Raw genomic sequence first — 144,179 nt, 5'->3', positions numbered from 1 at the left:
GTCACATCTATTGGGTTCATTTGAGAGTCATTATCCATATCTACTTGATCTCTTGCATGTCATAGATAGGAAGTTGCAAGTTGCCTTCCAAGACTCCTAATTTGTGAGATATCTTGGAAATAATGGTTTATAAAATTGGTCACACCTTTTGACACACAATTTATTGCCATAAGATATTTTTAAAAAGTCTAATCCCACTCCATCAAGTATCATGAAAGGATAATAAAAGAAATATAATATATTATTGGAAAGTAGCAATGAAGTAATACTGATTACATAATATTATATCTAAATCTTATTACAATAAAGAACAAGTATGTCCACACACACACACACATTTATTACATATCACACGTATATGACTAAATTAAATAATTAAAAGATCAAACATACATATTCGAACAATCTATAATGGATACCTGAAGATCTAATATATTTGAATTATGTATATGTGTGTGTATAAGTAAGTTGCAAAGCAAAAAGATACAAGGTGCCATAGTTAGAGCCTAGATGAACTAGATCAAATTAGGAGATAGAGGATCTAAATTCTTTTTCAACACCTTGAAAGCAAAGGAAGCTAGAGATAGAAATAATTATCTATGTGAAGAGGGGTTCATAGTTAACTCCCAATAAGATATCCTTCATGTCTTTGCAACCTTCTATTCTAATATCTTCTTTTCAGAGGATTCTAGTCAGACAATGGAGTTTTCTAGGGAGATGATCAAAGGAATTATCCCAAAAAATATCTCCTTTGAAGATGCAAAATTGCTAGGCTAATAAATAACTATAAAGGGGATTAATGAGGCCATTCTTGAGAATGAGTAATGATAATGCTCTTGGGCTTGATGGATTTCCCATTGAATTTTACAAGGAAAATATTTCATAGATTAGGAGGAAACTTTTGAAAGTATTTGAGAAATCTATTAATTGCAAATCTCTTGGACCTCGGATTAACTTAGGCCTCATAAAATTGATTACTAAGGACAAAGACAAAAATTTTATTAATAATTGGAGGCCCATCACGTTACTAAAATTCTCTTACAAAATCCTGGCTAAAATATTGGCCATAGGGTTAGAGAATATCTTGCCTTTAATCGTCAACTCCTTTCAAACAAGCTATGTTAAAGGAAGATATGTTTTCAATAACCTTCTTTCTTAGTCAAAATCCATGGAATGGACTAGAGTCTCCAACCAATAGGAAAGTATTTAGTTGATAGATTAGAGAAGGTTTATGATAGAATAGGATGGAAATTCATCATAATGATTCTTGAGGCTCTGGGATTCCCCCCATTGTTCATATATGTAAGATGATTACCACATTTTTTAATGATACTACTAAAATAATTGAGGTCAGTGGATGCAGAGTTAAAAGATTTATCCTCTCTAGGTCAATTAGACAAGGTTACCCCTTACCCCTTCCCTATTTTTTATTACAACATGTTTACTCTACTATCTGTTAAGGGATGATAGAATTTCATCGAGTGTAAAATGAGTAGTGCTTTCTAACTAGGAAATAATATACAATATTTAGTTTCTTGATGATACTGCAATTATCATTCAAATATTTGAGGAAAATTTAAGAAATTTTATGAAAAAGTTAGAGTTATTTTTTTCAACCTCAAGCAGTAAAGTTTCTCTAGAAAAATATATCCTCCTTGGATGAGATGAAGTTCCTCTTACTTGGTGTGTAATTTTTTCTTTGATTTGGAGGATCCCTAAGCTTATAGTTAGATACTTAGGGATTCCCATTTCTAATTGTCCTAAGTTAAAAGATGTGTGGTGCTATGTAACGCCCCATCAAGGAACCCAAAGGAAATTAACCTAAAGTTTCACTAAGTTTGCTAAACATTTTTTTTAAAAGATAATAACTTAACAACAATAGATATAAAATAGCGGAAGCAATAACATAGACATAAACACATACCATAAAACAAATTACAATTCTTAAGGGTCCCATGACATTGAATCACATTTAAGTTTAATAATACTAAAACCAATATATATATAACACATCCACATTAAAGAATAACTATAAGTTCAAATCCATTTAAATAATATATAATTATCCTGAATGCCACATGGCAATAATCAAAATGCACAATCATCCACTGTACAGGTCACAGGGTATGAAGGCTGAAAGAATATGTTACACATCATAAAACAGATTGCATCATCTCTTTAATATCCATGAAATAAAATACAATACAATAGGTATACCCATCCATCATACTACACAAGAATAGAATGAAAGAAAATTCAGAACATAGAACTCCAGCCACAGCATCGAACTGACAGATCTCAATGGTAAAAGTAAAAAGCACTGCCACCCCACCTTGTGGTAACCCAAATGGTCCACTCCCACCACACTGAGGAGATAGTCTCAAGTCCCAAACATGATAACAACCCCAAAAGTCAAATCCAACATCTAAGTCAAGGAAAACCTAAAAGCAATCTAACTCAAAGGTACCAAGATACAAAGGACATCTAAACCCAGAGGCAACAATGACATGTAGGGAATCTACTATGCAAGTGGGAAATTGTCATCACATGAGCCTATTCTAAGGTTACCTAGCTAGTCTTTTAATACTCTGACCCCCTAGTACTATATGCAACACTAGTATCCTTTCATACTAACAAGGCATACTAACGAAGCAAGGTTGCAACCAAGCATCCTCTCTACTCCCATCCTAGCCTGTATTAGCACTCAAGGCATGGGCAAGGAAAGACAAAGACTCTTATTAGTTCATTTTACTCTCATTTAATGTAGTGTTATTACTTATTAAAATAACCTACAATGGGTTACCTGTCAGCCTCTTTAGGGCCTCAGCCTCCATTGCAAGCCACTTCCCAACATAACATATATATTACCTACCTTAGGCTCATAAAAGTACAAAATAAAGAATCACATTTTTCACCTTAGCCTAAAACAAGTGACTGGAAAGCATCAAAAGATCATTCACAATAACACCTCAACCTTTACAAGCAACTGGAAAGTATCCAAAAATAATTGATTGAAGACTCAAAGGTTATATTAGAAAAGACACACCGTTCACCTTAGTTCCTCATAAGAACACTAGAAAAAAATAACCATCAATAGATCAAACTCCTCATAGAAACACATGACACATTCCCAAGGTTGGGTATAAAAGATCAGATTCAAAAACATCATCATGACATCACAGAACAAACCCCCAAGCCTGTAGTAACATCTTGATTTGGTCAAAGTTAAGGCAACCCGAAACCCAACATAGAATTAAACATACAACAGACAATGTAGTTTCGTAGGTTTTTTTGGTTTAAAAAAAATAGCTTGAGTTTATAGTAAGGTTCAAGTTTTCATTTTTGTTGTAAGTTTTCAATTTGCTAAAGTTTACAATTTCTGAAATTACTTTACATATACAATGTCAAAATACAATAATTCCAATTTTAAACAAATATTATTGAATTTTAATCAATAATCATTAGACCATTTAAGATAATAATCACTAATTTATTAATAAAATAACTTATATTAAATTATTAATAAAGTAATTATTAATCTATTAATAACATAACAACTACTAAAAAATAATAATGTTATAGTTTTCCATTTAATAACTATAGACATTTATTTAATTAAATATGACATTTAATAATAAAAACATTTATTAATTATAACATTTAATAAAGAATTTTATTAAATAAAATTAATTTAATAAAATTAGTAATAAAAAAATAAAACAAATTTAAAAAAATACTAACTTAACATTCATATGTTTTAAAGCCTATAGGCTGAGCGTTCCCACGATAGCAAAGTACTACCTACGATAGTACCTGCTATCACGGCAGCAAAGTCTGTCGTGTGATAGCTGAAAAGTCAATGACAGACTTCTTGTCGCCGAGCGAGGGTAGGAAGGATGGGTGGGGGTTTGGTAGCCCCGCCCACCAAATTTTATATATTTTTTAATTTTTTTTTGTTTATAAAAAAAAAAACAAAACAAAACGCCTCTTCCCATTAAATTTTTTTTATAAAAATGTGATCAAATACTAGGGAAACCTCGAAAAGGCATTCAAATTTACATTCTAGAATTCAATTTTTAATCCACAACCCATATGTTTTAAACGAATGAGGGTTTCAAAAACTCCATTCCTCAAACACAAATAACTTTGATACGAAGATAAATTAAGATTCACAATAGAGTTTCATCAATGATATCAAACAAATCTACAAATATTCGAGAACGGATCTATCCAAACACGAAGTAGACAAAAGATTGGAAGATTGGAAATCTTATTGCGTAAATTAATCACAAGATTCTACTCAAATGTGATGCTAACATGCAATCACAACAAGGTTTCATCAATGATATCAAACAAATCTACAAATATTCAAGAACGGATCTATCCAAACATGAAGTAGATAGAAGATTGGAAGATTGGAAATCTTATTGCGTAAATTAATCACAAGATTCTACTCAAATCTAATGCTAACACGCAATCCCATAAAGAACACGAGAAAACCCTTTCTTCTAAAAACTTCCTTCTCTGAAAATCACTTCTCCAAAACTTGATCCCCTACAAAATGAGCTCTAGATCTCTGATAAAGAGTTCTCCCCTAATTTAGGGCTCTGATTGTGCAATCACACGAGGAAACTTGCTGATCAATTTCATTTAATATTTTATTATCTTTTACATTTCGTGCACACTTTTTTGCAATTTAAAATATCTTTATTAAATTAATTTTCTTCTCACTTTAATTTAATTTTTGAAGCATTTTTTTATAAAAAATATTTATTTAACTTTAATAATAATAATATTTAGCATTTTTTTTAAAAGATCTCTTAAATATATTATTATTAAATTAAATAAATAGGGTAAAAGCACAAACCTGTGTCACCTTTTATAAAGAAATGTGATATCAGAATGTGACAGTTCAACATTAATCACAAAAAAAATGGTATTTGCGTTTAAAATTTTAAGATGATGTAAACTGATGAAATGTGTAGAATTGTATGAATTTTATGCCTATGATTTTTATATATTTTTTGACTAAGAATTTATTCATTTTATTTTATTTTGAAGTTCCTTTTTTAACTGTAAAAAATATAGGATGTAGTTCCCGTCAAAAAAGCATGTGCAAATCATCTTTTTTTGTTCTGATTTGAAAATATTTTATAGATGACATGTATAGCTAGTGAACAAAAAAAGAAATAATTATTTTTGATGTATATTTTCTTTGTTATAAGTACTCAAGTTCGACCTTGTCAAAATCCAACAGTTTTTTCCTCCCGTCAAAACTTCCCTATCAAATCTATACCTTCTTGAAAAAAATTTACATATTTGTGAAGAAGATTCTCTCCTCTAGTGATAAATATAATTTTTTTATTTTCTTGATATGATTTACTATTTTTTTTCATTTTTTGAGAGAGCATCTTCTACAGTGTTGAAATATCGACTTATAATATTTTGAGATTATAACATATTATAACTAATCAAAATACTCAAAAATTTATATAATGATGATATTGAATCTGAGATCTATAAAAGGGTATTTTTAGTTTTTGAAAAAAATTGAGTTTTGATAGAGAAATGAGATTTGATCAAAACAGGTTTTTGTATCACAAACGGTGACATGGATCTATGCTTTTACCCAATATTATTACACTCCAAAATTAGAACTATAACTTTATCTTTAAATTTAATTCTTTTATTTAATTAATTTCTCAATTAATTAAATATTGAATTTTCTTAATAAAATTCTCATTAAATTAAATCATTTATAATTCTTTTAATTTGATTAAATTATAACATAAAATAATCACAGACCTACAAGACTAAAATGAAAACCCATGATAAAATACAGACAAGTAGACCACAATCAAGGGTTATAATCATGAATTTACATCACTTGACAAATTTGGAAGGGTAAACAACTTGGGTACTTGTCCTACTTTTTAGGACAAATGGCTTAGGGATAGGATTCAAACTCAAGAGTTATCTCCCCTCTCTTACCATTGAGATATTGCAATAGAGTACACTCATCATGGGATGTCAATACCTAGTACCTATAGTCTGCATAAAATCCATGCATGTACAAACACGCATATTCTAAACTAAACAACTAATGGCAGGAAGTGGTACATTGTGTAGATCCTAACTAGCAAGTGACTACAACTCTCTTCCTCAACCACATTAGAAATGTCAAACATAAAGAAAACATACACGTACACCATACACATGCAAGTACAGGGTAAGTATCCATAGAAAACACATATAAATCATTCATTTAACTATCATTAAATAACTAAAAGTCACTACATGAACATATATATCATCATCAAAAAATCATGAGATAACTAAAATAACTAACTCAATATATAGATAGATAGATAGATAGATAGATAGATAGATAGATATATAAAAACTTAATATGAAACAATATCCAACAATCTAGAAAATAATGTCAATGATCATCAAGCATAAACATAAAGCTGGCCTAAAAGAGTTTGGCTATAAAAATAGAAGAGTTAACTAGGGGTAGGCACTACATGCTAGGTCTAAAGCAAGGTTAAAAAAAAATTCATAAGTGGAATAATTGCTTTCTCTCAATGGTTGGGAGAATCTAGGTATGTCAAAAAATTCTTTCTTTCTACAACATCTATTAATCATGTGCCTAATTATTTAATATTGGTCAATTTAGCTACATCCATAAATTTGTTAGAGACTTTCTTTTATTTTTTTTAGCAAAGGCAATTGAAAACACCATGCAACCAATTGGGAATGGTGTACTAGAAGCAAAGATCTTGGGGAACAAGGACTAAAAGATTTGAGGAAATAAAGATAGCCCTTGTTCTCAAATGAATTACGAAGGCAACTAAGGGAGAAGCATCCTGAAAGGTGTTGATTATAAATAACATATCTAGAGCTACCCTCTCACATGTTAGGTATAAGAAGAACCTCCATCTGAATGATTTAAATAGTATAGATTTTGAGTTAAAGGTTGAGGATAATAATGTTTTCAAGTTCATATGGAAGAGTTGGAGTATGTTGAGACACTTTATTTCTGGTAATTTCCTTTTAGATAAAGAAAATAACATATTAGGTGAAAAATCAATCTTGAGGAACTTAAGTCACAGTGACAAACCTCTTGCTCTTCTTTAGGAGTTCTTAGTTGAAAAATGGGCTTCGAAAGGTATTAATTAGTTTCAAGAAATTTTTGAGGGAGATCATCTCATCAACTAGTAGGCTTTGGTCTAAAAATATGGCTTCCCTTAGTCTCAACGAAGAACATACTTTCTTCTACTCTTTGTAACCAAGGGTCTTGACCTCCCCAAAAACTACAACCCTCCCTCAAACAAATTTGCTTCCCTTAGATGGTCATATGGAACTCTCCTTCCCCAAGTGAAAGCCAAATATATTTAAAATCTTCTCACTCAGATATTGGACATTCTTGACTGTCTCAATGAGAAGTGGAATCCAAAAATTAATTGACCACAACACTTGGACCAAACATTTGCTTAATTTTTGGCATCATCCCCTTGAGCCTAGATAATTCCCTATTTCTTTTGTACTTCGTTCTACATAGGTTACACTTTAGGAAACTGGGAAGGGAACCCAATATCTGCATTATTTACAAAAACTATGAATCTATTTTCTAATTCTTTTTTTTTTGCTAAGTAAATTTGGAGTGTGTTTGGTATGACCCTCAATGGTAACTTCAACATTATGCATGTCATATTTGGTAATATCTTGAGTAGTAAAAAAGGAAGTAACTTCTTTTAGTCTATTCTCTCTTTTGCAATACTTTGGCATTTATGGAAGCTTAGGAATGATGACTTATTTAGTGAGAAGGTTAGATACCTTACCGAGCCTCTATAAGGACTCATATACTTCAATATTTCTTCACAAGTGATTGTTATCATAAGGATTAAAGAGGACAAGTTCTTACGATTGTTGAATGAAGGAACCATTGAAGTTCACTACGAGGAAATTACATACCATTATATGTCCATCAAATATAAAAAAGAGAGATCGATTTGACATTACCATCAGATAATTCTTGGAGTAGATTAAGTAGAATAAAAAGTGTGAGGAGAAACATGGAGCTTCTGGTACCTCTTATGATTCAATCCAGTTCCACCCCTTCCCAGAGCATTATGCTGACAACAATGATAGTTGTTGAGGACCCTGTGCCAAATACTACAAAACTTGTTGATAATACTCTATGTTTAATATCATATCTTTTTTCTTCTATTTTGAAATCGATGAACTCTTTAATTTTTTTGATGTTGACACTTGAAGGATGCTTTAGCACATTGTAATTAGTGATGCACAAACATGTTGTATATTGAAACTCCTTTTTTAAATCATTATAATCAATAAAAAAAATTTAATACTAATATCTTTAATATTACTTTAGTGATTAAAAAGAAAGTTTGAAGCAACTCAAGGAATGACGGTCTAGAACCAAAAAGGATAGTTCCCAAGATAGGATGGGGATCAAAAACCCTATAATCCTTGTGGTAAAAAGTCCCAAGGGAGGTTTTGGATTTGTAAAATTTGAGGGAATATATCAGGCGGTCTTTAAGCTCCTTTAGTTGCAAACCTCTTATTTCCTTATGACAAAGTAATAGATGATCAAGCTTATAAATGAGAAATATAGATACATCATATGAAATTAAATACAAATACATGTTTTTCCCTACTTATATAATATATTTGTAAGATTTGTTGAAAAAAAAACTTCTAATCCCAAGAAACCTGCATGCAAAAAACCTATCACAAAGAAGAAGATAGAAGAAAAGTACAAGGAATTTGCTCTCACAATGTCCAAGATTGAATTATCAGCCAAAAGAATGATTAAAAATATACAATGGATCAATACTTATAGAAGGAAATTGTAAAACCTAAAAGGGAAACCCTGAGAGTAAATAAAATTTGATAATTAATATTTAATTATTAAATGGGAATGCATGTGCATAAAGTGAAATCTTAAGTAGGGAGTAGAGGTAATTTAATAAATTAATCCTTTACTCTAACACCCCCTTAAGATGAGAAACAATGAAGCTACAAACAATGCATGAAAAATAAGGGAAACTATAATACTAAAAGAAAACTTGGGTCCCAACAACAAGGCTTGATGAGGTACCCAATCAAAACGAAATATATATGAAATAGAGAAATATAGAAAATGCACTAGGAAAAACACTACTCCAAAAAGAGATAGAAAGGAAAATACAAATGATATGTCTCAAGAGACTCTCTCGAAACCATAAGTACAATGAAACCCCTCATGAGAGAGGCTTGGGACTCCATATGTCCCCCAGAATGGTAGAACTCCGATGTTGATGATCATCCCAATGTGGCTCCTATACGGGATAAGTAAAGGCAGTGGACAAGGAAGATGAAACCCTTGAATGTAAGGTGAAACTAGAAGACCTAGTTGTTATTCAAAAGAGAACACATGATAATTCTGTAATTGAATCTCCAATAGAGGTGAGACAACAAGTGTGTTGAATTTTTCATCTGAGAGGAGATGAATGTCCTTTAATATATCCTCAACAACTACTCTAAGTAGCTCCATAAATGGAGCTAGAATATCAAGCAATGCTACAGAAGAATCTTGTGCAACAAATGAAATCTAAATAGGAGATGGAGGTGTAGAACTCACAACACTAGTACATAAGTTTAAGTGACCTAACTTCACCTCAACTAGCTCTCATGGAGAGGAAGAACAATTCTCCAATGGTGGAGATGGTAGACCGAAATGAGAAAAAGAGTACAGGTAGGATGAATGATCAATAATCCTTGTAGCAACAATATTATCTATCTTAGTTTCTCTGACATGCATTAAATCATGTGTAAACTCATTTGTCTTCCATGTTCCACTATGAGTAATCTAATAGATAGAGAGTGTATCACCTAATCTAGTAGTGTAAATTCAATACTAACTAATAATGAAAGCATTAACAATACTAAATAAGCCAACACTTGTGATAGGACTAAGGTTATCACCAAGCAAGAAGGAAAAATGAGAATGGTAGGCTCCTTATGTTATAACCCATGATGAAGTGGATATGTCCATGATGGATGGAGATGTGTGCTCACGGTGTGCTCAAGCTTCAAATGGATGGGTGATTATCAAGTGTGCATATGGATGAAGGTTTCAACAATGGAGGTATGGAGAGATTTCAGCATTATGATGGTATTTTGGTAGTTTTTAGGCTCTCAAAATAACATTATAAGTTTACATGAAGGTGGTTTATGAATTGTGAAGGGGAAGGGCTTTATTTATAGGCCAAGGGATAGTGAAATGGAGGGTCAGGATGCAAGGATGGAAGATTAGTGAGGGAGGGCTAAGATGCTTACAAAGGGAAGTACATGGATTGTGCTTGTTTAGAGCCAATAGGGGAGTGACACTTGTCACAAGGAGGATGAGTGTGAGGGGATGAGATAAGGGTTGGTCAAAGGGAGTAATGAGGGAGGTTGAGTATGTAAGAGGGATGTAAGAGCCATAAAGAGGGATGTAGGAGTCATTAATGCTCTTGGATGGGGATGGAAGAGGATAAGGGAGATCTTTTTACTTTGGTTTGGGTTAGCAAGTCTTAACCCTTGTTTAAATTTGTGCACATGTTTAGGAGGGGGATTAGGATTAGCTTAGGAAGGGGGTTAGGGGGCAAGTGGCTTAGCTTTGATGGGATAGGTTAGGAGGCTAAGTGAGGTTAGTATGGGTGAATGGGATGGAGTAGGGATAAAAGTAGTTTTAGGGATGTTTCAGGGGTTTAGATATTTTATTAAATGATTTATTTAATAAAATGGGGATATGAGATTAAATTAAATATATTTGAGAATTTATTCAATTTAATAGAGGAATAGGGATTTAATTGATAAGTTGATTTTGGGTTATCATTTGATTTTATCAATTGGACTATAATTAATTTAATTAATTAATTAACTAGGGGATGATAATTAATTAATTAATTAATTAATATTTAATCAGTAATGTCCTAGGAGATGACTAAATATGATTACCTAGTGATGTAATCAGATTTAGGTGTCTATAGAGAGAAGGTCAGAGTGCAAAGATGGAACACATAGTACATCATGGAATTCACTATCATCAATGTTAATACAACCTTTCCCACATACAGTCATAACAATTTTATTCCCCATCAAAATGTATGGAGCAAGAGAAGCCTCAAAAGAAGAGAACAAATCCTGAGAAGATGCCATATGGTGTAAAGCACCTGAATCCAACAATGATCTAGAAGAGTGTGGCATACTAGTTGCACATAATGCATATGTCTTTACCATCTAACTGACATGATGATTGAGAACAAGATCTGTGAGAAGTAGAAGGAATATCAATGTTGCTCTTTTCAAAAAGAGCTATCAAATTTGAAACATATTTGACATAGCCATCTAACTTCTTCTCATAACACTATGACTCATTGATTGGGATTATTACAATAAGCACACTTCGGTCTATCTTTCTTTGATTTAGCTCCCTAATGAGGAGGTGGTCCTAAAGAGAGAGGAGGACTAGAATCACTCCAAGACTTTTTAGGATGTGACTTCTATTCCCTATCCTTGTTTCCAGAAGATGTCTGAGCTACTAATGCATGAGTCTATGAACCTATGAGAGAATCCAACTGAGATAGCTTAGATTGGTGTCGAGTCAAATGATCACAAAAAACCTCAAAGGATGGCATGGTAAATCTAGTACCCAAAGCATCCATGGTGGAGTGGAAGATAGAAGAAAAAATTTGAAAGTTCCCATGAATCTTATAAAGAATCATGTAAATGCACTAAATGTCAACCTCGATCTTCCCACAACCCTGCAACAAAGTTATATGTTGTTTTAACTTCATCAAGAAGTCCTCAATGGAAGTAAAAGGATCTAGTACAAGAGAGGTAAGCTCCACCTCAATCTAAAGTGCCCTGAACTCATTCACTATACCAAACAAGCCACTAAGCTTGGTCCACATAGCTATAGGGGTGTTGCACCCATCAAGATGAAACTATAGACTGTCAGATACACGTAAAGAAATCAACCCCATTGCCTCATCCATCTTGTTCCTATGCTGCATGACCTCAAAAGACCTCTGTAAAATTGGTTGCACTACATCTAAACAAGACCACAACCCTTTTGATCGAAGAAGTCGTGTCATCAAGGATTTCTACTTGTGTTGGCTATAAGGGGTCATAAGTTCTAGAAAAGAAAGGGTGTCAACCATTTTTTAGAAGGTGTTTGTTTTGATATAATTCTGATTTATTGATGTAAATTATAGAAACAAGAATAAAAAATACTATTGACAATGCAAAAATCTTAATCCCAGATGCTAGAAGGAATGTTTATACAAGAAAGAACAAAAAATAACTTTAGTTGAGTATCATGTGTATAAAGAATCTGGAAATAGGTTGAAGAGACCTTTTTGACACTTCTTTCAGATCAAAAAATGGAGCAAAACTGAGCAAGTTATGCCCCCTAGAATACAAAAAACATCATCAAACTTTACCAATAAAAACATGTATCATTCTGGAAAAATTCACTAGTAAAACCTACACTAATGTGTCTATCTTAGAATCAACTTTCCAACAATATCTCGTTTGCCCAGTTTTGATACAGTATGCTCAAGATATTGCAAAACAACCACAAGGTACTCTAGAAGGCAAGAAAAATAATTAAATAACCCCTTGAGCAAAAACAATAAGTCCCCTAGTCAAACATGTGATCGCAGTCAAGATTTTAGGGGGTCGGAGGCATGTGGGTGGTGGTGGCGGTGCGTGGGTAGTGCAAAGGTGACATTGGAGCGATGACATGGCATAGGCGATGTCGTGGTAGAGGTGGCACACAGATAGTGCGTTGGTAAAGCATTTGCAAGACAATTTAAAAATGTGTTGCATTATTAAAATATGCAAAATAGACATGGTTTTAAGAAAAACATGTACGACCTTGGTAGGCAAAATTGTTTTTGCCTCAAAATTGCTCATACTCTAAAATAGGCATGTTTTAAATGGAAATAGAGGCTTTGACATCCCCTGAGTCTAACCGTGAGGTCCGTTTGGACTCAAAGTACTCCAAATTTTAGAGACCCTCCTATTTTCACAAAAGATGCCCAAAAAATACTAGATATGATCCAACAAACCCTTGAGCCTGCTTTCTTCAATAAACCCAAACAAGTTACAGCAGATCTGGCTTTGATATCAAGTAAGATTTGATGAAAAATAAATCTTCTAAGCCTAAGAAACCTACATGCAAATAAACTGTCACAGAGAAGAAGTGAGAAGAACAATATAAGGAATTTGCTCTGACAATGTCCAAGATTGAATTATCAACCAAAAGAATGAGTACAAATATACAATGGATCAATCCGTATTGAAAGAGATCATAAAACCTTAAAGGGAAATCTGAAGAGATAAATGACATTTAATAATTAATAATTAAATGAGAATGCATGTGCACACATTGAAATCTTATGTAGGGATTAAAGGTAATTTAATAAATTAAATTAAATTAATCCTTTACTCTAACAATATAAATAGAGATCAATGCATTTATTTGGTAATTCAACTTACAATATAATATTTGAGCTTAAATTACAAGGGGACATTACATTAAATGCGTGCAAATAATACTTAACTTGATGCACATAATAGATCTAAACATATAATTATAGGATCAATGTAGAAATAAAAGCTAACTCACAAATCACAAGGACAATTCATAAAAGTGTTAGGATAATGAAAATGTGATATAGGTGAACCTAAACACAATGATGTAAATGTAACATAAAGGATACCTAAATTGTTGCATATAATGTAATAAAGTAGATATAGATAGAAAATGAAATCTAACATAAAATTCAGTTTGGAATGGTTATGAGTGAGGTTCACGAAAATGTGATATGGAAAATAATTTTATCAAGGGTGGATCCCCACTTCCCATATACATTAGAATATAAAACCTACCGTTAGACCAAATATGATTAGCACAACCCAAAAAGATGAAAGAGTGCTAATGCAAATCTAGATAATTGGGAACTTTGAGGTAATCCTTGTACAAACAAAAATGTGTCTATATGATATGTAAAGTAAAAATACTTATGTAATGATAAAGAAATTGGTAACCAACAAGATATATCATATCCAACATATCAAAGTAGATGCTAATGGAGAATAAGAATGATGTACTTGCCTTAATAACTAGTAGATGACAAGTGAACTTTAGATTTGGGTTAGATGGTTGAAAACCTATCAAAATCATAAACAGTTTAGGATTTGGAACCCTAAGACTTAGAACTACTATTTGTGAAATTTATATACCCTCTAGATGATTTTGACTTGGGACTTAGTTGAACCTAGTCCTAGGAAGATAAAAATTGTTCAATTATGTGTAGGATCAATCCAAAAATATGAAAATTCAGATCTCTAACTTTGTCACCTATTCATGCACACAAGAAAGAAGAGGAATTTATTGTGGAAAGGGGCTTGCCTTGGTCAATCCCATATATAGGAATTATGCTTGAAGTAAAACAAGGAAAGCATGTCAAACAAAACAAATGTAAGTATTTACCTTTCTTGTAAAACCATGATGAGAAAATGTTAGTTTCTAATAAACCTATGAATACATGTGTATACTTTCTTGAGATGGGTTGTATAATCAAGGATATCTTCACAAATATAATGGATCTATACTTGCCAAATCCTTAATATTTAATAAATGTATGCTTTATCATTTCAATGGAGAAGAGAAGGAAATCAGGATAAATATATGTCTTCTTTTTTACTTGTGAATTGCTCTACGTGTCCACCATGAGAAGAGAGAAACTTGTTTAGAAGATTACCTTTGAATGAATATTCAAGGGAAGAAGACTTGGATATCTTGAATTGAAGGCTTTCCAAAAAATATTGAATCCAAAATATCTAGACTATACTTGAAATCACCAAAAGTCTGTTGCACAATAGATTGATGTAATTGCACTAGCGTGGATTGATTATGGATGTATGTAAAAATAAGGGTCCTTCATGTCCTTTTATACTTATTTTGGGGTTCAAATTTGACAAGTTTTTTTTTTTGTTGATTGGTAAACAACCAAAGCCTTGCGTTATATTGAATAAATTAAATTGAAATACATAATTCTCCATTCAAAGGGACACTGATAGGAAAGAACAGAGCAAGAAAACCTCCAGTCTTGTCCGGGACCGAAGTCCTATATTATACAATTTAAAAGGGGCATACCCCAGTTTTTAAATGAATAAGAAATATCATGAGACATGAAAATTAACACAATTTTTTCCATGAAGAATTAATCTCCTTTCAATATTTGGTTTATCTACTCATAGCTTCTTATATCTTTTGCAATAATCCTTCTATTAGCCCGCAATCACACATATCTTTCTTTCCACAAATATTAGTAGTGTTAGACCAACCTGATAACATGAAGTGTTCCTATAATATTTGTAATTGCCTTTTCTGATACATATTTGTCACATTTCTCTATTTGTCTATATATAATTTATTATGCATTGGTATACTTAGTTTTTGACTTATCAATTTTTATTATTCTATTCCTTTAAATGATTATACATGTTTTTAGTTTCTAAAATAGTGATGTCAATTTATCCAATCAAGTTTAGCTATATTCGAGGTGGAATATCATTATCGATAGATTTTTTTGCTTTTTTCTAACTATAATTGATAGAATTGATTCTTTATTTGTTTCTTTCACATTTTGGTCTTAATGTGTTGCCATGCATGTATTTACAGCTTTTACCACAGTTACTAAGATTAATATTGCAATTATGGTATCATGATGACGGGCCACACCACCCGTGCCAACTCACAACCAAGATCACAACAAGATGGAGACAAGAGAGATGACAAAATGCTTCATAAAGCATCATCCATTAATACTTGAAATTCATTATAATATCCTCCAAATGAAAGGACTCCAAATTCTTACAATATAAGAGATATTTTCTCTCTAAGAGCTTCTACAAGAAATTACATCCGAAGAGCTTCTACTTGAAGAGCTTCACTTGAAGAGCTTCTATTTCTCCAACTTGATTACAAATGATAATAAGAATTGCTTAAATAGGCACTTCTAACCCAAGACATTACAAACACAACCAATGTGGGATAAAAGGTAAATACAACTACCTTTAAATAAATATTAAATTCCCACCCAAATAAAACTAAGCACCCAACAAATATTAAATACATGATTTATCCAAAATCTTCTAGAATTTCCACCTACACACCTCGATTAATGGAATGACAACTATTTTTCTTATTTTTCTACTTACGCCACCTATGCATCTTGAAAATAGAAATTCCTCTTTTCTCCTTTTTTCCTCCATTGTTCAATTTTTATTATTTTTCCTTCTATTTTCGTTACTTTCTCTCTCCTCCACAATTTTTTTTTATTTAATTTTTTCTCTTTTTTTCTCTCTTTTTTTATTTTTTTATTTTTTTATAATAATAAAGTTTTGCAAGATGCTCCTACATCATATCATTTCTACATAACTTGTAATCAAAGCTTCAATCACCTTACATGTTTTGCAAAAACTCACCAACACAAATTAAAACTAGTTATAATTTTATTTCAAAGTTATATAAACTTGGGATACACTAATAATAATAGCTCAGGGCTAAAAACCTAACAGACTAAGATATTGCTAGAGCTGCGGATAAAGAGTAACCCATCACAAAATCAAAACCTCCAAGGCTAGATAGAGGATACAACAAACCCTAAATTGAAACTATCCAGACTACATAAATGTTGAATACAAGAAAGGAGAAACAAGAAAATCTCCATCTAACATCCAATATTAACATAAATTTGACATTCAAACAAAAACCAATAAAGAACAGACCCTATTTCCAGTAAATCATGATGAATTCAACAATGTTGTTCAAGTTCTCAGATTGATAGTTTGGCGAGAATTCAAAAGCATTTTTCTCCCTACTAGATTTTTCCATATTTGGAATATAGAAATCTTGATCTTCTAGATTCTAGAGCACCACTCTCGGATGGATATACGAGTTGAAGATGCAGAGATAATTCCTGAGCCAGACCATGTTATGGTCTTCTAAGATCCCTCTCCACCTAGGAAGAAAATGAATACTAGCTTCTATTTTTGGCCAACCTTAAAAAATAAAGCATTCTCTCAAACTAGATAGGGGTGCCTAGGAACAATGGCCAGCTCAAAGCTACTAGGAGGATGAGCCATGTACATTTCTGGAAGACAAATCCTACATTTCCCATCAATACTCATAATTGCTTCTTCAAGACCTACACACCAAATAGTGTTGAAAACATTGTAGCAAAACCTAATCATATCCCACTTATCTATGTTTGCTCTGGGAAGACAACCTATGAAAGAGCCTATAATGACATAGTTGGTTCTCCAAGAAAAACTATAATTAAACATTCCTTCCCTAAGACACAACTCATAGCAATCCGTGTCATGTCATCCACGGGGTTTAAAAGTTGATTCCATCTCTTTGGTTTTACATTTCCTCTAAATGCCATGGTCTGCACCTCTGAGGCATGAAATATACTGATATTGGTATCCATCCTACACTAATAACTAAACTAGGCTAAAACAGAGTGGGGAATAAAAAGCAACCAGTACCAATTAAACTATAAATAGATAACTAACGATCTCCAAAAAAGGCTCTAGAAGCACCTCGATATCTATATGTCATCTGTTGATGCCACCTACATGTAATCAAATTATATTGGAATATGATGATTCCTAGTGTCAAGAAATGATGTAAAATTAATGCAGTTATAGGGTTTCAAAATTGAATTATAAAACTCCCCCTAGAGAGCTATTAGATATAGGGATAAAGAATTAAAGTGTCCAAATTGCTTTCCCACATATACTGACTAACTACCTTTCACATTTGAAATTATAATTTTCTTAAATTTTATAACTTGAATTCAACTTTATTATTTTAATTTATATTTTTAAATCTATCAATGTTTTGAGGACACCTTTTTCAGTTTTCCATCCCCCCCTTTGATTACTACACAATGTTAATGTTTTCACTTTTATTTATGACATTATACAAATATATCTATAGTTTTTTATGTCTTTATATGCTCAGATATGTATGCATTTATATTAATAACTAGTTTGATATACTATATTATCTTATACGACTAAAGTTTACATTGTCCTATCTTTTAATATTGTTGTTAACTTTTCGATTAGTTTACTTATAATTAAATATTATGAAATTTTCCGCGTTAGCTCCCTTATTTGCTAACTAATATGCTACTCTACTACCTTCCCAAAAAAATGCATAATTTGAATATCTTTGATACGGTCTAGGAGATTTAGAACTTCTTCCACTTTAGAATTTAGAACCCAATTAGGAGTCTCCCTTTTTCTAATAGCATTTAAGATAATCTGCAAATCTCCTTCAATAATAAGTTTTGAAATGTTGAGCTCTAGGAAGATTTGGAGACCTTCTTGAAGTGCTTCTAATTCAACAAATTTGTTAGTGGTTGATCCTATATATTTGGCCCTTTTAGCGATCCACTTGCCAGATTCATCGTTAATGATGCATCTTATCCCAACAGTACCAAGATTGCCTCTCGAAGCTCCACCAAAATTTAATTTAGTCCAACCTATCGAGGGTGGATTCCAGCAACATTTGCTTCTAGTCTCTTTGTTCTTTTTTTGATACATCATCGAGGGATTGACTAGGTTTTTCCAACTTTTTCTCATAAGACCATCCCATTCTATAAATGACCCTTCCTCTATTGGAATCTTTCTAAGATGAGAGTTTAATGTTTCAACTATACATGCTTTGATTTTATTAGTTATTTTACATGTCATTATCTCTTGATTGCAAAATATTCTTCTATTCCTTTCTTTCCATATTTCCCAAACAAGGATTGAAGGGAAAATATTCCAAATGTTACCATAGATACCTTTACTATTGTTCATGGGCCAACCCTGAAGTAGCTCATTCAGATTTTTAGGCAATGGTGCAGTCCATCTCAACATATGTCGAAGTCATTCCTAACACTTTGTGTATATGAACATCTATATAAAAGATGGTTAGTGTCTTCGTTGTGATTCTTACATAACACACATCTAGACAACCCCTCAATGCCCAACTTTCCAATTATGTCAGTAGTTAGAATCCTATCCTGGGAGGCGGTCCATAGAAAGAATCCTACCTTTGGAAGACAAGATGAATTCCAACAAAGTTTAAGGGGAGTGTACTCTTCTTCCCATCTTCAAGACTAAATGATTGCTTTATAGCCATTTTTCATGCTATACGTTCCATCTTTTGATGTTGCCCATATGAGTTTGTCACTTCTCATTAATTATTTTATTTTCCTCTTATTAATGATGTCTTCATACACCTTTTTTACTTCTAGTTTTAAGTTAATATTAGCTAAATCTTTCCATTCCCAACTTATACTACCATTAATATCTTTTTTGATTTTATAACTAAAGACTTTACAACCCTAGACTTGACTAATTGTTCTTTAAGATTGGATGGGATATTCATATTATCTAATGGGGAATTCCTATCCTAAGAATCCTCCCAGAAGAGAGCTTCCTCTCCATTACCAACATCCCAGGTCAGATATTTACTAATTAGACATCTGCTTTTAACTATGAAATTCTAGCTCTTAGATCCTTTAGGAAGGTTCCTCATTCTAAACAAAGAGTAACGATCAGATGCATTTAAATATTTATTATACATTATTTTTTCACATTTATGATTTCTTTCTACGAATAATCTCCAAGTCAGTTTGGCCCTGTTGGTAAACAGATTTGTTCTTCTTTGATTATGACTCTTGAATACCCAAATTAGGAACAATATCTGATTACAAATAGTTGAAAAGCCACTTATGAGTAGACTTGCTTCTCTCTGAATTGATAGGTATAGCTCCCTATGGTAGATTTGTAACAAATTATGTTTTGTTTCTAAAACTAAAATGGGGGTATTTTCTTGACCCGAGAACAGAAAAGGTAAACCAAGCCATACCTAAACAGAATCCAACTTAGGTGAAAAGGATTTATGAAGAATTGATTAAGTTTATGAATCCACACATCTTATGAACTCACAAAGCTTAATAGTATGATTAATAATACTGAATTTAGTTAATTTGAATCTAAACTATAGTTAGCTTAAAAGGAAAAATGCTTGAAGGATCTCTCTTTGAATATGTAGTGACACAACTTATCACATTCGTTCACTGCTTTGAAATAGAGGAGCGAAACTTTGTTCTTTCCTTGCTTCAATCCAAACAAAAGAGAAAGCATAAAACTATAACCAATAGAAATGGAATAGAAAATAATTGATACCAAAATACCATTCAATTGTCTCTGCAACATCAATTATTTCACACCAAAAATTTGTCAACCCTTTTATTAATTTTTTAACTTCATCCATATAGGATTTTGAGATGACTGTTACAATAGAAGTTCAATCGGTTCATCTTCTCAAAAATGACAAATGACAAGACACCAATTTATCGTATTACAATAATTACATGAGAAAGCAAAAAGGGGGGCAAAATGTAAATCACTTTGACTTCTTCCCTTTTTCTACTTTCGCTCTATAGGCCTTAGCAACAACTATGATCAAGATTTGCTCTTCATGCTTAGGCATGTGTATGTTGGTGTATCTCAAGAGTCATTTGAAATGTTCTCTGGACAACTCCTTCACAACATTCAATTGATTTGGTAGCTCCTCTGTGGCCACATTTATGCATCCGCTGAGTGTTTGGAGTTTTGCAACTCTGTTTTGACTACTGGAAGAGACATCAGATAGACTATCCAAGACTTTGGAGAAGTTCTCCTTCATGACATTTATCCTGATGAGTGCTTTTCCTTGGCCACTAGTTTGTGAATTTGTATGTAGCCCCTTCATGAGTTCAAATCCTCTATCTTGGGTCTTCTTCACTTTATCCTTTGTTTCTTTTGTTGAGATAATGGGTGTTGCACACATTGCATAATATTGTTATTTTATTATTTTTATTTTATTATGTAATGTTGTACCTAGATGGACGTGCAACATGTAAAGATTCCCATGGAATATCTTGAGTTGTATTGTAACGTTGTGATAATATTTCAAGTAATTATTTAATATTGGGGAAAAGAATTAAATGCCCAATATTAAATGTGGGGTCAGTGGGTTAGGTAGCACATGGTTTATGTAATACCACTTAGTAGTTTTGTGGGACTTGTTACTATATAAGCAGCCACAAGGGTAGTTGTTGTAGAGAGAGTAAGAGTGAGAAAGACAAGAGTCGAGTGGGACAAGGCTTGATAGGTTAGCCAAGGGAGCATTTGTGAAGGTTGGAAGCATGGCATGGGATGTGTGGATTCATGCTTGTTCACATAGTTTGCTCGGTTGTGGCTATGGCCATGAAGGCTTCCATGGTTGTATTGCAATGGTATTTTTGCTGAATAATACATGGTGATGGATGCTTTTGGAGGCTGGGTTTTTCCCTCAATGAGGGTTTCCCAGGGTATATCTTGTGTCACATTTTGTGGGTATGTTGTCTATTCTCTTGCATGTGGATTTTAATTCCATGTTTATTTCAGATCTATTATGGGTTATGTGGAAACGATTATATTCTTTGTTGCCAAGTTTTCTTACATCTTTAAGTCTCCTTTCTACTAACAAGATCATTTCTGTCTTGAACTACATGCTTTGAAGCCACTCGAACGAAGGTTCTTCCCCCTTTGGCAAGATTTTGGCTTCGACAACTTCCTTTGCCTTCATTTGAATGATCATCTTTAGAAGAGAGACATAATCATCACACTTCATCCTTTCCCTAGCCAGAGAATTGTGATTTGATAAGATGTTATCCTTCTCTATTTCCAATCTTAGGATAGCATTACCAATTTGTTCTATAATAGTGGCTTCTTCTAATTTGAGCTTCCCAATCCATTCCTTACCAATTTGGCCAAAGTGCCCATCTTCCTAAAGTTGAGAGATGAGGGCCTGAACCTCAACAACAATAGGATTTTTGGTTACTGATACTCTAGAGATAGTTGCCAATGGAGTAACCAATTGTATGATGAACCTGTTCAATTCTTCTATCTCAGCCTTCATTCTAGTCTTTGACAACTTCAAACTTTTGAATTGTCCCTCAATTACCTCGTTGGTTGACTTCCACAAGCCAACCTTGGTGTCATGCCTAGCCTCTACAAGGTCTACCGAGTGCAGAGTAAAATCATTAGCAGTCATATCTTCAATCCTTCCTCCTTTGTTGGGCTTGGCTATCTCCATTGTTAGGTGCCCTATTTTTGGATCTTACCCAAGTATAGACAAAGTTTTCTACTTCTTTACCTTGGTTAATGCGGATCCAGAACGAACTACAAGGGATACAATGTCTTTGGTGGGAGTGCTTTCATCTTTCCTTTTCCTCTTTCTTTCCAGAGTATCCTCCAACCAGGAATTAGTGCCTATCACTTTGGAGGCTATCCCAAGTGATTCTTTACTAAACATCTTCTTCTTAATTGGAGTGATTGTCACTACAATTGAAGAGAAGGGATTCTTCAGATTGTGAGAAATGAGCTTGGAAGAGCTCTGACCTTTATCTACCTTTGGAATTTTCTTTGTTGCCTCATCAGACTTAGTAGACTCACTACTACTACTCTTTCCATCTCCGAAATCTACTATCTGTATTGGGGAGCCACTTGGTTGCATAAGTGTAGCACTTACTGGTAGAATGAGGCTATGATAAGGAGAGGGAACTAGAGTAACATGAGGGGAAGGAACTAGAAAAACATGAGTAGATGGAATCGGCGTGACATGGGGGAATGGAATTGGAGTGGTAGCACTATCCTTTGGCTCCTTCGTCTTCTTCTCTTTAGCACCAACTTGGGTTCCGATGACTGGGAGGGAGCCACCATGACAATTCTTAGCTATGGGAATGCTCTTGCCTGGAGGTTGATCACCTCCACCTAAAGGTTGAGCTGGTCCTTGAGTGGTAGCTATTGTTACGCCCAGTGTAGCACTATGAGAGGAAGAAAGTGTTGCAGTTGCTGGAGAGGCTGGAGTAGCTGTACCTTTACTCCAGTTCCTTTTGGTTGTCCATTCAACCCACTTCCTATTCTCTTGATGATTTTGGCCATCATAACATCTAAATATTCCTCAGCATCCTCATAAGGCTCCAAACTGATAGGAGTGCTCCTTATCTTAGTTAAATATGTATTGCTATACATGTTTTGTCCATTATCCTCCAATCCTTCAACATCAAAATTGATACCATATGTCTTAATTTGCTCCACTGTGAGGTCGGCAAAAGCACGATGTCAGCTTTCAAATTCATCTTTACAATCTGCCCAATAGTCTTCAACAGTGGTAATGTGTTTGATCATACTTCCAATCTGCAACACATCCCTCACATATCCATTCAGATCAAACATAGGTCTCACGATCTCATACTCCTCCAATTTGTATTTTGTCTCGAACACTTTGAGCATATTCTTTGCATCGGAGTAGGACTTGCAACTGTAAGCTCCAACTTTCATAGGGAATTCATACCCTTTCTTCTTCAAGCTTTCGCTTAGCATATTCACCTGGACTGCCTACTTCACGATCTCTATCAGCACGATCATGTCGTTCGGATACCTGGGCAACTTCAAGGGGAATCCATTGAAAGCTGCAAGACACAAATATGAGAAAGATGAGAACTGGATAAAATAGTTCCTGAATTGACTAATAACCGCCATTGCCTCTAGGCTAAATCTCCTCTTTGGACATCCTTGGAGTTCCCTGCAAATTCTCATTGTAAACGCGTCATTAACTTTGACATATTCTGCATAACTATTTTGCAATTGCAAACATGGATAAAACTCATAACATTTCACATCATTAGGAAAGTTTTATATTCTTGGGAGGCCCAGCCACAACTGTAGAGATGCTAGTATATAAATTAGAAAGGAAGACATATAAAAGGTGTTGTGAAACTTCGCAGTGCTGAGAGCTCTAGATAGGTTCTCACTTACCTCATGGGCCCAATCAATATACTATGTATCTGAACAAATAACTTGCACCAGAAAGAAATATTGTTCGACAAAATTTAGAGCCTCTACCTTACCTTTCACTCTGTGTAGGAGAACCAGAATGTCTACAATCTCAAGCTTGAGATTAGTACCAAATAGAGTTTTGGGGACCTTACTCTTAGTGCCCTGCAGCTTTTGGAACCAGGATTGCATAATTTCTTTCCTCCACACCATCTTCTTCAAGGAGAACTCAGAGACTGCTCCTCCTACTTTAAATTCCAAAAACTCCTTTGGTTCTGGGACACAGAGGCAATTCACCACAATTTTCCTATCAATGGAGATTAGTACTGTATGATCAGGTAGCAGAATTTGTCCGGTATCTATATTGTAGTGATTTATGCATTCATAAATCAACTTTGGAGCTTGGACCGCCGTCGAGAAACTAACTGCCTCCACTAGTCCACTTCCTCAGAGCTTCTCAGTTATAGGATGAATCAGCTTCGACCTTAGCCTCCTTTGGGAATCTTGTATATCATAAAAGCAGAGTGAAGTATCTATAAAGTTCTACAATGTGGACTTGATCCCATTTAGCCCATCAAACCCCACAAATCTAGTTGCCATTCTATTTGAGAATGAAGTAAATTCAAACTTTGAATTTAGATGATGCACAGGGAATTAAATTTGCAAGCACAAAATATTTGAAAGCATTGTGCTATTTAATAGCGTAATAATTCAAGAAAAAACAATAGTTTGAAAAATTGTTATGTTTCCCTCTATATAAGAATCCTAATTCATCTGTTAATCTTTAGGATATGCGCCACACAAATGAATTAAAGGATAAATTCATTGAATCAGTAAATGCAGGAGCTTCTGATGGACATTTCAATGTCTTTTCACTATTTTTCATTAGCCCAATGGTAACTTTCCTTTCTTTCATACTTACCTTTCCGTTTTCCAATCAATTTCAGAGAATTAAGAACATAGTACTTCATAAGGAAATATCCGCCTAACTAGATTCTGCTCAATGTACCTTTCCAATAGTGGTTAGATCATTTCCATTATCATCTTAAGATGCCTAGTGTGTAATTCGTGAGCTGAATATGCTTACAAAGCTGATTTCTTTATGAATGCGAAAAATAATCCTCGGGGGTTGAAAACCCACTAAGGAGAAGACAATTTTCATTTTTTCGCCCAGGCTCTATTTACATTTTCTCTTTTGAGTTAACATTTCCTCTAGGTTCAAAAAATCTTGAAAGGACTACAAAAGTTGAGGGGGGCCCACTTCCTTGTTTCTTTCCTTCGCAATTGCCTTTGGCAGAAAACAAACTTCATGGGTCGAAAGCTCGCCGAGGAGAAATCATTTTTGGGTTTTCCACTTAAGATGATTGTGAGCATCATGATGAATCCCAAATGTTTCCCAAGGTAGAAAATTGTAATGAAAATAGGAGTTTTCCATAAAACAACTCATTATCTTCTTATCTCAATGTGTAAGCCTCATTTGTTAATCTTTGTGGGAAATCACCTTCATGGGTTGAAAACCCATCAAGGAGAAGGTGATGCTCAATTATCTGCAAACTTCATTCTTTTATAGGAAAAACATGATAAGACACAAACAAGTCCATCTTTGTGAATAACTTTGTGAATTTCAAGAATCCCCATCGAATTAGGTACTAAGCTACCCATAGACTCACGACATCAAGGAAAACCCACTCGACCATAAAATGTGGGAGAAGGGAAAGATGGAAAATCCAATGGAGACTCTTTTCACCTAAGGGAAATTAGAATTAGACCCAAACATACCTAGACCTAACTAAGACACAAAAAATTCCACTTTGCAAAATGGATACAGGGTGAAAAGTGAGGCAACAGGCCCCTAATGCTTCATTTTGTAACTTAAATTTTTGATACCAAGACCTCCTAATTCCTTTGGTTTACATAATTTTTCCCATTTAATAGGAGCCAATTTTCTGTGATCTTCATTGTCATTCCAAAAGAAGTTTCTGAGTTTTGCTTCCATATTCTTATTCAGATTTTTAGAAAGAGGTAAGCAAGAAAGCATGCATGTTGGGAGGGCCAATAAGACTGTTTTGATCTTTATAACTTTACCATTTTTGTTAGCCATTTATCTTTCCAACCTCCTATCTTCTTATCCATTCTGTCAAGTATATTATGCCATCCCTTATTAGTTTGACTACCTTTTTCTAGCTCTATTCCCAAGTATTTACATGGAAATGTTCTTCTTTTATACCCCAACATATTACAAATCTAGATTTCTCTTTCAAGCTTAGTATTAATGAAAACAATTTCTTATTTTTCAACATTTACTCTTTTGCCTTGATGCTTCCATATACTGTTGAATGATTAATTTGAAGTTTCGTGTCTCTGATATTGTACTCTCTCTTGGCAGAATGGTATCATCAACATATTGTTGATGAGTTATATTAGAAACATTCTCAGTAACTAAAATACCATTAATTTTACCATATAAGTGGGCTTTGGAAATTGCTCTACCAAATATTTCAGCCATGATGATGTATAGGAATAGAGATAAGGGATCTCCCTGTCTAATACCTCTTGATGTCTCAAAGAAACCTTTAGGTGTTAACTAAACCTTCAAGCATTCCATTGATAAGAAATGAAAATTTACTTGTTGCAATGCATTGGTATATAAGATTAATCCATTGGTGAGAGAATCCGAAGGCTTCAAGTGTTTTGCATAAAAACCTCTAATCAACCATGTCATATGCTTTTTGAATATCCAATTTCGTGAACATGCCTGCCATTTTATTCTTATTGGATGTGTGTAATGTTTATTGAATAATGAGTATCCCATCTAGAATTGATCTTACTGGAACAAAACCTGTTTGTTCTTCTGAAATTTTCTTATGCAATATTGGTTTCATTCTATTTGCTAAAATTTTAGATAAGATTTTATAAATGGTATTGCAGAGGGCTATAAGTCTGAAGTCCCCTAGGCTTTCATGATCATCTTTTTTGGGTATTAATGTGAGAAAGGTATTATTAATTTCTAAAAGTAAAGATCCACCATTTCTCCAAGCTTCAATGGCTTTCCAAAGACCGTTTTTGATAATGTCCCAATGTTTTTGATAAAAAAAGCCCTGGAATTCATTTGAACTTGGTGAACTATTTGGTTTCATGCTAAATAACACAGATCTAACTTCTTCCATAATTAACACTAGAAAATAAAACACCTCTTCACTAGACTCAAAGCCCATTAACCCTCGAAGATAAGGTCAACATTGGTCTAGTCTTTCTAGGACGAGACCAATATTGGCCTAGTCCTAAAGAGGAAAAATCTCAAAATTGGTCTTAGAGTTTCAGAAGAGTTTTGGGTAAAGAAAAGAGGATTGATAAATCAAGAATAAACACATTCAAACCTTGAAAATCACTAAAATGATGCCTAATAGGTCCTAGATCTTCCAAATAAATGGGTGTTAAATTTTTAGGACAATGAATTGTAATTTTACTAAAGAATGAATGGTTCTTTTTTTGCAAGCTTTCTATTACTGATTAGATAGTACCCCAATTAGTGTTATGATGCATATATCATGCTAGCCCATTTCAAGCTTATGACCTCAAGTTGATGGTTAAATGTATTACATGTACAAGATAGGTTTCTCGAGTATATACGTTATTATTGAGTTGATAGTCTTACAAGATATTCAATCACAAACAGATATTGGAACTATGCAGTGGAAATAGTTATATGCTTGATAAAAGAGAAAAAATATAGGGAAAATGAAAGTATTTGGCAAGTTGTAGCATAAAAATAAAGATTTAGGGGGACTCACTTATTTAGTGATAAAATTTGTTAATTTCTTTAATACTTTATGATGGAAAGTCTACTTCAAATCATTTAAATTAAAAAATAAAAAATAAATACAAAGGGAGTTGTAACTTAAAGTAAATATTTAGGGGGAATCACTTATTTTATTTACCCAACTAGAGTTTAATTATTTTGATCTCAATTTGGTTACCAACCTATTAACCAACAATAATATATTTATCTATGCAAATGACAAATATGAAGAGAACCTTTTCAATAATTCTTTATCTAGTGTTTAAGTGTGAAAAAAAGAAAAGAAAAGTGTTTGATTTGTGTAAGTTAGTCTTCCAAGTTATTTATGTTTGAGTCAAATTATGGAACACCCATTAGAGTCCAACATTCTATTTAGAACTACTCAAATATATCATTTCCTTATATTTTTTAGGGTCTTGTTCATCTTCTTTGAAGTTCCACTTTTAAGTCGACAATTTGTATTTGATACCTAATATCTATTTTTCAACAATTGTCCAACAATGACATACCAAATGACACAACTATATCCTCACACATTAAAATGTGGTCTTTATCTATCTTTCTATAGGGGTGAAAAGGTCATTTAGGTAAAAAAATTAAGTGTTGGTTTTAGTTTGAGTTTAGGAACACCTATTAGGACCTACCATTTCATCTAGAACCATCTTAATTTGAATTTTCATTTTTTTTCATAACATCTTTGATTTCTCTTGTAGTCAATCTTATTCATGGTTTGTTCAACTTAGTTATTTGGTCTCTTATCCAAGGTATACAATACTGACTAAACTCTAATAATTCATTTTGAACCAATATAACTACTATTTCCTTGACAATCTTTCAAAGTTTGTCATAAGTGAGAAAGCTCCATTTTGAAGGTTAATTTCCAACATGTAGTGTCACTTTTGAATTATGTAATTATTGAACATCAAAATGAACATTGGATCTCAACATCGGTTATTGAACAATTGTCAACACAACCCTCCAAATGACACCTGACTATACAAAAAGTTAATCTTTAATATTGTGTAAGTTGAGTTAAAAAAAAACAAATCAAAGTTGTTAAAACTTTATTCAATGCCTAATCATCTTTTAAAATGTCGCCACTACTTGTTCAAAGACCATTTCAAAAAAGTTTCATTAATCAATATTTAAATTATGTCACACATTTTTGTACTTCTCATATGCAATACAAATTTCAACACAGTTTTATAACTCTTTTGTAGAGTATTCAATTACCTTACATTTTACATCTTAAGAATTCATTGTTTACATTGTAAACTAATTTCATCTAGTTTAAAAAGATCCAAAATTAACATTTTTTCACTTATATACATGAAAAACTCATACAAATATTAAATGATAAAAGTACATTTGAAAGTATACATTATAGATATTCTCACTGACCAAAAAATTACAGTCATAAACACCATATCCACTTCAGTATAATTGCACACACGATTCCTTGGTCATGAAGCCAAAAAGTACACATAATGCCTTGCACCTCTAAGTGGTAATATATTGAATTACAAAAATAATGAAAAAATAGGTCTACCCTTAGACCAATATTCAAAAAATAAGAACCAATTAGAAAATACAAAATACAACATTCTTATCTATAATGTAACTATCAATTCCATCCCATTCCACTACCCCCACCAACTTCTATTCATTTCTACAACCTAAAACCTACCCCCTCTTCGTTTTATGATCATACGACTTTATTTTTGGGCAATTGTACACTATACTTCTCACAAGTCTATGAGCAAGAATCTCTCGCATACATAATTCATCTTAAATTATGTTGAGTCCACTTTGGACTGCAACTCTCTTAACCTTCTTATCTTCATTGGAGTTCCATAGGAAAAAGGGCCCTAATAGAGGATTGAATTCAACAACATGCAACTAAACCCCCTCCGAAAACAACAAATCCCTATCTTGGTCTCAAATTCACCATGAAAGACTCCAAATCTCCTCATTAGTTCTCCTTTACACGACATAAGGAACAAAAAAGTCATATCTACATTTCTCCATTATCTATACTCCCCTCGCAAGAATCCTTTCCTAAGGATTATTGACACTTTATTCAAGAAACCATTATTGCTAAACTTGAAAATATTTTTCAACCAATTCTTTGATACTCGTTCCAAAAGCAAAGCCATCGACTTCATCGTACAAAGGGTTAACTTTGCTTGCATATTTTTTGTATCCAAGAATACACAACCTACTTGACTCAGTGCTACCAAAGAGACAAATGTACTTAGATATACCAAACTATCTTAAAGCAAAGTAAATAACTAGAAATCATTGTTCATATCTATGTAACAATAACAAAATTTTCACATGAGTGCTAACTTATGGAATTAATGTACCATTTGCCTCTGCACTTACCTCACACAACTCCCACCTCCACATCAACCACCATCATTATCAACCAATCATTCCATTCTACTTCCCCCTATAAATGTTAAATAAATATACTATATATACCATTTATAACATTCATATTAAAATATATTAAAACTTTAAAATATGGGCACTTAACATTATTACCCCTCCCATAGAAAAACATAAAAGCTACTAGCTAATCGTTGTAGACAACATCTATCTAGCGGATCAGATTAACTTTTTTTCATGATTTTATAATTAATTTAAAAATTACATTACCATGCTTTTAATTAAAAAATTCCAATATAAATAATCCAATCGACTAGTTAGCTAGTGGCTTGCACACCCAAAAACATACCTGTTAAAAGTTCAATAGATTTATTTATCATTAAAAATTTGAAAAAGAAAATAAAAATGTCTCTAAAATGTTAGTATCCCAGAACGTTGGCCCTTTTCCTCTGCACAATCACCTATGGGACTCATGATGTAAATACCAATCAAAAGTGCGTTTATCGAATGGGAGATGAGCTCCCACAAACACAAAGTAAGGGTTTAAAAATAGTGAAAAAAATCCAAAAAAGCTGAGTGGCGTTTTATTTAAGAAACAGACAGCTAGGCTAGACAGAGAAAGAATTAGTCGAAGTTTTCAGAGCGGGCGATTTTTCCTGTTTCTGGAAAGAAATTTAGGGGTTTATGGCGGGATATCATCACCAGTGGGCGGGTCCAACTGCGGCGCCGGATTCGCATTATCCTTCTCACAACTCTTCTGACGAGGTATCCTTAATACTATATCCACTCCTTATACCAATTACAAAACTATCTTCTGCTTAATTTTATTTGTAGAAGATTTTGCTGTGTTTCTAAATTGTTCTTATACGTTCTGGCTTTTGTGATTATTGTGTTTTTTCTGACATTTTCATCTCCAACGCTGTTAACTCTCCTCCTGGATTAAAAGAAGGGTTTCAGCTAAATTCCTCTGGTAATCACATATTTCTGTATGAGGTAGATTCAACTACAGTCTCAAAGCGTCTCTCAAAGTCGCTGACTAATAGGGAAAAAAAGTTTGGGTTCAACGCGCTTCCTTTAAAATCAGGTAATAAGAAAAAAAACAAAACAAAATACTTTTCATGATGACCAGTCTTCAGTTTTAATTAGCTGCAAGTGAACAATAACATCAGTTGAACTAGGATCCCTTTGGGGCATGTTTTTGTTCGGATGGATGACAATCTCAGCCTTCAAAATGATGAGACTCACATCTGGCTTTAAAAAAACCAATTTTGCTCGTTGTCATTGAGCAAGCACCCGTATCCAAAATCTCAAAATCTTTAGCCATCCCTGAATCCCTATAAACAGTGCATTTCTGCATATTTGAAAAAGCCTTTATTTTTCAGTATTTGATATGATAAGTTTTTGGGCCACTTCTTTTGTATTAAGTATTCTTGACATTTTAATTTTTTTCCACTACATCTGGGTTTCTTGCCACTTTCCTGCTTATTTCAAAACCGTTTACTTTAATTTTCAGAGCTTGTAAATATGTTGAACCGTATCATTTGCAAAATATAGATTCGCGGCATCTATATAACCATATTAAGGTTTCTTATGCCCTTTTCCTGGAGCGGGCGGTTTAGGTGTGGGTTTGTGGTGAGGGTATGGCGGTTCGCTGACTTATCTAAGCCTGGCTTTGCTATGGCTAAGCATGGCTCAATTATATAAAACATACAAAACACACAAAATTAAATACATAACAGAGCTGATAATCTATTGCCAGCCTCATGCCAACTTAAAGGTTTGAAATCCGGTGAGTATGATCCTAATTACTCAAAATTTGTGTATAATATTCGTCTGTATGAATGCATGAAATTTGATTAAAAATCATAAAAAAGTTGCTGTTTCACTATCCAAAAATTTAAATTTTGTGGTGGGCAATTGGTACTTGTAGTCCTGTTACAGGCATTCATTGTGATATCTTTCTTTGAAATCAGAAAGCATCTTCTGTTTTGCTGCATATGAATGAATAGGAGCAGATGAAGGGCAGAAGTGCCATTTTGGTGGTGAAGATTTTCTAGACATTAAAAATATTTTACAATAATATGCAAATTCCCAATTACACGTCTGTTGGCATCTTTTGTTTGTAACTGCCATCATTATGGCTTGTGTAACCTTTGTCTTTTATTAGATGTTCTTCAATAATATAAAGCTACCATCACTCCCTGAGATGGACAACTTTCTTCTCTCATCTCAATTTTTGCTCATACTTACATTGGTAACAGCTATCACAGCTAACAAAGTCTGGTCAGGGAAAAGTTTGGAAGAGATCACATTTGCTGAAGACTGGCGTGGCTTATCATTGGGCGTTGGAAAATCAGTTTTAGTGGTCACGAGTGGAAAAACAAAGTTGAGAGTTGTGGTTTTGGAAGTCATCATAGGTAGTTGTCCACAAAAAATATCTAAAGTTGTGAAGGTGTTCAATTGCAAGTTTTTTTCCAGTCACAGGTCTTATTTTTTAGTTGCAACCACATACATATGAGTGAGGTGTTTTGAGGGTTAGAAAATCATTTGCAAAGTTTGCCTGTTAGAATATCCATTAGCCTTGAATTTGAATGATGGGCAGATTGTTGAAAATGGCGTAGAGATTGTGATTACCTTGAAAGAGATTAGAAGGATTGGGTCCCATTGGGATACACCTATAATGAAAATTGTGACAGGAATGAAGTCATGATGTCATGTCCCTTTCCTCTTAAGGTTGGTTCCCTAGTGTGATCCTGAATTAAGGTGCTTATTAACACTGCCTAAATATATTAAATAATGAAATATTATGTAAATCTAAATAATAAATCTAAATTAAAATAAATTAAATCAAGTGAATTTTAAACTTCGCGTTTTGGAGCCCAATTTAGGGCTTTGGATGCTATCCTACAATTGGCTATAAAATTTATCATAGATGCCATTTGATGGGGGTGCTTCTTGAGGATCTTTATATTTCTACTCACAACCAACTATGCTAAGACAAGGAGGAAAACTTGTTATGTCCTCATTTTTAGGCTTTCTTGCCCTAACCTTTTGGGTGTTTGTTAGCCTTACCAAAGTTGTTATTTGATGAAAACACTTTTTGAGGTTAATTTCAGCTTCTAGCGTGTTCGCCAAGTTTCTTGGAGAGAACATCTATTTATAATAAGTCGCCAGGACAGGTCCAATTATCATTCATTATTGGTATCGTTCTTGTAGAATTAGTTTTTGATCCTAGTGCCTTATGATCGTTTCTACAACTTGGGTGGAAAATTGAGTTCTATCTTAATCAATTCTATTGAGGTTGTGCTTTTAATAAAATAGTTTAATGGGTAACTTAGTATAATAGCTTGTTGGAATGAGAACCAAAGGTTTTAAATGTACGACCCCTACTTGTGTGACTAAAGTGCTCAAGTATTTAATTTTTAAAATAAAACTCTTTTAGGTATTGTAAGGTTTAATTAAATTATAAAGTGATTTGAATTCCACTTTTTAGACTGTTTCCAAGATGGTTATAAAACAAGGCTAAGGTCTTATTTGTTGTATACAAAAGATATAGAAGCTTGTTTATTTCATTGCAGGATTCAAAGATTTGTGCCTATGGCCAAATTTTTGTGTGATGTCTGTTAGGATTTAACCTAGAAACAGAGATCAACAACAATAAGGAAGACCTAAAAAAGATGCAAGAAACACACAAGATTATCCTTGGAAAACCCTTCTAGAATGAAGGGAAAGACTCAACCACACGAGAAAAGATCACTTTATTGATAATAAATTCAAGTTTACAATGTCCTTTTGCTTGAACCAATATATATAATACGTAGACAGACTCTTCACATTACAACCGAAGGTCTCTTGAGTTTCCCAAATATGGCTCTAAATTTTCAAATACAACTCTTCGTATTTCCATGCCTCAATGCATGTTGAATGACATGTCAATATTTAATATTATAGTTTAACACGAATGTCCTTTTCAATTGAAGTTGATCATAACGGTATCAACGCCCAGAGATAAAGATCTCTATTGCAGCTACAATCTCCAACATTCCCTCTTAGTGAGAGAGAGATCTTTTGTCATACAAGGCTTCAACCAAAATGTCAATTATAAAATCTAATCACAAAAATTTGTTGAATCACTCAACATGAAAGCTTGCAAAAATCACAATCAACTTTCATAACAAACTTGCTCAATGTGACGCTGTCATGGAATCTCTCAACATGACAAATCTTCAAAAATCACAATCACCTTTCATCATCTACTCACTCAACGCGATGTTGTCATGGAATCTCTCAACTTGACAAGTTAGTAAGATTTACCACCAACATTGTTTCACAGATTCCCTCAATATGATACAGTCATGGACTCTCTCAACATTACTTCCAATTCCTATCACAAAGTCTCTCAAATGTGATGACATCATGGACTCTCTCTACATGATGTTTACTATGAATCTCTCATTATTATTAGCTCATAAAATCACAACTATTATTATTAATTTCATGTAAATATTAGCTCATAAAATCACAACTGAAAACTTTTTCCTAACAAGCGTCTCAAATTTGACAAATACCACAAGCATTAAAAGTATATATGAGAATGATGGGTCCATAAGAACTCCCTCTTAATCAAGAACTACTTTGATCACAACAATAAGCAAGAGGATGCAACCTCTCTTTGAGTCTGAGCATCTCCCTATGAATGAATCATCCAAACAACATCTTTATCTTGTTGCATCCTGCAAACAAGAGAGATATTGATAACTCATAACATCAAATATAATAGAGATCAATAACCATATAGATTCATGATCAATTCTCAGAATAAAGTTCTTATCTCTTTTAAAAAAATATTCCACCAAAAATTCCTCTCAATTTGAAGGTTTCCAATATATTCTTCACTCATCTAGTTGAAGAGCTTATTTATGGATGGTGCAACTGAAAAATAAACAAGCACATAGATGCCACTTTGTAGCTAGATGCCAATCACGTATATGCTCGTCCAACGAACCTTTTGAAAAATTAACCTTAATATAAATTTGTTAAACTTACAATATAAGTTTGATACATAAATAATAAGCCACAGAGAATAAACTATCTGCTACACTACATAAATAATAAGCCACAGAGAATAAACTATCTGCTACACTAACATATATGCAGACCATATATAATAATGAAAAATATGAGTTGATCATACTCTATTCTACAAAAGAAGACGATCACCATTATACTTGTCTCATATTTCTTGCAAAATAGTAGTTGCTTCCATGCTTAAAACTTTTGAATGCCAGCCAATCCAAGACGATACTAGCTACTAAGTGAAGTCAGATTTGTCTGCCAGGATGATGTTGCTGTAGGCACTGGTGACCATCCACACACCTTTCTAGGTTATCTCCTTCCTACCATTCACTATCTCAATTTGTTTAACCTCTCCATCTCAGTTGTTCTTGTTCACACTAATATTCCCATACTCTTCCATGACTTTGCCCAATGTTTGATCTTGTTCAGGTACTTGATTGAAATGATAGGATAAGACATAAGAAGGGTTTGAAAGATTATGAAAGGAGATTTGCCGCCAAGATTGAACAGTTGTTTTTTCGATAGAAATTGTTACTAGTCGGGAGAAGAATTAAAGGGCTCCAAGCATGTTTCTAGACATCGTGTATAAGATGCCCGAGTGGTTGCATCAATAATGATGGATACCTTTGATGGATTTGATAGATTAAAAAAAGTCATTTGAAAATTTTGTAATTTGTTTTACCAAAATGCGATGCACTGTGATAAGATCCGAATCAGAACTCCCAACTTACGATGCTAGAAATGAACCAATGCATGCACAATGAGCTGCAAAAAAAATGGTTGCTGCACTTGATTCTACAAATGCTCGTGATGCTTCATGGAATAGAACCTATATTGACTAAGGAGAGCTTGCAAGATGATTGTAAAACTCCTACCCTCAATCGTTACAAATTAGCTCCCAACACGTCACAACTTAGACACTATTTACTAATTTTCAAAAAAAATGACCCCAACAAGAAATAAAGAGTGTCCGTTACAAAGATCCATCATGTGAGAATACATAACAAAGAATTGATGACAATGGAGGCACTTAATAATGTGAACCAAACATTGATTATGTCGAAGGATGCCAAACCAATGCAGATACGATGAATTGCCAGAGGAGCTATGAGTCGAATATGAAGAGCACTTTCCAAAATCAATCAAACAGAGTGATATTAAGCCGAGCTTAAGACCAAACATCAAACTTGAACAATGCAAGTCCTACAACATTGGTGCTCTGCCCTAGCCATAACATATCAAAAAATTGACTGATATTGGACTTGCTACAGTATTCTTCTCACAAGAAAATATTCTGTAAAAACTAGGGATTTGGTATATATGCTAAGAGAACAAACCATACAAGATTTTTACATGAACTGATGAAAATAGTTTCAGGACATGAACCGATGAAGTTATCCCAGATGAAGACAAGACGAGCATAAAAGAAATTGTATCAAAAGAGAAATGAATAAATTCTCTCACAGCTACCATAATGATCACATTTTTCCTTAAACAATTTCCTTATTGATATTATCAACTTGGCTCTGATACCATATTAGGATTTACCCTAGAAACAAAGATACAACAATAAGGAAAACCCAAAAGAAGATACAAGAAACACATAAGATTATCTTGGGAAAAACCCTTCTAGAATGAAGGGAAAAACCCAACTACACGACAAAAGACTACTTTATTGATAATAAAGTTCAAGTGTATAATGTCCCTTCACTTGAAGTGATAAATATAACACAGAGAGACTCTTCACATCACAACCAAAGGCCTTTTGAGTTTCCTAGAATTGGCTCTTTATTTTCGAATACAACTCTTCGTATTACCACGCCTCGACACATGTTGAATGACGCATGTCTTAATATTTAGTATCACAATTTAACACAAATGTCCTTTTCAGCTGAAGGTAACCACACTTGTATTAACTTCCAGAGATAAAGATCTCTATCGCAACTACAATCTCCAACAATGTCCCCTTTTTGAAATAAGATATAATAATAAGTAATAATAAAATATAAATAAATTGTTGATTAATATATAAAAGAATAAAATAAAATATAATTAAGGTTGAATAAATTTAATGTCCGAAGATAAAGATCTCTATCATAGCTACAATCTCCAACAGTGGCCCCTTTCTGAAATAAGATTTAATAATAATTAATAATAAAATGTAAATAAATTGTTAATTAAGATATAAAATAATTAAATTAAATATAATTAAGGTTGAACTAAGTTTAATGAATGGTCAAAAGGCTTGCAATGAAATCATATGACTACCTCAAACTTGGGGTATAAAATGGAGAAGAGAATTTCATTTTGAGGAGGGAAAAAAGAAGAAGAAAGGAGCATGGGAATTAACGAAGGAATAATGGAAGATTGAAATAATTGATGAAGGGTTCTGACTTTCAAAAGGTGGTAGTCATGAAAAGTTGTGACTTCGTCAAAGGTCATGGAGGATGAAGGGTTGCATCTCTCTTGAAAGGTTGTGACTCTCCCATTTTGAAGAGATAAATAGGAGGGAAAATCTTTTTATGAAGGCATGGAAGAAAAGAGAATCAAATCTATCATTTAACCCAATATGAATTGTAAACTCAGAACTTACATTTAGCAATCAACAGATTATATATTTTATCTGATAATTTGAAATTCAATCAACCAATCATTTCTTTGTGGATGGGTGATATGGAACATACAAGTAGAGCAAGTAGCCAAAGATTCATCTGGGTAAAGTTATAGTTCAAATGAGCGATGTGCTTTGTTGCCCCTGAATTGGGAAGAGTTAAGCAGGAGGTAGTATGGAGATTGTGCTTTTGTGCCCCCAAACTCCAAAGACAAAAGCATGAGGCTTTGTGCCAGTTGTGCTTTCATGCCCTTGAACTTTGAAGAGTTAAGCAAGAGGCAATATGGCGGTTGTACTTCTGAGCCCCTGAACTTGTTGGATAGGTTTAGAGGCACCTTGTATGATCTTCCATGGGTGCTCCATGATGACGATTAATGGTTTGAACTTTGGATTGAACTTCAAAGGCATCTGTTGAATATCTTGAAAATTGTTAACTCTATATGTACATGACTAAATTATATGTTTGTTTATTTAGTGATGCTAGCCTAGTTGTAGGTTCCAAATTAAGATACTAATTTCATAATACACATTCTTAAGCATCATCCAAACCCTAATTATGGAAATTTGGGACAAATTAAGGAGGGTTCCTGTAGGAGTCATAACAGCTTGCTAGCAAGACAAAAACCCAAAGGTTTCTTGAAGGTGAGGACAAAAACACTTTACCTTCATCAGAGTGATTCCACACATGGATAGACATGGTGTTGAATGTTTGAACAGGGACAAAAACCCTCCTTATTTACATAGATTTAGAGGTGAGTCCAAACAAGGTTTGTATTGGTGCATAAAAAGGTTTTTAGGTTTTCGTTTGGTGTACTCAGTTGAAACTATTGAAATTTGTGAGGTTTTCCTTGGAAGACAAATTTTTGTTCGATTTGAGGTTTGGACAAAGAGATTGGATTCTGTTCTTCCACACTACCCAGACATTTTAAAAGGGTCATGGAAACAATATTATAATTAAAAAAAGAGAACTCCAAATATTGAGAAATGCATAGAAGTTTTGGACTATTTGAGTTATAATGGGATTCATATTGCAAGCCAAGATTAAAGTTGATTATTTTTTAAAAAAGTTGAATGATTGTATATTTTTGATAAAATTAATATTAATTGTCTAAATTTGAGTTTATTGCAGGTGCGGTTGGACCTTGTCTGGGTGTGTTGATTGAAGATAATGTAAATCTGCTGGGCATAATTTCAGAAGATGTTGAGCATATTTTGCCAGTTTGTAGGAATAAATTGAAGAGCGTCGATCTTGTTAGCATGAATGTTGATATGTTCCTATGGGGGAGTATCCTAGCATTGCTGAAGCATTGGAGAGATTGATATCATGACTGTGTTTGTCATTGATGTCAACATATTGTGAAGATTGGCAGAGTAGTAGACAAAGATCGAGATCGTACGGATCAAGGATTGGAGATGAGGTCAAGTGCAATTGAGGACATGTTTAATTGAGTGTCTCAATTTAGTGGTTAAGTGCGCATGCAGAAAGACTAGTAGCAATTATTCGAGATTTATAGAAGACAGGTTGCAAAGTTGCTAAGAAGTGGTTTCTGGTGATCAGATTATATCTCCTAACATGGATAGAATTTGGTTGAGTGAAGTAAGACAAAGGAAGAAGACATCGTGATGGTGAAGTTAGAGTGTGTGCGAAGTTCGAGGTCGCACGTGTGAGAATTTGTAAAGATTGTGACTGACAGTGTTATGAAATTATGAAAAGATGTAATGTAGCGTGTTATCTTAATGAGGTCCTATTGTAATTAATTGGGAATGCCTCAAGGCCGACTCAATGAATTATTTTGAGGACTTGGTATAAAGGAAAGTCATATTCCTTGTGATGAAATGTGTTAGTTGATCAAGTGTTTTTGTGGATGCGATAAGTGAAGAAGATTGATAAATGCGAGTAAGCGATCAAAGGGATTATTGTGATGCGAGTTGGCAGAACTGGTATTGAGATCTGAAAAGTGTTTAGTGCGGAAGAGGCATGGTAAGAGGATAGAGCAAGAATTGAGTTGCTGAAATCAGTTATATTTCTATTATTTTGAAAGGAATAATATAGAGTTCAGTTGGACAGTGAGTTTGGTGGTCTTGCCCTTGAAGCTATTTGGACAGTGGGTCCTTCTGCCCAAAACAACTCCTAACATGGTTGGCACAACTCCTAATAGGGTTGAAATCTCCTCATAGGTATTGATATGTACTGAATGTATTTCATTGGCTCCCAACAGAGGCCATCCTCTTACAAGGAACTTATATATAAGTACATCATTTTGTGGGTACCATCCCCAACAGGGTTTTTCCTCTGATCAAGGGTTTCCCTAGTTAACATATGTGATGTTATTGTGTAGTTGTATCTTCTTATGGTTGCTGTTGATATTGATCACATGTTTAAGATTTAATAAGGTTAATAAAAGTTGTATTGATCTGATATCTAATTTACTGCCCAACCCCCTCCCCCCCCCCAAATTATCTTGGTGTACTTTACTTTATAACAATTGCTATCAGAGCCTTAGGTCCTTGAAGGCAAAGCTTAAGAACTTAAGGAGATCAATGGCGGGTCATTTCAGAAAAGAAAGTCCAAAGTTTGATGGAGTTAACTATGACAATTGGAAAGAGAAGATGAAGACACTTCTGCTATGCATGGGTCTAGGATATTGTTTGATCACAAAGAATGGAAAGAGCATAGTGGAAGAAAGAAAACTTGAAGAGTGTATTGAAGTTGAAAGAGATTTGTGGATGTGTAACATGCTTGTCAAAGAAGCACTTTTGTTGGCTCTTCTTGAAAATGAGTATAGTTAGGTAAAATCTTTTGGATTATCTAGTGAAATTTGGAAAGCTTTGGAATCTACTTTTGAAGGTGATCAACATGCCAAGAGGGTCATATTACAAAATTGAATATGGCTATTTCAAGAAGCTAAAATAATGGAAGATGAATCTGTAAGAAGTTATATTGGCAGAATATTAGAAATTGTTGTAGGAATCAAGGCTTGTGAAGGAACTAAAGAAGAAGATGAGATCATATGGAAAATCTTGAAAACTTTGACACTGCCATTCAAGCAGACAATGTAGATGATTGAGCAAGTGATACCTGTTGTGAGGTTTTCACACCATTGCCCCAAAATTTTTGGGGACCCTCTTTTTCGAGCAAGCCTTGACAATTTGCCTGGGTGTTGGGAATTTTTCGGTTGCCTTAGCAAAATTTGGAGTTGTCCAGAGGTTTTTTGAATTGGCAATTTTACACCTTGAACGCCTTCAGGCCAGGAAGGGATTTGGTTTGTTTTCACCTGGTGCGAAACTAGATTTTCTGGAACATGTAATTTTGTCCTTAGGCCTGATAGGTTTCAACAAAAACATTGTTTTTGATGGTTAAAACGATATCTGGTAGGATAAAATTGCAAATTTTGGACTTAGATGAATTTTGAAAATTTGATTTAATTGAACAAGCTTGAACATTTTCAAAATGAATTTTAGATTTAGTCGTTTTGGAAAATCTTGAAATTTTTCGATGAAAAGAATTTTTGATAGCGAAATTGAATTTAGATTGCCAAGAAAATGATTTATTTTGTTAAAAAATTGAAATTGTATTGCAAAATTGAAATTGGATTAAATTGCAAAATCTCATTAATTTGGTCTAAATTTTGCCTAGAGGTTTTTAGAAACATTAAAGGAAATTGGTAATTTGGAATTGAAAATTGATTTTTGGCTTGCTAGATTCGATTTTAATGATATTTTAATTGCCAAAATGTTGTTAAATGAAAATTTGGACATTTCCTAGACTTACCTTGTTTCTATTTTGCAATTTTCGGTCAAATAGGCAATTAAAAGGGTCAATTTCACTATGGGGCTTAGTTATTTTCATGTTTTATTTAAAACTGAGCCATTTTGGGGGGTTTAACTTAAGTTTTTGTTTCCCTCCAAGCAGGTCAGCGCACTTTGGAGGTCAATAGGAGGATATAAGAAGGGGCTTCCCCCCTCTTATTTCCCCATTCCATTTCCACTCCTCTAGCTTGGTGTTGAGCGATTTCTTCTAGCTGGGCGAATTTCTCCTTTGGCAGCGATTTTGGCTTGAGGATTTTCATTTTTGGGCAGTGAATTTCTTCCTAGAGATTGGGCGATTTCTGTCCCAAGGAAAATTTGTGGGTGAAGATCTGATTTTAGGCATAGGGCAATGAATTTTTTTCTTCAGCTGAGGTGATTTTGTTTGGTGGAGAGGCAAGGTACTTTGAGGTCTGATTTTTGCAAGAGGGCAGATTTAGATGGACAAAATTCTGATTTGGAGTAGATTTATCTGCCCTAGGGCAGTGATTTTCTTTCTAGTCTGGCGATTTTGGCAAGGAGGTCGAAATTTGGTGAAAGGAGCAGATTTTTGCAAGTAATCCATTTGCTAGGGCATCATATTTTGGAGGAGGACTGAAATTTCTGAGATCAGATCTGAATTCAAAGAGGTCCGATTGTTGATAGAAGGCAGATTTAAGGTAAGATTTTCGTTCATCTTTCGAGGTGAAGATTGGTTTTAAATACAGATTTTATTCCTTGTTCTTGCTTTGTTCATTTCCCTTACCTTCTTGCTTTATTCATCCACCACTTCATCATTTCCATTGATAGGCTGAAGTTGGGAGATATAAGTGTAGATTTCATGATAGGACACTTGGAGAGGCAGAAATATGCTAGACCACCATAAGATTGAAGTTGGGAGATATAAGTGTAGTCCATCCTAAGGTAACTAAGAGGTAGAAATAAGTGCTAGTCCCACTCCTAGGTTGGAGAGGCGATTATAAGTGTAGAGATAGGATTTGGAGAGGCAGAAATAAGGTAGATTCCATCAATAGAAAGAAGTTGGGAGATCTATAAGTGTAGTCCATATCATTTAGAACGAAGAGGCAGAAATAAGTGTTTAGGATGGTGGATGTTAGTGCAAGCAAGAACCCAAAGGGAACCAATACAAAAAAAGACAAGGAAGACATGATACCTAAGACCACCTTCTTCTCGAAAGTGAGGCGAATAAGTGACTCCAAGGTTGGCATGGTGAACATGGTATAGTTGAAGGATAGATTGAAGGAAGAACAATCCCCCATGGCGAAGAAGATTTACAAGAGCAGAATTGTGCACACAGCGGCTTTCCCTCCTACCTTGCCTTATTTGGAATTGGTAATGGAGTGTGCATCTTGGTTCGATATTGTGACCAGGTTCATCATTTTTGATGAAGGGAAGAGAGTGTTGGCTAACATCAACGGACAAGTGGTCGAAGAAGTATTCAATATTCCCTAGCATAAAGGCATGACAGTGGTAATGATGGATTAAACAACCAAGTTCTTTTAGGATAATTAGGATGCCTAGTTCATTCATCTAAAGCAGAATTGGTTACACGAAGGCAAGAAGGGAGTCACCAAGTCATCAAAGCTCACGAAGTTAGATTTCAAATCAGAGTATGGTGACCTTATTGTGCTTCTCTGTGGAATCATGGGCGTGGCTCAAGGTATGCAATTCGAGAACTAGATGTACTATTTTATTGATGGAATTGAAAATGGAAAGAGAAAATTTGATTGGGCTAGAATTATAAGTAAAAATTTAGAGTTGCAACTAATGACAATACAAATTCAAAAGCGATTCTACATGAGGTCCTACCTTTTCTATCTGATTACTAGACTATATGAACATCTTGGAGTTAAGGCCTTAGGAGTGATTGGCAATGGGTTGGGGCAATGTTTGGTGCACGAGTGCTATCCACAACTTCATTTGCACAACACGAAAGATTATAAGATGTTTTATGACGCCTTTGCTATGAAGACTGTAAGAATATTACAAGGGACACTTGCTAGGAGGCTCTCATTGGAAGCGGAAGAAAAGTTAAGAAGTATGGGAGTTGGTTCATCCAATTTCTGCAATTAACTATAATGTTCCCATTGGTTGCCAACATCAGAATTTCAGGTATTAGTCTAATATTGGACCCTCATAGGCTAATGAAGATGGTTAGAGGGTCTTCTGAGGATTGATTCATCACCAACATTCAACGATTTATGGATTTGACCTTTGTTTGATGTCATTTGGACTCCATTTGCCATACTTACTATGTATAGTAAGTTAAGGATAATAGAGATGGACCCCTTCTATTTTTAGAAAGTGTATTTGGTCACATGGGGAATTATGAGGAGAGATTCCTATTTCAGACGGCACGACAGTCAAACAAGTATTTCAAAAAATATTAAAGTTCAAGTGACTTAAGTGATTTATTTAAATATTTTAATGTTATAAAGTTATAAAGTTACTTAAGTGACTAAAAGACGAAATAGTCTTTTATCTCACATTATTAAGTTGTTCGAGCCTCTCCTCATTTCGAAGTTATAAAGGAAAGCATTTGCATTGGGATTATTACCACGAATATTTGTTATTATTCAAATCCTAATCAGTTGCTTGAATGTGATTGGATATTTCCTAAGGATGAAACCTCTTAAGGAAAATAGTGAGGCTGGATGCAAAACCTAGTACTCACATTTTACTTCAGTATTGTAGTGATTCGATATATTGATCTATAGGATGTGAAGCTTCAAAGGCAAAAGGGAGAACATGAGGTTTAAGACAGGGATGTACCGATTCCACTCTCACATGGGCATACGATATTCTGCAACTAAGAACTCAATAGTTTGAGGAATGTATGGCCGGTAGGAAACTGTAATAACTATACATCAACAGTAAGAATATTGGTCTGTGGAGTTTGATTATGGTATTGGAGGATGTTGGGATTCCTAGTTATAACCACATTAATCACAACTCCGTTTCGATAATATTCAACAAAGTGTGTTGAACTGGCAGCAATAGAGGTATTTTTAGAATTGAAGTTCGATTGAATATATTGGAGGTTGATAGGAAGTGGAGACTTTTAAACAACAGTGAAGTAAAATAGGTTAGTATATGAGGATTCACGCACAGGTCATCATTGAATAATATTGGCATAGGACGACAAGTAGTCAAGGAGGACAATCACCCTATAGCAAAGGAGATTGTTATATTATCAGTGCCTTGCGTGAATGCTACTCCAACATATCTATGTACGTTACCAACGTTTCTTCCTAGCATCAAACATACTGTAACTGAGCTTGTGATAAGGGAATTGTTGGATGTCAGTTCAAAATTGCATCACATTGAATACAACACTTGAATACCTTTCTCTAGTGGTAACAAGCAAGAAATTGATAACAGGAAAAGTACACAGAAGCCAGAGGAGTTGCAGAGTCACCTAAGTATCCTGTTAATAGCTCACGGGTTTCCTCATTTCCAATCGGTAGAAGTCTATAGTATCAGAAATCGGATCTATACTATCTCATACCTGCAACTATATGTTATGGTCTTCTTTTCTTGCATATAGGAATTTTGTCATTAATTACAGAGCATAACAGACTTGGGTTTAGTTGCAATCTTTAAAGTGGATAGTATAGTCTAAGGTGTCCGTACCACTATCCATGTATTTGCTGAAGCTCTTTTTCACATAATTGTTTCATGGCATTTATAATGATATACAGTAAAGTGGTAGTATAGAGGCATTTTTTCTTAAGGCTTTGGATTGCATAACAACTGTTTGATGTAATTCCCGCTAGTCAAGTTTCACTATTTGTAATCAAAATCAGCAGAGATTATTACATTCACATATATTAGAGTAGCAGGAAGTACGGTTTTGTCATTTGGAATAGGCAATGATACTTGCCCCAATCTTGTCACCTTGCAGCTGCAGAGGAATTAGAACCGTATCATCTAGGATGGTATAGAGCAACACAAGGATTTGATCCTAATGGTCTTATCAAGGCATCTCACGAGAGCACATTCAAACATATTCCTACTATAGAAGATTTTTGGGCCAATGCACATGATGACTTTCATGTGACGAAGCTAGCTTTCTCAAGTTGTTAGTGGGCATGATGAGAGCATTCAGATGGAGAGGCCTTGATATTCTTGATCAGCAGGAAGACAATGAAAATGTGCTAAGAGAAGATTATGATACAATGGATGGAATAAAATTGGGTCCAGTGGATTGGGATGATTATCTAGATCCTCAAAGGCAGTTACAAGGACAATTGATCTACAGATTGACTCATGGTATAATGAGAAGTTAAGGCAATTACAAAGTCAGAAGGTACGCCTTACTTATGAGAAGATGAAACTGGAGAAAGAAGGTCCAACGAAGTCAGTTGGACAGAAGGGTGGGGGCAGTGGCCAGCAATAAAGAGCAGTTAAAAGCAAGAAGAGAAATTTGGAGGTTGAGAAAAGTAAAGAACATCAGGAGCCTCCAACAAAGAGACAGAATGCAACACTGTTAAGGGAGAGCATAATTGAGGCTAGCAGCCAAGAGGTTAATACAAGTGGACAACGGGTCGCGGTAGAGGTGAGCTCTAATTCAGAATCAAGTGGTTATAGTAACAATACCGAATACTCTCCTCTCTCGGAGAACCAGCATGGAGATGATATGACAATCACTAGTGAAGAAGAGGATAGGCCAATTGATATTGAGGAAGTAAACCAGGCACTTGAGGCTATTGGTGATGTTTTGCTTGTCAAACTGAATCCAGCTTTGGGGAGATGCATTGCACCACTATGGTTAAGGCAAATGCTTATGCCAAGAGGCAAGGTGGTGTCTGTCTGAACAATTGAAGATATTCAAGGGTTAGTGGAAAAGGAAGATAGTGAGAAATAGAAACAAATTGCAAAAACGGTGGCAAAGGTAATCAGGAGCAATAATGAGGGTCACCGAAAAGTTCAGATTGCTATACCAAAGGTTAGCAAGGTAGTGGATGAGATTGTAGCCCAGGAGTATGAGATAATAGAGCATGACTTGGGAAGAATCACAGAGGACATGGAGCGTGAAGAGATCCAGGAAGGCATTGTTTCAATTAGAGAAAGGTTGAGGAAGGCAAACATGAGGATTGTAAAGTTGGAGGTCAAAAATAAGTATTGGAGAGATTGCCAACCTATCCAACAGTTGCATCAGGCAACCCTTCCGTAAGGCAGCGGGAGCAACATATCAACTCAGTTGCATGAAATCAAAGATTGGATCAGTGATATAATTCAAGATGGGCGAAATTTCTTGCCTTCCTTTATCTCAACATTCAGATCATTGGTGGCTATTAGGGACAAATTCAAAACATTTGAAAGGGATTGGAAGGATTTCCTTTCAGTCAAGGACTTAGCCATTCCCAGGCTACGGATAGTTATTGGGCTATCGGAGAGATATTTGGAGAGAACCAAGTTGGTGGACGAAGGAGGAATGTGTATGGTGGAGTCTTGGTATGTTGCCTTGACCATCAAATTGAGGATACTTAAAGAGATACAAAATGAGATGCCTCCATTTCAACCATGATGAGCGATGTTGGGGTTGTGCTTGATTTTGAAGATATCAAAAAGGAGAATGTCAATGAGACAAAGTTTGGATGAATTAAGGAAGGTTGCCATCAGGAAGAAGCATTTGGGCACCCTTGCCTCCCTTAATTCCTTTATCGATATGCGAAAGAATATGAGAAGGATCATGAGAAGACATTGCGAGCAGTGAGCAACATGAGGAATTCAGCTAAGCTCAAGATGAAGCACATGCCTTGCCCTCCCATGAAGGAAATCAACGACAGGCTAGCCAAGTTCATTTCCTTGGCTAAGATGAAAGAAAAGGGTAGAATTATATTAGAGGATCATTTGATGTAAGCCCAAGTGGCAAATTCTCCTTTCTTCTTCGGTAGGATAAGTGTCTGATTTTGATTGGCTACCATTTTGGCGCCTTCCCATTGGTTGCCACTTTTCCTTTTTCTCATTGATCCATTGATGAGGTGTCGTCTTCTCATTGGCTGATGGGGTGACAACCCTATTTAGGGTTTCTGGGATTTGATCGTTGATTTTGCCTCTTAATTACTATCATTGGTTGTATTTTTGGCCGCTATTAAGGACATTTGCCCTCATTTGTAAAGGGTTGAAGAAAATTGTTGCTTATATAATACCAAAATTGCTTCTCTTATCATTGTTGTGTCTTGCATGGTGATTAAGAACACTTGGTGTTATTGCATGGTTTCTTCTTCCAATAGTTAAAGTTAAATTCCATTGAAGTTGTTAAAGTAGATTTTATTTCAAGAAAGTTGTTAAGCAAGGGTAAGAATAGATGGATAGTTGTATGGTGATATCAGCGGATGTTTGATAGGGATGCATAAACTAGGCCACTAGCATCCTAGCGACTTGTTAGGAAGCCTTGCGTGATAATCTAGTCTTTTTCCCCTTGAATCATTGCATCTATGGAGGTAGTGCCGTTGGCAAGCTTTCATCAGATTTGATCCCTGCCCACCTGCTAATCTTTCCATTCATAGGAGTAGAAGTAAAGCAACAAGTAGTTCAGTAGTTGGAGTTTTTGAAGAGCAAAGTTGGAAGTGAGATAAATTAGAAAAGTAAATTGAGAAAGTCAATATACGTTGCAAAGCTAGATTTCATCACAATCACAGCAAAAGTTTGACATCCTTGAAAGAACAATGTAAGCCCGCCTACGTGATTAGCCCACAGATCACATTAATATAACTGAGCTAGTATCCACAAGTGTAAGGAACCTTGGAGTTTTCTCATGTTCGTCATGAGTATTTACTTTCAAGAGAGGGTTGAGTGTTTGGTATTCTATATCAAGTATTCAATTGCTATATGTTATGTAGTGGTATAAAACTGACATCAACAATACCTTGTACTGAGAAATTTTCTAGAGAGACTCTTTTTGGAAGATTGGAAATAGTAGAAATAAGTTTGAAACAGTTTGAAGATTTGCCTAGAGTGGAGATTGCCTTTAATGCATTGAGTGTTTCTCCTTCCCTATCAAGGAGTGCAAGCACCAGTGGAGATAATGCTAGCAGCAGTAGATCAAGATCTGAAGAAGACAAAAAGATTGAAGAAGGAATTGCCTTGCTTGTGAGAAGAGAACCGGATGATAAGAAAATTTTTAAATGTTGGACTTGTAATGAGTTTGGTCATTATGCTTCTAAATGTCCTAAAAGAGTAAAGAAGTACAAAAATAATTTCAAGTCTAGAAAGCCTAGAGAATGTATGTATGCAAATGATGATGATGAACTAGATGAAAGTTTAGAGTGAAAGTGATGATGAGTTAGGTTTTGTTGCGATAAAAGAAGAAAATCCTGAAAAAGAAGTTAGAGAGGAAAAACCCCTTGTCAGAAAGCTGATTGGATCATAGACAGTGGTTGTTCACATCATATGATAGGTGATATGAATAAATTTGTTGAGTTCAATAGTTGCGATGGAGGAATTGTTAGAGTTGGTAACAATGCTGCTTGTCATATCAAGGGAATAGGCTCTATTACTCTTGATGGTAAAACACACATAGATGATGTTTACTTTGTTGATAAATTGAAACATAATCTTCTAAGTGTTGTACAGTTGGTTGACAAGGGATATCATTACAGTTCACAGAGAAGACATGTATCATCAAGGATAAGAATGGTAAGATGATTGGTATTGGCAAAAGATCCAAAGGTAATGTTTTTCAGCTGAATCTTACAGAGATGACATGTTTGGTTGCTAAAGTTGATACCAGATAGTTATGGCATACAAGGTTTTGTCACATAAACTTTGACAATATTGTGAAAGCAAGTAGTACATTTGCTGTTAGGGATTTGCCTAAAATTGTGAAGCCTACTAATGTTGTGTGCAAGGAATGTGTTATGGCTACGCAAAAGAAAAACTCTTTCCCTAGCAAGAAGTTTACAACAACGAAGTTGGAGATTGTTCATACAGATCTGAGTGGTCCCACAAAGACAAGAGGATTCTACGGTGAAAAGTACTCCATGATTCTTGTTCATGACTTTAGTAGGATGATGTGGGTAGCGTTCCTTGGAAAAAAATCTGAAGCATTTGAGAAGTTTAAGTTGTTTAAGAATAGAGTTGAAAATGAGTCTGGATTAAAGATTAAGTGTTTAAGATCTGATAGAGGTGGAGAATTTACTTTTAAATGAGACTAATACTTTTTGTGAAGTAAATGGTATTAAAAGACAGCTATGAGCCCCTAAGACACCTGAGCAGAATGGTATAGCTGAGAGAAGAAACAGGTCTGTTATATGGTTGTTTTGATAGTCGCAGGTCTTGGGTACCAAATAATTCTATATGCAGTGTCCGAGGAATATTTTCACAGCGTGAGCACTCCTAGATGGTGGGTCATGGAGACTTGATTGATTAGAAAAAAGTTCCATTGCTTGGAGTTTGATCTTCATTCTTGTGATTTTCTGCTAAGTATAGTTGTCTTCTATTGCTGCACATGGGATCGAGGGAGGAAGGAATACCTTCAGATCTGCAACATTTTCATCTTGCTCTGTGCATTAAATGATTTTAGTAAGCTGGATGCGGACTAGTCTTGTGCAACATATTGTTAATTTATTTGTAAACCAGAGCTACACTGAATCAATAATAAGGTCAGAACCAAAGATATCCTTGTTTGTTTGAGTTTTTAAACAATATGTCGAGGACCTTACAAAACCCCTTTTGTAGTGATTGTTATTGAGGATGAAACCCCTACATTTACTGTTTACACTCGGATTGAAACTAATGTTCAAGGTTAAAACTAATTTCCAGATTGTCAATGTAGGTTTGACCATCTCTTGCAGACCCAATAACATCAGCAACTGAGCGTCCATTGGAAGTCAGAGCTAACACAGGCTTTGTCAGGGATTAATAACAACTCATCAAACTGTAGGCTTTATCAAGGACTCAACAACACTCTATTTCAGGACAACGTAATAGATCAGGTGCAACAGAGGTTGGGAGTGTCAGAGCCAAACAAGGGATTTCATTGAACAACAATCAAGAAAGTAGATGAAAGACTTGGAAGACCCAGTGCAACCATTCAGATCATAAGCTCCCAGATCCAAGGAGTATTATGCTTACACCCAGATCTCAGATATGCCAGAGTAGCATACATTATACATCAGCAAGGTGTATCAAAGAACCAGGTCAGTGTTGAGAGTTACAATTAGCCAACAGTTCATTCATCGACATCAGTTACTTGCAGTACACCTCAGAACATAATTCAAGACCCAATTGAACCAGGGATTGAGCAAAGTAGGGTTTCAATGCTTCAGTTTTTAGGTGGATGCTTATGGATGGCTTTCAGGTTCATTGAGGCCAATTCATAGACACCTAACCATAAAGCACCATCTGAATCACTGATCAGATCCATATGCTCTTCAAACAGGCCAGACTCGTAACATTACAAGTTGTATTTTTTGAAGACTTGGGAACTAGTTGGGTCAATCAACTAGAAATGATGTCTCAGCTGTATGTTACTGTTACTTCTGAGTTCAACCTTTCAAATTTATGTTGCTTGTAACTGAAGATTACAAAAAAAATGTCTTGCTAGCATACAGAGAATTTAAAACTGTCTTGCCATATCATTGGTGATTATAGTTTTGGACCTTTGGTAAACTTATACTTTTTCAATGTTCTTGGTTATTGAGTGGAGCTAGAAGGAAAATCCTAGGTTCATTAAAAGCAACTAGACACTAGTAATAAAACCTACTAAAAATTTGTGGATTGAGCCATCGATGTTTCTTTGGGGGTCTAAAAGTATCTTTTTGCCCTACAAACAAATTTTTGATTAAGGAATTTGTAAAATTGAAAAAGAATGTTTTGAAGCAAAATTTGTATTCTTCTTGATCAAAATTGATAATTTTAAAAATATTTTTGAGACCCTCCCTGGATCTGAAGAATGTCAATGACCAAGAGTAGCTAAAGAAACAATGAAGGTTGCCCCCCTACTATCTGCAAATGTTCAACACTCTCCTCGGTATTCGTGAAAAGGGACTAACCACACTTGTAATAAATGATATCAAAGCTTGGTCACAGTTCCGAATCCCCTCGTATAACGTTGTGGTTGAGGGGGGGTTAGCAAATGGTTAGTGGTCCCCTTGGTAATCATGACAAGGTACTAACTGTCTCCAAGTGGGAGATAGTTTTGCTATGGAGCTTGACCATTCTCAAAGTGGGAGATTGTTAGTATGTGGCGATTGATCATGCAAGTATTGTACACTCATTGGGTCAGTGCAAAGCACTTCTGTAATGGGTGTCCAAAGGTCTACACCACAAATTTTTGTACATATGAGAATATGTATGTATGTGAAATACATACAAGAATATGAGTACAAAGGAAAAATTACAAGAATATTTTAGTTAGGGTTAGGATTAATCTATGTTAGTCGACTTTTTAAACCTCCTTAGATGGCTTGATAAATAAGTGGCTGTATGATGTGAAATTATCATATTATAATTTGTTCTTCGCTGGATCTTTGGTGGATGTAGCCCATATTGGGTGAACCACGTGAAATCATTGTGTTATTTGTATTTCTGTCTAATCTATTTCTGCAATCTTCATATTGTTTATTGCTTATATCTCTTAAACCCTAACACCTATTTTTTAAAAAGTTTTCAGTGCACTTGGCATTTAAATAGTCATATTATATTTATTGTTCTTTTCTTTCTACTTATTTGAAAGCCTTTTCATTGGCATTCAGGGTTTGTTAGGAAGTTTTTTTAGACTTGCGTTCTGTCAACAAGTTATGTACATTGTATTTAAATTTTATTTCTTTGTAGCATTATCTTAACAGGGTCAAAATGTTGGAATAAAAAGCACACAGTGGTATTCGGATACATGATATTATGCCTGACTTTTACAATTTAGTCTTTAATTAACTAAGCATATTAGAATAAAAAGTACACAGTGGTATTCGGATAAATGATATTATGCCTGACTTTTACAATTTAGTCTTTAATTAACTAAGCATATACATTTACTTTCTTTGAAAGAATTGTTTTCAATGCATGCTTTTAGCTTCCTCCTTCAGTAGCTGTGAGAAAAGATTTGCTCAAGACTCTACATGATTTGAAATATATGCCAATAGACAGGAGGGTCAAGAAACCAACAACAAAGTAGCATATTGCCCTACAGGATTGGGAAACACTGTGAACCTGTAATTTAGGGATATTTTCATCATCTGTTGAATTCCTGTAGTGTTTTTGCAAGCTATGTAAATATGTAGAAGCTTCTGTACCAGCTTAGCTCACTATAAATTGAACTTGACTTTTGGAGTAAGATGTCATGAGTTGTGTCAAAGACAGATGGTTGGGAGCAGACTGGATTGTTTGGAAAGGAGAGAAATAGTTAATTGACTGAGAAACAACGATCTCTGTTATCATTGGCCTCAACTGCAAATTACTAAATTGAAGTTCTTTCCAAATGAAAACAATGCTAGAGGAGATAGAACTGCTGTGATTTTTGTCTGTCTGTGTAACTTGTGGAAAATTGCTTGATCCTCTCAACTGTATTACTTCCACGTTGATGCTACTTTGATCTGCATATTTGTTACTTCCTCGTGAATGATATTGTTTCCATAAATGCAAGCAGGTCAGGACTATATTTGTTTTTGGATTTCCTGGTGATGTGAAGGAACGAGAGCTTCAGAATTTGTTGCGATGGTGGCCGGGTTATGAGGCATCACAAATAAATTTCAAAGGGGACCAGGCTTTGGGTTTTGCTTTATTTTCTACACCTCATTTTGCAATGCAAGCTAGAGATGCCTTACAGGTGAATTAATAGATAGAAATACTCATATAACCATACAACTATTTTCATGATTTGTATTTTTGATTGAATTCATTTTTGTTGGTATGGTGTCATCGGTCTAACCATTGAATATTCTGTGTGCCAGAATTTGGTGTTTGATGCTGAAAGTAATTCTATATTGCGTGCAGAAATGGCTAAGAAAAATCTCTTTGTGAAAAGAGGCAAGTCTCAAGAAGCTTTTCCTGACATTCTTTTCAAATTTTATAAACCTTGACTCTTAAAATATTTTTTGCATAGGTTGATGAATTAAAAATCTCTATTATTACAAAAATACACGGGCATTCAGTTCAAAACTCCTCATAGTGTTTTAGGTCAGAAGATCACATCAACTGATTAAACTTATAAAAGCACATCTTTTATTTCATTGGAAAACATAGACATGATGGTATATGAGTGGATGAGCTAGGAAAGCTAGAAAGCTAAAATGGCTCGTGGTGGAAGATCAAGACAGTCATACTTGAAGCCTTGGTTATTGCAATTAGTGTGATATTTGATGGTTTAGAAAGTAGCAGTGTCAAAATTCACCTTTTGGATCCACTTGTTAACACTTTATTTTTGAGCTGGTTTATTCTGTCAAAATATGGGTAAAACATGGTTGACAAGATAATGTTTATTGGTCAATGATTATATAAATTTTCTGATGACTTTGGATCTCAATTTTCAAATGCATTATAGTTGGAGTTTCAGGCAGTGCTTTCCCTTTCCCTCCACATCTCCTTGCTTTCCTTGTGAGTGATTTATAGATAATGTGAAGTATGCAGAGGATCCAAAGTGATTAAAATAATGCTGGTTATTGTGTATAAGTAAATGTTTGCCAAGGCTTCATTTTTATCATATATAACTTTGTTGATTAAAATTAGAAGTCGAGTTAGAAAATTTAATGAAATTAAATTTGCCATCTGTAAGTAGGGATGGTTGATGTCAATTTGACCTTTAATGCAATTGATCCATACATCTGATAGTTAATATATGATCTGTGTTATCTATTGAATCTTTACTTGCAAATTCCTTTTTTTTTAAAAGATGAACTCTTGATGTACTTAACTCAGTTGTATGTTGTAAAACACAAATAATTTTATTCAATTTGATTTTATATGTTTAGCGTGTTTCACTAATGTCCTAGGGCTCATTAGAGGATCTATCATCAGGTTAAAAAGACAAGTTTAAATTCTGTACAAATAAAATATAAGGTCAGATTTTTGTTTTACATTCGGCATAAAGGAATCTGTAATATGTTTTAGACATTGATACCAATTGATATGTCAGAATAAAAAAACTGTTATTCCTTGCTTTTGTTTTTAAATATTCTACAACCCCAAGTCATAGTAGGATTGCTTTCTTTTTTTGGAGGGGAAAACTTGCCCTCACTATCGGAACACTACAACTGCAACCTTTGATACTCTGAGAAGTCAGCAGGTTGCTTTTACGAAACACTTAAATAAATACTCATATATAGATTAAATGAGGTGCATAGCTCATACATACACAATAATAAATGTTTCCCAAGGTCTGGTGCTCTTGGTATTCATAGCAACATAATAGGTATGAGTATGGGTATGTACCACCTATATATGGGCAGGGTACTGTTGCTTCCCATGCCTAAATCTGCTAAAAATATTTGCTGTGCCAGATATGACACCCATCTTGATTGAGTCATTATCCAAATAGATTCTAAAAAAGCCCAAGTAATTGAAAAAATCCCTATTTTGTATTTTCTGTCCCTTTCTTCTCTTCAGTTTTGTCCTAATGCATTTCTCGTTACATTTTTCTAATGGCCTTTTTTCTACATAAATCTTTTGATCAATTGTAGTCTACACTCAATATGAAAGGTCTGAGAAAGTAGATTTGACGCAAGAGCATCTTGCATCAAAAATAAAGGGGGCATGTTGAAAGTAAAATTAAAAAAAAAAAATTGTGGAGGAGAGAGAAAGTGACGAAAATAGAAAGAAAAGAAATAAAAATAAAAAATAGAAAAAAAGGAGAAAAGAGAAATCTCTATTTACAAGGTGCATAGGTGGCATAAATAGAAAAATAGTTGTCATTCCATTTATCGAAGTGTGTAGGTGGCATCTTAGAAGTTTGTGGAAAGTTCTTTAAATCATGCATTTAATATTTGTTGTGATCCACAAAGGAAATGTAATTTTCTAATTGGTCTACATGGTGGTGCTTAGTTGTATTTGGGTGGGAATTAAATATTTGTTTTAAGGTAGTTGTATTTACCTTTTATCCCACATTGGTTGTGTTTGTGATGTTTTGAGTTGAAAGTGCCTATTTAAGCAAGGCTTATGATCATTTGTAATCAAACTCTTCAAGTGTAAGCTCTTGTAGTGAAGCTCTTAGTGTGGAAGCTCTCTTATATTGTAAGAGTTTGGAGTTCTCTCATTTGGAGAATATTGTAAGGATTTTCAAGTATAATAAAAGCATGCTTTGTGAAGCATTTTATCTTCCCTTTGTCTCCATATTGTTGTGTTCTTGGTTGTGAATCTATAAGGGTGGTGTGGCCCTTCATTAGTGGTATCAGAGCATACCTTTGTCAAGATTGTTGCATGAGGTGGCTTGTGTAATGTTCTTTTCTTTATTTTTTGACTATTGACAATAACATGAGTATGCATGAAACCTTATAACACGGATTGCCAAGATCCCAGAACGGGCAGGGTGAGAGTTTATGGTGAATGATTATAAATAATATTAAATAATCATGCTTGTTTGTGGCAAGTTGTACAATTCAATATTGCAATTACAAATTTTGAAATGATTAAAACCGGTTCTAATGGCAAGCCTCCCAAAGCAATTTAAAAAATGTAAATTTGGCGGAGATCTGCATGGATTTACAAGATCAAACAGTAAAATACCAATATTGGAATTATTATTTATTGAAGCACAATTAAATATATTTCAACCAGCAACAATACTGTTAAAAAACCCTGAAGATAATTTAGAAATGTTAGGCTATATGAGAAATATTTGCTGCTATATCCTATTTGTATGGTTAAGTTTGGAGAGTGTATGGCAGGCTAGAAGTATTACAAGAATGGCTGTGAACATTGAAACAACAACTATCATATGCCACTACTTTTCCTAGGCATTATCTGACAGGTACTAATTGAAATATCTAATCTTTGAAATGCTGCAATCCCTTTCTCTTTACATCGTATGTTGTGGTGTCTGCTAATAGACAAGGATTATTACTTTTGTTCTTCATTGGAGTGTACAACAACTAATATGTTTTCTCTTCAATTTGCTTTGAAGCTTGGACATGTATGGCATCTCAATATATATTTACTTCTCTTTTACTGTCTATACCAGGCAAGGTCAAATATTCCAATATTGCGATATAGAAAACAATGTAAAAAGTTCTGTTCTGGATTTATGCTGTAATTTTAGCCTCAGTAGATGGAAATGTTATCGCTTGATGATGTACATTAGATCTGATTCTGATCCTTGTTCTGAGTAATCGTCTTCTTTGATGCCATTCCCTTTATAGTTTCCAATCTCCCCCATATTGGCATATAGATCTCATATATTTCATGTTATTCTCATTGTATTCACACTATCTTCATTGCTGCCCATAAATAATCACTGCTCTTCTAAATCTCTTTCTGAATAAGAATGATATTTCATTCCATTTTTTTCTTGCTCTTCTCCATTGTGGTCCTCCTTATATGTATCTTAGCATTCCCATTAGGGTAGGAGCCTTTTGGAGCTTGCTGACTGTTCACAAGGGATTGCATCTTCTTGGGCTGTCTTTTTAGTAACATCTCTCCGTAAGTATTATTTATCAACAGTAATCTGTTGAGTCACCCTTCCTCATCGTTTATCACTTCTTTATGTTGTATGCTTGATGTCACCAAGTTCCAACTTCTTTGCCTTGTGGACTGCATCTTCAATGTTTTTCGTACCATGCTCTCGGTTGATACTTATTACACTTCTACAAACAGGCATGTGAGTCTCCTCAGAATTTCTTGGTATCATGACAGTTATTGTTTGGAATTCAACGACATAGTTTTCTACACTTCCATGTTGTTTTACTTTCGATATTTCTTCAAAATACCAGTTGGGGTATTTTGATCAAATCTTGTGATAAGCTTTTGAATGAATTCATTGTAAGTGGTTTTATGCTGGTGGTCATGGGTAATAAGGTCACGATGCTACAAATCATGGGCTATTCCCGTGGGGTAAGATGAGTTTAGGGTGTTTTTCTGTTGTGGGGCTAAGTAAAAGATAGGTGTCCAGCTTTTGGATCCAAGAATGTGCTGTAAATTTCCCAGATTCATGAAGGTTTGGAAGGTTCATTTTACTTAACCTTTCTTTTAAATCTTTGTTGATATGCTTTCTTTTTCTATTAGGGGGCAATTTGTGTTTTAGCACCATCTCCCCCTAAAGGAGACATTCCTGTCAACTTTGGAATCTAATTTTGAATATGCTTCCATAATTCCATCAACGTTATTAGTGGTTTGATTATTTTCTTTTTCCTCTACTATGTGTTCTTTCTTAGGTAGCAGTGGAGGTCTTCTTGGTCTAACGGTTGACACCCTTGTTGGGCTGTCATTTTTAGAGTGGTTGAGTTGGTAGGCCTCCCACTTGTTTGATAATACATTATTAAGGCTTGTGTTGAGTCTTTAACAAATCGGGGCATGATTAATTAACACTGAACTGGTGTGATGGTGAATGTTCATGTCCCCATTTGGAGACATGCCCATTCACCCTCACACCCCTCCGTGTGATATGTATACTTGATCCGCCCGAATAACAAGGAATCGAAATCAATTAATGGAAGCACATCAGAGGATCGATTTACATTTCAAGTTCAAGAACATTTTATTATCTCTGTTATTTTTGTACTAACATATACAGATTTTGGAGCAAATCTATTCTTTGACATCAATGTTTATACCTGCAATAAAAGTTGTGCATCAGTCAACATTGAATTTGAAATCTGGTAAGAAACTTTATGGTATCAGAGCCTTGTTAAGGAGAGATCTCGTTAAGCTTAAGAGATCAGATTTCACATTAAATTGCAGTCTCTCATTTCTCTTCAAGATGACAAATGTAACAACCACTTTTTCTGCGTCTTAATTAACAACTAACATATTCAAAGAAATACAATTATCACTTCATCTTCATAGGAAGTAAGTTAAATCAGTTTTGTTCATATGAAAGGGAATGATGGTTAAAATCAGTTTAACAAAATTTCTTAATGAAGAGCTGAAAACACCAGAAATGAAAATTACTATAGAAGTTAAAAACTACGTGTCATGAAATTTGAGATCAAAATCAAAATTAGAGATGCTTTTGCAACCACCCGGGTTAGTCCACAAATACCACTATAACAATATCACATGACGAATACTATCTAAAAATCGCTATCTCAAAATCAAGATGATGATTACGATTAAATACCACTATATTTAAAATTAGGGCATCACATACCACTGTATCAATTAGGGCATCATTTACCATTGGATCATTTAGAGCTTTTAGTTACCACGGTATCACTTAGGGCTTTTGATACCACTAATTCAAATAGGGCTTTCGATACCACTGGTTCAATTAGGGTTTTCGGTACCATTGTATCATGTAGGGTTCTAGTTACCATTGAATCAATTAGGGCTTCAAATTCCTTTCTTTTCGATTACTTAACTGTGGCAATAGCTCAAATTTAGAAAATATGATCATATTCGATATTCATATAAATGGAAAACAAACCATAAATCTATCTCTCGCATCTAAGTGTAAAATAACTGTAACTATGAAATAACTCAATTAATCGTACCTTCTTGCATATACATCATAAAAGTGATATTACTTGTTTCCGACAAACAATTTAATGTACATCTTATCTTTGTTTGTTGTTCGTCCAACAACTTGGAGAAAGGTGAAACATTGTCAAGGGCTTAACCACCCAACCTCGGACCTTAACTTATTTTCCACACAATCTCTAACGAGAAAGGCCCTCCCTACCCATAATAGACAGGGACCATCTTGTCATCAGTTGAGCAACATGGTATTAAACCATACCCCTCGACTTGACAACAGGAGATGACCTTAAACAAAATCATGCATGAGCTATTAATTAATTCATGATAAACATTGATATGTCAAAACTGATTACTGTTTTCATGTTATTGCAGAGTCTTTTCTCTCACCTCATCTCCCATTTCCTTGGCTACACAACCGGGTGAGTTCCAAGTGTTCGGAATTCTCAGAACAACAGGTTCTGCCAATTATACAAGAAGATTACATGCATCCAACATTTCACAATTTGTGATTCCATGATCACGTTCTTTAAAGATTTCAGAATTTTGATTGTTTAATTCTAATATCCATCGGTAAATGATTATGGATCCATACTATGTTTTTCTTGGCTTCAACGAAAGATTCATGATACTTGTCTTTCATAAGAGTACAAAAACATTTCATATTCTCAACCCATGCGTTCTGCTCAAATTGGGCATATGGCTTCAACAATGATAACAGTGTACGATAGACTTGAAGCAAAGTATGGATTTGAAATGGAGCCGCCATAAACAAGGGAAGATAGCAATTTAAAAAAAGAAACGAGAATGAAAATATATATCCTCCTCGACTCTTCTCACAGCTCCCATATTAAGGAATGAGCCGTGACTTCTTGGCTTCCATCGGTTTCAAGATAATAAACCATTCGATTTCCAAACATCAAATCAATTGGAAAAAGAGTGATAGGAAAATAAAAAGGTTGGAAGAGAAGTTGGAAAGATTATAAGATAACTCAAATTGCCAAATATTAAATCGATTTATCATGCCAAGTGTTAATCGATTAAAAAAAAGAATATTAATTGGAAAGAATAGAATTGGAAGATTATAGTTCAAATTTTATAATAATTCAAATGTTATTATAATTTGAATATTAGTATAATCTTATATGTACATGTAAACTTCACCTTATTAAATTATAATGGTGCCAAATCATTTTTATATTATATGCACGTATATAAGTGTTTATTAAAATATATGATGAAAGATAAATTAAAATCCTCTGAGATACGTTTTATATTTTAACCCAATTATTTTCTCAATTTATTTATTTAAATAGCTCATGCGGGTCCCACAGATGTATCCTATTTCAAGTCGCTAGGTTCTCAACCTATTTACTCAACGATGGTGATGCTCCTCCCTAATTCTTTTCTGACAATGCTTCAACCCCTTCGACATGCTTCCTACAAGGAAATTCTTCGCAGTTAAATTATATTATCATAATAATTTATTTAATTATAAGTAATCACAATGGTTAACCATCTTCTTAATCTCATGAATTCGTGATTAACGATCAACTAACATGTTATATTCACTATCTATCTTACCATTTTGCCAGATTAAATTGCCAACTGACTTCACGTGAACCTCAACGACTATATTTCAAATTAGGTTAAAAATTGTGATGTAACAACAAACATGTTAAGATTTGAACACCACTTTACAAGTGTTGATAACTTTGAATCCTGGAAACTTTGTATAATGGTGTTATTAAAAGAAAACAAATTGGAATCTTTTGTAAGATAAGAAAAAGAAGAACCTAAAGAAAAAGAAGAACCTAAAGATGATTTAGAGAAAACACAATGGATTGAAAATAATGAGAAAGCCATGAAGATAATCGTGGATGTCGTTCGAGATCACATAGTGCCTATTGTGGCAAAACATGCTACAACATATCGCATGTTTGAAGCTCTTGAAAATGTATTCATAGTAAATAAACTTGGTAGAAAACTTGCTCTTAAAAGACAAATGAATAATATTAGCATGAATAAAGGAGAAACAATGAACGCCATCTTTATGAGAATCACAGAATTGAGAGATCAATTATCTTCTGTCAGTTATGAGATTGACAACTAAGAGTTATCACTAATAGCATTAGGAGGACTACCAAATTCTTGGGAGTCCTTTGTATAATGTATAAGTGCAAGATCTAAAATCTCAAAACTAGATCGGTTGAGATCTGATTGTCTTCAAGAATAATCGAGATTAATAATTAAAAGAAAACATAAAACCTTAGATGAAAACATTCATGTTCTTAACACCAACTCTCCTAAAAAGGGAAAGAAGGAGAACAACAAATGGAAAAGGACTGTCAAAATAGAAGAAAGACTTGTCCAAAATTCAATGTTTAAAATGTGATCAATATGGACATTATGCACTAAATTGTTCCGATTGATCTAAACTTCAAGTGTCATTTGCCAAATTTGATAAATCAAATGAAGGTCAAGAATCCAAGAAATATGCCTTCTATTCAACATTGTCTAGTCAAATATCAACCAAATCCAACACTTGGATAATTGACAGTGGATTATCTTCAAGACACATCAGTGGATATCGGGATAACCTAGAAAGCATGCAAATAGAAACAGATGAAGAAGTTACAATTGGTGATGATTCTGCACATTCCGTAAAAGGAATTGGGAACTGCACCATCAAATTGAAATCCGGAAATTCTATTCAGCTTTCTGGAGTTCTTTATGTACCAAGTATTAAAAAGAATTTAATATCTATATCTGCACTTGAAGATGTTGGTTATAGAATTGCATTCATGGAAGGAAAGGTACTAGCATGGCCTAAGAATTTAACTATAAAGAAGGCTCTAACAATAGGAGTACGACAAGGACTATTATATGAGCTTTGCACTAAGACAAATCTTGCACTTGTTCATGAGACTTCAGATTCAAATGAAATATGGCATAGAAGATTAGGTTATATCAACTTTCGTGCTCTAACATCCTTGGAGAAGTTGGTAATTGGAATGCCCAAATCATATTCACAATGAATCCTACAAAGGTTGTGCCTTAGGGAAAAACACTGAAAAGTCGTTTCCTCATAGTTTGAGCAAAACTAAAGATATATTTGAACTAGTGCACTGTGACCTATGTGGACCCATGTCTACACCATCCATAGGAGGGTTCTTGTACTATGTGATATTTGTTGATGATTTTTCAAGGAAGACATGGATATCCTTCCTTAAGTGCAAAGAATTTGAAGAGATTCTTTCTAAATTTAAAGAATTCGAAACTATCACTGAAATTTTCTTAGAAAAGAAAATTAAAGTTTTGAGAACAGATAATGGGAAAGAATACACTTTTGAAATATTTAAAGAATTTTGCAAACTTGCTAGGACTAAGAGGGAGTTCATAGTTCCTTACAATCCTCAACAAAATGGAGTTGTTGAAAGGAAAAACAAAGCTATTGTAGAAGTTGCTAGGGCTATGATTTATTATAAAAACTTGAGCATGTCATTTTGGGCTGAAGCATCTAATACAACAATCTATATTCAGAATAGATGTCTTCATCATATTTGGACAACAAAACTCCTGAAGAAGCATTTTCCGGAATGAAACCTGACATTAGTCATTTAAGGATATTTGGATGTCCAATGTATGTTCACGTACCTAAGGAGAAAAGGACAAAGTCAGAAGCTATTGGAAGAAAATGAATTCTTATTGGTTTTAGTGAAACAGTAAAAGGGTACAAAATCTACGTACTTGGACAAAAACAAATAGAACTTAGGAGAGATGTCATCTGTGAAAAAGATATTGCTTTCAAAAGAGCCAAAACTTCAGATGAATTAGATATAGATGACTTATCCTAAATGTTAATTACGTAACTTAATAATCTTACTATTATGATAAAACAGATCATACAGATCTGATTATAGAAATGATAGCTTTGAAAAACTTATAAATATGCTATACTGTCCTCTAGATATCTGACGTCTATCTTAGGATAGTTATTGTTTGTCTAAACCACTAACAAAGTTAATTAAGTGTTACCTTGTACAAATCCTAAATAGGCGCTGATTCATAAGAGACAGTCATGGCCGATCTAGGAAAGGGCATGTCCCTTCTAGGGTTGTGTTCTTTAGTCGCCTTATTTATAGAGGAATGTTTTGTGGATAAAGAGCATACAAATACATTCAAGTCTGTCTCATTAGCATCATTACCTCAGCGATTTATATCAGGATATAAAATATTACTTGCAGATCAGTTATCAGCAAAGGGAGAGTTCATACTCATTTAGAAAACAGAACAAGCCAATCTCCTTTGAAAGAAAGGTATAAGATCAGACTAGTTGCAAAATATTACTGAATATTTTCATCAGAGTTTTGCAGAAACTTTACATGGTATCAGACCCAGGTTGTCGAACCTAGGCTCTGCAAAATTCAGTTATCAGACCTCATATACATCCGACAACATTCTCCTATTTTCAATGGCATACACAATGACCAGGGGACAGGTTTGATGGAAAAGAATACTTTAATGCTTGGAAATTTAGAATCATGATGATTCTTGAAGAGAATGATGTAAAACAATTTGTTGATGGAGCATCCAAACAACCGCTAGTTGAACCTCATAAATCCATTTGGACGAAATAAAATAGGAAAGCAATTCAAATCATATTAGATGGAGTAAAAAATGATATTGGTACCCATGCTTACAAAACATCAAACTGCATTTGATATAATGAATACATTACGAAATGCATATGAAGTCAACAATGCAACTAGGGTTCTAGCATTGAAAAGACAACTAAATCATATTTAGATAAAGAAAGGGGAATCAATGAATTCTTACTTCCTAAGGGTTGCTAGTATTAGAGATGAACTATCTAGTATAAGAACCATTATTAGTGATACAAAATTAACACTAGTGGCTATAGATGGATTACCAGATTCATGGGGGACTTTTGCACAAGGAATAAGTGCCAGAGATAATCTTCCTGATTTTAATAGACTTAAGAATGATTGTCTTCAAGAAGAATCCAGAAAGCTAAAGAAAGGAGGGAAATTGAAAGCAGAAGATGAAGAAATTCATGTTCTTAATACAAACTCTTATAAAAGCAAAAAGAAGCATTTCAAGAAGAAAAAGTGAAATCAAAAGAATGGGAAACCCAAGAAAGATCTATCTAAAATAAAGTGTTTCAAATGTGAGAAATTTGGACACTACAAATCAAATTGTCCTGGAAATTCTAAACAACAAGCAAACTATACAAATGTCAGTAGGGAAGAAGATACCTATGATCCTGAGAACTGTGTTTTGTACTCCTCACTATCAAATGAAATTTTAAATAAAGCATGGGTAATTGATAGTGGGTCTTCTAGACATATAACGGGATACAAAGAAACACTAGACTCTTTATCAGAGAAGGTGAACGGTGAAGTTACCATTGGTGATAATTCAGCACACTTCATTGAAGGAATTGGAAATTGCACCTTGAAACTAAAAACAAGAAATACTCTTCTTCTCAAAGATGTACTCTACGTACTAGGGATTAAAGGAAATCTAATCTCAATTATAGTGCTTGAAGATGATGGGCATAATGTTGCATTCGTGGATGACAAAGTATTAACTTGGGCAAAGAACTCCCTAGTCAAGAAAGCAAAGTTGCTTGGTCAGAGAAAAGGATACTTGTATGAATTGAATACAAAATTTGGTCGACCTATTCAAGCCTTAGTTCATGAAGCTGCAGACGTAAATGAAATATGGCACAGAAGATGAAGGCATCTAAATTTCAAAACCTTATTAACTATGGAGAAAATGGTTATTGGATTACTTAAACTAAATAAAGACCACTCAAGCATATGCAAAGAGTGTGCTCTGGGTAAGAACACCGGAAGTCCATTTCATGGTAGTACTAGGAAAACAAATAATGTTTTGGAATTGACTCATTCAGATTTATGTGGACCTATGTCTGTTCCTTCTCTTGGAGGATTCTGATATTATATTTTGTTCATAGATGACTTCTTTAGGAAAACATGGATCTACTTCTTGAAATGCAAAGAATCAGAAGAAATCCTAAAGAGATTTAAAGAATTCAAAACATTAAATGAAAAATTTTCAGGGCATAAAATTAAAACCCATAGAATTGATAATGGAGGAGAATATACCTCAGACTTGCTTAAAAGGTTTTGTAAAGAATTAGGGATTCAGAGGGAGTACAGTGTTCCTTATAATCCAGAACAAAATGGGGTAGTAGAAAGAAAGAATAGGACAATTATAGAAGCGGCTAGAGCTATGATTTTTGATCAAAATCTAGAATATTATCTTTGGGTAGAAGCCTCTTGTATTGCTGTATATATTCAAAACAGAAGCCCTCACTCTTATCTTAAAGATAAAACTCTTGAGGAAGTATTTACTAAGGTAAAACCCAATATAAGTCATCTTAGAATCTTTGGGTGTCCCATATATATCCATGTTCCAAAAGAAAAGAAGACCAAGTTGGAACCATCTGGGAGGAAAGGTATAGTGAAACATTTAAGGCATATAAGATTTTCATTCCTAGACATAAAAGTATTGAACTTAGTAGGGATGTAATTTTTGAAGATCTTGCATTCAAAAGAGCCCTAAGTTCTAAAGAACCTCCTCCTTTATCTAATTTTGAAAGAAATAGTGAATCTGGGTCCCAGAGGGAGAACTTAGAAGAAATTGAAGATGAAATTCACAATTTGAACCTTGAAGAAAATCAAAATTCAAAGAATAGACCACTTTGGGCCATTAAAACAATCGAGGCAGCTCAAGACTTTGCTGCACCTTCCGGAACAGTTAGAGAAAGCAAAAGACATAAAAAGTTCTTTAGTTATACAACAAACATGAGTGATTTATGCAAGATAGAACCAACCAATCCTTCTAATGCTATTAAACATACAGCTTGGAAAGAAACTATGACAGAAGAATACCAATCTATTATGAAAAATGATGTTTGGAAAATTGTTCCAAGACCTAAGGGAAAATCTGTTGTTTCTTCCAAGTGGATATTTAAAATAAAGCATGTAGCTGATGGTAGCATTGAAAATTATAAAGCTAAATTTTTAGCCAGAGGATTTTGTCAAAAGGAAGGGATTGATTATGAAGAAACCTTTGCTCTTGTTGCCAGATATACACTCGTAAGAGCAGTCTTAGCAATTGCAGCATCAAAGGGATGGAAAGTACATCAGATGGATGTAAAAACAACATTCTTAAATGGAAAGATTACATAAGAAGTATATTTGGAGCATCTTGAAGGATTTGAAACTCATTATCCTAACAATTTTTTTTGCAGGCTCAAGAAAGCTCTCCATGGGCTTAAATAGGCTCCTAGGGCTTGGTATGAAAGAATTGATAAGTATCTCACTAGCTTAGGATTCTCCAAGAATGAAGCTGATCCAAATTTATATTATAAAAGAGATAAAGATGATATGGTAATCCTAATATTGTATGTTGATGATTTACTAATAACAAGTGATGATCATCTCATAGATTAGTGCAAGAAAGATGTAACTAGAGAATTCGAGATGAAAGATTTGGGACTCCTTCATTACTTCCTAGAACTAGAAGTGCGGCAAAATTCTAACAGAATCATACTTAATCAAGGGAAGTATACATCAGACATTTTGAAGAATTTTGGAATGTGGAATTGCAAGCCTATGTCTTCTCCAATGGAGACTAACCTACATAAACTTAAAGAAGCAGCAAAAGAATCACCTTCCATAGATTCTACTCTCTACAAACAGATGATTGGGTCCCTTATGTACTTAGTAAATGCAAGACCCGATATTTGCTATGCTGTTAATGCCTTAAGCCAGTTTATGTGTGAGCCAATGGAGATTTGCCTAGTTGCAGTTAAACACGTTATGAGATACTTACAAGGCACTCTTAATTTTGGACTAAAATATGAGAGAGTTGATCTAGATTTGCATGGATTCACTGATTCAGATTGGGGTGGAAGTGTCAAAGATAGGAAAAGTATTTCAGGATGCTATTTCAGTTTAGGATCAGTGATGATATCTTGGATATGCGAAAAATAGTCTTCTATAGCTTAGAGCTCCACAAAAGCCGAATACGTTGCAGTAGCGATGGCCTCTCGAGAAGCAGTTTGGTTAAGGAAGTTACTTGCGGGATTATTTGGGCAAGCCATGAATCCTACGATTATTCATTGTGATAATCAGAGTTCCATCAAGCTTTTGGTGAATCCAGTTTTTCATGACAGGTCCAAGCATATTGAAATTCCTTACCATTATGTAAGAGATATGGTAGATAGGAATTCTGTAAAATTAGAATACACTTGCACTGAAGATTAGATAGCAAACATACTTACCAAACCTCTATCTAGAGTGAAAATAGAACACTTCAGGAGGAGACTTGGAATGGTTGAGTTGTAATCCATTTGTATTCTTTAAATTATTAATAAAAATAATTTTTTTTTGGTTAGGCTATTGACTATTATGGGCTCCACCATTTGTATTCATTATTTAAGAGGTGACGATCTCTGAGATAATGAACACTTGTATAAAAGACATTATAAGAGGTGATGATCTCTTAGATAATGTGCTAAACAGTAGAGTTCTACTGTAAGATCTAGATGAGTTCATGATCATATTGTGATATAGACATTGCTATAAGTCACAATTTGGATAAAGGAAGAATTTTATTCTTCAGGGTTTATCCTATGTTCTAGTAGATCTATGAATCTATGAATCACAACTTGGATAAATGAAGAATTTAATTATTCCTCGAATTTTATCCTGTATATTGCTTTCGTGCAATATCATTATCACTAGTGTAAGTGATAATTCACATCACAGGTATAGTGATATGACATAAGTATCATATGTTCTATAATGCCTCATGCTTGAGGATTCAGATAGATATAGAGTATCATTCTATGCTTATTCATATTATTTGATGATGCTCGATATGTTATCTCTCAATATGATTATCAAGTTAAGAGGGAGTGTTAATTCCGTAACTTAATAATCTTACTGTTCCAATAAAACAGATTGTACGAATTTGATTATAGAAATGATAGCTTGGAAAAACTTATAAATATGTTATATTGTCCTCTAGATAACCGACGTCTATCTTAGGGTAATTATTGTTTGTCTAAACCACTAACAAAGTTAATTAAGTGTTACCTTGTACAAATCCTAAATAGGCGCCGATTTATAAGAGACAGTCATGGTCGATCTAGGAAAGGACATGTCCCTTCTAGGGTCATGTTCTTTAGTCGCCTTATTTATAGAGGAATGCTTTGTGGATAAAGAGCATACAAACACATTCAAGTTTGTCTCTTTAGCATTATTACCTCAGCGATTTATATCAAGATATAAAATATTACTTGCAGATCAGTTATCAGCAAAGGAAGAGTTCATACTCATTCAGAAAACAGAGCAAGACAATCTCCTTTGAAAGAAAGGTATAAGATCAGACCTAGTTGCAAAATATTATTGAATATTTTCATTAGAGTTATGCAGAAACTTTACACTAAGAAGAGGCTCCTACTCCTGAGATTCAGAGGGAATACTTTGAAGAGACTTTAAATGAAACTGAGATCCTTCCCGAGACTCAAGAAGAGTCTTGATAATTCTAAAAGGCCACTTTGGGCAAGGAAAATTATATAGGAAGGAGATGAATTTGCAGCACCTTCAGGGACTTTCAAAGAAAGCAAAGACCTTCAAAATTAACATACAATGCATTCATGTGTGAGAGTCCAAACCTCGAACCTTCAAATGCTTCAGAAGCACTTCAACATCAAGCTTGGAAAGATGCAATGGTGGAAGAATATTAGTCGATATCAAAAAATGATGTTTGGGATATAGTTCCTAGACCTAAAGAAAAATTTGTTGTTTCTTCCAAATGACCCTTCAAAGTTAAGTATGCTGCAGATGGTAGCATTGAAAAACATAAAGCTCGTTTCGTGGCTAGAGGGTTTTCTCAAAAGGAAGGAATCAACTTTGAAGAAACTTTTGCACCAGTTGCCAGGTATACCTAAGTTAGAGCTGTTATAGCCATTGCAACAACCAAAGGTTGGAAAATCCATCAAATGGATGTAAAAAATGCTTTTCTAAATGAAACAATTGAGGAAGAAGTATACTTGTAACAACTAGAAGGATTTGTGACTAATAATGCTGCCTCCTATGTATGTAAATTGAAAAGGGCTCTATATAGACTCAAATAGGCTCCTCGAGCTTGGTATGAAAGGATTGATAAATATCTTCTAAGTCTTGGATTCGCTAAGAATGTTGCTGATCCAAATCTTTACTTTAAAGTAACTAAAGGTGATATGTTGATTCTAATTCTTTATGTTGATGACCTTCTGATTACTGGAGAAGAACATCTCATTAATCATTGTAAGAAAGATTTAGCTTTTGAATTTGAAATGAAGGACTTAGGGATTCTTCATTACTTCTTTGGATTGGAAGTTCGTCAGAAGTCTGGGAATATCTTCCTACATGAAAAGTAGTATATTGTCGATATTCTAAAAAGATTTGGAATGTGGAAATGTCAACCTATGTCAACACCTATGGAAACCAACTTACACAAGCTAAAGGAAGCAAGTGTTGAATTTAGACTAGTTGATCCCACTTTATACAGACAAAGAATTGGGTCTTTGATGTATCTTGTGAATACTCAACCTGATATCTGCTATGGTGTGAATGCATTAAGTAAGTTCATGTGTGAACCTCGTGAAATTCATCTTGTTGCTTTGAAGCATATATTAAGGTATCTTAAGGCACTATTGGGTATGAACTTAAATATGAAAATACCAACTTGGAGTTACATGGATATACTAATTTTGATTGGGCCGGAAGTGTAAAAGGCCGGAAGAGCACATCAGGATGTTGTTTCAGCTTAGGTTCAGCCATGATCTCATGGATCTGCAGAAAGCAAGCTTCAGTTGCTCAGAGTTCTACTGAGGCATAGTATATTGCAACACTAGTGGGAGCTAGAGAAGCAGTTTGGCTTTGAAAGTTGCGTTCTAACTTATTCTGTAAGCCTATGAAACCTACCTGATGGAGCCTTAATTTTAGTCTCCATTTTATACTATGAAGAGTCAGCAAAATTGGAAAGATAGCGTTGGAGCCTAGGTTACAAGAAGGATATCACAAAACAATTTGAAATGTAGCATCCACTGAGAGAAATTATCTTATGCTCATTTATGAATAACTAGCCAGGGTTGTTAAGCAGCAAAACTGAGCAATCAGCCATGATCCATTTAAGGAGTATTAATTGTTATCTTTGGTCAAGATTATCATAGATGAGGAAGATCAGAAACTTAGAAAATCCTTATTAGTAGAGTTGATATACCAGCCTGAAGAGAATGTTTGAAGGTTGCCTCTATCTGGAGTAGGCAGATTGTGGTGCCTAGGTTTCTGCTAAGATATAGAAGATAAAGAGAAGGCATAGATAAGAGAAAAGAAAAAACCACCAAGTCCAATTTGTCATTGTTCAGGCCTGTTAATAATCTGTAGCAAATAGTTAAGCATTTGTATAGAGGCAAAGATCTTGATAGACCAAGTCAAACTGCATATCCAGAAATAATGGTCATTATATTACCTGCTGACAGAAACTCGTTCAAGTGTATAATCCACACAATTCATATATATGATATTTATGAGTTAGTTATACCTTCATGTATACAAAAGAGGAAGTGGTCAAATATGAAGTTAGAATGCATGACATGGCACAGACGGAGTTATCATACAAAATATATAGCAGTATAGAAGTTTTGAGGATTAGAAGCAAAGGATGATCTACAATAGTATAGAGATATATATGGATTAATTTGATTCAAATTGCACATGATCAATGCCGGTTGCGGAGCAAATTAATCTTGGAAGATGAGATAAAGCAAATAAAGATAGTTTTCAATGCTGAGAGATATTTGATGATAGTTTGAGGGCAATAGAGGATTACTATCAGAAATGATATACAACAATATGTGCCAAACTTATTTCACAAAGAAGGAAGTGACTTCTAGCTTTCAAGTGTCGGAGATATTTCTCGAGAGGATATATGCGACTTCTAAGTCATTCCTTATCCTTGGCATGTGAGATGCATGACAGAGGCATGTGCGAAATTGCTCAAAGACCATCTGTATTTTTAAGACCCAAGCTCGATGCCTCATCAAATGATCCCAACAGTTCCTTTGCAGTTTTATTTTATTCTTCAACCTTAAAAGCAATGATGGATATTCACCTAAACATGAAACTTATAAATTTTTATCTACTATTATGCATTTGTCCCATGTTTGGAGATATGAGGATAGAAAGGGATGCACAAATATATCATCTCAAGAACATAAATTCATTGAACAACACGCATGATAATTAGGATGGTATGAATATGTGAGGAGTGTCTTTGCAGATGAATGAAAAATTAGAAGAAAAGTGGCAGGAAGCCTCGCGTGACAAAGAAGCCAAGTTTGACACATACATGCCTCCAAAAGTCACACCATCTGTGTATTCCTGCAGTATACACTTGGAAAGTCTGTCATCATCCAGAAGAAGCTACGATGTGCAATGAAGCCTATGTGGATATGGAGCTTCAGCAATTCGGTTTCTTCTAACAATTATTAAATTTGAAATGGCTATCTATAATAAGTGGAAAGCATGAAAAACCGATCATTATTAAATCAAAATTATGTTAAAATTATATGATCGGTTATTTGTTACAAAAGGGTGCGATGGTTAATAATGCCCCTTCATCCTTTATAAATACAAGATGTAAAATGAAACAATAGAGGAGACAATTCGTATTCATATTAAAAGTTTTAGATATCCTATGCACAATTTGATATATTATATTCTTTCATCGGTAAAGGAATGAGCAATTGAACAAAGCTTGTGGATTTGAATTATTGGGTGAATTTTATGTGGTTTGGATAGATTCGCAGTAGATACATCATCTGTAAGAAGTGTCTTTATTGTGATTTTATTTCTGGCATAATTATTTATTTTAAATTTTGGAGTTGAAATATTATTAAGTTGTCTTTTATAATTATTTTAAAATTCTATAAATGTTTTAATGTTCGAACAAGTGGACTAGGTCATTATTGCATTTTAAACTTGATAAACATAAATATTGAGAAGTATTTAATTATTTCCGTATTTATGTCTATTTTGTCTCCATATCATAGGAGTTAAAGTGCATCTTAGACTATTTAAAAATCGCATTCGTATAATTGATCCGTCACGTCTGGATTATTAATTTGTTTATATTTTAAGTACATTGAACTTTATAAAGTTGTATGTTTCAACTTATAATATTGATTCTAATTGCCCATTTAATTAAGCATTGGTTTTTATATTACTCTTGATTCATAATCTATATGCTGGTAATAATTTCATTTCTTTCCTTTGAGGAATTAATGTATTCATTTGTTGCATTAACCTATAATTATTCCTTATTTAGAACTTTATCACATTTATACAATCATTTATTTTTATTCTTAATTCACAATCTGCAAGTTTGAAGTTTTCTATAATCCTTGCTATTTGGGAAACTTTCAATACATTCGCATTCTAATCAATCTGTTATAAGTGTCTTGGATCTAAGTGTTTTGTCCAGGATTAGGTGCACTTGCCTTGGCATTGCAGAGCTAGAAGCGCAAGGGATTGGGATCGCATCAAGTTGGCCATAATCGATTGGATATTGCAGCATCGAGTTGGCAAGACTCGTAGGATTTCAATCTGCGGTTTTGGGAACCAACACTACCACTATTCACTGTGATAACCAAAGTTGTATCAAGTTATTTGTGAATCCGGTATTTCATGATAGATCTAAGCATATAGAAATTCCTTATCACTGCGTAAGAGACACGGTGGAAAGAAGAGCTATTCAATTGGAATATATTAATACAGGTGATCAAACAATTGACATTCTCACCAAGGGTCTTCCTAAAGTGAAGGTGGATCATTTTAGAAAGAAACTTGGTATGGTTGAAATATAAGTTTATGAGATTGAGTCTCAACTTTGTAAATTTGTATTATTTTAATAAAAATGTTTAAGGTGTAAACTCTGTTGTCATATGTGTGACTCTATGACTTATGGGCCTACCCTATGTACATTATCAAAAAGTGATAATCTTTTATAATGAAATGTTGATTCTAATAATATAAAGTGACGACTTTATAATTATTAGATTGCTATCCTGATGAATATCATGTGACTTGATATTTATGGACAAATCATGATAGTTAAAAGAGCATGTTGATAGATATTATGTGACTTGATATCTGTTGAAGATCAATATGTTCAAACTCATGGTGGATATTATGTGACATGATATCTATGGATATACCATGATCTCTTATGATAGATATCATGAGACTTGATATCTATGTGCACACCATAACTGGAAAGAATATCACAAGACTTGATTTTCTTAAGTATATCTAGATGATATCACTTTACAAATAAGGAGAACTTATATAAAGGCACTTTGTCTTCCCTAGCTAAGAGGGAGTGTTAAAGCATGTAGCTTCGGTGTGACAATAATTGTGATCAGCATATATATACATATCTATATATGTATACCAGTATGATGCACATACTGTTATATATATATGCGCATGTATTATAGCAGTATATGAAACAATGCACAATTGAGACCGATGATCATATATATATATTGTTTGAGATCATTGAAGGCATGATCGAAACTTATTCTAATTCCTTTGATTTTAGATCACTATCGATCTATATTATATCGGGTTGCAGTTCATAATGATCGGTAATACATTATTAAGACTTGTGTTAAGTTTGTAACAAATCGGGGCATGATTAATTAACACCGAACCAGTGTGATGGTGAATGTTCATATCTCCATTCAGAGACATGCCCATTCACACTCACACCCCACTGTGTGATATGTATACTTGATCTGCCTGAATAACAAGGCATCAAAATCAATTAATGCAAGCACATCAAATGACTGATTTACATTTCAAGTTCAAGAACATTTTATTATCTCTGTTATTTCTGTACTAACACATATAGATTCTGGAGCAAATCTATTCTTTGACATCAGTGTTTATACTTGCAATAAAAGTTGTGCATTAGTCAACATTGAATTTGAAATCTGGTAAGAAACTTTACAATTTTGTTCCACAAGCCCGAGTGGTTTACTCCATGAAAGTCCTAAGTCTTTATCCATTTGTTAGCTTATGGATATTGTTTGGTGTATGGTTCTTAGTGGATTTATGTTTCTTCCTCTCTTGCCAATCTCTCAGAGCCCTTTCCATAAGTTGCGTCAACTATTCTCTATCCGTCATGCTGGCAGGAACTATGCTTCGATACCAATTGTGATGTCTCCTCATGGATTTACCCTAGAACTTGCACTAGAATCACAAATGCAATAAAAGCAAGAGATAAAATATGGTTAGAGTTATATCTTTACTCTGTAAAATATCCCTATTAACAAGGTAAACCTTGATTTAAACTCCTGCAATCACAACCAATGATATATACATACGTGCTCTTCAAACCTTGGGGTTAGATGTGAACATGTATTAAAATGAATAAAATAGACCACTAGTATTCAATCATAGTAGGGTATGAAGGAGGAAGCATTATAGAACTGCTTGAGATTAATCCTCACTAAGCCCAAGGGTGGATGCTCACCCTCTTGGTCCCTGCGACAGGCACATTGGATATCCATCAGGGTGGTCTAACACGTGGGGTGCTTCTATCTGATTTCCGTATTCTTGCAAGATTGCTTTAGGTCAATAGTCAATGGTCGTAGAGTTGGGAGAGGAGATCACAATGAGGGGGGGCTTATAATCTACATTTCTAAGTCCAAGATTGGACACAACCTTTTGGCCGTAGCCGCAGGCACATTGGACATCCTCTTAGAAAAGTGGCTTACTTAGATGTTGATCTTATAACCGCTCCATTTCCTTAAGTCTCCTTCCCTTCCCTATATGACTGCCTCTGAGGTTACAAGCAGATTTATGTTCACGTATATGTATTTTACATTCAATACATATATACGAGATTAATCATAAATGCTAACTTATAGTGCATAGGCTAAACATTTACCGCAAAGATAGTTATTGATGCTATTAGGTGTTTGGTATAATAAATCTGGATCTGTGTTCTTTTATTAACCGCTAGATGCTTGAATCTGTGTTTTTATGCCCTCACTTGGAGACTGATATTGATTCTTATAGCTTCTCATTGGGTGAACTTCTTGTGGATACCTGCTTGTAAGAGCTGTCCCTTGTCTTGATGTCCTTTGGCCCATAACTAATCTTCTGGATGTAACCATAGCTTAACTAAACATCACCGGTCTTTGTTATTAATTAATCCACTTGATATGGTGTTGGAACTGCAGATCGCTGATGTAGATCTAATGTAGGTACGGCTTTGATACAACCGACGAAGGGCCACACCACCCTTACCAACTCACAACCAATAATGCAACAATATGAAGACAATTTTATTATACCTGAAAATTCAATAGCAATTACAATAACATTTTTCCAAGATCTCTCAAGATCCAATCCAAACCCAAGCTAGTCCAGATCCACACTGTGGTAGAAACCTCTGAGATCTCAACTTGTGCTCGCAAGCCACCAAGCAACCTCCTTGTTTCTAAACCGCATTCACTAGCTCTTCTCCAACTTTATCCAAGATCCAAGTGTAAACTGCCTCACATTCGGCGCTCTGTCTACACACTCACAAGTCCATCACAATCTTGCTGTAAACTGCCTCACATTCGGCGCTCTGTCCACAGACTCAGGAAAACTCACTCTTCACTTTCTCCTTCCTTTCACACCTTGAAGCCTTCCAAGCTTTCCAAGCTTCACCTTCCACAACATTCACCTTTCCAAGCTTTCCTTCCAAAGCTTCTACTTCCCAAGCTACTCCTTCTTAAGCTTCTCCTTGAGCTTCCACTTCTCAAGCTTTTCCAAGCTTCTACTCCTCAAGCTTCCCCTTGAGCTTGATTTAGAAATGCTCATATGCCTTGCTTAAATAGGCACTTACCACCCCATGCATGACTTATCCACAACCTTCTAGAATTCCTCCACAACCTTCTACAACTTCCACAACCTTCTACAACTTCCAAAACTTTCTACAATATTCATAACTTTTTAGAATTCTACCCACTCACCTCGATAAATGGAATGACAACCATTTATTTTTTTATTTTTTTCTATTATGCCACCTATGCACCTCGAAAATAGAAATCACCTTTTCCTTTCTTTCTCCTTTTTCCCTTTTTTTTATTTTTTTATTATTTCTCCTCTAATTTTCGTCACCTTCTCTCTCCTCCACAATTTTTTTTTTTTTTTTCCCCATGCAAGATGCTCCTGCATCAGACTCCCCCGGTAGATAGAAAAGTGTGTCCCACACTTTGACTCCACAAAAGAAAGATCTACCACCATCTTCATCTTCACCAAAGGTTTCCACCTCAACGGGGACAAGAAAACCACCATGCAAATCTTCTACATCTGCATTACTGTATCAAACACTAGAATCTCAACCATCCAATTAGCATGCTCACTCCTAGGAACAAACTGAACATAATTCTTCATCAACAAACCCTCATTCACATCAGCAACTAGTGAATTCACACCCATAGCAACAAACCCCGCATCAACAACAACAAACTCCATATCAACACCAACATGTAGATCACCATCAATACATGCCAAACTCTCAACACCAGCAACCTCATTGCTCACAACAAGATGCTCTGCAATACATAACTCACCTCCAACAACTGGATCATCCACCTCCAAGTGCTCCATAATCTCCATGTCAGATTCAACCAATTGATCATGAAAACCAACCTCGGTCCCAACATCAACAACATTAGGAATATCTTCAGCAACAACCTCTAGTTGCTCTGCAGGTTCTGCATCAGGCTCCACAAACTGATCAGCAAAACTATCCTCTTCCACCTTGACCTTCTTAGCTTGAACAACCAATCTAGCATCCAATCGAGCAAACATCTTAGAAAAATTCCTCTCCACTATATCATGGATTTTGGCAATCATCTTAGGGTCCAATCCTCTTGGAGCCATCTCCCAAGATCCTCGTAAACCCTCTGCAACAAATCCTTCCCACACTCCTTGTGACAACCTCGAATTGTTTGCAAGTCAGATCGCAACCTACCACCTCGCACGAACAATCAGGAACCACATCACAAGTCTAGGACCACGGATTTGCAATCCACAAGCTCTCTACGATCATGCCTCAACAAGTTCAGTCTTCCATCTCTGCATCCATCAATCCATCTGCATGTCCTCCCAAGGTCCTGGTGCAAACTGCCTCAGCTTCAGCGATCTGCCTACATGCTCAGGAACTCCCACTCTAATAAACTTCACCCAACCAAGGTCCTGGTACAAACTGCCTCACACTTCAGTGATCTGCTTGTACACTCAGGAACTCCTGCTCTGATAAATTTCACCCAACCAAGGTCCTGGTACAAACTGCCTCACACTTCGGCGATCTGCTTGTACACTCAGGATCTCCTGCTCTGATAACACTAATGTAGGTACGGCTCTGATACAACTGACGAAGGGCCACACCACCCTTACCAACTCACAACCAATAATGTAACAATATGAAGACAATTTTATTATACCTAAAAATTCAATAGCAATTACAATAACATTTTTCCAAGATCTCTCAAGATCCAATCCAAACCCAAGCTAGTCCAGATCCACACTCTGGTAGAAACCTCTGAGATCTCAACTTGTGCTCGCAAGCCACCAAGCAACCTCCTTGTTTCTAAACTGCATTCACTAGCTCTTCTTCAACTTTATCCAAGATCCAAGTGTAAACTGCCTCACATTCGGCGCTCTGTCTACACACTCACAAGTCCATCACAATCTTGCTATAAACTGCCTCACATTCGGCGCTCTGTCCACAGACTCAGGAAAACTCACTCTTCACTTTCTCCTTCCTTTCACACCTTGAAGCCTTCCAAGCTTTCCAAGCTTCACCTTCCACAACATTCACCTTTCCAAGCTTTCCTTCCAAAGCTTCTACTTCCCAAGCTACTCCTTCTTAAGCTTCTCCTTGAGCTTCTCCTTGAGCTTCCACTTCTCAAGCTTCTCCAAGCTTCTACTCCTCAAGCTTCCCCTTGAGCTTGATTTAGAAATGCTCATATGCCTTGCTTAAATAGGCACTTACCACCCCATGCATGACTTATCCACAACCTTCTAGAATTCCTCCACAACCTTCTACAACTTCCACAACCTTCTACAACTTCCAAAACTTTCTACAATATTCATAACTTTCTAGAATTCTACCCACTCACCTCGATAAATGGAATGACAACCATTTATTTTTTTATTTTTTTCTATTATGCCACCTATGCACCTCGAAAATAGAAATCACCTTTTCCTTTCTTTTCTCCTTTTTCTCTTTTTTTTATTTTTTTATTATTTCTCCTCTAATTTTCGTCACTTTCTCTCTCCTCCACAAATTTTTTTTTTTTTTTTCCCATGCAAGATGCTCTTGCATCAAGATCGCTGGATTGCAACACAGTCTATTGGACAATTGTTAAGTCTTAGGTTAAGTCGATTTTCCGAGTGCTTTGTCTTCTCATTCATAATGGAGTTGTGACAATTGGGAATATATAATATAACCAATAGTTGGATTCTCTATGACCAGTGGAAAATCTATTGTATTTTGTTTTTGATGACTAGATTGTTGACTGCTTGGTTTACTTCATTGCAATTAGACGTTTTGCTTTAGCTACATAATACATCAAATCTATGTTTTACATTGTGTTATTTAAATTTTCTTTGTCATGGTTTTGTAAATTGACTTCTATGTTTTGTTCTGTTGCATAACACACATGAACTGTATTAAGGTTGGAAAAATATATTTCTTAATTTTTCAGGTGTTACTGTTCTCGCACAAGACACAAACAGCTTTGACCATAGCAAAAGAATGCGAACTGGTGGAGACTACAATCCTGCAGCTTACCCTGCTGCAGGGGCTTTTGTTCCACAACCTGCACCTGTATGGGGCCCACAGGGGTGAGGTGTTCATAAAGTACTATTGTTTCTTTCTTTATAGACTTAGTATTTGATGAATTTGAGTCCTTAAGAAAACATCATACTTTTGAATATTTAAATTTCCAGCTATATGGCACCCCCAAATGCTCAATATGATCTGTATGGAGGATATCCTCATCTCCAGTCAGTTTCTATGCCTGTTGCTCCTGCAGGCTATGCACCTGTTCAGGTAATGCCGTTTTACTTTGTTTAAGCTGGGATGGAATATTTCTTCATGAATTTTTGGTTAAATTTATCCTTTTTTGTGTGGACGAAAGAGCTGTAATTGATTCTACAGTATCTTATTGGTTGTACTGTATCTTAATCTTCACTTGATCATGAAGTTTTGGGTTAGCCATGATTTGAATATAGAATAATATATCAGCCTTTATGAAACTGCTTATGCCAGATATTTATTTACATTTATTATTTTGTCTGCATAGGGCTCGAAAACAAGTTTGAATTGCTTTTATGCTTCCTGAGCCATTAAAACAAATTCCTATTTCTTGTTTTTCCTATGGTAATGATGATAATAAGGGATCTTCACATGATTCTTTGCTTGCTAATTTGCTAGAATGGATGCGGCTACGATATAAATAAAGACTTAGCCAAATGATGTGCAAAGGAAAAATATATGATGATTTTTAAATGCTAAACTTACAATGATTAGATGCTATATTTATATCACCTTCCAAATATCGCCTGCATTTAATGATCTTTGTGTAAATTGTTGTAGAACCAGTCGAATTCGATGCTGACACTTGTAGGTATGAGTTGATTTGTCCTTGTTTGGGAAGGACAATCATATCTATGTATTTGTGTTGATTCAAACATTGAGCTAGATAACCAAAAGATATCCTACGCAACAGTGTCAAAAAGAGTAATGTTTTATTTTGTTTTTAAGTTACTGGAACCGAGCAACACCACCATGTGTCTGACATGTATCACCTGGAAGGCCAAGAGTCAATGGTTACAAAGTCACTGACAGATCCATATAATACTGACAATAAATCCCAGCCTCAACTGATGACACCACATGTTTGAGAGAAGATGAAGGTACCACATCAAGAAACTATGATGCCAAGTCACCAAAATAACAAATAGACTTCTGCCGAATGACAAGGAGAAGCCATTTTGAATAGTTTTTCATGATAACGTGCTGACTTTCAAAAAACTCGCACAGATGCCTTCCACGATGCTGTGTCAAACACAAACACGATGCCAATAGCCAAACAAAGAAGATAGAAATGTGAATAGTTGCCTCATCAATATGAACCGACCCATACAAGAGAAATATGAAATGTCAGAGCTGAAGAAAACTAATGAGTACATGTGGAAGATAATATGAAAAATTCTTCTCAAGTTCATACATCAAAACAATTAAGGGAGCGATCCTCATGGAAAGGGCTTACAGGTGATGCGTTGAAGCATGTTAGAGAGTGTGATTGCCAACAAAACAACACTAAGTATGCCTATCCAGCTGGTTTGTTGCAGCCTCTATCCATTATTAGTTAAAAAATGGGAAAAATCCACAGATTTTATCAATCAACTTTGAAAAGTGCAAGGCATAGAGTGTATCTGTTTGGTCGATAAACTTATTTAATATGCACATTTTAATGCTATATCTTGAAATTATAGGCTACACAAATGGCTGGTCTATTCTTTAGATAGATTTTCAGATTTCATGGGTTTCCAAAGAACATTGGAAGTGATAGGGACAATAGGTTTAGTGCTGAGAAACATTGTAAGTGATTGGGACAATAGGTTTATCAAGTTTTTCTAGCGGGACCTTTTTTAATCATGAGTACATAATTGATTCTAAGCACTAGTTAGCATTTGCAAACTGATGTTCAAAGGCAAGTAATGAACAAACTGATAGAAGGATACTTGAAAAGTTATATTACAGGACAACAAATGCCATAGATCAAATGGCTGCACCTTGGCAAGTGTTGCTACTCGGCATGTCTATACTTATAGGTATGACTCCTTTCAAGGCAGTCCATGGATATGAAGCTACTCCACTCATGGATTTGATTATAGTTGATAGTGACTCGACAAATCCTACACATTATGAAGACCTGAGAAGAGAACCTATAGCAGTCCCAAAACCAACAAAAGATGTATGTTGATCAGCACTGGATGGAGAGGGTTTTTGAGGTTGGAGACATGGTATTTTTGAGATTTTGGTCTGTTCAAGTTTTATAGCTGTGAGAGAGAATATCTACCTGAAATGATATAGTGTGGTTTCTTGAGATTCATCTACTATTCTTTATATGAAGAGACATATGACATGCAAAGAGACACATGTTTGGAAATATATGTGACATGCGTTTGGAAATATGAAGAGACTCACATTGGGAAAATGAAGAGACTTTCGGTTATGATGTGAAGAGTCTATCAATTCAAGATATATATGACTGCTTTGTGTGATGAGTGTTGTATTCAGGTAAAAGGTTTATACTTATACCTCTATTATTTAACAAAAGAGAAATACTTTTGGTGTGGCTAGGGTTTTCTCCTCAACTTGGAGGGTTTTCCTAGGATAAATTGTTGTGTCTTTCTGTGACTTAATGCTCTTTATTCTGTTTGCTGCTGTTTATCTTTTTTTCCGGGCAAAATATTAGCATGGTATCAGAGTGGGTAGATGACAACAAATAGTGGAGTTCCTCTTGTTCATTAGTTCGTGTATCTATTGCAGATTGCAATGAGTATTTTTTAGGAAATCTGTATGTGTTGAAATTGTTTCTGAAATGATTGTCAATAGTTCATTGAGATTCTTCTACTTTGTTGGACTATAATAATAAGTGGGTTATTATTTCTTGTTCTTGTTTATTCATCCTGTTTGTGTCTTACTCTCTGTGAGTGCTATGGTTGTGCGGTGGCATCTTTGTATCTGCCTTTCTTTCATTGTTGACAAGGGTATCCCTGTACCTTTGTTTCTTTGCTGGTATCCTAATCGCATACACAGAGGCATCATTGACTGTTGGCATTCTATGATTGCTAAAATTATTTGTATCGGTGAACCATTTAGTTACATAGAGTGTGTGTGTACAGATTTATTGAAATGAAGGTTTTGCATTGTCTTCTTCATCATTACCTTGGGTCATTTTTGTGGCATTTACTATGAAGCTAGAGGCTCATGTCACTCGATTGAAGATTTTGTTGCTCAATGGGTTCAAGTATCGCATGGAGGGTGTGTTATTCTTTAACTGCAATAAAGAGACAAGTACTTTATGATTATACCTTTGAATATTTGTCATGAATTTACTAATCTCTCTAAAATGCTTCCAGGACGAATCGAGAAGCATAAGGATGATGAGAGATTGCATTTTGAGGGAGTTAAATTCCAAGAATTCAAGGCAACCTATCAAAGGGATGATGCACTAGAGATGGAGTTGAGACTGAAAATATTTATCACATAAAGGGAAAGCTTGATGAGCTGAAGAGGAAGGACTTCCTTAGGCTCATTAAGATTCAGAGAGAGCTTGTGTGGCAGATGAAGAGTGCAGAGGATCATCAAACTCGTATAGCAGTGTGACTTCAAAAGATTCTTGTTTGGTGAAGCATTGAAATCTTTTGTAATTTATTGTGATAATTTAGCTGTGAGAATCCAACCCCTTGCTGAGAGGGGGTCTCAACATTTAGTTGTTTTTAATATTTATTATGTACTTTAACGAGTTCTTCTTTGAGAGGGAGAAGTTTGAGGTGTAATTCCTTGTTAACGAGTTCTTTTCTAAGAGGGAGAAGTTCGAGGTGCAACCCCTTATTATTGAGTTATTCTCTGTTAGAGACAATTTTGAGGTGCAATCCTTTTGTTAATGAGTTCTTCTCTACGAGGGAGAAGTTCGAGGTGTAATCCCTTGTGTGTGATCTTTTGTGAGAGGGAGAAGTTGGAGGTGTAATCCCTTTTTAATGAGTTCTTTGTGAGAGAAGTTCAAGGTGAAATCCCTTGACAATGAGTTATTCACTGCAAGAGAAGTTCGAGGTGAAATTCCTTGCTCCACCCTTTGTGAGTAGGCATGGTTGAAGTCATGTGTGAGACTCAATTATTTAGTTTGCTAATTATTTAACCCTCGTACATTAGCCATGGTAATTGTCATGCTGAGATGACAATTTTATGTTGAGAAAATCTGTTATGAGATTTTGTTACTGATTTTTGTTACTGCTTCTTATGTTTGTCATGCTAGAGATGGCAAGACATATGAATATTCTTTCTCTTGCTAAGAGGGAGCGTTGAAATTTTATAACTTTGAGAGAGAATATCTACGTTAAGATGACATGGTGTGGTTTCTTTAGATTCATTTGCTATTCTTTATATGAAGAGACATGCGACATGCGAAGATACACACGTTTGGAAATATGAAAGTTATGTAACATGCAAAGAGACATGCAGTATGCGAAGATACCAAAGTAACGAGACTCAGACCCGGCTCGGACTCGGCAAGGGTAACTCGATTCGTGACCCGGCTCGGACTCGGCTGTGACTTGGTAGAGTGATAAAACCCTTGAAATTTAGAGATTTTTTAGGATTTGAATTAATTCCATGCACCCATTATTGAATAAATCTTAAAGACACAATAACATCATAAAATAGAAGGTAATTTGATCACATACATTGATTATGTAAGTACAAAGGCAAATTTTAGATGTATTAAGAAAATTTTGAAAACAAAAATAAAAAATCAGACGAGTTAGATGAGTCAGCCAAGTCACCCAACCGAGTCAGGCGAGTTGACCTGCCGAGTCAGTATCGGGTCATTTTGACTTGGCTTAGGTAACTCAACTCGGGGTGAGTCTCGTTACTATGGAAGATACACACATTTGGAAATATAAAAGGTATGCAACATGCAAAGAGACAAGCATTTGGAAATATGAAGAGACTCGCATTTGAAAAGTGAAGGGACTTTGGGTTATGATATGAAGTGTCTCTTAGTTTAAGATATATATAATTGCTTTGTGTGACGAGTCTTGTATTCAACTAGAAGCATTGTACTCAGACCTTTATTATTGAATAAAAGATATATATTTTTGGTGTGGCTGGGATTTTCCCCTAAAGTTGGAGAGTTTTCCCAAGATAAATTGTTGTGTTTTTTTGCGTCAGTGTTCTTTATTTTCTTTATTGCTATTTATCTTTATTTCTGGGCAAAACATTAACATGGTCCTATAGACAAGCTACCATTAAAGTGTTCATATTTTTCCTTCATAGCTGGTGATTTTGGTTTTAATGGTTCTCTGGTTTGTAATGCTAGTTCGATCCATAGTGTTTGTTTGGATGATTGTGTCAAGGATTGCCTAGTGCTGGCATGCAATTTTCTGTTTGGACAGAGTTCGATTGGTAATATGGGAACTGTCTAAATGTACACGTGTGCTGAATGGGATGATGTGTACGTGCACTAAGTGACAAATTTTGTAGGACTGTGGTAAGCAGGTAGTAGAATGGTGATTTGATGCTTTAACTGTGGTTGCCATCAGAGAATATTTATGTTTCCAGTTTGATATAGTGTGTGTATGATGCCACTAAATAAAAAATGGCCTCAACAAATACAACAGAGCATCTCTGCCAAATGCTTTCTGCATTTTCGTGTAACGTGTGGATATAGGCTGCATCATGTGTATGTGTGATGGAGGTCTCTTAATCCATCAAAATGGCGGATTAATTTTTTACATAATTCAAAAATATGTGGCAATACCGTGATGGTGGGTGTAAAAAGGCTGTGCTTGAGCATTCATTTTTTGGTTGGTCATTGGAAGAAGATTTTGGATACATGTTTGAAGCTGGTGAGAAAGTTTGGGGTGTTGATCATTGTAACAGATATATTGATGCCATTATACACAGAAAGACTGGCTGCGTAGAGGTGTAAGGAATAGACAGGTGCTGGTGATGTGTGTTAGAAAACACGTCTACAAAAATATGCGGGTGTAAAAACCAAGAACATTTTTGAACTGAAAATTAATATACATAATTATCATAGGCTGTGAGATTGATAAAGGTGAGTATAGCAGTTGCAAGGTGAGTGATTGCCTTCTTAAATAAAAGAAATAGACCTGAGGTAGTGACAACTTTTCTTAGAAATGAGTAGTCAAAAAATTGTGGGTTGATTCTAAAGAATAGTTGGAAGATTGTAAACTTGCAGATAGTGAGAGCATGGAAATAAATTATCAGTTTTGATCTGATAGAGGTTATTTATTACTGTGGGCTGTGTAAAAATTTGAGTGCTGTGTGAAAAGTAGAGATAATCTGCTGAAGGTCTGTGTGGGAGAGTTGCAGAATGACAATGAATATTTAGTTTTTGAGTTCTGTGTGTACAGGATAATCCACATCCAAGCTCTTCCTGCTAACAGTTGATGCTGGGGAGATGTGTGTTGCCAGTCTAGAACCTTGACATTTGTCTTTCTTCACTATTGTGCTTCTAATCTTATTAGAAGAAGCTTTGAATTACGTTTTATTGTGATGCTGTCTGAATGGTCGTAGCTATTTATAGATTCAGTTGAAGCTCTTAGACAGGTTGGAGCTTGAGTTTGAATTGTGGATCTTGAAGCTCTTGTTGTACTGGGTTGTAGCCCATTGTTGATTTTTAGTGAACTGTGGGTTCTACCCAAAAGGGGTTCCATGTGATAAAATCTGGGTGTTACTGTCTCTATTCTTGTGATAATCTGTCTTAACTATTAAATAATTTTGAAAATACTGATTCACCCCTTCCCCCTCAGTATTTTCTTTTGTTTTCACAAAGGTCGCTGTGCAAAGAAGTTGAAACTATGATTTTATGAAAGGGAGTGGAGATCTTCAAGCATTTAGGTTTGCAATTAGTTGAGGACAAGTAATCATGGAGAGGGAGGACTGTCATGTCCCACCAAGCAAAAGTATTTTAAACACTCAATGTAGATATTTAAGATAAATATTAGTGTTGCCCTAAGTTTTTGAGCCATTTTTGGGGGATGACATTAAAAAAAAAGGGAAATTTTAGAATATATAGGAAAATTAAAATATTCATATGATGGATTCTAATATTTCATGAAGCATGCATATTTACATTATAGAACCTTAATCTATACTATCTTTTGCGAGTCCCTTTCTAACCTCTGGGTAAACCTGTTAATTCTAATTCTTCATGATGGCTCCTCGAATTGTTTAACCTCCAAAGTGACCAAAATAATCATAATAAAGAAAAACTCAACCCTCTGGGGTTTTAGCCTTCAATACCTAAAAAGGGCAACTTAAAATTAAATAATAAATATTCTAATTAATCAATTTGTTCCTCACATACACTAATTGCTTTTTATAAATTTATTTAATAATTATTCTTTTAATTGAGCCAATTAACTCAACCATTTAGATTTGGAACTCCCAAATCAATTCTCTTTTTTTGTGTGCATCATGTACATGATTTAATGATTTTTAATAATTAATATCTTTAGCACCATCATATGCAACTTTTATTGTCAATATCAATTTATATATTTGCACATCTAATTTAGCTTTTAATTTAATATTTAATAAAATCTTTTATTCTTATAATTAGACATATATTCAAGTCTTTTAAATAATTAATGATGTTTAATTAATTCTCATTAATTAAATATCTACACACAATTAATATTCTAATAATTCATAAGATATAATTATTTATATTACATAATTAATGTTATTTGATTTCTCAACAATTTAAATACCACATCCACAGCAAATCACAAGACATACAACAAACAAAACAACTAACACTATACAAAATACAAAACATACACAAGGAATTCATTTTACCTCGATGAGTTTAGATGGGTAATCAGGTCATATACTTGTCCTCCCTCTTAGGATAATAATAGGCTTAGATTGGGATTTAGACTCTGAACATTATCTACACTCTCTTACCATTGAAACATTGCGATAAGGCACACTCATGTTGGCTCTATTCAGGGAAGTTGATACTTGGTACCTGCAAACCTGCATAAAAGACAAGCATGTACTAGTGTATATCTAACTAAATAGATAATGGCGGAGAGTGGTATATCATGTAGACTCCGACTCGCAGGTAACTACGACTCCCTCAACCACATCAAACACGTCAAACAGAAAATAAAACAAATACTTATGCCATACACATACAAGTAAATAACATCATGTCTGAACATTTAAATTCCAATATCATGAATATAATTGTAATGTGTACTGAAAGTAGTATGATATCATCATAAAAATATGTATAATCTTAAATTAAAAACACACAATAAATCATTATCATAAGCAAGTAATCATCACTATCCATTGACATGATGAAATACAATGCTCTATATATCAAAGTACTGTATCGTTAATTATAACTGAAGAACTAAGATGTTGACAGAAAGGTTTGGTATTGTTTATCGATAGAATCTATGGTGGTGGTAAAGGAACGGGTATTACAATTGTAATAGTGCAGTTTATTATGACTGGGAGGACATTCTTCACTCATCACTCATTTAGGGACAAATGGACACTAAGACATTGCAGTCTCAAAGGGTCACTAAGTAGGAATATTGTGAGAATCCCAGCTCCAGGGCACCATCCAAGCGCACTGAGCAACTATCATCAGCACCCAGACATTTAGTTCGGATCTCACTCGGGGGGAACATACGGATGCAATGTCACTACTCGGCAACCTGAAGATCAATTCACAGAGCAGGAGTTTCATTCTCAGAACAGTTGACAGGACATGATGGATTGCTTGTCATATACAGATTTTGTATTCTTTTCCTAACAGTCAATCACAAGTGATTGGTTCCAAATCTTTGTTATCATTCAGATCTGGGATCAATGTTTTGTGAGCTCCTTTCTATCCGAAGAACTTAAATAAACAGCACTGTTTGCTTTTGTTGCATTGTGCCCTACACTAGCTTTGATCCCTAGATCTGTGGTCTTTGGTAGAATTGATTAACACCAAACACCATTTTAGAACTGCTCTTCCTAGGGACATGAAAATAAAAAGAAGCCATGGGTTTGCAATGAGAATACTCTGGGTGCTCACCTTGCAGACCAGGTTTGGCTGGGTACATCTGTGGGATGCATGCGGCTGAAATCAGTTTCCAAAGCCCAAGTTCCTTCTACAGAAACTGAGGATTGGATCATGAACCTGGACCAGGAGTGGACCAATCCGGGGTCTAGGGGTTTCTCTGACCAAAGCACATGTAGCTTAAGTGCTCTTGTATATTTTCATTTTCCAAGATCTTGTATCTCTAATACTTGCTATGTTCAGATATCAACCAGGTGAGTAAGATCTGCATGACTTTTTTAAGTTTGAAAATTCTGAATCTGACATTTGTTTCAATAATGGTCTCTCTGCCTTAGAGAATGAAATTAGTTAGTTCATATTAACTCATTCAGTTGTTTACTTTTATTAATTCTTAAGTTGATGCTGGATATATTTTTAGTAGCACTAATTTATGTAGTTTGCAGAACATGAAAGACAATCCCCCATGTAATACTCTTTTTATTGGTAATCTGGGTGAAAATACAAGCGAAGCCGAGTTGCGGGGACTTTTTAGCATGTATGTAAACAAGTTTGTTCTATCTAATAGGTCCATTGATAGTTTGAGGGTTAACTTGATCAATCTTTTATGAGCCTTCCATGCCTGTAGTTAGTGTGCCAATTCAACTCAGTGATCAAATGTGCTGTTATAGACTCTCCTTTCACTTTTGTAATGTGCAGACAACCGGGTTTCAAACAAATGAAAGTGTTGCATCAGGGAAGAAGCACTGTTTGCTTTATAGAATTTGAGGTATATACCTTATACATGCTTTAATACTGAGATTTGAATTCTTTTATTTTGCTTTTCCATTCTGTTTGAATTTGATGCAATCCTCATATAAAATAGTTATGCAATTAACTAGGTTTCCCATGAACTGCAACATAAGCTTAATGTCTTATGCAGATTACTTATCTTCATATTGCGTATCTCTTATTCTTGAATAATGTTCCTTTGTCTTGAGCTAAGCAGGATATAAATAGTGCAGTACTTGTTCACAACAACTTGCAAGGTGCTGTTATCACTAGCTCAGATAGAGGTGGTATGAGGATACAATATCCTTTTCATGTTTTATAAATAATATGATTTTTTGTTCTATGAGTGCTAGAGGAACTTGCTGCATTAATATACATGTTTATTTCTTGACAACAAAACACATATTCTAAGAATCCCTATGGAAGAAAGAAAGATGGCAGTGGACCACCACATGCAGCTGGAGGTGCTTCTGGTATGGCTGTACCATTATTCAATGGTGTTCATTCAACAGCATCACAGTGACACCATATCAAAGCTGATGACACCACCACCAAAAGGGACGTATTCTGCTCTTTAATGCTCCTTTTGAAGCATGCAATTTAGAAATCAATGGCATCATCAGCATCATATTGGTGCATCAAATTGCATCATCGTTTTGTTATCATTGATGTTGTGGTCATCAGCATTTCTTCCTTTTCTTTGCATTTGATCATTATTACGATCATTTGTGCCATATCATCTATGATAGTTATCATAGTGTATTGCATCTATTAGGGAAAATGTTGAGATGTGCATTGATATGAAGCATGAGGAAAGACTGAGGGATTATTGCTTAATTCTCATGGGAGGGAGGTGCATCAGAATTGTATGTGGGCAGATTGTGTTTTTTCATTATACATGCAGCACAATTCAAGTTCTTCATATTGGCATCGGCATTAGTAATTTATTTGTAGGAACATCTGCATGCACAGTTCAAGACAAGCATTTGTCATACTCATGATGTGGTTGGTTTGGCCTCCTCGTTAGTCTTCAAAAGGCATGGGCTATAGGGGTTGGTTATTTCCATGTTTTCACTTCTAGTATCTAGGCTTCAAAGATTATTGATTGCTTGCCTTATTATAAATGCATCTTTTATAGCAGGCATTTTCTCATATATGGAAATATTTGAAGTATGCATTTATAAATTGCTAAAAAAACCCTATGTCTTATGTTTAGTATGTGTGTAGCTATCGTATAATTCTATTTTATTGGAATATCTTTTGAATGCATGCTGCTAATGTTTTTTTTCCATCCTACCACGTATACCAAAATAAAATTAGCTGAACTGTACCATTTTCCTTGTTTTTGGGAAATGCTATGGTAAAGGATTGTGTTGAAAGGACTGCCAAAGGGGAGATCTTGTTTGGAAGAGAGCGGTAAAGAGAAGTTGAACCAAAAATACTAAATAGTGAAAGTGAAATTTGTTTACAGTTTTTTATGACTTTGAATCATGGAATTGCTTTTCATTGTGATTTATCTGCTCATATTGGTTTTTGCAGTTTGTATTGCCTTAAATCTTTCGGAGATAACAGTTGCTTGTATGGCTGTTTGGTCTAGAAGCCTTTTGTTGCTCAAGCTTATCAAAGAGTGCAGAGGCTTATATTCTACATGTTCATAATTTTTTGTACCTGATTTGTACGTCATATGACTACTTTTGATTCTGATCTGTTTGCTTATATTGGTTACCTGTTTTTCTTGTACAAATACTTAATCTGCCTTGGTAAAAGTTTGTATCTTGTTGATCCAGATTTTTTTTTGTTGCATAGATGTGAAGTGGGAAGGCTTCTTATATTTTACATTTCACTTTGGTTGCATGCTATATAATTTTTCTTCATGCTTTAACTTTCAGAATTTTTTTGACTCAACTTTTTTTGTTACAATGCTTTGGGATATTTAATCTCTTCCAAGTCTGGTCATATGATTTTTTTTAATCATTTCGCCGTTACCATAGCTTTTTTGTAATTACTTATTGTTCCCTTAATTTTTAATATCTTTGATCTGATCGCATTTTTTTTCTGCCTATAGATGAGAAATTATGCTATATTTTTTAGGGTGTTTTCTGTTTTTTGATGTGTTACTTTATTTGTCTGCTAAATTCACAGCCACTAACAGTTCGGAAGATAACTAATGGCTTCTGTTACCTCCAGACATTGTTCTATTCATGAACCAGAGTTGTGGGGAACCATTCAGCGAAATGCACAAATTGCACCTTTGTAGAACAGCTTGAGACAGCACAAACATGTATAGAACCATGATGTGCCGTCAAGGAGGACCTACAGTTGAATAATTGTTTTTGGTTATGAAGCTTTACTGGTTAAGTAATATGTACTATGAAATAAATATTTGCCCATGGCACATAAACTAGTAATGAGCTGAAGTTGATAATTTACCAGCATAAGTTGCGAAATTAATTGCTTTTGAGTGAGTTGTGATGCTTATTAAAGACCACCCAAGAAACTCAAGCATCTCGTTTGCTTAAAATTGTAATACTTCCACAAAACTTCACCTCATAAACCAACAAGAATTGCGCACAGAAGTTTGTGATTTCTCTCTACTCGTGTATTAGACTGCTGTAGATGTGCATTACTTTCTGTTTAAATACTATTTTTTTGTTGGATTACGATGAAGGTTTAATACGCTTAAACTTTAAGCACCAACTCCTTTTTCCTTTTTCTCTGTTTATATTTTGGAGATGTAGATGTAGTTGTTTGATTGGTAATTAGTTGCAATAGAATGAATTATGGTTATCATGTGGAAGCCTACAGTTTTAAAAAATCCAAAGGTATGGTTTTCCTCAAAGCTGTATTCTCAACTGACGAATAATTTAAAATGTTCATCTAAATGACTAATCAGAATGAATTATGGTTATCATGTGGAAGCCTACAATTTTAAAAAATCGAAAGGTATGGTTTTCCTCAAAGCTATATTCTCGACTGAGGAATAATTTAAAATGTTCATCTAAATGATAATATATTGAAATTGACATATCTTGATGAGTGATTTGAGTCATCAAAATATTTTATGCTTGGATGAATTAGCATGCAATTCTTTTTGGTACCAACATTGAACAAGAGCTTTGAAAGAGCTAGAGTCCTTGTCTTTTTGATTGATTTATATTTGTTTAGTTAAAGTCTAGTGATTAAATGCAAAATAGAAAAGGTAACAAGACAATTAATGTGAATATGTCAATGCATTGGGTCCTGACAGTAAGGTAGCAAACATTTTCTATAAAATGGAGTCTAATGAATTGTTAGAAGGATTAATCATTTTCTAATTAGAGAAATGCATTTAGGAAAATTGCAACTCACAATTTGTCTAGACTATTTAATAAAAATATAAGCTTAAGTAAGAAAATATTTTAAGTTGAATAATTTGTTTGTAAAAGTTTAATAATAATTGACTATTTAATAAAATGAATAAAATCTAGTAAATTTATAAAATTGGTAATGATTTGCTTAGAAAACATGAAAAATGGAATAGAAAGATTAGATTTATTGGTTGAGAAAAGAAAATTACATCATATTTAGATTTTAGTATCTACAATTTGATTTTAAATTTATAAATTTATTCTAATATTTTGTATATACATTTTAGTTTTTATAGAATCTAAAATGATATGTACGAAAACATAAAAAATAAAAAATAAAAAGGTCTTTAGCTTTACAACTAAAATCATATTTATTTGTACTAATACTTTTCATTAATTTAAACTTTGTTATAAATATATTAATAAGTAATTGGATTTTCTTTTGTCAACAAAAATGAAATTACATAAATATCAGCAAATGAAGATAAAGTAAGGTTAAGAAATGAAGTAGTTGTTAAAATGAAGAAAATGAAGGAAGTGGAGAAATTGTTAGCGACTCTTTGAAAGTAAAGAGTAATAAATTAATCTTTTTACTTCTGATTCAATATTAAGTAAAACTAATACGTTGATAAACTAGAATGTTTGTGACTATATGCTAATGCTTTATTATTATTATAATATAGCTACCCCAAAACTTTTTTTTTTATATTAGTGACAATATCATAAGAAAATAAAAATGACATGACATTATAATTATTTTGTTGAAAAATATTAATTATTTGTTTAGTTTTTATCATCTCTTATTTATTATAATTTGAAAGCACATCTTCATTCTATTCTTAATAACTTAAAGTCATATTGTCTATTTTATTATTTCAGATTAACAAAAATAATTAAATCTTGAAGAAAACTATCAGGAACCAATTCTTAGAAGTAACTATTATTTTCTAAAATAAAAAAAGACATGGCAGCAAATTTCTTTATTCATATTACGAGGAAATAAGCTTTGCTATGTTAGGTACGTTTCAGGGCTCAATTGACAATTCAAATATTTTGTTTCTTTCAAGAGGGCTAAACCCATGTTCTCTATTTTTATGGGCAAGGGCAATGGTATTCCACTTTGAGTCATGACCTGCTATATTTCAACAAGATAAGATAAATGTATTAATGCCCAACGAAAGACCAACATGGGGCCTATGAGATTGAGAACTTACAACCATGAAAGCAACAAACAGGAGAACAAGACAAAAACCAAAAGAAGCAGCGAGCGAGAATCGCCTCGACAAGGAGTAGGGATCCAAGCACAGAGAGAGAGAGAGAGAGAGAGAGAGAGAGAGAGAGAGAGAGAGAGGAATGGAAAAAGGTGCTGTCGCCAAAGAAATGCTTGTAGCATTTAGGACCTACTTCGATCTCGACTACCAACCAAGAGGGAAAGTGTCTTGAATCACAACCTTAAGGTTTCTGATCACTGCCCATTTACCCTCTTGTTTGGTAAGTTTTGCCACCTGTGATTTGGTGAGATCTTCATCAAGATAAATCTTGATGGGGAGAGAGAAGAGTTTCCTCTTTGCCCTAAGAGTCCGAAGGTGATCAACAAGTGAACAAAACCGGATAAAGAGGGTATTGTCATGCCCAACCTAGGCACAATCCAATGAGTTGTCAGTGATATCTAGTTGGTCTTTAAGGAAGGAGTAGCCTGCTGCAAGAGGCTCGAGGCAAGGAAGAGGGAGACTGCGAACCCTCAAGTTCAACTCACGAGCACGCTTGACCCTTTCATCTGCTAACTTAGTTTGGACTAGCTTCTCTATGCTAGAGAGAGTTGTAGAAGGAGGGGAGGAAATGGGGTTGTTGCAAATAGATGCCCATGATTTCAGTTGTTGCAAATAGAAGACACTTTGAAATCGACATTTGTGAGTGGCAACCCCAAGGAAACCATGGAGCTTAGAAAATTTCGTTTGTCTTTGGCTCACTTTGTGTCTTCCTGTCCTCCACATCTCACTCATTTTCCCAAACAACTTGATGAGGAGTTGTAGGTGAGTGGGCATTCATTTCCTTCTGGTTTTCGAAGGAAAATTACACATGCTTTGATTTTTCTCTACTCTACTCTTCTATAGGAGGGCATTTGATGCAATTAATTCATTATTCTACTCTTTTAAATACATCAACTACTCTCGATTACATGCATCTCTTACCTATGATCTTCCTTTCATATTATTTTTTTCCTTCCTCCTTGTGCTCCACCTTTTGCTGCTCCTCTCTTGCTCCATTAATTGCAATCTTAGAGTTCATTGTAGTTAATCTTAGGGTTTGCCAAATTATTTTTATCTCCCGTGGGAGTGATGACAAGAAATAGAAAGAGCCACCATGGTACATACACAAGTTGGTAATTGACTAGAGACGTTTGGAAGGATCTTGAATCTTATTTTTGTAATTTTGGGTGTCAATAAATCAATATTACCTCTACTAAAATTGATACAAGCCAATAAAAAAAGAGAAATTAATTTGAGAAGTTCACTAATTTTAAATATAAAAATTAATTGTGTGAGAAAATTGGGAACATTAGTTCCTTTATTTATAGGTAGGGGCTAACAAGTATCATGTGTTGATTTGTTTCTTTCACGAGGTATTTTGAATCTTTTTAGAAATATATTTACTAATAGCTGATTGCATTGATGGTTTGATTTTGTAACAAAAGATGATAGTGATGTTTGGATGAATCAATTCGCACTTCATTTTGGTCCCACTAGTTAAGCACAATTATTATGGATTGATTTGCTTCATTCACTAGGTATTTTAATCTTTTTAGATATAAATTAATATCAATTGATTGCATTGATGGTTTGGATTTAAACAAAAGATAATATTATGTTTAACTTGTATTGAAAGAGCAAAACCTTGATGTAAGAGTCTAATGGGACACCTTAATGAAGGGCAATATTTGACTAAATTTGAACTAAAACATTTAAGATTTTGTCTTAGGAGGTGGTACAATAAAAGGGAGTATTTCATTTAGTTTGAGATGGAACTGAAGGGAATGTTACAAAATTATCATGTATAATCATTAATATTTAGCAAGATGTTACAAAATATTTGTTGCAATTAAGAATTATTGAAATGGTAGAATCATTAATATTTAGCAAGGTGTTACGAAATACTTGTTATAAGTAAAACTTTTAAGGTCATTAATTCATGTTTTCTTGTATTAAATCCAACCTTGCAAGATTATCCTTCTGAAGGAGCTCCTTTACTTTAGAAGAAATGCCCTTTTCTTGCAAGAACATCCTCGAAAAAGATCAAGGCAAATAGTTCTTATAGTAATAAAAATCACCTTTAATAATTATTGTCAATAATAATATTACTAAATTTTAACTATAAGAACATTAGGAATTTGATTTTAAATAATCATCTATATCTAAATAATTAAATCATATTTCTAAATTTCATTCCTAAAGTACCTTATCAATACCTTTACATATTATTGTACATTTAATATATAAAATCGTATATTTAATATTAAAATAGAAATGGGAATATGGCTATACTAATGTAAGGAAATATTACCTTAATACCATAATAATAATAATGTAAAGCAAAATTACTTTACTTTGTACACATGGTCCTGATTTATGTGGAACAATCCTTAACTTATATGTGGGGTTCAATGCATATTCACCCCGACTGCACTATTCATGTCATCTTCAACCTTCACTTATAGTATGCTCGCTCTACTCTACTTTTCATAATGAGCCAAGCCAACATTTTAATCGTGTCTTCCTTGACAAGTAGGAGATAATTTCCATAGCAAGTGAAATTGTGGTATTGCTATCAGGATTTAATTGTGTGATTTTGAGTTAAACTCATTGACCCATGTTTCATGAGTAGTGATTCAACATGAATTCATCTCTCATGAGAATAAATGGAACACTTAGCACTCATTGGATCTAGGTGATGCTCATAGGAGTGAAGCACAGGGACTTCCTGAGAGGTCACCCATCCCAGTACTACTCCAGCATGAGGGCGCTTAACCACAGAGTTTCCTTCATGGTTAAACCTAAAGCTTGTAATCCCATACTCAGCACTCATTGGATCTAGGTGATGCTCACAAGGGTGAAGCACCGAGACTTCTCGAGAGGTCACCCAACCCAATACTACTCCATCTTGAGCGCACTTAACTACAAAGTTTCCTCCATGGTTAAACCCAAAGCTTGCAACCCCATTTTCAAAACCTTCACCAAGTGTTTTATGAACAACAGTAATATTTTCTTGTCCTTTATTTTTCCACTAGCAGTATTATTTACAACTGTATTTCATTCGCCCTTTTCATATTTTTTTGTGTCAACAATTTTGGATTGAGTTGGACTTGTCGTAGTGGTTATCACTCTGTATTTCTTGCTTGTTTTTACTAAATAGATATATCCGTTTTACATTTATCGTGGGAGTCCCTTATTCATGTCTTAACTCTAGGTTATAATTTGGAAGTTCCCATATCTACGAACCATTAGTTTGACTTACATTATTCACATGTAGATCGAATATCGATCCACCCTTAATTCATCTATTTGGGTAAATTGTCGTTACTCCTGTAGGCATCTTTATGTAATGTTTTTTTCCCATGACTAAGGACATTTTATATCTTTATATCATTCACCTGCTATCTCCTTCGATTTGACCTTCTCTTTTGTGCATATAGGGTAATATATTTTACAAGCAATAAGACATGTAACAAGTCTGTGATTTAATAATGAATATCTCCAAAATATAAAATAACACCTTCAATATATTGAATGCCCATGTTTCCTCTGACATTAAGCTTTCATTGTATTTATTTTATATTTCTTTGGAATTGATTCCATTATTACATTTGCAGTCTAGCTTGGAGACTATGTTGAGTTTCCTGGATCATTGAAAATGTAATAGAACGCCTATTTTTAAGGTATGCACTTTCCAAATGGAAGCTATATTAGATGAAACATGGATAGACATGTTCCTTGAAGGGACATGTCTGTTTATTAATATTTAATACAATAGTTTGTTATTTCACACACACACACACACACACACACACACACACACACACACACACTTGTATATATATAAATATCACATATATAATAACATGTGTTTAAACTTAGCACCTAGTTCCAACAAGAGTTGTGTTGTCATAGCTAGAGTCCCTATTTATTGCTAAAAATAGGCAACTAATTTCTATTATAGTTGTATTTTTCTTGATTATATTTGTACTTGTATTTTGCTAGTATAAGAGGAGACTTTGACTTGTACATCAAATAATGTGGATTCAATCATAAAAAAATCAATTGCTAATAACTCTAGTACTTTATTATTAAGATATGAATAACATAAAATAAGGTTGTAATGCTTTGAAAAATTTGCATAATTATTTTTAGAAGTATCCCTTGATTTGTGAGAGGGTGCTTGTATTGATTTTAGAGCTCATGAATCCATATATAGTGATTTAATGATTTAAGTATTGGTTTTAATGCTCCAAACATTTTGTTAACTTTATTAAGTACATCTATTTGAAACACTATGGACATCATTGACTTAGATAAATGCACATAGAAAATAAGTCATTGGCCCAAATGTTGAATGAGAGGTAATATAAAGAACAAAAGAAAACTATATAGATTATAATTATAATAAAGTGTCATAAGGCTTCAATGAGAAACCTTAAATAAAACAAAGATCAGATATTAATATGTGACTACATAAAAACATTTTTATCTTCTAAATTGCTCTTAGAATTGCTTGTGTTTTAGGAGTGCATATATGAGATTCCTCTAGTAGCATTAGTAACAAATAAAGCTCATTTAGAAACACAAATTTGAATGTAAAAAGTACAAAAATAGGAACAAATATAAATGTAGAAAGGTACAAAATCAATACAACTAGAACGAGGGTCAGATCACCATCCTTTAAAATCAATACAGCCAAAGAGAAGGTCAGATCACCATCCTTATTTATTTTATCAATATTTATGAAGTTGTTGGTGAAGTCCCTATCTTATTTAGAGAATAACAAAGCAAAGGATAATTTAAATGTATGAATAAAGTTTCATAATGAAATATGAAGAAATATGATTCCTTAATATTACCATATAATATTAAATATTTTGAATATTATCTTAACTATACCTCAGAAATAAGAGCATTTTAAATAGAAAAAGCAACACAATCAGCTTGAAAGCAGTGATATCTTTGTTTTTGTTCAACAATTTAAAAGAAGGTGTGATATCAATACCTAAACAATATTGAGTTAGAGTCTAGAGGCAATTTTGTTGGTGGAATCATCTCAATTTAATAAATACCATTCCATTAAATCTTGCGTAAGTTTAAGTAATTAGTTGGAAATTCTATCCACGTTTTTCCATTATTTAACTAATCAGCTAAGAATTTTATCTTATATCTCCATAATTATGTGTTAATAAAAGCCCATTATTATGATAAATGACTATAGACCATGTAGAATACACCCAATTACATAATTTTGTAACATTTATTAAATAAATTGAAAATCACAATATAGCATTAATTGGAAGGATCTTGCTATTACCAACCTCTAAATTCGTAAAATATAATTAATATGAAGGAGAACCATTCTGTTTGGAACTTCAAATAATACAAAGAAATCTCACCTAAACAATCTTAAATTGTGTTTGTTGATTGACAAATCAGAATCCATATCTAAATTGTGGAAGAAAAATTCATATATTCATCTAATCAACTCCTTTGATACACGCGTTAGTCTATTGGTATACAAAAATTGTACATTCAATGTTAAAAGTTTGATGTTAAATCATGCTTAATGTCAATGAACACATTTTTATTGAATTGAATAGCAAATCATTTGCACAAAATATGCTTTCATTTATAAATATTTGTAAAGATTAACCAAAGCTAATTTATAGACAAAATTGATTATCTATTTTGCATAATTAAATGTGCCTTCAATAGCTATCTTGTTAAAGAAAGAAAACTTAAAAAAAAATAATCTTGTTTTACATACAAGTTGGTGTTGAAGTTATGGTGTGGATTTGGGGAGAAGAGATGATCTCATATCTCAAGCATCTAGAGTCATTGGAAAGTTTTCCAATAGTCCATCCAATCTCGATTAGTTAGTTTCTGACTTTAGAGGCACCTTGTTGCAATATGACCAATTTCTTCACATGAAAAACAAATTAGGGGAACTTTACCTTTGTATTTCCTCTGCCTCTAGAATATTTCCTTGCAAATAGAGCTTCAACAACTTCAAGATCACTATCAAAACTTTCCTTTGATTCTTCTTCACTTTTTGAATAACTGTCCTTTATTTTCTTACCTTTTTCCTTGAGTGAAAGCTTGGCTTCAAATGCAGATTCAATGTTCTTGGAAGCTGGAACATAATTTTCATAGTTATCTAGCTCAAAGGCTGTCAATCTTCCTACCAGGGTATCCAAAGTTATCTTATGATTTGTCTCACGTGCCTTCTTTCTTGAATTGTGGATACTCTAATTGCATAAATGGGAAGCAATTTTCTAAGAACTTTACTTACAACTGTTTCCTCCTTGATCTCTTCTCCATAAGCTTTGATTGCATTGACACTTGCTTTGATCCTTTTAACATATTTGATAATGTTTTCATCCTCTCTCATTCTCATCTGATCAAATTGTCCTCTTAGACTTTTTGCTTTGGCTCTCCTCACATTGTCATCACCACCGTAGGTATCCTTCAGCTTGTTCCACATTTCAAAGGGAATTTTGCAGTCCTTGATATCATCAAATTCTTCATAGCTTAGAGCAGATGCAATGTCTATCATCATGGTGTTATGAGTCTTTTTCTTAGCAATGTCATTAACAGATAATGTACCAGAAGGAATTGTGTATTCTTCATCAAGGTATTTCAATCCTGTATCTCCAATGGAAGCTAAATGAAGCCTCATGAGACCCTGCCATGTTGAAAAGTTATCTCTGTTAAGCCTTATAATTTCTCTCTTGTAAGACATCTTGATCTTTAGCCTAGGTCCTCGAAACCTTTCTTGCAAGCACCAAAAGCTTTGATACCGATTGCTAGAAATATAGATGGAGTAACTGAGAGGGGGGGGGGTGAGTCAATTACCACAAAAACAAATCCACAAATCCTTTAGATGTTTGATAAAACTAGTTACTGCTGTCACTTGGTAAACATACTTAAAATGCTATAACTCGGTAAATGCAGTGTATGTTAACTTTAGCAGATCTTGTTAGAGTAAATAATTAATTACTAATTATTTATTCTATTTACTTAAGCTTACTTAGGTAAATGCATTTATTTATTAGTTGTAGTCTAGGGGTTTGTTATAAGTTGTTGAAAATACGAGAGTTTGTTCTCTCCTAAGTCATACTTATCCTCTCACCTTGTTCGAGGACTTTCCACCTCATGTGGATGTATGCTTAGTTGTCACACTTATCTCCTAGCATCTTCTAGCTTGTTCTAAGAGATTCCTAGAGCTCATTATATTCTGGCTCGCTCATTGTATTTTCATCACTTATTGCATATTGTAAATACATATTTTCTTGTGTTTGCATATTCTCTCTCTCATGTTCGTTTAGGATTTTCCCTTGCTCTACGCTCTTCTCTCCTTGGCTTCTCTTTGACAGATTTTCGCATGCAGGTGATCTTGGGCGTCTTCGGAGTTGGATTTCATCAACTCCAACATGTTATCAGAGCCTGCCTACTGCTGCTTCGTTGAAGATTTTTGAAGCCGTAATTTGAAGTCACAAACCCTAGTTTGTTTGTGCATTTTCTTTCAAATCAGAGGAACATCAAATTTTTGGAGCACTTTCAGCCCAAACAGACACTGCCATTGGATCCAGAAGGCACTTTTCAGCTAGGATCCATATAAAATTTGTCAATTTTGGAGATAGGGCTCCATGAGGCTATTTTTTTTTGCAGGCCCCTTCCGTATGGTCATACAGACGATTTTGCGCATTGAAAAATTAAAAAAATTGTTTTCAGGGCGCACCGTCTAGTGCCCACCTCTGCACCGCCACAGCGAGGCCCGCGCGCTACCCAGGCGCCGCTACCACCGGCAACGTAGCCACGGGGCAGCCGTTGTGTGGCTGCCACTCCACGACCATCATTGCTCGGCCAGCCCGTGCCGCTTTGCTGCTGGTTTGTTCCCCTCTGCTGGCGGCGACACCACCTCTGCCACCTCTGCTCGTCCGTCCGCCGGTCTGCCTCTTGCGTAGCTCAGCCTGCTAGCATTTGACATTTGGTAGTTCGTGCAACACACTCAACACCATCATAGGTGTGACACATGGCACGTGTGCCACATGGCACATTTCCATGTGGCCATGCCACGTCACACCTGCCATGTCAACTTTCTGCCACATGGCATCCTTTTTTGCCCGACGACCACCAAGGCCTCAATTTTAACACATTGAAATGCTTAAATCAGCATAAAGTCAATGCTACATCATCATCCTTGCTTGCACATCTCTTGGGTCAGTTTTGACCTACTCTCAGTTTTTTGGCCATAACTTGAGCATACAGAAGTATTTTTCTGATCTGAAAGAAGCGTCGAAAAGATGGTTTTGAAACGAAGACATTGGTATAGGTATTTTTAAGTTTTGATGCATTTTATTACCCATTTTTTAGTCAAAGTTCAAAGTTCTATTTTTAACTCCGGCAAGCATATCTTTTGCATCCCATGCCCGTTTTTTGAAAACTTTATATTTTTGGAAAGCTGGTTCTATCACCTTTTTAGAAATTGGTCCTTTTTCTTAATTTTTGGCCCATGCTCTTTCTAGCATAGTTTTGGCATTTTTCTATATGGTGGATATCTTGAGTGTTTTAGGCCCGAGGATCGTTTTCTTGGCATGGTTTCCTTTTTTTTAGGCTGTACTATGTTTTGTATCAGCTTGTTTTTGGTTTTGATTATTGTAGCTATCATTTTGAAGCACTTTTATGTATCGCACTGAGATAAAGAGTCACTCTTGCATTCTAGGGATTATTAATGTTGTTTTGAGTCAGTTGTACATGCACTATTTTTATAAAGCACCATGGGGGGATAGTTATTTGCTGTTTTAGACTTCTCCCTTTGTCAAGTGAGTGTCCCTTCCATGACATTAGCCCCATGCAGCGTTAGTGTGACCATGTCTTTATAGGTGTTTGTACCTCTTCCTCTCTCGTCGTTCTTGGTCCATCTGTAGGAGACTTTGGCCCACCTTCTCAGTTGCCTGTCATCTCACCCCGTCTGCATTAAGGGGGGGTTATGTTGTTGTTCTAATGCATCCTTGGTTTGATGGTTCAATAGTGTGAGCTATGTATTTAGTGGTTGATCCTATATACAAGGTGATTGCAGTGGCTGACTACCTATGCATTTCGGTGAGATGGATCATCTACCATATAGACACGCTCAGTTTGTGCCTTCTTCTTCCATGGAGGTTCTTCATATCAACAATTTTCTTCTTGATGGCAGATTTGTGGCTTCTTGATGCTTCAATGATGCTCTTCATGATCACTTCTTGTTCCTGTTTTAGGGGACAATTTTCCTAGTTGGAGGCTTCTTTAGTTCTTCACTAGGTTCTTATCTCTTTTTGGAGAAGGTTTTTTCCCATTGGGTTTTCTCCTTTGCTCCGGTTACAGAGATTGCATTGTTCATGGGTACCTAACATGGCCTTGTTGCCGGGAACCATTCTGCATTATGCATTTCTTAGTTTTGTGAGCTTAAGGCATTTCCCTAAGTTGCACTTAAGGGGGGGTGTTAGAGTAAATAATTAATTACTAATTATTTATTCTATTTACTTAAGCTTACTTAGGTAAATGCATTTATTTATTAGTTGTAGTCTAGGAGTTTGTTATAACTTGTTGACAATACGGGAGTTTGTTCTCTCCTAAGTCATACTTATCCTCTCACCTTGTTCGAGGAATTTCCACCTCATGTGGATGTATGCTTAGTTGTCACACTTATCTCCGAACATCTTTCAGCTTGTTCTAGGAGATTCTTGGAGCTCTTTATATTCGGGCTCCCTCATTGTATTTTCATCACTTATTGCATATTGTAAATATATATTTTCTTGTGTTTGCATATTCTCTCTCTCTCTCTCATGTCCGTTTAGGGTTTTTCCCTTGCTCCACGCTCTTCTCTCCTTGGCTTCTCTTTGACAGATTTTTGCATGCAGGTGATCTTGGGCATCTTTGAAGTTGGATTTCATCAACACCAACAGATCTTAAGCATTCACATTGATTATTGTGCAAGCATAAAAGAAATAACATGAACACATGAGATACCAGATTTAACATGGAAACCCAATATGGGAAAAACCACCAAGTAACTAGCTACTAATTTTCACTCTTCTAAAGTGAGCCATGTTAGGAGCCAACTTGGTTAAAAGTTACAAAACACATTGTTAGGTGTGACCTTGTTAGAAGATTTAATCACCCTATTAGGAGGTCTTTAGAACAATTCAATAGAACTGTCACCTTGTTAGAGGATTTACAAATGGTTGTTAAACCAACTCTATTAAGAGATTTTCAAAGCACTGCTACAATGGAAAGAAAGTATAAATGAAATGACCTGAATGAGATGCAACTGAATTTGCTAAATACAGAGTCTATTCTGCTTCACACTAGATCCTTCTTGATTGAATATATCTTTGCCTCTCCTCAAGGATATTTGACCATCCTTCAAATTCGCTCACACTTGTCTCCTCAAACAATCAATACACTTGCATACTCGCTCATACTTCTTAGAATCTCAAATTGACCTTTCTTTTATACCATACAAATGATCAAGTTAGCTCATTTACAAATTACAATCATCAATAATTATTACCTCAGTCGGCTGGAATCAATACTTGAAACAATTAAACTTTATTCCTTAGATTAACAAAATCCTTCATTGGTCAACCTTGCTCAATAAACACTGATCCTAAAAAGATTTCCAATGTTAACCAACAGAATCTCGGTTAACACTGCAAACCTACAAAAATCCTTTGGAAATCGAGTGAACTTGGTAAAAACTAACTTTCCTTCGTTAACTATGTGAGCTTAGTTAACACTACTTTCTACCACAATTTCCTTCGATGCCCGAGTGAGCTCGATAGACATTTTCTACACTGAGTAATTTCCAGGAATGCTCGGTAGACACAAAAAATTGCCTTGCTGACCAACTGAGCTCATTGTCTACCAACCGATATGACATTTGTGTAACATCAAAGACAACACACAATTAGACAATTGTATCCAACAATCTCTCTCTTTGGCATTGATGGCAACACAACATGTCATAGAAAAATGAAATTTGAAAATAAGACATAAATTTTTCTCCCTATTAGATTTTATGCCACAAACTTCTCTAATGCAATAATCTCCCTCTATGAAGGAATTACATAGCTTCTTCTCCAAACATCAAACTCTCCCTCAAATAAAATTTAGAAAGATATGACAATAAGCTCTCCCTCTTTGACAACACATTCTAAAGGCAACACATACCAAATGAGTATCAATGTACCTTGAGTACTGATTCATATGCAATGCTCCCTTGACTATGCTACATCAACTGATAGATCTTCAACTTGGTTCCTATTGATGCATCACTAAAATTTTATTGTAGTGGCTTCAGATAGGGGAATGACCCCTAACTTACCTCTTAGATACAATAATGCATCTTTAGGTAATGGCTTGGTGAATATGTCTGCAATTTGTTCTTTTGTATGGACATATTCCAAATTTATTTCTTTATCCTGCACCAATTTTTTGACAAAGTGGTATTTATAGCAATGTGCTTGGTTTTGGAATGCATCACTGGATTCTTTGATATGTTAATTGCACTTGTATTATCACAAAACATAACAACTGGTTCTTTGATCTCAATCTTCATGCCTTCCAACAACTGTTTAAACCAAACAATATTAGAACAGTTCACTACTGCTACAACATATTCTGCTTCTGCTATAGATTAGGATGTGTAATTTTTCTTTTTGCTTGTCCAAGATACCAATCTTTTTCCAAGAAAGAATTCTCCTCCACTTGTACTCTTTCTATCATTAATGTTTCCTACCCAATCAACATCTGTAAACACTTTTAAGTCCAAATTTCCTCCAAGTTTATATGACAATCCATAATCTTCAGTGCCTTTCAAGTATCTCAAGATCCTTTTGATTGCCAGCATATGATTTTTTTTGAGTTTTGCTGAGAATCTTGCCACTATACCAACTGCAAGAGCAATATCAGGCCTTGTATGAACTACATATTGCAATTTTTCAATCATTGATCTATATAAGGACTGATCTACCTCTTTTGAATCATCATCTTTGGTAAGCTTTAATCTAGTACACATGGGGGTTCCAACTAGTTTTGAATCTTCCATACCAAACTTCTTGAGTATCTCCTTGATACACTTAGACTGAGTGATGTGGATACCATTCTTGCTTTACTATATATGAAGACCAACAAAGAACTTAATCTCACCAAACATGGACATTTCATATTCTTTTTTCATTTTCTCTAAATTTTTTTTGCATTGATCATCATTCCCTGTAAACAAAGTATCATCCACAAATATTTCTGTCAAAACAATCTTGTTATCTAGTCCTTCCTTAATGTACAAACTATTGTTATAATTAGTTCTCTGGAAACCAATCTGAATAAAGTAGTTATGCAACCTCTCATACCATGCTCTAGGGGCTTGTTTCAGACCATACAATGCTTTGTGTAATTTGCAGACCATGTCCCTTTTTTTTGGATAAAAAAAACCTTCAGGTTGTTCAATGTAAACTTCTTCATCAAGAATACCATTGAGAAATGTAGATTTAACATCCATCTGATATACCTTAAATCCTTTATGTGCTGCATATGCAAGTAAGGTCCTAACACCCTCCAATCTTGCAACAGGAGCAAAAGTCTCACCATAATCAATTCTTTCTTCTTGACAATATCCTTTACACACTAATCTAGCTTTGTTTCTTGATACTTTACCATCTTCATTCAACTTATTCTTGAAGACTCATTTAGTTCCAATCACATTTTTATCTTTAGGCCTATGTACAAGAGTCTAGGTTTTTTACTTCTCTATTTTCTCTATCTCTTCATTCACAGCCTCAATCCAACTTTCATTTTCCAATGCATCTTTGACATTTCTACGTTCAAAATCAGCAAGTAAACAAGTACCTTTTAGCTTGCTTCTTGTCATAGTACCTTTTGATTTGTCTCCAATAATTTGATCTAGTGTATGATGCCTTTTGACATACTTGGCCAATACAAGTTCTTTGCCTCTTGAATGAATTGCATTGTCATCCTCTTGAACTTCAACTTCAGGTTCTGGCTATTCAGACTCGGTAGGCATTGGCTCGGTAGCTTCAGAATGTGACTTGGTTTGAACTTCTTGCAACTCGATGACTAAGGAAGACTCAGGAGTAGAAGTCTCTTGATTGATAGATGCGTCTAGCAATGTATCAGGTTCAATGTAAACAAATCTCTTGTAATCTTTTGGTTCCTTTTTGCTTTCTTCTTCAGTCCTTTCTACAAACTCACCAACTTTCACATGTGCACTTTCTATGATTTTGTGAGTAGACAAATTCAAACATCTATATACCTTACTATTGCAAGAATATCCCAAAAATATATCTTCATCACCTTTCACATCAAATTTTCATTTTCTAGATTCTTTCAAGATGTAACATCTAATTCCAAATACTTTCAGGTAACTTACATTGGGTTTATGGCCATATCATAACTCATAGGGGGTTTTGAATGAGTCCTTCAATTGTACTTGGTTTAAGGTATGAACTACAATGCTAATAGCTTGCTTCTAGTATTTGATAGGATTTTTCTTTTCAATCATTAGAGTCCTTGCACAATCCATGATAGATTTGTTCCTCCTTTCAACTATTCCATTTTGCTTGGGAGTTCAAGGGGCTAATACCTATCTTTTGATTCCTCTTTCAATGCAAAAGTTATTGAATTCATTAGAGATGAATTCACCACCTTTGTCTGATCTCAAACATTTCAATCTTTTCCCTATTTTCTTCTCTACTTTGGCCAAATACCACTTGAATTTTTCAAATGCTTCTGACTTTTCTCTTAAATACATAATAGTCATCATTCTAGAGTAGTCATCAACAAAAAGAATGAAGAACTTTTTTTCAGTATAGCTCTCAATTCCAATAGGTTCACACAAATTAGTATGTACAATTTCCAAAATATCTTTAGAATGATAGTTTTTACTTTAAAACTAGTCTTTCCCATTTTACCAATCTGACAATTCTTGCATAGACCAACATCAAGTTTCTTTAAACTAGGAATGCCTCTTACTTTTCTAAATTTTCTTATTTTCACTAGGTTATCAAAATTTACATTACATAACCTTTTGTGCCATAACCAACTTTCTTCAACTTGAGCAATAAAACATGAGCACTCACCAAGATCCGGATAAAACAAGTTACCTTTTGTTGTTTGCCTAATCGAATCAACTTTCCTTTGTCATCCAGCAGTCTTGCTTTGCCATGCATGAATTCCACCTTGAATCCAATATTGATTAGCTATGCTACACTCAACAGATTATGTTTTAGTCCTTCAACCCAATAGGAATTATCACATATAAGTTCTTTGGTTAATGAGATTCAACCTCTTCCTTTTATGTAACAAGGTTCATTGTTTCCAAACCTTACACTACCACCATCATAGTCTTCAAAGTGTTCAAACCTAGTTTTGTCACTAGTCATATGATGTGAACATCCATTGTCTATGATCCATGTATCATTTTTTCCCACATCAAAGATAAGTGCCATCTTATCTTCTTCATCATTATCAGATTCATCTTTCACAGCAATGTAAACTATTTCATCTTCCCTATTATCAGAATCCTTAGAGTCCTTAGCCATAAAACATGTTTTCTTACCTTTGTCCTTGAATGATTTGAAATTCTTCTTGCCATTGCACTTATGACCTTTCTTCTCATCTTTGTTTTGCTTGTTTGGGCACCTGGCTGCAATATGACCAATTTCTTCACATGAAAAATAGATTAGGCCCAAACTTTACCTTTGTATTTTCCTCTGCCTCTAGAATATTTCCTTGCAAGTAGAGCTGCAACAACTTCAAGATCACTATCAAAACTTTCATCTAATTCTTCTTCACTTTCTAATTGACTACCCTTCATTTTCTTGCCTTTTTCCTTGAGTGAAAGCTTGGCTTCAATGTAGATTCAATGTTCTTGGAAGCTAGAACATAATTATCATAGTTATCTAGCTCAAAGGCTGTCAATCTTCTTACCAGGTTATCCAAAGTTATCTAATGATTTGTCTCACACCTTTTTTGAATTGTAGATACTCTAATTGCATAAATGGGAAGAAATGTTCTAAGAAATTTACTTACAACTATTTCCTCCTTGATCTCTCCTCTAGAAGCTTTGATTGCACTAACACTTGCTTTGATCATTTCTATATATTTGGCAATGTTTTCATCCTCTCTCATTCTCATCTGATCAAATTGCCCTCTTAGAATTTCTACTTTGGCTCTCCTCACATTGTCATCACCATTGTAGATATCCTTTAGCTTGTTCCACATTTCAAAGGCATTTTTGCAGTCCTTGATATCATCAAATTCTTCATAGCTTAGAGTAGATGCAATGTCTATCATCATGGTGTTATGAGTCTTTTTCTCAGCAATGTCATTAACAGATAATGTACTAGAAGGAGTTGTGTATTCTTCATCAAGGTATTTCAATCCTGTATCTCCAATGGAAGTCAGATGAAGCCTCATGAGACCCTACCATGTTGAAAATTTATCTCTGTTAAGCCTTGGAATTTCTCTCTTGTAAGACATCTTGATCTTTAGCTTAGGTCCTTGAAACCTTTCCTGCAAGCACCAAAAACTCTGATACCAATTGTTGGAAATATAGACGGAGTAACTGAGAGGGGGGGGGGGGGGGGGGGGGGGGTGAATCAGTTACCACAAAAAAAAATTCACAAATCTCTTAGATGTATGATAAAACTAGTTACTACTATCACTTGGTAAACATACTTAAAATGCTATAACTTGGTAAATGTAGTGTATGTTAACTTTAGAAAATCTTAAGCATTCATAGTGATTATAATGCAAGCATAAAAGAAATAACATGAACACATGAGAAACCAAATTTAACGTGGAAACCTAACATAGGAAAAACCACCAAGTAACTAGCTATTGATTTTCACTCTTCTGAAGTGAGTCTTATTAGGAGCCAACCTAGTTAAAGGTTACAAAACACACTATTAGGTGTGAACTTGTTAGAGGATTTAATCACCCTGTTAGGAGTGGCCTTGCAGGAGGTCTTTAGGACAATTCAATAGAACTGTCACCTTGTTAGAGGATTTACAAATGGTTGTTAAACCAAATCTGTTAAGAGATTTTGGAATCACTACTACAATGGTAAGAAAGTAACAATGAAATGACTTTAATGAGATGCAACTGAATTTGCTGAATACAAATATCTATTCTACTTCACACTAGATTCTTCCTGATTGAATATATCTTTGCTACTCCTCAAGGATATCTAACCATCCTTCAAATTCGCCCACACCTGTCTCTTCAAACAATCAATACACTTGCATACTTGCTCATACTTGTTTCCTCAAACAATCAATACACTTGCATACTCGCTCATACTTCTTAGAATCTCAACTTGACCTTTTGTTTTATACCATATAAATTATCAAGTTGGCTCATTTAAAACTTACAATCATCAATAATTATTATCTCAGTTGGCTAGAATCAATACTTGAAACAATTAAACTTTATTCCTTAAATTAACAAAATCCTTCATTGGCTGACCCTGATCGGTAAACATTAATCCTAAAAAGATTTCTAGTGTTAACCAACAGAAGCTTGGTTAACATTGCGAACCTGCATAAATCCTTTGAAAACTGAGTGAACTTGATAAACACTAATTTTCCTTCGTTAACCATGTGAGCTCGATTAACACTACTTTTTGCCACAATTTCTTTCAACACCTGAGTGAGCTTAGTCGACACTGTCTACATAGAGTAATTTCTAGGAATGCTTAGTAGACACAAAAAATTGCCTTGCTGACCAACTGAGCTTGGTAAGCACTGTCTGCCAACTGATAGGATATTTGTGTAACATCAAAGACAACACACAATTAGACAATCGTATCCAACAGAACTTGCTAAAATGATAATGCTAAAATGATGAATCAAAATGTGCCTATAGTGCAGATGCCTAAAACTTGGGTCCTTTGCCTCTTAGATTTCCCTCCTATTTATTGAATTTCAAAAGGGGTTTGGGTAAGAATCATGATTTTCACTGATGGGTGAAAGTGAAACTGATGTGTGATTTCCCTTTGACTGATGGGTGAAAGTGAAACTGAAAATATCTCATAAGAGGCCAGGAGGAAGAGTCCAACAGACTTGGTTTTGAAGATAATTGAGGATATTTTAAATTCTTTTAAAATGAAAAAGGGGGATTTCCAATTTTGTGAGGATAAATGATTTTGTTGATTTAATGAATGTCTTATTTATTTTCAACACTTTTGTCTTTTTCCTCCTCCTTTTTTGAATTGTTTTTCTCCTCTTTTAAAGTTCATTTAGGTCTTGTCAATTTGATAGATAATTAATGACCTGATGTGATTTTTGATTTGAAAGTCTGTTGTGTTTCTTCTAATTTTCTCTTTAATTTGCATTGATTGATCAGAATTGTGTGATTTAGGTCTTTGCCAATTTTTGGGTGTCTACAAATGCACCTCTTTGAGTTAATATGCGAAGCATATTAGTTCAAAGATTGTCTTGATTTTCTGATTTTAGGTCAACTTCTAATGATTGGATGTCTGTTCAATGATATTTTGACATTTTATTGTCATCATGGTGTCTGTCTGTTGATGGTTTGATATCTAATCATTGATGATTTGATTATTGTTGATTTGATGATTTAGTTATGGTGTTGATTTGGTGTTGTGATATCTTTGTTTAGATACCCTGGTTTTGGTAGTCTTGATATATGAAATTTTTGGTTGGGGCATGTTGTTTTTAATTTTTCAAAAAATCTGATGACCCAACTTGAATGCTCGAGTTTGATATGGATATATTGCCCCCTCAGAAATGAAATTGGAAGAAAATATGGGAGTGCAAAAGTTAATTAGGTTCCAATTTTATTTCTGAAATGTTAGAAATTTGATGGGAAAAGATGTTTGATACAATACCTGATTCATGAGAGGGAGTAAAAGATTCAAATGGTGGGTAGATAGGGTGAAGGAGTAGTATAATTTCCCCTTAAGGTGGTTAAATAGGTCAAAAAAACCTATCACCCTTGTCATTTTTACACTTCCCTTTTGCATTGGGTGATTTGGAGTTCTAATTCAACCAGGATGGTGGTCCCTTTATGAGAGCATAGATTTGAGAGGGGTTATAGATACGAGCATCCAGCAAGCTATGTTGCCTCGGTAAGTCATCGAGATCTGCCATTTTTTGAGATTTTTTCATTTGTACCTATGTTTTGGGATTTTTGAACAATTTTTTTGGGTAAATGTGGTAATTTTAGTCTTTTAGCACATGTGCATTCTTTCAGCGGATTCGAGCAATGTTTAGCACATGCATAGGGCAAATCAGTGCATATAAAACCCTGAATATTAGGCGAATTAGTGCACAGGATAAAACAATAGCACATATTGGGGTTTTAACGATGCATTTAAAAGTTTTAGCACATCCGAGTGCTTTTATAGCACATATGTTATATTTTTGAATGCTTTGGCACTAAACAATGCTTATTCCTCAAGAAATAGTGCATATGACCATTTTATTAGCGCATATACACTTTATAATGCATATGATATATGAAAGAGGGATTCCATATGTTAAAGTAACACATTTTCCTATTTCAATGCATTGAATTGATTTAGTAGCACATGTCCTAAGAAATAGTGCAAAAGAGTAGCGGAGTGCAAAGACTAGGTGTATGGCCTTTGTTGAGCATAAGATAATGCAATAGGCTAGATTTAAGTCTGTCAGCCAGGAATCACTATAATAAGTAAACAATAGTAATCAGCTATTCGTGAAGTGATATTGTAAGATCAATCTAATAATAGATAGATGATGCCCCAACTCAGGATACATAACAGGGAAGACAAGCAAGTCTAACTCGAGAAAGACAAGCAATAGGGCTAGGATAGAACCAGTAGCTAGGTAGCTAGATATAAATATGAGACTAATGTTTGATGATCACTTTGTGATGAAAATTGGTGTTTTTGTTTGTCTTGATGAAGAACATGTGCGTGGGCGAAAGCTCATGGTACAAGGACTATATTTGTGGCCCTTAGAGGCAGTAGGCTGCTTGATGGGCATAGACCGCCAGGTGATAGATAGATGTGGGTTGACATATTTTTTACAGATGCCCCAGTCCTGAGTGAATAGGGGATTACTGACAGTTGTGGCCGAGAAGTGGCACTCAGATCACAACACCTTTCATTTACCAATGAGGGAGATGACAATGACTCTGAAGGATGTATATAGGATATTTCGAATCTTGACCATAGGGGATTTGGTTTATTATGATTAGACTACCAATGGTGCTATGTTTTGGGACTTGTTTAGAGATGACAATATTGGGGATGATAGTGTGTTCTAGTTTTAGATGTTATAGTATGATGCATTATTGACATTTTTGGTTGGTTTAATAGGGGGATTTTTGTTGCCAGATCACTGAGGGTGAGGGTGTCTGGTTGGATGGGGCTATCTAATACAGGATATAATTGATGAGCCACAAAGATTTGCCTATGGCATCAATATTTTGGCCCACTTGTACCATGATTTACATTAGGTTGTGTATTTTGATGCATAATTATTGTCAGCAAGGGTGATTTTGTTACAGCTATGGACATGGGACCATTTTCCCATTACTCATCCAGTGTGTGTGCGACAATAGCCTCAGGGTATGCCATTGATGTATACCTATTCTGGTCTGATCATGTAGCCCCATTTGGGCAAGATAAAGTATTGGCAATGGGTTTTGGATGATATTGATGAGGTTGTGTGGAGACCTTACAGGTTCATAGAGATGTAAGTAGAGGATGATGATGAGATGGTGTACTTCTTTGGTTATAGGTATTTTCTTGGCCATATAGCAAAAATGATAGAGCGGTTTTGTTTTAGGTAGGTGGTGAGACAGTTTGGTCAGTGGTAGGGCATGCCACAAGGGACATCACATTATGCCCATGTATAGTCAGAGAGGGCAGTGTGGGGGTCGACTCTAGAGTATGAGGCTTGTTTGGAGCCCTTCTTACAGATGGTAGACATGTCATAGCCATGTGCCTTGTGAGATGGGGTGTTAGATGTAGGGATAGAGGGGGGATTATGCACGGTGGTTTCGGGATCATCCCTTCCCCAGATACACAGATCCAACAGAGCCTATTCCAAGGATTGATGAGCTGTTGAGCAGGGGAGAGGATGATGATGATCTAGATAGTCCAGGGAGAGGCAAAGGGAGATAATAGGCTAGAGGTAGGGTGAGAGGTGTGGGCAAAGCACAAGGGAGGCGAGGTTGAGTAGCCGTGGTATTACCACAAAGGGGAGTGGTACGAGGCCCAGTGTAGAGACCGGTGGATGCAAAGAGGGTTAGGGGGATTTGAGGCTAGTGTGGTGCATGGGTGAGAGGAGGGATGGTTGGTAGAGTAGTGGGTGGTCAACGGGATAGAGGGGTAGAGTGAGCTAGAGCAGAGTAGATGAGGGTCAAGTTGCCAAAGGATGTGCAGTTTGTTTGGCGCTAGAGGCTACGAGTGCAGGGCTCGATCAGAGATCTATCGGGTGCACAACCATAAGGAAAAAAAGTTAACACTAGATGCATAACTACCATTAGATTAGTCAGTATCACCATAGGTACAACTACCACTAGGGAGGCTAGGGGGATCGACTGATTTGGAGGTGCGGATGAGTGCCATAGAGGCTCAGATGGGTGAGGTGTTGAGTACCTTATAGACATTCATATCTATGATGACACTAGGGCCACCACCACCACAGAGGATAGATGGGGCATCAAAGAGTCAGACTGTTGTGATTGGATAGGTTGCACCATCGTCAGATGTGACAAAGTAGGTGCCTTGAGAAGGGAAAAGTGCCCCCAATGAGCAGGGACCATCAGATCAAGCACCTACTCATGGATGTGTATATTATGTATTGTGGCCTCACTCCTCATTATGTTCGATTATTATTTTGATGTTTATTGGAAGTTTTTATTGATGTACTTAGTTGATCCTTGACTTATGGATGTTCATGTTATGTGATCATTTGATGTTCGTGTTGGTGCATTTGATTTGATATTCATGTGATTTTAGCCTTTTGATGGATTGTCTAATTGTGATATTTCTTTATGAGATATCTAAGCATATTTATGTTTTAGATATGTGTATTGATGATATCATGGACTTATGTGTGCATGTGATTGTGTGATTTGATGGATACGGTAGCAGTAGATGCGGATGTGTATGTATATGTGAATGATTAATGCAACATGACATATGGATAATGATTAGAATAGATGGTATGTCACTAATGATGTAATAACATGAAATGAAATGTGGTAAAATGAAATGTGATGTAATAAAATTGGGCGTAATGGAATGTAATAAAATGGAATATAATGAAACGTAACATGATGCAATGTGATGTAATAAAATGAGTTGTAAGGTAATGTAATAGAATGAATAGTGAAAAATGAATCATAATGTAATAACAATTTGATAAAATGAAACAATATGTGATGTAATACCATGTGAGGTAATGAAATGAAGTAAAATGAAATAGGTAATGAAATGGAATGAAATGTCTAATGAATGAAATGATGTGTGGTGACATGATAGGTAATGAAGTGAAATGAAATAGGTAATGAAATGGAATGAAATGCAATAGGGAATGGATTGTAATATGTAACAAAATGCAATGAAATGAAATAGGGAATGGATTGTAATAGGTAACGAAATGAAATGAAATAGGTAATGAAATGCAATAGGGAATGGATTGTAATAGGTAACAAAATGAAATAGGTAATGATGAAATGAAATGCAATAGGTAATAAAATGGAATGAAATTCAATAGGGAATGGATTGTAATAGGTAACAAAATGAAATAAAATGAAATAGGTAATGAAATGTCTAATGAATGAGATGATATGTGATGACATGATAGGTAATGAAATGAAATGAAGTAAAATGAAATAGGCAATAAAATGGAATGAAATTTCTAATGAATGAAATGATATGTGGTGACATGATAGGTAATGAAATGAATTAAAATGAAACAGGTAATGAAAGAGAATGAAATGCAATGGGTAATGAAGTGGAATAGGTAACGAAATGAAATGAAACATCTAATGAAAGAAATGGTATGTAATGGAATGATCAGATCTATTGTAATGAAATGAAAAGAAATTGGTGAGTGAAAAAAAAATGTGATGAAATGACAAGGAAATGAAAATGATATGATGTAATGAAGTATGATACGGGATATGATAAAAATAGGATGGTATTTAATGGAACAAGAATTAATGTGATGCAATGTGATGTATTGTAATGATATGGAATGAAATGAAATTTGTTGTGATGTGATGCAATGTAATGTAATGATATGAAAATGAAATGAAAGTGTGAATGAAAATAAAAGTGTAAATGAATGAATGTGTGGCAAAGTGTCTTGGAATGGAAAATGAATGAGGATAAAAGAAAGGAATGTAAACGTGTGAAGATGGGATGAAAATGTGATAAAATGGGATGTGACAAATGAAGTGTGAGTGAAGGTGAAAAATGGAAGGAAATGAAATTGTTTGAGATTTGAAGGCTATGAGGTGGAGTGTCAAATTTTGAGATTCAAAAGCCACAAAATGGATGGATGATATGGAAAAATGAAAGGAGATGGAGTGCGAGAAAAGATGATGTAGCAAATCAGATGAGATGGAATGTGGTTAAACAAGATTGTTTGAGATTTAGAAGCCATGCAAGGCATCATATGAGGTGGTGAAATTAGATAGTGACCAGAATTGTCTGAGATTCAAAAGCCACATAATGCCATGAGTGGAATCAAAAGGTGAACTCATGAAGTGTAATGCTAGTGTGGATGTTGCAAAGAGACTAAGTTCATGATGGTTGAGTTCTAGAAGCCCATCTTGATGTCGATGTTGATGTTATTGTTCGTTATTAAATAACCAATCATGTATTCATTGACTAAGGTTTGTAAATTTTATCTTGATTTATGTGCCAACCGTTTATTTTCAAGGAACCCAAGGCGAAAATGTAAACTAACTATCACTTTTTAAAGGAGATGTGAACTAATTTTCATCATAGAGCATGTGATAAAAAGTGACTAAGTACAACCATCACTAGCTCAACTATAGTGATATGAATACTGTCACGTCGAGAAGTACCAGTAAAGATGAACAATGTACAAGAAAACATGACAACTACTAAGAAACAAAAGCTATAGCCACAAAATAATAAAAATAGGCATGCAAATAGTCACATATTAAATAAAAGATCTCACCTAAGATAGTGCACAAAATTAGTTGAGATACACATGGCTCTCCAAATGAGAGGAGGCAATTACAAGTGGACACCAATAAAGTGCGAAACCAAAGGATCATTGGAGTTAAACAATGAAAAACAAATAAAAATATCATGAATTCATCTTGGTACCTCTAGTCAAGCACATCATCAAGGTACTAAAAGCACATGATAGTGTAGAAAGGCATTATTTATGGACAAGGCACGCTTCCAGGTGTGCGTAACAGTATCGAGTTTGTTCAGTTCTTCTAGGGAGCAACTATTGTACCAAGCAGATAAGAAAGCATGGGATGTGTCAGTGATGATTTAGCAGTAGACTTTGATGGGTGGTGTGCATTGGCAAGAATTTGGGTGGCTAAATGTTGGAGCCAAGGGTCAAGTGTATTGGGTACAAGTGCGATAGGAATGCAGAGAGTGGATATGTGGAAGACTAGTAAAGAACAAGTCTTAGGTGAGTGATGGCTATAAGTAAACAGATAACATCAGAATGGATCAAGGCAAGGTGAAGAGTAGAATGCAATTATTAGATATATTAAGGAGTTGCAGGAATCATGCAAGTGAAAGTATGTCGGGCTCACCAGATTAGTCATAGTAGGAGGGTGATGCTACTTAGGGAAGGTGGATGAGGCAAAGGCAAAGAGCAAAGCATGTTCAACAAACCTCTGAGGAGCTGGTGGATCAGTCAGAACTTTAAGTGTTAATTTATAGTCCAAGTGAGGCAAGTTAGGTGGGACAAGGGTCAATACAACCCAAAGAGGTGGGGATTAGGGAAGAGGAAACACCCTTGTTAGCTTTGATGATGTTGTCTGGGATTGGAGCATAACAAGCTTTGCAGGTGATATTAGACAACGAGCTAATGACACAAGTGGGGAATAGTCCACTCGGGGAGACAAAGAGTATGTTAGGAATGGAGGAGGAGGTCGGGGAAATGAAATCTCTTGAAAAGTCCATGGGAGAATCTTCGAAGGATGCAAGACACATTGGTAGGGGTGAAGTAGTGAGCGAGACGTATCGATTGATTAATCTCGAGACACTAGGATAGGGGACACCATAAGGGGGGATGAGCAGTGTAAATGTGGAGGAGCCATGGCTAGAGGTGGGAGGTGGAGATCAATTGTCACGAGACATGGAGGAATTATGAAGAATGTTAGCCATTGAGAGAGGTTGAGAAAAGAATGCAGAATAGGAGGTCACATTTTTGTTGGGATTTATGGAGAAAGTACAAGAAGATGGGGCACAAACAGAGGCAAGACAGTTGTGAGTGATAGTGGAGGTAGAGTGGGCGCAGGCACAGTCACTAGAAATGGAACTATGTGTGGAACATGCATGAGTAGAGGGAAGTGATGTAGGGATGTGGGTGGATCAGTCACAGGCTTAGTGATTGTAGGAATCACTAAAGATGGCACAAGTGGGTTTAGAGAGCACTTAGAATGAATTAGTGTTACTGTTGTCGCAGTCTGAGTCATTTAGGGAGGTGATTGCAAAAGCAAACTCCGTGGCATTGAAGTTGCAAGAGCGGTTAGTGTTAAGTGAGGGGAAGGTAAGACAATTGTAGTAGCATTTGGGTGAGGAAAAAGTGGACATGGAGCACTAGTGAATGATGATTGATCAGATGTAATAGGAGCAGGATGTGGCCCAATGAACGATCATTGCGCTGGGGGTAAACAAGTTGGTGGAGAATGTGTTTGTAGAAATGCACTGGACAACAAAGGTACATCAAGAAGCCACTTATTAGATGAGATGTTATTATCAGGTGTTCTCGAATGGGGACTGGCAAGAGACACAATTTATAGACAAGGAATTTACACAGTTGCTGAACACATAATTACATAGTGGGAGGTTCCCAATTCCCATGGATGCAGTATGGGTATGTAGGGGGTTGACACCAGGGGCTTCTTCATCTGGAGCTAGGATAGAAGAGATACCATTGATTGGACCCCCTATTTTGCCACCTTCTCTAGGGAGGCTAGAATAAATAATAGGCCGAATGCTATTTAAATGTAATGTTGTTGTTGCCATCATAGAATAAAAAGTTTGTGCTTGTTGTTGTGGCAATCAAAGGGGCAACTGATGTTGATTGTAGTGCATTGTCATATTTTTTTTTGGTATTTTGTACAATATATAAATGTTTTTTTGTGTTTTTTTTCGAGTATGTAAATTTTTTTGGGATTTTTGATAGATATTTGAATGTTTTTGTATTTTGTGGAAAATACTAGAATGGTTTTAATTTTCATAGAAGTAGGAACAATATGATTTGTAGAGTAAGGATAACCGATACTGGTAGGCAAGAACATCTATGTGAGCTTGTAATGGAGGAGGAATACATATTCATGTAATATATGGGTAGTTGCAATGTGTAAGGCATAACTTTGTGTATATTAATAACCATTACAGACAATTATAAGGCCAATGTTGGGATATTTTTCTAGGTGTGTGCCGAGACGATCATTCTTGAGGCCTATAAAAAGGCATTTGGGGTCCAAAAGGGGCACTTAGGTCTTGAGAAGGTGAAATAGGTCCTTGAAAAGGTGCTTGGACCCCCAAAAGGCATGTTGGGGGCCCAAAAGGACATCTTGGCCTTGAAAAAGGCAAAACAGGACCTTAGGAAAAGGTGTGTGAGGGGCCTAAAAAAGGTGCTTGAAGGGCCTAAAAAGGCACTGGAGGGGTCTAAAAAGCATGTTTGGGCCTAAAAAGGTGCTTGAGGGGCCTAAAAAGGCACTAGAAGTGTCTGAAAAGGACACTTGGGCTTTGAAAATGGTGCTTTGAGGGGTCTAAAAAAGGTGTTTTGGGCCTAAAAAGGTGCTGGAGGGGCCTAAAAGGGTGCTTTGGCCTAAAAAGGTGCTTTGGGCCTAAAAAAGTGCTAAAGGGAGAGCCCAAGCTCTCATTCTTACGCTTACTTATTTTGTGACCCTAGTTAAGTGAGGATGAAAGAGTCCAGCATATATCTGGGCTTTTGAGATAGCATTGATATATTTGTTGAAGGGGGCTAGAATAATTGTGGCCACTGCAACATAAATAAGACTAATGATCTATTGGGAATTATTTCTTGTGAAAGAGGAAGGAAATAGGGGCACCTCTTGCACTATCCGCATTGTACCAGATTTTCTAAAGTCTAGCGAAATGTTTTAGGACATTACTATGTTGCTTCTTAATAATTGGTGAGGCATGTTGGGTTCAAAATATTTTGTCCTATTGTATACCCTAATTGGGCTAAAGTGAGGCAAGAATTGACAAGAATTTTGGGGTGTTGTTAATTTGTCAAGCGTTCGTGGCTATGTGCAATAATTTTTGAATGTCTTTGGCAAAATTTGAACTTTTTTGATAATTTTGGACAATTTTTGAATTTTTTTGTTAAGTTTTGGCAACATTTGGATTTTTTTTTTGATAATTTTTGGCAATATTTGGATTTTTTTGATAATTTTAGGCAATTTATGATTTTTTTTGATAATTTTAGGCAAATTTTGATTTTTTTTGGTTATTTTTGACAATATTTGGTAATTTTAGGAGATTTTTATATTTTTTTGGTAATTGCAAGCAATTTTTGAATTTGTGGGAAAGGAATGAGGATACAAGTGAGATTTTTTGGAATACAGGGGTAAACAGGACTGTGCGAGGCACCTAAAGAGGCAAGGAGACCAAAATGGGCCAAAAGGTAGGAACACAGGCATGGATGGTGATGTTTGGGATGCAGGGGGGGGGGGGGGGGGTAATGAAAGGAGTTTGGGACATCAAATAGGTTGAACGAGGGCTAAAATAAACATTAATGATTGCTGGTCAAGGTGGATAGCTGAGACATGCATTAATTTTCTTGTAATTCATGTCTATGGTATCCCAATACATAATCATACTCCTTGTTTTGCTGAGTTTGTTTTCTCCCCTTTGTTGGTGTCCTATTGGCTAACTCTGCTACTGTAAACTACATCTGATGCCAAAGAACCATGGAACTATGACCCCCAAGTGTTCCTCAATTGGGTATGTGTGAAATTAACTTGATTGTGCTAGATGAGCCTCAAACAAGAAAAATTTGTCCAGAGGCATTTTCTTGAGGGTTGTCTTGACTATTTTTCAGCATTGAAGGACTTGTGTTGTTCAAGGAAGTCCGGAGGTGCTGTCTCTCGCTCCTTTTCAACCCAAGGGTGGCACTCTCACTTCTATTGTACCAATTTTTTTTGGTTTCTAGTGTTATTTGATTTTTTTGGTATTTTTGATGTGTTTCTCAAGGCTCTAAACATAAAATCTCTTGAGATGAATACTATTGATGGGTTCTACTAGGTCTGTGCCATCACAATCTGAGAGTCTATAAGTACTAGTCTCAAAGGACTCTGTGATAATGTAAGGACCAATCCAGTTGGCTTCCTATTTTCCTTTCTTTTCTTTAGCTGCTTGGTTCTTAAGGTTTTCTCGAAGCACTAGGTCACCAATCTGAAAAACATGGGGTTTGACCTTTTTGTTGTAATGTCTTGATAACCTATTCTAATACACTTTGAGATGATCATGTGCTACACGTTGATGTTCTTCTAACAACTCTAGCTATTTTAGATGGGCCACTCTATAATTCTCATCTGATAGGACGTCTCAAAGAGTAACTCTCAAGGATGGGACCTCAACTTCTAAAGGAAGAATGGCTTCACAACCATAAACCAAGGAGAAGGGCTTCATGCCTGTAGGTGTCCTAACACTTTTCCTATAGGCCCAAAGGGTGGGGTTCAACTATAAGTTCCAATCTCTAACAATATCATTGACGATTCTATTGAGGATGTTGATAATGGTTTTGTTGGTGGCCTCTACTTGGCCATTGCCTTGGGAATAATAAATTGATGAGGAGTGGTGTATAATGTGAAACTTTTCACATAAATCATCAATTATTTGATTTTTGAAATATAGGGCATTCTTCGTGAGAATGGAGTGAGGTATGAAAAATTGACAAATGATATGTTTAAAATGAAAGAAGAGATTTGTTTTTCCATAGAGTCAGAAAGTGGCACCACTTTGACCCACTTGGTGAAGTATTTGGTGGTGGTGATAATCCATTTATGTCCACCAGAGGAGGGTAGATGGATGGCTCTAATCAAATCAAAGCCCCACTGATAAAAAGGCCATGATGTGGCCAAAGGGTTGAGCTCTTGGGCTGGTGCATGAACAAGGTTACTATGGATTTGACATTTTTAACAGGTTTTGACATAGTTGATAGAATCCTTTTCCATGGTTGGCCAAAAATAGCCCATCCTAAGAATCTTCTTTGCTAGTGTGAAGCCACTAGAGTGTGACCTGTAAATCCCTGCATGGACTTCTTGTAGAGTGACTCTAGACTTGTCCTTTTTGAGACATCTAAATAAAGTACCATCAAGACCTTTCCTATATAGTGTATCAGCCACCAAGGTGTAACATGAGGTTTTTTGAATGAAATTTCATTTTTGGTTATGTGAGAGGTCAAATGGAATGGTAGTATCATGGAGGTAAGTGATGATGGGGATATACCAAAGGGAATTAGGAGTGTCTAAGTGGAAAATGGTAAGGGAACCATGCTGAATAAATATGGGTTGAACCACCTCTTCTACTAAGAACTCATACCACTGGTGCTGCTTTGAGAGCTGGAGTAAGGAGGCCAAGGTGGCCATAGCATTTGTTGCTCTATTCTTCTCTCTGAGAATTTGCTCAAAAGTAATGTGAACAAAACATGCCTTGAGTGTGTTAATGATATATTTATAAGGAAATAATTTTTGATCTTTGGTCTGATAAGTGTCAGTGACTTGATTGATGATCAATTGGGAGTCTCCATAAACCTCTAGTGCTATCAGTTTCTATTCTAAAGTTAGCTTGAGACCCAAGACCAAAGCTTCATATTATTCCATGTTGTTGGTGTAGGGGAAAAATAGTTTGTAAGACTTAGGGATGATAACACCTAGTGGTGTGATGAACAAGATACTGATGCCTAATCCATGGTGTGTGTAGGAACCATCAAAATAGAATTTTCATGTTATTGGCTCCATCTAAAGAATGTGCATATCTGGGAAATCCCCTAGGATATGATTTGAACTCTCTAAAGGTGCATCTGCCAATCGATTGGCAATGGCCTACCCTTTGATTGCCTGCCTATCAACATACTTAATGTCAAACTCACTTAGGATCATCACCCATTTAGTCAATCGACTGGTTAAAGATATTTTGCTGAGAAGATATACGAGGGGGTCAATTTTGGATATGAGCTTGATTTTTTTTGTTAGGAGGTAGTGACATAGCTTTTGGGAAGCAAAAACTAGGTTAGACAAGCCTTTTCAAAAAGAGAGTAATTGAGCTCATAATTGACCAAGGTATGAATGATGTAATAGGTAGCCTGTTCTTTTCCTTGGTCATTTTCTTGCACTAGGAGGGCTCTAATTGATTTATTAGTTACATAAATGTATAATAACAAAGGTTTGTGTGGTACAAGAGGTACTAACATAGGTAGACTCATCAAGTAGGTTTTGAGTAAGTCAAAAGCCTTCTGGCACTGGTCATCCCACTTAAAATTTATATCTTTGTGTAGCAAGTGTGTCAAAGGTATACACTTCTCTGCCAATTGGGAAATAAACTGACAAATTGACTGAAGCCTACCTTAAAGAGAATGTAACTAATTTAGGTCCTTTGGAGGTGGCATACTGATTATGACTTGTAGCTTTTCAGGGTCAACTTCTATCCCTCTAGTTGAGACAATGTATCCCAAGAACTTGCCTAATTTGATACCAAAAGCACATTTCTTGGGATTGAGCTTGACTTTGAATGCTTCTAGGCGGGTGAATATCTTGGCCAGTATAAGAAGATGTTCTTCATGACTATGGGATTTGGTGAGGATGTTATCCACATAATCTTCCATAAATATATGGATCACATCATGAAAGATAGTGTTCATGGCCCATTGATAGGTAGCACCAGCATTCTTTAGCCCAAAGGGCATTATATTCCAACAAAACCTGCCCCACACACAAGTACAAGATGTTTTCTCTTGATTTTCTGGTGCTATCCTGATCTAGTTATACCCTAAAAACCCATCCATGAGTAAAAACATGGAATGACTTGCTGTTAGATCAACAATGTTTTTGATGTTGGGATGGGGGAAATCATATTTGGGACATGCTTTGTTTAAATCTCAAAAATCGATGCAGATGCGTATATTGCCATTCTTCTTTGATATGGGAACAATGTTGGATATCCATGACACATGTGCCAAGAGCTGGATGAAATTGGTGCTGATTAAATTTTCTAACTTTTCTTTGACCAATAGAGCTATATGGGGATGCATCTTTCTACTAGAGAAATGTTGAGATGATGGAGGATTAAATTCGGGTCTAAGCTAGGCATGTCTGCATAAGACCATGCAAAGTTTATCTATCTTTCCTCAAAGAAGTGAATGAATGCCTTTCTTTCCTTTGTGCTTAAGGACTATACCAAATAAATGACCCTTGGTTCTTTCTCTATGCTGATGTTGATTGGTTCTATTGGTTCAATCAAAATAGAACACCTTTCCTCAGAGTGTTCGGGTAAAGTATCAATCACCCCATCTGTGGGTGCCACAGTTGGGTTTTCACCTTAGGATGTGTCACTTCTATTTGTTTCCATTTTTTTAAATGGTTAGCCACAACTTGGTAGTGGTCATTAAGGTTGTGGAATGCTTGACCTATTCTAGTGTTACTGAGGTAATTGATAGCAAACTCGACTATATACCTTTCTTCTATTCTTTGTCAGTGAGATGGTTCAACTATGTTAAGGTAGATGAAGACTTCATGGTCCGTGTCAAAATGAGGGATGTGGTGAGGCTTGGTTATATCCTTGTTAATGAGTTTGGGATGGACTAGGGGGAGTGATGTGTAATATGGAAAGGGTTCAATAGGTTTTAAAGACATAATTTTGTTGGATGGCTCATACACTGTATCAGTTAGATCTATGACATGAGATTATTCTAGAGTATTGGGAAAAGTAGAGCTTACAAGAGGCTCATAGTAGTCATGTTCAACTTCTACTGGAAAAAAGTCATGGAATAGGGTTTGAAATTGAAACCCTTCAACATGTTCATCATCTTCTAAGCTACTCTGTTATATCCTGATTCTTAGTAAAGTGGGTCTCCGACTAGAGGTTGTTCCTTGTGTAGCCAAATTGTTAGGTGTGAGTTTGTGAACTACATCAAATTCTTTATCATGAAGAGACTCCTTGGATAATGAATCAAATTCCCATTTAGTGGTATAGTCATTGTCTTTGTTATTAGAGGTTTTTATAGATGGTTCTTTCATGGGATATGAATCTACGAGGGATAGGTTCTTATTTATGATGTCAATTATTTTTTGGCTATAACCATCCTTTTGTTTAGGTATCCAGACCAGGGTGGAAGAGGAGGAATCACTATGCTTAGGATGAGCTTTAGAAGAGGCTTGTGTCCTATCTTGTTCATCATATCCTACCCCTATTTTGGACTCTTTGGACCTGAATTGTGCCATTAGAGGTTCAATGATGCCTGCCCCTTTCCCTAAAGGACCATCTCCCATGTATCCCATCTTTTTCATTAGGTCAAAACCTTTTCCATGTAGGTGTGGGGAGATGTCAATGTTTTGTTGACTAATTTCTACCATTGAGCTTGGAGGTGTGCTACTTGCCTTGTTAAAATGCGCATGATAGGGCTTGGTGGATGACGGTTTTCCATGGGATCTCAGAGAAAGGGGGGGATCAAATAGGGAGACTGAGTAGTTGCCCACCCCTTTGCAATGAAATTTGCACTTTCTATCAAATTCTCTCATCAATCTATCCATTTCTTCATAGTGTGATCATTTAGGATCCTTGGATGATGATGGTGAAGGAACGGAAGGACTCGAAAATCCCACTTTCTCTTTACCCTTAGTTGATGTTGATGAGTGGTTGTTGTTTCATTCAGTAAAGCATGAAGTGTATGTAGTTGTGGATTGGTTGATGTCATTTTTTGGTGTGCCAGTTTCTTCCTTCTTGTGAGGGACAAGGGAATTACAATATTGGTCAAAGTGTTGATCTCCCGGTATGGTTACCTCTTAAACCATGTAAGGAAATTTAAGACACTGATTATACGTGGAAGGAACGTCCTACATGTCATGAATCCATAGTCTTCCCAACAGGATGTTATAAGTTAATTGTAGGATTAAGACTTGACAAATAGTCTCTTTCACAACTAGTCCTACTCTGACTGGCAAAATAACCATGCCTTTGGAGGATCTTTCCTCATCGTTGTAAGCTTTGATGGTAATTTTCTTTCTTGGGTCAATAGCATCCTTTGTATACCCTAGGGCTTTTACTAAATTGAGTGTGCAAATATTGAGTCCTTCTCCATCATCGACCAATGCTCGCTTAACTCTGTTTTCTATGGATAAAGAATTCAATATGCAAAGGAGAGTTTTGGGGCTGGATGATGGACATGTCATCTTGGGCTGAAAAAGATAAATAGTGAGGGGCAACTAGGTTGCTGACCATGTTCTAAAATCTACTCACGTTTGGGTCATTCGGTACTAAGGCTTTGGTGAGTATTTCTTTATGCTCTAGGGAAATCTATAATAGTTCAAAAATGGAGATATGGGCCGAAGTCTTAAGTAATTGGTTGACTAGGTTGTACTTGGGCAAGGAGGAGCTTGTAGCTGCATGATTGAGATTTTTCATAGGTTCTAGTAGGATAACTCTAGAGGCTTGGCCTTGGGTAATGATATTTGAGGATTGTTTTTTGTTTTTATCCTTAACTAAGATGACATTTATGATGTCATCAAAGCTAGAAATCATGTTAATGGTATTTTAGTAATGATGCACATAATTAACCTTAGTGTGAGGGGGTGCATTCTGATTGGCTTTGGAGGATTCACCCTTTTCATGACTCATGAAGGGGTTATTGAAGGCTGTATGGTCTTCATTATTGCTAAGGTTGTTTACTTTGATGACCCCATCATTGATCAATTTTTGGATTGCCCCATTAAGGGAAAAATAATTGTTTGTTAAATACCCCCTATTTCGATGGTAGGCATGAATGTGCTTGTCATTCCACCATTTTGGTTTGACTTGGAGTTCATAGGGTTTGGCCTCAAGAAGTAAAATGAGCTCATCATCCAAGAGGGTTTGCAAGGCACTCTCATAAGACACCTTGATGAGAGTATACACCTTGGGTATATCAAAGGATTGATATCGACGAGGAAGAGAAGCTTGATTGTAAGAAACTTGTTGATTGGTCATCAAGGGGGTTTTTATGTTGCATCGATAGAATGGGCAATCATTATCTTGTTGGATGCATTTGGTTTAGTGTTTTTGATAACAAGATATGATTGATTTCAATGAGATTGGTTTAGAGGTTTCACATGGTTGGCTTGAACCATCCCATCATTAATAGTGTTCTTATTGTTGTTTCATCACCAAGCCTTTTGTTTATTAGTGGCTTGATTGGAGGAATTATGAGTATGTGTGGAGTTATTTGAAAAGTCCTTACCATCTTTTGATAATTTAATGATGTCATTATTATGTAAGGTCTCTTCTACCTTAGCAACATTTTCTAAGGTGGTTTTGAAATCTTTGGGCCCTTGGAGTTGGAGCTAGTAATTCATTAGTTTGGAGAGACTATTAATGAAGATATCGATCTTCTCTTTATCAGGTATCTCTCTGTGATACTTAGCGAACATGTGTCTCCATCATTGTAAGAAAGTTTTGAATAACTCGCTAGGAAGTTGTTTCATGTTGCATAAGTCAATCATTGTAACTTCCCTTTCAATATTGTAAGAATATTGGCAGATGAAAACTAAAGTTAGTTGCTCAAAGGTTTTGATATTGGAGGGTAGCTTGGAGAACCATTCCATGGCTTGCCCTCCAAGGCTTCTAGGAAATAGTCACATAAGGTACCACTAATACAAAAACAAAAATATATTACTAAATAAACTACTAAAATTTGTAGATATGTGACTAGTTTTGATCACGTGACCAAAGGTAGTTTATTGCCAGACATTTATCTCCCAACCAAATTTATGACTAAACTATTTTAGTCATTGATTAGGTCATTGATTTAGTTGTTTATTGTTGTAACTTGGTAGTTTATATGGTAGTTTATTTGGTAATTTTGGTTGTTTATTTGGTAGTATATTTGGTACTTGATTTGGTATTATATTTGTTAGTTGATTTGGTAGTTTTTTGGGTAGTATATATAGTAGTATATTTGGTAGTTTATTTGGTAGTACATATGATAGTATATTTGATAGTTTATTTAATCATTAATTTAGTCATATTATGGCACAATTGAACCATCATCCTCCTACTTATAAAGTAGGTGCTCTTCCATTGAGCTAGTATCCTTTAAAAAATAATGCAAAAAATTGACAAATTTGCCTTCTCAACATTAGATCTACCATGATCATGGTCACTGTAACATGATATACTCTTCTCAAAGAACACAAATTTTAGTTATTATGAAAAACAATAATCTAAATCTTTATCAATAACAATCCAACAATTTTAAATTCTTTTCTTCAAGCATTTTAAAATTATATTTGATGTCAATTACACTCTCTAAACTATTGTAGTGATAGACTCTTATAAAATATAATTTGGAGCACTTTGCCCACACAAGTATTATTTCTTGTGCTAACTTCTCAAAAAAAGATACAAATGATTATGCAATTTATGTTAAGAAAATAGACCTTTGCATTAGCCAAAAACATCAAACCTTGTTAGAAAATCACATCTTTTAAAAACAATGAAACATAATCAATTGAAATACTCACTTTTTAACATATGGAGATGCCAAAGGATCAAATGTTTCCTCTTCCTTATGCTCAAGTGGGTGTTAAAAGTGTTCATTACACCTAATGTTGACATTTATTGAACCTTTATCTACAAACAACATAAAAATAGGAATTTGATAAAAATAAGGCACGTGAAACGAAACTTTTTATCAATGATCTATAATTAATTTATTCCTAGTAATAGAGAAAGTGGTAGTAATTCATAAATGTAACAAAAACTAAATAATATGTTTGTGATAAATTGATTAAAAAAACCTATAACATAAGAGAATAATGGACTAGTAAAGTCTGGTAGGCAATGGCTATGCTTCACTTGTTGATAACCCCAATTTTAGGATAAGCCTCAAAACCATACATTGATGGATCTTGAGATGGTTGATCATGATCACAAATTTAATATCATTGATCCCCTTTTAAGAGTTAGATTTGAATGATAATCATAATCATAATAATATTCATGTTAATCAAATAAATAATAATACACTATGAAATATTATTATTCAAATTATTATAATAAAAAAAGAAAATATTGTTAATAATATTACATAATATAATTTATTATTACAAAAATGATTAAGAAGTAACATATAACATAATATTATGAATCATCGATTTTAAGATGATGAATAGAATTGAAATAAAATATTAAATTATGATTATAATCTTATCCCAAGTTAATATTTAGTATTATAGATATAATAAAAAATATAACAAATCATTATAAATAAAATAATAACAAACATCAAATATGATAAAGCTGCATGTACTTAGTCACAACACTTCAGAGGGATATATATATATATATATATATATATATATATAGAAATGTGATAAGTAGCTTACATTGCTATCACAATTGGGCACTTCCCAATAGTCATTTGCATCCACAAAAAATAACAACTATTGGATCCAAAATATGTCTATTTTGGGAAAGAAAACTAGGGTTTTCAAAGAATGCTTCACTATATTTCCATATCTATATCCCATTCAAGATAAACCACTTAACATAAAATGATCAAATACATAAACAAAAAGACAGAAAAACATATTCAAAGCACAAAGAAAATTACCCCTTCCATCTAGAATGTAATATTGATGTGGTAGAGTGACATCAAGATTGTAATATAAGGAGGTGTGTTTGTTGATTTCTTTGATATGTTATAGATAATGATCTCTTTATTGGTTGGAACAATTGAATTAGTCTATGGAGGAGATGATGTGGATTAATGCATCATCTATTCTACCAATGTCATCTATTTCTGATCTGTGAATAAGGAATGTGGGGGATAGTTTCATTCTAGAGACCTTGTAGAAATTTGATATTAACTCTACTCTAGTACAATCCAATGCCATTGTTGACCAATACCCAATCAATCAAATACAAGGGTAGTAAAATCCTTTCTTGGTGGATAAAATTAGACATACAAACTCTAGATCTATAATAGGTTTGAGTTAATCAACATTCTAGCCCTATAGATGACTGTGATGTTAAGGATGCAAAACTATAGACTATTGTTAACAACTAAGACAAGGAATGAAATGATCATAAAATGGATTGCTCATTACTCAAGCCATGTGCACTGATAAAAAAGTATATTTCAACTCTTAAAAGAGAATGAAATGAATTCCCCCAAAAGAATGGTGACTCTTAATTAACTAATACCAAAGGGATAAATTGACAATCATACTAAAAATAAGCATAATGATAATAAATAGTCCAATGAATCAATTTGCATTTCACTCTCTATCTCCATTCTCCAAAAAACAAAAATGAAGAAATATTTTTACTTCTCTTCTAATCACTTAACCTTAAAATATTTTGTTTACCAATATTCGAAGCCCTTGGACATAAAATCTCTAATCAATATGTTGGATGTAGATAAAGCATAGAAAAAAAATAAGGATAATAATCCACATATATTACTCTTCAACAATCAAATATCCAGATCGAACCAATCAACATAAGTACTCATTGAAAGAGTAGAAATCAACATTCAAGAGGAAAATGACATCAAATTAGATTTGTTTAACTTAAAACAACAAACTAAAAACATTGTCATAACACCACCTTAATAAGAAACTCTTATCATGCACAAAAATTATTGCAAGTCATGTAGTGGTGAATAAGAATAATAACTCTATGAAGCAATCTTAAGTCATCAATTAAGTGAAAATAAGTAGTGAATAGACTAATAATAAACAATAATAACAAATAGTAAAGGTAATTACAATTGCTAACAGACATGGAAAGGTGCAATCAAGGAAAAGGACTAGGTAACTAAAACATGAGTTGTTACAACTGTAGAAGAAATAATTTCAAAGACTAAAATGATATTTAAAATCTAGGTAACTAACTGACTAGCATACCTGACTTAGCATTTGATATGCCCTTTAACTAAATTGATGTGACATATGTTGTCTCTTTGTGGGGGACTCCAACAAAAATAAATAAATAAATTGAGCAATGCATGATCTAGATCCAACACTAAATAGAGTTTCTTTTCTGGTAGTAACTTCTTCAAATCATTATCACATAACCGTGTTATTTCTCTATCTGTGAGCTCAAAATCCTAAAAAATATTTACATATGAAATGGTTTCAGTTACAAAAAACTAGAATTGATTTTTATTTCCTAAAAGATCAATGTAGGGAATTATACAAGGAAAAATAGTTGGAATTAGCTATTCTATCTAGTTGACTTAAAATATTTGTTAAAAAAGAAACTTAAAGTATTCATAGATTTGGAAATATATCAAGAACCTGAAGTAGGTATGAAAACACAAAGTCAATCACATTATTCATCTAGGAAAGTTCCAATGCAACATTTGGTCTAATCAATTCATAGCAAATGAACAAGCATGAAGAAAAACATTCTTTCTTGTCCTATAGTTCCAAAAGAAAAATGTAAGCCTCATTTCAATGACACACTTCAATAAGAAAATTCAAAATCTAACTTAACCTATGAAAAAGAACAAGAAAATATGATTTAGAAATTATATACCTATTCCACAAAATACACCAATAATTCCTATGCAAGCTCACAACCACCCAATTGAGAACTAGTTTTTATTGCATCCTTGTAAAGATTATCCTTTTTAGACAATGCAACAGACTGCCTCCATCTCCCTACTTTCTTGTAAATGAAAGGAACAATATGATGTAATTCAAAAAGTTCATGTTTCAACCTAATTAAAAGTGAAGATAATTAGAATAATATTCAAATGTTAAGCTACATCCTATTTTGAATTTAAATGAATGAACTAAAAGAGATGCCCTCTCACCCTCTGAGTGAGTCCTATCTGATCAAAGTTTTCATACATATTTATTGACTCTTGAAGCCTATCATAATCTTCCTCTTCTACATAAATCTCATTCAAAGCCTCACAAATGCCACCTACATTGTTGCTCTGTACCACAACCATGTACAACTTCACAAGACCAGGATATCTAGCCTACACTGTCTTTCATAGACAAAATAATCGTTCATATTTCATATATCACTATTTTCATGTCTTTTTGGGCCTAGTGGATTACTGCTTTCTTTTCATCGCTCTTCCTCTATTTATAACATGTTTTCTCTCTCATTGTTCTTATGATAGTATATCTTATAAAATTTGGTGAAGAGTTTGTCAAGTGTTGCAAAATAGGATTGTGAATGACAATGTTTCCTTGGCCTTTGTTCCTATGGACATAATTGCATCCTTTCATAATAGGCTTTCATAATAAACATGCTCTTCATGGCTCTGCATTGTGATCTTCATGTTGTCTTGTGATATCTTTTATCAATAATGTTCACTATGATAGTGCTCTGATATCTGCATTATCTATCTTAATGTTGCTCACCTTTATCAAGCATCGATCCTCTAGTTTTACCTCTATCTTTGCTTTGATATGAGGATTACTTGTTCCTCTCAAAATAGTACTCAAGAAAATGTGGTTTTGTATCTCTTTCACCATGATTATCATCTCATGTTCATAACTGTTATTATCCATAGCATTTGTCATTGTTTGTTTTAAGTCTGCTGCAAAACATGTGTTTTTTGATTATTTCATAAACATATGCTATTTCATAAAGTTTCAATTGCTTTATTATTATATATTACAATTTTATCCCCTAGATGATGTTGTCTTTTCATCTAAACACTACTATTTCATGTAACAATAACCATTGTCTTGGTATCTGAAAAATGATCATTTCACTTTTTCAACTCTAGGCATGATCACTATTTTATGTTCCTGAACACATTATTGTCAATTTGACATATATATCAGTATTTTCTATTTTTATTCAGTGTCTTGATAGTTAATATCAATGTTTTGATTTCATATGACTGTTCTTTTCATTATTACATAGTTGGCACCACTGTCTTTCATTGACACAAAATGTTATCTTTTATTATAGCCTCTCTGTGTCCCATGATATTAATGCATGTTATTGTCACAATTATGGTCCACTACTATTGACAATGTTGCTCTCTCTTGATGCAACAGTGAAGACCTTTTTAGAACAATGATAAGACTTGATCCCTCCTAGAGTAATGGATGCATCCTTCTTATCAAATCAATAATTATAGTTATAGAAATTGTTAGGATAAACCATGGACAGAAATAAAAAATATATGCAAATATAATCAATAACAGAAAATAATAAATCACACAAAAATGAACACAAGGCACCAAGATTTAACGTGGTTCACCCAATCCTTGGGCTACATCCACCAAACAACAAGTCTGATCTTATTACAATCCAGTGATTACAATTGATTACAATCCGTAATCCCTTACAGCTCAATACCGCCGCAAGAAGCAATTTTGCATCACAACATAATGAAAATACCTAACCCTAAACCCTTTTATACAAGTATTTTATTCATTTTAGGGTTACAACATCTTAGCCATATGTCGGCCATAATATGTCAGCTACCATGTCGGCCATGGCCCAAATTTTTTTTCAGGGCAATGCCCTAAACCCCACTATTTATGAAGTATGTATAGTACTTTCCTGATCAGTCACCATAATCTAACAGAAATTGCATTGAATCCTCCCAAATGCATTGTTTGCACGGTATAACAACTCTATATCAGGGTCTATTTGAGCTCCCATTTGTCAAATGATAGCATTGGAGACAACTTTTATACTGTATAGCAGGAATAGTGGTAAATTTTGGAGTTGTATACTTGTGACCTAGCTATATAACAAGTAGGCCATTTCAACAAAACAACTGTGCTTAAAACCTCTAACCACTGACATATAAAGATACTAAATGAGAAATTATTGTATTAAACTTGTACACTTTTGGAGTGTTAGCGTAGTTTGAAACTCAAATTATTTATTACCATTCAAGGGAATCACCCTCTATTATATTGTAGATTTTGGATATTGTATCATTTGGAGAATTTGGTACTGTAAGAATTTTGTAAGACTCCTTGTTGGGGGTGGATTGAATACCTTCTATGATAACATTTTTGTCCCATTTTTTAGTTGCAAGCATTCATTTGTTCTTGGATTTTATGTATCTCATCCTTTTTCCTACTATACTACCTAATTTAAAAAAAAACCAAATTGTTTAAATTATTGAAGTGTACAATGGCAATTTTCTGAACTTCAATATTTTTTTTCAGCAGGTAATGTGTTTGTTATTAGGGAATTTTTAGAATTTTGATAGAGTAGAAAACACTTACCAAGTTTAGCATATTGATGAACTGTATGGTTAACTATATATTATTATCTTCTAAAGTTTAAGTGGTTGGAGTTTGCCTAAACAGGTTTTAATTTTTAAAATATTGAAAAAAGATAAATTGGAATATTTCCTTCTTAAACCAGTGGCTACTGTTTAAGAATTAAAAATAGGTTGTTAAAAAAGCAAAAAAAATGTCACATGGCTCCACAAATTTCCTGTCTTCTTTTTTAATTTTTATTTTGGTATTATGCATTAAAGGGGGTACTTCATATGAAGAACATCAAACAAACAAAGTGCTTATATAAAAACTTGAGATGAAAAATCAAAAAATTATTTAGATTTGTGATATTCTATAATTTATTTATTATCATCCATGTTGCAACAATAATAAACTACAATAAATGATAGAGCCTGTTATCTCGAAGTGGATATCTAATTTGTAGACAATTCCCACACTCACCACTCACCACCCAATCTGGTAAATGTTGCCTTCACCAAGTTGTAATTTCTTTAGATTAGGCTCACAATTTTCTCTAAAATTGTCGCTCTGTTAAGTTACATAATGAATTCCGTAGACCAAACAAGAAGCAACTATTAGTAGCAATGGGGGCAAAAATTAGGTCCATACATTAACCTCGGGCTGCTTGTTCATAGGCCAAACTCAGAGATGAATATCACCCAACACTATCTGCAAATTTCAAACCCTCTAGAGGGTTAGCCACAATCTAAATGCAGAGCAAATTTACATACAAATCTTGCCCTAAATAACTTGTCGGCTTTGTAATTTGATGCTAATACTCAAGAAGATTGGGTAACCAATATTTTGTGCAAACATATAGAAACTGATAAATTTTAAGACTCCGTTGTGATGCGACAAATTTTAGTGCCTATGGACAATTTTTGTGAGCTAGTTATTGTCGCTAAATCCTTAAAACGTAGACCAAGAAATTGCACCTTGAATGCTCCACAATTAGATCTTAGGCTTCTATGCTAACAACACAAATTTGGTGCCCTAGTATTCATTAAACTTCCACACCCACTTCAGATGACAATCACTCCCACAAACATAATTATGATTTGTCAATAAAAAAAATTCATCATCACATGAAACCATAAACAAATATAATAGATTTTCAAACATTGAATTTAATAAAATTTTAACCATATTTTATTGCTTTGACATAAAAATAAACTCTCATAGATTGGATCTCTATATGTGATGCAAAATGAAAAGTGAAAAGTGATGACTTACATAGAAAATACTTCAAAAATCCCACTATTCTTAAGAGGAAACCCATAGCTGCACAACAGTGTAGCAAAGGGAAAAAAATGCATAGCTATGCAACACTGTAGCAAAGGGAAAAAAATGCATATATAAATGCAAATGAGGAAAAAAAAATCTAATTTTAGGTTTCTTTATCCTAATAAGTCGCATGTAAAGAAAAATACTTTTTCTTTTATTTACCTTTGATTTATATTTATATTTCCTTTATTTTTATATGTTAATAATTATATTTATTTTACTAATTTCGGTGGATTTATTAATCAAGAAAAATATTATTATAATTCAAATTTAAAGGATATGCTACTTCATTGTTATAATTATTTATTAGTTATAACAAATTAATTTTATTTGAAAAAATGTAAAACATTGAAAATAATATTTATCAAAAGAACTTAAAAAAATACAAAATAAAATCTAATTAAAATCTTTATTTAAATGTAAGCAATCAAATAATTTCTTATTAATTTTTTTTTATAATTTTAAAATATAAAATATTGAGCCAAAAAATAGAAATATTATTTTTTTATGTATCTAAAAAGTTCAAAAATTTAAATTTAAATTTTATGTATGAGGATCACATATTATCTTTATGAAAGAGGCAAAATATTTTTAGGTATTCTTACAAAGTCCATATGTTAGAAGTCCACATGTTAGTAAAGATAATCATACTAATGTTTTTAGTAAGGATAATGCTAGTAATATTTTTATATTTGATTATGCATTCTATTTACATTAAAAAATCTCACGTTTAAAAATGGCTAGCTCAAAAATTTTAATTAATAAAAGATCTATAAAAATGGACAATGGAAACACATAACATCTCTACAAATATACAATAAATAAGAAATAATAGATAGAAGTAAAATTATTGAAAGTCAATATATTCAAAGACTAGAAAACTAGTATTTGTTCTTTGCAAGAAGATAGAAGGTTAAAAAAATATGCAAAAAGACATAACAAAATGTAAATAACTAATAAAAAATCTTACTCTATCATCAAAGCTTTGGCTAAATTTTTACAATTCAGAAACAAATAATCGTAACCTATGCTTAGCACAAGATAGAGATACATATTGTGCAAAAAATTTCAAGTAGTTCTCACATTAGACTTTTCATGAAAATTTATATTGGCTTATGATATACACAATTTCTATTAACAAAGGAAAAGTTTCTAATAAAATTCATTTTTGTCCATACGAAAAAGATAGAAGTTTCTATGGAAAATCATTGTTATCAATAGAAAAAAATAGAATTTACTATTAAAATTGAAAGTTTCAAGTAGTAATTTTGGGTATCCATTAAAAAGGGGACCTTAAAAGATGTTGAGTTTGACAAATGAGATGGTAGATTAATCAAGTTTAAGGAATATAAAATTAAGAATTACACAGTTTAACTATGTTTTTATCAAAAAGAATCATAATAAATTCTTTGATTGATCAATATCAATTATCTAATTATTCAAAAATAAATAAATTTAGCCTATGTTTAGCACAAGATACAAATTATGTAAATATAAAATATAAATTATTCAAATAATTTGCAAGTAGTTCTCACATTAAATATTTAAAGAAAACTTATATTGGTTATGATGCACATAATTTCCATTAAAGAGGAAAAGTTTCTAAATATAATGCACATAATTTCTATTAAAGAGAAAAAGTTTCTAATAAAAAACATTCTTATCCATAAGACAGAAGTTTATTTATTATGAATGGGAAAGAAATAAAATTTTCTATTAAAATTAAAATTTTGGAGGAGTAATTATGTGTATCCATTAAAAAGGGGTCATTAAGACAATTTTTTTTACCAATGATATGGTACATAAATAGCTTTTAAAATAAAAATAAAGAATAAAGAATTATTTAGTTTAAGTTTTGTAGAACTATGTTTTTTTTCAAAAAAAATTATAATAAATTCTTCAGATTGGTTAATACTAATTATCTAATACAATAAAATCAATACAATAATATTATCTTATGGCAAGTACTAAGAAGTGTAAAGTATTTATTGGGTAATTATAGTAATCATTTAATACAAATTTATCGACATATGTAAATAAAATCTTCAAGTATAATTTTTAGCTATTTTGGTGTAATTGGTGAGTAATTAAAGGTTTAGATAGGTTCATAGATATCATGGAAGTTTTATAAAGCTTTTGGTGTGTTATGAGCAGTTATATGAGTGGAAAAATAGACTCCTTAGGTAGGGTCCCTTAGGGAAGTTTAAGCTCTCTAGAGTATGATCAAATTTGAAAGAAAAAATGAGTAAAGGAGAAATAATAATTTATGTATTCATTTAATTGGTCATTTATTTGATCACTTATTTAGTCATTTTGATTTGTTCAACCAATTATTTAATGTGATTATATTTGATGACCAAACTAGTCATTTATACTTGTGAATTACTTAAAAATAGTAGAATTTGATCATTTTTAGTCACGTGAGTAAATGATTTAGTGACATGACTAAATATTTTAGTCACATAGTCATTTATTTACCAAAATTCTACTAGTGTACGTCATGTCATGGACAAATCCCATACTAAAGGTATAGAATGGTCTGAGGTGGTCTTGCGGATCTAATGTGCCAAAATATTTATCATACTTTGGAATTTGTACATTTTGTGGGAAAGGGATGAAGGTAATGTTCTTATCAAAGGGGAGAGGGCACACCTTTTTGAGGCTGAATTCTATAGGTTGTTTTCTTCCTCTCTTCATTCATTCCATTTCCATTTGTAGGTTTTGTAGTTTTTGTGTGACAACATCTAGGGGTGACTCTTCTTCATCTCATTTTAAGTTGGTCACATCAAAGTTAGATGGCAATTTTGCACCTTGTTGTGCTACCGCTAGTATGTAATGTTCCTTATGTTTTTTGAGCATTTTGTCCATGATGTCGACAAGCTCAAGATTTTGTTGGAAATATTTGATTTTAGTTTCAATACTTCTATTATCCCATACATTAGATGAGCCCATTGTGGCCATAGATTCTTAGTTTTGATTGAACAAGGGTGACTTGTGAATAGCTGCATTCTGTGGGCAATTTTTTGTTGTAGCAGGCTCGAGGAGATTTAGAGATTTTGTGACCTTAATGGTTATGTTGGCTATTCTAGCACTTACTCATATAGGGAATCGCTTCAATTTTGTAGCTATGCTAGTTTTATGTGGTGGCATGAAACATGAGTTGAATTCCTTTAGTTCTTAGGCATTTTTGGAAAGTGAGACTTTTTGTTGATCGTGATTTGTCTATAGTAACTAGCTAGATGGGACAAGGTGTTTACTAATGTTGATAGGATGAGTTTCACTTTTGTGAAGTCAGGTAAGGGATGGATGTGTGTCTCTAAAAGTTACTGGCTTGATGTGTGAAAGGAAGTGATGATGACTGTTGGGTTGATAATGATGTTTGTAGCTCTGCTTGTTTCAAAAAGATATTTTCAGGCAGATATGGAATTTCTCAGACTTTATAAAATACCAACAAGGAAAAGGGTATCCAAATTGGTCATCTATTCACAATTATTAGGCACGTAGATGACCTCTATTTTATGCTTTTTCTCAGATGCATTGCAGAATTAATCAGATGCGCTATTTAATTGATCATATGGATTGTTTTAATGCTCATATGTGCTATTCTAATTGTTATATGCACTGTTTAATGATTTAGATACACTATTCTGCTAGGAAAATGCACTACTTAAAGGCTTAGATGCACCGTTTGATAGGAATATGCATTATAATAGAGATCATAAGTGTTATAGGAGTGCTCAAAAGTGGTTTTTTATGCAATATATGCGCTACTTTCAGGATTATTCAACCATGTTCTCATTTTGTACTTGGTTTCTCAATACCAGTTTGAAGTTTGTCTTTCTAGAAGGTTTGCAATCCACATTGGTGTTCATTATTAAGTTTTAAAACACTTCCAAGCACAATAGCAGTAAGAAAAAAACAAAAATTTAAAATCACAAGCACTTAGAAAATGGAAGAAAATGGCTTACTAACAAGGTTATTTAAAGCTGGTGACTAGTGGGTCTTAGTGTTTAACCAACTATGTTTCAATTTACATCTCTTGTGATAGAGAGCTTCCCACCAACACTAAGGAGGTTTGGCACAATCCCTTACGAGACTACTCGAGGAAGGCTATATTTCAAACATGGGTGGCTTGCATTCAATTAGGAATACAAGATTGGGAGGCAATCCCTCTCACCGGCCCTGCTAAGGCAACTCGAGAGGTAGCTTTTAAATGGCTAGATAATCCTACCTAGTGAAAAGCAAGAAATTGAAGTCACAAACAGGTTTGGGAATTTGATCACTTGAGAAGAGTGAGAGAATATCCCTACTATTTTGGCTCCCAAAACACAACAAACACAAAGGTTTAATCACCAACCCTTATACAACTAAAGACAAAGGGGCTCCTAATTACATTATGTGTGGATTTTTTTCTTTTTCAATTGTAACCAATCTTTATAGAAGGTCGGGCATTCTGATCAACTGGAAGGAATTGAGAGCATAGGCATACTTTTGTTTTGGATCAACGAGATTGAACGCTTCTATTAAGCTATGTTTGGAACTTTGAAATGCCACACTTTGTATTCACAAGAGTTGAGGTCCACTTACTTGATTCAGAGCTAGCAAAGGCTAGGTACTTTTAGGAGGGTCTTCATTCCTGTCATACATTGTTTGCAATTTGGAAGCTTTTCGTTAACTCAGAAGGGACTTGTAAGAAAATGAGATTCAAATTTGGAAGTTAGATTTAGGAAATTGTAAATTTTACTATATGTGCAACATAAATACTCATATGTGTTACAGAAAGCATCATATGTGCCGTTCAATCTAGCAAATGTGCTATAAGAAAAGAAAATGCGCTCTAAGATGATTTATATGTACTTTAGAAATGATCGAATGCGTTATAGAAATATGCAAATGCATCACATAAAACTTCAAAAGCACTGTAGAAAGATTTAAATGCGTTACAAAAAAATTTAAATGCACTTCAAAAAGATTAAATTAATTAAAATAGAGTTCAAAAGCATCAGAATATCTCTCAAAAGCATTAAAATAGAGTGCAGAAGCATTAGAAGATTTAGATTCGGCCCTTGTGTGCTCAGGGAAGACTTTGAGATGTTGTTCTCACTGATATGAGACCTCTCGAATGTTGCAGAACTTACATTCGATCAGATCTACACAAGAGAATAGCAAGAAACATGGATCTATACTAGAAATGAAAGATTAGATTGAAAAATTTGACAAAAGAGAGGCTTTTAGTTCAAAGCCCCATGGTGGGTGCCAATTTGTATATGGTGTGAATGCATATTCATGAAGCTTTAGTGTAGAATGCAGATAGATTGACGATGAACTAGAATAGACCCAAGATATCATCATCAGAATGTAATCTCTATGAACATCTCATGTTTCCCTAACTACAAATGCTAAAATAGCTCTCAGACTAGCATCTTAATGACAGTTCTAGAACTGGAGTATGCTAAAAATGTAGATCTACAAGAATGCATACAAGATCTATGACTATAATGGAAATTATATGCTATCAAAATGGATATGCAACAAGATAACATGCAATAAATTATACTAAATAACATAAAAACAATACTAAAATCCCATGAACTTGCTAAAATGATAATGCTAAAATGATGAATCAAAATGTGCCTATAGTGCAGATGCGTAAAATTTGGGTCCTTTGCCTCTTGGATTTCCCTCCTATTGATAGGATTTCAAAAGGGGTTGGGGTAAGAATCAAGATCTTTACCTTTGATGGGTGAAAGTGAAACTAAAAATATCTCATAAGAGGCCAGGAGGAAAAGTCCAACAGACTTGGTTTTGAGGATAATTGAGGATATTTTTAATTCTTTTAAAATGAAAAAGGGGGATTTCATTAATAGAAAAGGACTATTCATAAAAAAAAAGGGGGATTTCCAATTTTGTGAGGATAAATGATTTTGTTGATTTAATAAATGTCTTATTTATTTTCAACACTTTTGTCTTTTTCCTCCTTTTTTGAATTTCATTTTTTGAATTTGAATTGTTTTTCTCCTCTTTTTAAGTTGATCTAGGTCTTGTCAATTTGATAGATAATTATTGACCTAATGTGATTTTTGATTTGAAATTTTGTTGTGTTTTTTCAAAATTTCTCTTTAATTTACACTGATTGATTGAAATTGCATGATTTAGGTCTTTGCCAATTTTTGGGTGTCTACAGATCACAATGTAAAAAATGACATATGTGGTGGTGGTATCAAACTCACATCCAACTGCTTATGAATTAATCATCAATGGAGAATGTTGGGAGTGATGGTAAAAGCTTAATATTTTTATCATATTAAATGCGTGTAGCATAAAAAAATCCAAATAGGAGGATAATTTAAATGTATACATAATAAATGTAAAATAGTAAATGTGTAAGAGTCTTTTGAAGAGTCAATTTATGTATTATAAAAGCAATTTAACCATCTCATTGTGAAGTAAATGCCTTGTACATTTTCTTGTCTATTTTTATTTGGTTTCTATTTAAACTTTTATTATCTATTATAACACATTTAAATAAAATGTAGACAATTGTTGGTTTATTTCTCTATAAATATATTAATATGAAAAGGGAATACAAAATAATATGCTCAACAAAATAAATAAAAATATTTAATGCTGAGTAATATTGAGTGAGCTAAATCTAAGATTTAGATATATAATATCATGTATTCTTTAAGTTGTTATTATTATTAAAGATCAAATGACTTTACCAATGTTTGTACATTATGAAAAAAATTAATTACATTTTATTAGGTAAAAGTGATATTATTATATAATAATGCTAAATAAATTATAAAGAATATAGAAAAACATTTACATAGTATTAATATTCAATGGAATAATAGATAAATAAATTTGTATATTTTATAACAAGTGTTATGTAGTAGTGTTCACTACTTGCCAATAATATTGTAATAGAAGTAGTAACTAGCAATCATGCCATAAGGGTGCAAAAGGTATCCCGAATAAGTTTGGTATTTAAATTGAGTCAATTTTTAATTAGTAGTAGGTAATGATTGATTTTGGGAATCAAACACATTTGATGGTTTATTAATTTATTTTGATTGTATGTTAAAAATTATGTTTATATTGTGTGCATAGTAGAAGAGAACATATTACATGGGCAATAACATTTAAAAACTATAACATAGAAACATAAAGATTACAAGCCAAAAATCCCACAAAAAATAACTACAGGAATTGACAATCCATAAAATAGAAACATGAGAATAGAATCCAACAAGGCCACAGACAAAAATGCCTAGAATTTAGACTTGTGTAGGCACCTTGATAAAGTTCCTTTCAAAAATCCACTCCCTTTGTAGTCTCTTTTTCACCTTTGAATCTATGGAATTGAAAAATTTAACAATATTATGCGCAAAATTAGAGGCACACAATTCCCTAATCAAACTACTATCTGTATAAATAAACTCTAGAAGACAAAATTATAGATTTCATGGGAAAGATGGATTTGATTGCCAAATGATGGCACCAAGAAGGTAATATTCAACAATGAGAAAGAGATTAAAAAGACCAACAATACTTGTACTAACATAAAAAATGACATAAATGATGAGGGAAGAAATAATTCATTAGGGAAATAACCAAATAGAAATCTACTCAATCAATCTAGAAATAACAATGCCTGACAAAGTCAATAAGAAAAATTCAATAGTAAAAGAAATTCTGGAACTTGCAAATATAGGCTATAGAAATCAAACTTACCACCATAAGGTTTTGCAGAGTTCAACCAACAATGCCCACTAACGAAATGTATCTTTGAAGAGTGTACCAATAATGGAAACAAAAAAAATACAGTTCAATCATCTCGAAATATTCAACATGAGTTTGTAAACTAAAATTCCTTGCACTTAATTGCAACTATCATTTTCATGGACATTATTTCTTGAAGATGGAAGGAAGACATTTATAGGTTGTAGTAGAAAAGTGTGTGCAATTAGGAAACAACTACAAATTGTAAGAAAAGTGATAAAGTTTGCACACAAGTCATTTACAATTGGAGAAGAGGGAAGGAAACATGATAGACATGCACAAGCAATTAAAACATTTGATTACAACCCCAACATCACATTTTGAGATCCTTGAATTGCATGTTGGATGCACAACCAACTTACCAAGTCACTTGTGTAGGTTATCGTGTCTTTAATGTTTCAAGACATGTGTAACTCAAGCATGTAGCCTACCGTAGATACACAAAGTTTGTTGTCAATATTTGTCTCAAAAATAGAACTTTCTCCTTATGCAAACAAAGGGTTGTGGTTGCTTGCAATTTAGGGTATGTGCGAGTAAAGTGGAAGTGGGCTAATCAATGACCATAATGAGTTCAAAGATCTTACAAGTAGTTTATTGGCCTATCAACCACTGATTAGAAATGATATGTTGGTTTCTTTAGTATAGTATGCCTTTGACATAAATATAAAGAATAAATACAATTGTTTCAATTAGTTAAATTGTTAGTAAAATTCTATGAAAGAAATCACAAATTTAAAGTCAACATGTT

The 144,179-nt window shown here is 34.3% G+C and overlaps 1 protein-coding gene across 2 annotated transcripts; it reads left to right on the top strand.

Annotated features, from left to right (window-relative positions):
* Positions 1–30,806: 30,806 nt before the first annotated feature.
* LOC149537689 (RNA-binding (RRM/RBD/RNP motifs) family protein) lies at positions 30,807–91,494 on the top strand. 2 transcript variants are annotated; one of them, XM_089799024.1, is made up of 9 exons: positions 30,807–30,955; positions 53,278–53,457; positions 53,582–53,657; positions 79,135–79,273; positions 79,379–79,481; positions 88,719–88,810; positions 88,972–89,041; positions 89,261–89,343; positions 89,446–91,494. In XM_089799024.1, the coding sequence occupies exons 1-9, from the start codon at positions 30,875–30,877 to the stop codon at positions 89,564–89,566; spliced, it is 945 nt and encodes a 314-aa protein (XP_089655150.1). In that variant the 5' UTR covers positions 30,807–30,874; the 3' UTR covers positions 89,567–91,494. The 2 variants fall into 2 exon arrangements, with proteins under 2 accessions (XP_089655150.1, XP_089655149.1); XM_089799023.1 differs by having other exon boundaries at positions 89,261–89,347; positions 89,450–91,494.
* The last annotated feature ends 52,685 nt before the right edge of the window (positions 91,495–144,179 follow it).

The sequence above is a fragment of the Cupressus sempervirens genome, chromosome 9 (genome assembly GCF_028749045.1).
Source record: "Cupressus sempervirens isolate cs-2001-9-10 chromosome 9, ASM2874904v1, whole genome shotgun sequence".
Lineage (NCBI taxonomy): Eukaryota > Viridiplantae > Streptophyta > Pinopsida > Cupressales > Cupressaceae > Cupressus > Cupressus sempervirens.
This window is presented reverse-complemented; position numbering and strand designations above follow the sequence as displayed.

What these genes read in the sequence shown, in the direction of transcription:
- LOC149537689 (XM_089799024.1), top strand. Translation starts at nt 30,875, where the DNA reads ATGGCGGGATATCATCACCAGTGGGCGGGTCCAACTGCGGCGCCGGAT. An exon ending in AAGCTAGAGATGCCTTACAG is followed by an intron (nt 53,458 to 53,581) that starts GTGAATTAATAG and finishes TCTGTGTGCCAG; the next exon opens with AATTTGGTGTTTGATGCTGA. An exon ending in CAGGCTATGCACCTGTTCAG is followed by an intron (nt 79,482 to 88,718) that starts GTAATGCCGTTT and finishes TGTAGTTTGCAG; the next exon opens with AACATGAAAGACAATCCCCC.